The 144,179-nt window shown below is 41.7% G+C and overlaps 3 protein-coding genes across 3 annotated transcripts; all 3 read left to right on the forward strand.

Annotated features, from left to right (window-relative positions):
- The first annotated feature begins 498 nt into the window (after positions 1-498).
- LOC141131654 (uncharacterized) lies at positions 499-88,422 on the forward strand. The gene is made up of 13 exons (XM_073619187.1): positions 499-715; positions 16,985-17,614; positions 24,229-24,288; positions 28,806-28,858; positions 43,509-43,653; positions 43,746-44,122; positions 44,512-44,740; positions 49,943-50,060; positions 56,997-57,117; positions 58,383-58,494; positions 60,967-61,079; positions 63,502-63,592; positions 86,283-88,422. Exons 2-12 carry the CDS (start codon positions 16,991-16,993, stop codon positions 63,566-63,568), a joined length of 2,019 nt encoding a protein of 672 aa, XP_073475288.1. The 5' UTR covers positions 499-715; positions 16,985-16,990; the 3' UTR covers positions 63,569-63,592; positions 86,283-88,422.
- Positions 88,423-124,687: 36,265 nt separating this feature from the next.
- LOC141131658 (cholesterol 25-hydroxylase-like protein 1, member 1) lies at positions 124,688-125,843 on the forward strand. Its single transcript, XM_073619194.1, has one exon. The coding sequence runs from the start codon at positions 124,688-124,690 to the stop codon at positions 125,486-125,488; it is 801 nt and encodes a 266-aa protein (XP_073475295.1). The 3' UTR covers positions 125,489-125,843.
- Positions 125,844-125,933: 90 nt separating this feature from the next.
- Positions 125,934-128,591, forward strand: LOC141131657 (cholesterol 25-hydroxylase-like protein 1, member 2). The gene has a single exon (XM_073619193.1). It carries the CDS (start codon positions 126,463-126,465, stop codon positions 127,399-127,401), a length of 939 nt encoding a protein of 312 aa, XP_073475294.1. The 5' UTR covers positions 125,934-126,462; the 3' UTR covers positions 127,402-128,591.
- Positions 128,592-144,179: the final 15,588 nt, after the last annotated feature.

The raw sequence follows: 144,179 nt of genomic DNA on the forward strand, positions 1-144,179 counted from the left end.
CGTCTGCAAATCTTATCGTTAGTACGGTGCGTTTGACAGCCGATTTCGTCAGACAAAAGCTGAATGTGCAGACTATAAAATTTTTGTGATGTGAACTCAACATTCTGATTTTCGTTTCATTAGTACAGTTTCCATACACCAAAAAAGAAAAGAGTGTAAGAGCAAGACTACGCATGCTCAGAAACGAAAGAATACAAAGAAAACTATTCAACACGTTAGGTCACTTTTGACGTATTCTGTCAAACGAAAATTCTCGTAAAATATGTAGATTTTATGTGTGAGAAGCACCAGAATTGGCCCGTGTTGAAGTGGGTAAACTGATAAATATATAATAGTAATAATAATAATAGGAGCATAAACAGGACAGTTGGAGAGTTTTTACAGTTCTGCCAGCCATAGCAAGTTGTTTATAGAACGTCCAGTGTAGGATCCATAAATATCACCTGCTGGTTCGATTTACAATAACACCATTTATCCCCGTACTGTGATACTCTTTAGTCACATGTGCTGGTGACACACACGGTGTAGTATAGGGAGTGAGCCTGCTGTAGTTTGCGGTGTACACAGCGATCCCTGCCCCTGTACTCTGCACCCACTGACTGCAGGGCGGCGAAGAGCCCGGAACTAAAGACATCAGTTCGCGTACCCGGGGAAGCTAATTGTTAGGGACCAGGTCGGTGAAGGCAGCAGTGAGGGGCTGGAGGCTGGATTTCAGGTGGGTAAACAGGAACTGCAAGCAGTTTCCTTGTCAGAAATCTTGTTTATAGTTTGAGTAGACGGCCCTGTATACAGAGTGGAGCTGTGCCTGGCATGGTGGAGCTGTGCGCCATTGCAGTGGCCCTGCCCATGTGCTGCCATGTTACCAGTTTTGGGAGCTGCATGACACAGAGATCTGATAATAATGTGAGGAGAACACTAATCCTGGAGGTTACACTATATAAACAGAGGAGCAAAAGACATATAGGGTTTTGTGTCATAATACAAACAATATATTGTATATACAATTTTAACCACTTCAATACCAGGCACTTTACCCCCTTCCTGCCCAGGACAATTTTCAGCTTTCCACGTTGTCACTTTTTAAATGACAATTGTGCGGTCATGCTACACTGTACCCAAACTAAAACTCATTTTGTTCCCACAAATAGAGCTTTATTTTGGTGGCATTTGATCACCTCTGGGATTTTTATTTTTTGCTAAACGAATAAAAAAAACCCCCAAAATTTTGAAAAAAAAAACAGTTTTCTTTGTGTTATAAAATTTTGTAAATAAGTACGTTTTCTCCACTGGGCACTGATAAGGCCAATGAGGTGGCACTGACGATGGGCACTGATAGGTGGCATTGATAGGCAGCACTGATAGGAGACACTGAAAGGCTGCACTGATGGGTACTTATGGGTGGCACTGATAGGCGGCACTGATGGCTGGCACTGGATTTTCTTGATAGGCATCACTGGTGGCACTGGCAGGCATTTGTCATTGGCACTGATTGGCATAGTCTAGGGTGGCATCCTGGTGGTCCAGGACGGGCATCCGAGGGTGGGCTGCGCTCATAAACAATCAGCACAGACCCCCCCCCCCCGTCAGGAGAGCAGCCGATCGGCTCTCCTCCTACACACGTCTGTCAGACATGAGTGAGGAAAAGTCGATCAACGGCTCTTCCTGTTTACATCCTGATTGGACACAGCTGATCACGTGGTAAAGAGTCTCTATCAGAAACTCTTTAACTAGATCAGAGTTGTGGTGTGTCAGACTGACACGCCGCAACAACGATCGCCGCGATGCGCGCCCCCGGGGGTTGCGCAGCGGCTTGATATCCTGACAACGTCATATTATTATTATTCAGGATTTATATAGCGCCAACAGTTTACGCAGCGCTTTACAATATAAAAGGGAGACAGTACAGTTATAATACAATACAATACAATAGGATTAAGAGGGCCCTGCTCAGAAGAGCTTACAATCTAATAGGGTGGGGCAGGTGGTACAAAAGGTGGTAACTGTGGGGAATGAGCTGGTGGAAGTGGTAGGAGATTAGTTGGAGACGTGATAGGCTTTCCTGAAGAGATGAGTTTTCAGGGATTGCCTGAAGGTAGCAAGAGTAGGGGATAGCCGGATAGATGGAGGTAGCGAGTTCCAGAGGATGGGAGAGGCTCTGGAGAAATCCTGGAGACGAGCATGGGAGGAGGAGATGAGAGCTTGAAAGCAGGAGGTCTTGAAAGGAGCGCAGAGGTCGATTTGGGTGATATTTGGAGACAAGATTAGTGATGTAGCCCAGGGCAGAGTTGTGAATGGCTTTGTATGTTGTGGTTAGAATTTTGAAATTAATTCGCTGGGTGATTGGGAGCCAGTGTAGGGATTGAAGTAGAGGGTTGGCAGACACTGAGCGGTTGGTAAGGTGGATAAGTCTGGCAGCAGCATTCATGATAGACTGGAGAGGGGATAGCCTATGGAGAGGCAGGCCAATGAGAAGGGAGTTGCAATAGTCAAGGCGAGAGATAACAAGGGAGTGAATGAGGAGCTTGGTGGTTTCATTTGTTAAAAAAGGGCGAATTTTAGAGATATTACGGAGGTGAATTCTACAAACTTTTGACAGCAATTGGATATGAGGCTGAAATGACAAGTCAGAGTCTAGGATTACACCTAGTACCCTGGCGTGAGAGGAAGGACTGAGGGTTGCATTGTTGATTTTGATGGAAAAGTCATGGAGGGGGGCACGGGCGGGGGGGAATATTAATAGCTCAGTTTTAGAGAGATTTAGTTTAAGGAAGCGGTGCGACATCCATGCTGATATGTAAGTTAGTAATGCGAGAGGAGACTGAAGGAGTGAGGTGAGGAGTAGACAGATAGATTTGGGTGTCATCAGCGTATAAGTGGTATTGGAAGCCGTGGGCAGTTATTAAGTGACCAAGGGAGGAGGTGTAGATAGAGAAGAGAAGGGGTCCAAGAACCGAGCCTTGGGGGACCCCCACAGAAAGGGGCAATGGAGAGGAGGAGACAGAGTTGTAGGTGACACTGAAGGAGCGCTGTGATAAATAGGCAGAGAACCAGGATAGAGCAGAATCTCGGAGGCCAAGGGAATGTAGTTTGAGAAGGAGCAGGTGGTCAACAGTATAAAAGGCCGCAGAGAGGTCAAGTAGTAGGAGTATGGAGTACTGGCTGTTGGTTTTAGCAGTTAGTAAATCGTTAGTGAGTTTTAGTAAGGTAGTTTCCGTGGAGTGCTGCGAGCGAAAGCCAGACTGTAAGGGGTCAAGAAGACAATTTTCATTGAGGTAGGAGCTAAGACGGTTGTAGACTAAGCGTTCTAGAAGTTTAGAGGTGAATGGGAGTAATGAGATGGGTCTTAAGTTGTTCAGGTCGTTAGGGTCCATTGAGGGCTTTTAAAGAATGGGAGTGATCTGCGCATGTTTTAGAGGGGAGGGGAAAATGCCACTAGAGAGGGAGAGATTGAAGATGTGAGTGAGGGAGCATAGGATAGAAGAAGAGGGTGACCGTAGTAGTTGTGAGGGAACAGGATCCAAGGGACAATTGGTTAGGTGGGCATCCGAGAACATTTTTGTAACCTCTTCCGTAGTAGCCAATTCAAAAGAGGAGAGTGTTGAATGTGCTGCTAGGCAAGGTATGTTGGGTGGGGAAGACGTACGCACAGTGGAGATGTCCTCACGAATTGCATCGATCTTGTCTTTGAAGTGATTGGCAATCTCTTGGGCAGTGAGTGAGTTAGTGGGTAGAGGGGGTGGTGGACGAAGCAGAGCGTTAAAGGTTGAGAAGAGCCGACGGGGACTGGATGACAAGGAATTAATAAGAGAGACAAAGTAGGCTTGTTTGGCAGCATGGAGGCATGAATTGTATTTTACAAGGGCAGATTTATATAGGGTGAAGTCTTGCAAGCATTTGGTTTTACGCCACATTCGTTCAAGAGCACGGCAATGTCTCTTGAGATTTCTAGTGTTGTCAGTTTGCCAGGGTTGTAACGGTCGGGGCCTGATTCTTCGTGTGGTTAGAGGAGCAAGTGCATCTAGTGATGATGAGAGTGAACTGTTATAGACAGAAGTGGCCAGGTCAGGACAGGACAGGGGAGAGATTATGTCATATAGGTGGTCAGTAGCAGAATAGAGAAGAGAAGGGTTAAAGTGACGAAGGTTTCTACAAGTAATTGTTTGCTGCTTGGAGGGATGGGTGGTTGGAGGCAAGGATACAGTGAAAGTAATGAGGTTGTGATCAGATAGAGGAAAGGGGGTGTTGGTGAGGTTGCCAGGGTTGCAGAGATGGGAGAATACAAGGTCAAGGGTATTACCATTGGAGTGAGTGGAAGTATGTGTCCATTGGGTTAGGTCAAAAGATGAGGTTAAGTTGAGAAGTTTAGCTGTAGTTGGGCTGTTAACATTGACAGGAATGTTAAAGTCACCAAGAATAATGGTGGGTATTTCAGAGGAGAGAAAGTAGGGTAGCCAGGCAGCAAAGTCATCAAGAAAGCGCGATACCGGTCCTGGAGGCCTATAAATTGCTGCAATCCTCAGAGAAATGGGAGAAAACAGACGAATACAGTGATGTCCGGTCAGGATATCGCAACCATTTTGCCAACATCATTTTGCTATATGGCGGGCGGCAAGTGGTTAAAATCGAAATGTCATTAAACAACCAGCACATACATTGATCAGCCATAACATTCTGACCACTCACAGGTAAAGTGAATAACATTGATTTTCTTATTACAATGGCATCTGAAAGTCTGTGGGTGAAAATTAGGCAGCATATGAACAGGTTGTCCCTGAAGTTGATGTGTTGAAAGCAGAAAAAAGTGGCAAGCATAAGGATCTGTGTGACTATGACTAAAGCCAAATTGTAATGGCTAAATAAAATGGTTCTGAGCATACCCAAAACAGCAGCTCTTGTGGGATGTTCCTGATCTACTGTGGTCAGGAGCAACCGGAAGTGATCCAAGCAAGGAGAAATGACGACAGGGTATTGGGCGGCCAAGGCTCATTGATGTGTGTGGGGAATCAAGACTGGCCCATGTAGTTTGATCCGATAGAAGAGCTACTGGAGCTCAAATTGCTGAAAACATTAATGCTGGTTCTGATAGAAAAGTGTTAGAACACACATTGCATTGCAGTTTGTTGTGTATGAGGCTGTGTCACTGCAGACTGGTTGGGGTGCCCATGCTGACTTGTGTCCACAGCCTAAAGTGCCTACAATGGGCATGTGAGCATCAGAACATGACCACTGACTAAAGAAGGTGGCCTAAACTGATGAATTTAACCACTTCAATACCGGGCACTTAGACACCTTCCCGCCCAGACCAATTTTCAGCTTTCAGCGCTGTCACAGTTTGAATGACACTTGCATAGTAATCCAACACTGTACCCAAACTAAATTTTTATCATTTTGTTCCCACAAATAGAGCTTCCTTTTGGTGGTATTTGATCACCTCTGCAGTTTTTATTTTTTGTTAAACAAATAAAAAAAGACAGAAAATTTTGAAAAAAATAAGTTTTGCTTTTGTTTCTGTTAAAAAAATTGTAAATAAGTAAGTTTTCTCTTTCACTGATGGGCACTGATAAGGCAGAACTGACAGGCACTGATACGGCGGAACCGATGAGGTGGCACTGATGGGTGGCACTGATATGCAGCACTGATGGGCATTGATAGGCGGCACTGATGGGCACTCATGGGTGGCACTGGTTGGCACTGATGGGCACTGATAGGCGACACTGAAAGATGGCACTGATAGGCATCCCTGGTGGCACTGGCAGTGGTAGGCATTGGAGTGGGCACTGATTGGCAGCTGCCTGGGCACATATTGTTATTTCCCTGGGGGTCTAGGGGGCATACCTGGTGGTCCAGTGTGGTGGCCATCCTGGTGGTCCTGGGCGGGATCTGAGGGGGGCTGTGCTGATAAACAATCAGCATTGACCCCCCCTGTCAGGAGAGCAGCCGATCGGCTCTCCTCTACTCGTGTCTGTCAGACGCAAAAAGGAAAAGCCGATCACCGGCTCTTCCTATTTACATCGTGATCAGCCGTGATTGGACACGGCTGATCACGTGGTAAAGAGTCTCCGACAGAGACTCTTTACCTAGATCGGAGTTGCGGTGTGTCAGACTGACACACCGCAACAACGATCGCCGTGATGCGTTCCCCCGGGGGCGCGCAGCGGCTCAATATCCTGATCACGTCATATGACGTCCGGTCAGGATATTGAAACCACTTTGCCGCCGTCATTTTGCTATATGGCGGGCGGCAAGTGGTTAAGAATGGTTTGAGGAACATAACACAGATTTTTTTGTGTTGACTTGGCCTCAATTCTCCAGATCTCAATCCAATCGAGCATCTGTGGAATGTGCTGGAAAAAACAGATCCAATCCTTGGAGGCCTCACCTCACAACTTACACGACTTAAAGGGATTGTAAAGTCAGATGTTTTTTTTTTTCATCTTAATGCATTCTATAAAAAATAAAAAGCCTTCTGTGTAGAGCAGCCCCCGTAACACTTACCTGAGGTCCCTCTCTGTCCAGCAATGTCCACCAGTGCCTCAGCCCTCTGAGATTCTCACTCATAACTGGCTGAGACACAACGGCGGCACCATTGGCTCCCACTTCTGTCATCAAAGACAGTTAGCCAATCAGGGGAGAGAGGGGGCGGGCCTGAAACAAAAGAAAAATGGATTGGGAACCTCATAGTAAGGGCACATGGGCAGAGAGGGGGCGGGGCTGGGTTCCGTGTCTGAATGGATAAAGGGAGTTGTGACCCGGCTCGGGTGCCCCTATAGCAAGCTGCTTGCTGTGGGGCCACTGAATAGGAGGGAGGTGCCAGGAGCACAGAATAGAGACCCGAGAAGAGGCGGATCCGTGCTGCTCTGTGCAAATCCACTACAACAGAGCAGGTAAGTATAACATGTCTGTTATTTTTATAAGGAAAAAAAAAACGAGACTTTACAATCACTTTAAAGCAATGTGCAATTCAGCCCAAGACAGCCATGAATGCTGCCCAACACAAATTATTAAACTTAAAAAAAAATGTTGATTGTGCAACTTGTCATGCAACTTTGCAGTCCCAAATCACAGGACAAGTCGTACCCCATGATTTCCAATGAATACCGTTCATATCTGTGCGACTTCAAGGTACTTCCTGCACTACTTTGATCCGACTTTAATGCAACTTGAGGTCCATAGACCTCAAGATTTCACAGGCAGTGGTTCAAGTCATACAATTGTGAAAGGGGCCTTAGTGAACACATGCGACCGAAGCGTAAGAGTTTGACAGTGTCTCTTTACTGGACTTTTATACATTTTATTTTCTCAAAGAAAAATATCCCACTCTTCACAATCATGCCTAATTCATGTCATCAGTTCTCAGCAGCACCTATATTTGTGAGCAAATGAAGCACACGAAGGGCAAAATTAGAACCAAAATATTTGATGAGCACCTTGAGAATTGCTACTACTTTTTATCAAACCAGATACTAATGCGTTAGTTTATCATAAACGGTGTAAAATATCACATTGGTTTTATGTTTCTCTCTTTTACTTAAAGTGGAGGTCCACCCTAAAAAAAAAATTGCATTAAAAAATTCCTAAAAAAATGGAGGAAATTTTAACTCACCTGAAATGGCTGTTGCTAGGCAGTCTTCCTAATCTGCCTCGGTGATCTAAAGTCTTCTCCCCGCGCTGTCTTCTGTGGAATGGAGGCGCAGTGTGTTATGGGAACTGCGTGTGTCCCACAACACATCGCGTCCCATTCACAAAGCGCTGAGCGACTCACGTATGTGCAGTAGGAAATGGGCAGTAAAGCCGCAAGACTCTACTGCCTGTTTCCCTTAGTTGGAATGGCGGTGTCGGGACCCAAGAGCCGAGGGATGGGTCGGCCTCGGGCGGCCGACATCGAGGGCACCCAGGACAGGTAAGTGTGCTTATTAAAAGTCAGCAGCTACAGTGGTTGTAGCTGCTGACTTTAAAAAAAAAAATTTCCCTTCCCGTCTTTCAGGACAGCCACATTGAGAGACCTTGGCTCCTCCTCTTCCTGGGAAACACTGCGCCAGCCCCCATAAATTTTCCCCTCCCCCTGCCAGCCTCAGTTGTTTGTGTTTCCCCCGGTGGGGAGACACTGCGTTAGGAACCAGGCCTAAAACAGTCAGGGAGACTGGGGGCTATATTGCTAAAAATCCCTAACTAAGGAGACAGGGGTCTCTGGGGCAGCGGCAGGCTACATACCAGCCGCATCTTGTCCGCCTCCTCCACTTCGCCGAGCGCTGGTGGAAGTCTGGGGGGGCCCACTTTCACAGCCACAGGGCTGTTTGCAGGAGGCATCTCTGTCCCCCCTGTACAGGGTACAGGCCGCAGTGGAGCCGAGCGGGCCGGACGGCGGGTGACATCATTTCCGGCGGGGGGGGGGCGGAAGTGTGTCATTTGACCCGCGACTTCCGGTTCCGGGTCGTGCGGCGCTGATAGAGGGCCGGGCACAGGCTGGAGAGGAGTTTGTTCACTGCACAGGCAGTGTGAAGACTCCACAGGCCGCCCACTAGCATGTCGGAAGCAGATGCTCAGACGGCGCTCAGCGATGCCAGCTCCAGCCAGCCTAAGGTAAGGGTACCCTAGGGAAGGGTTCCCCCTCTACCTAGGCTTTCCCTCCCCCTTATGGTTCCTGTACTGGGGGGAGGGGAAGGAACCCCTCTAGGTGGGCAGAGGGGGGGGGGAGACCAGGTCCCTCATTTTTAAAGGAGGGACTTGAATCTCCCCATGGTTGTATTTCTGTGTGAGGCTTTGTGGGGATATTGATTGGTATTTGGTTTTTCCATGTTTTTCAGAAATCTTCTGAGAAAAAGCCCCCACATAGCTCTAAGAGAAAGTGTGCCTCCTGTAGGGACACCCTGGGGGAGGCTTGGAAAAAGGTATTATATAAGAACTGTATTGATGCTCTTGTTGACGAAAGAACTTCTGAACAGGAGTCAGGGTTAGCAGCATCAGTTAAGGAATTATCTTCAACCTTCCAATCATTTAAGACCCTGTTTGAAGGGTTACAGATCCCCCTTAAACCCTCACCTGCATAGCAGAATACAACCCCACGCTTAGCACCGGACTCTGCATCTTCCCAACCAGGGGCCGCCACCTCAGCTAAAGTGGCAGGCAAGAGAATTGAGTCCCTGTTAAAAAAGACCTGGGAATCAACTCTAGGTAATCTGAAACCAGAGATGGCAGTCACGGTGGTGGCCCGAAACCTCGAGCACTGGCTTACGCAAATCCAGGCTCATATTGAGGCAGGTACGGCAAAGGAGACTATTTTAGCGTCCTTTCCAACTATGCTAAGAGGGTAGCATACATAGCGGATGCTTTGGCCGAGTCAGTGCGCATGTCAGCCAGGACTGCGGCACTTGCCAACTCAGCCAGAAGAGCCCTCTGGCTCAAAACGTGGCCATGCGACAATGCATCAAAGGTCAAACTGTGTGGCATTCCGCTGACCGGTGATCTGCTCTTCGGCCCAGGTCTAGAGACAGTATTAGACCGTACCGCGGATAAAAAGAAAGCATTCCCAGTAAAACGAAAACCCCCAAATCAACCCAGGAAGGGGTTTCGTCCACAAAAAAGAAGGCCTCCCAAGTCACAGGAGAAAAAGACTTTGAGCCAAAGGGGTAAGGGCAAAGGAGGAGCGATTTTTCGCCCTCCTGAACAGCCCAGTAAGACCCAGTGACTCGGGGGTCACAGTGGGGGGAAGATTGGGAGCCTTCCTTCCACAATGGGAAGTAATCTCCCCCAGCCAATTTATACTGGGGATCATACGAAGGGGATATTGTCTGGAATTTACAAAACTCCCTCCATGTCGAAGCTTAATAACGCTTCTCCCCAGGTGTTCGGCAAAAGCAGAGGCCCTCCTAGGGGCATTAAAGGAACTAGAACAACAAAATGTGGTGTGCAGAGTTCCAAAGGAAGAAGAAGGGACAGGCTTTTATTCACACGTTTTCGTGGTGAGAAAACCCTCGGGGAGTTACAGGTTAATTCTAAACCTGAAACCTCTGAACAAAGTGATTGTTTACAAAAGATTCCGGATGGAATCGATATTCACTGTCAGGGCGTTACTTCCCCAGAACTGTTACATGGTGTTACTGGATTTGAAAGACGCTTACCTCCACATCCCCATTGCGGAGGCCTTTCAAAAATTCCTGCGCCTGGCAGTAAAGGTAGAAGACGAAACTATTCACCTGCAGTTTCAGGGGCTGCCATTTGGCCTATCCTCGTCACCCCGAGTATTTACGAAAGTCATGGCGGAGGCCATGGCTTTTTTGCGAATCAGGGGGGTATCAATTATTGCTTACCTAGACGATCTTCTTCTCTTCGCACCATTTCAGCTCAACAGATTTCCTATCTGGGATACCTGCTGGATTCTACTCGGCTAAGAGTTTTTCTCCCACCAGAGAAAATTCTGAAGCTAGACCAAGCAGTAGCATGCCTTCAGAGCAATCAGCAGGTACCAATACGGGTGGCCATGTCAACCCTCGGCCTACTGACTTCTGCCATCTGCCATCCTGGCAGTCCAGTGGGCAGGCCTTCACTTCCGTCCCCTGTAGGCACTGATTCTAAAGGTGTGGGACCACAGCCAGGAGTCTTTAAACACTCTGCTTTCTATCCCTCCTCGGGTCAAAAGGTCCCTCTGGTGGTGGAGGAAGCAGATAAATCTGTCACAGGGGCGCCTATGGATCATTCCAGTGTCCAGAGTGATTACTACGGACGCAAGTGGCAGAGGCTGGGGGGCACATCTGGGACCTCAGTTGGCGCAGGGGACATGGAAGGAGGAGGAGCTCAAAAGGTCCTCCAACTGGAAAGAACTAAAAGCAGTAGGACTGGCACTCACAACTTTCAGGGAAGACCTACTGGGACAACATATCCAGGTAAGGTCCGACAACTCTTCGGTCATTGCTTATTTAAACAAGCAAGGTGGCACGAGAAGTGGGGTGCTGTTAAGCCTAGGCACAGAGATTCTCGGCTGGGCAGAAGCCAATGCTCTGTCCCTTTCAGCAGTGTACCTAAAAGGGAAGGAGAACGTAGTGGCCGATTTTCTCAGCCGAACACAGCTGAGAGAGGCGGACTGGGTACTTAATCAGGAGGTGTTCGACCTCATAGTCAGGAGATGGGGCCTCCCAGAGGTAGACCTATTTGCCTCAGGGAGCAATACAAAGACCCCATACTTCTTCTCTCTCAACAGATGGGAGAACGCGTTAGGGGTAGACGCTCTGACACAAAGTTGGCACTTCAGAGTTTGCTACGCCTTCCCACCCCTGGTGCTTCTGCCAGCAGTTCTAAGAAAATTCCAGGTAGAAAACACCACACTAATTTTAGTGGCTCCGTACTGGCCCAAGAGAGCTTGGTTCTCGATTCTCGGTCAGTATGCGGCGGAACCTCCCTGGCTCCTTCCGTCCAGGAAGGATCTCCTGTCGCAGGGCCCAGTTCTCTGTCCCCAGGTAGCCCGCTGGAACTTAGCCGCTTGGCTTCTGAAGAAGAGATTCTAAGAAGCAAGGGCTTTTCGGATCAACTGGTAGCCACCCTCCTTGATAGTAAAAAAGAGGAGACGCGCCAAATCTACCAAAAGGTTGGGGGGCGTTTTAAGGCTTGGTGCCTAGAAAACTCTTTTAAGGTGCAGAGCCCTATAGCAGTCCCGGAGTTTCTGCAGTGCGGGGCTGATAAGGGGTTAGCCATCAGTACCCTTAAGAGCCAGGTTTCAGCACTTAGCGCATACCTTGAGAAATCCCTGGCCACCAACACCTGGGTGGTCAGGTTTTTCAGAGCCCTGTCAAGACAGAGACCAGTGCAGGGTCCTTCCTTCCCTAAGAGGGACCTTTCCCTGGTCTTGCAGATTCTGACTGAACCCCCGTTCGAACCTTTAGAGGAGTGTACTCTAAAGGACCTAACATATAAAGCTGTTTTTTTGGTGGCTGTAACCACAGCCAGGAGGGTCAGTGAAATAGAGGCCCTTTCAATTAGACCACCCTTTTGTGTTGTATTTTCGGATAGTCGTTTTTAAGACTGACCCGGCTTTTCTACCGAAGGTGGCTTCAAAATACCATAGAAGCCAAGAAGTAATTTTTTTGTCATAATCCCTCAAGTGAAAGGGAATTTAGGTTTCACACTTTAGACGTCAGGAGATGTATCCTACGTTATTTGGAGCCGACAAAGAGTTTTAGAAAGTCAGACTCTCTCTTTATTTCTTTTTGCGGAGCAAGAAAGGGACAGAAGGCGTCTAGACGCACCATTGCCAGGTGGCTCAGAATAGCTATTAGTCAGGCCTACAGGCTAGCGGGTAGAGAGGCCCCCATGGGAATTAAAGCACACTTTACCAGAGCTATGGCAGCTTCACAGGCCGAAAGAGCTGGAGCAACGCCAGAGCAGATTTGCAAAGCAGCCGTATGGTCCAGTTTCACTACATTTGTGAAACACTACAGAGTGGATCTGGTATCAGCAAGTGAACAATCCTTTGGGCGAAAGGTATTGCAAGCTGTTGTCCCACCCTAAGTGGTAAGTGCTCGTCTATCCTCTCAATGTGGCTGTCCTGAAAGACGGGAAGGGAGAATTAAAGTTACGCTTACCAGTAACGTCTTTTCCAGTAGTCTTTCAGGACAGCCCTAGTACCCACCCGAAGTTTTGGGGGGTCTTGAGGAAGACCTAAAAAAGGGCACAATATTAATATGTGATAGTATGTTATTAAAGTGTTCTTGTGTCTCCCCAGCTAACCGGAGGTGCTCTAGAAAAAACTGAGGCTGGCAGGGGGAGGTGAAAGTTCATGGGGGCTGGCGCAGTGTTTCCCAGGAAGAGGAGGAGCCAAGGTCTCTCAATGTGGCTGTCCTGAAAGACTACTGGAAAAGACGTTACCGGTAAGCGTAACTTTAATTTCCCGGCCAGAACCCCACTTTAAGTTTGATATATCAGTGATATATCAGTGATTGTTAACCAGTTGGCTCCAGAGCAATTCTTTTTATTTTTTGCATGTACATGTAAAAATCTTAACTTTTGGCAATAAAATTACATAAACCCCAGAACATTATACAGTCAGGTCCATAAATATTGGGCCATCAGCACAATTCTAATCTTTTTGGCTGTATACACCACCACAATGGATTTGAAATGAAACGAACAAGATGTGCTTTAACTGCAGACTTTCAGCTTTAATTTGAGGGTATTTACATCCAAATCAAGTGAACAGTATACAACAATACAATTCAATACAGGAGGGATCAGAGGGCCCTGCTCATTAGAGCTTACAATCTAGAAGAGAGGGTCAAGTGGAACAAAAGGTATAGCTGTGGGGGATGATCAGATGGAGAAAATGAAAATACAGTTGTTAGGTATGGGTAGGATAGGCTTCTCTGAAGAGGAGAGTTTCAGGGATCATCTAAAAGCTAAGAGTAGGAGATAATCGGACAGATTGGATTAAGGAGTTCCATAGGATTGGAGAGGCTCTGGAAAAGTCCTGGAGGGGAGCATGGGAGGAGGTGATGAGGGAGCTAGAGTGAAGGAGGTCTTGAGAAGAACAAAGAGAACAATTAGGTTGGTATTTTGAGACTAGGTCAGTGATGTAGCTGGGGGCAGAGTTGTGGATGGATTTGTAAGCAATTGTTAGTATTTTGAATTTAATTTGTTGGGTGAGCGGAAGTCAGTGGAGGGATTGACAGAGAGATGGATGAGTCTGGCAGCAGCATTCATGATGGATTGAAGGGGGTATAGACTATGTAGGGGTAAGCCAATGAGGAGGGAGTTTCAGTAGTCGAGGCGAGAGATGACCAGGGAGGGAATTAAGAGCTTTGTTGTGTCATTAGTTAGGAGGTGGCATTTTTTTGGAGATGTTGCGGAAGTTGAGGCGGCAAGATTTGGACAGTGATTGGATGTGGGGCTTAAAGAGTTCAGGACTACACCTAGGACTTTGGCATGCAGGTATGGGCTTATGGTTGTGCCATTGATTTTTGACAGCGAGATCAGGGGAAGAGGCACGTGGGGGAGGAAAAATTATAAGTTCGGTTTTGGATAGATTAAGTTTGAGGAAGTGGTGTGACATCCGGACTGATATATATAAATTATGGTACGTGAGGAGACTGAAGGAGTGAGCTGAGGGGTATAGAAAAAGATTTGGGTGTCATCAGCGTAGAGGTCATCAGCTGACCCAGGGAGGAGGTGTAGATTGAAAATAGGAGAGATCCAAGAACAGAACCTTAGGGGACCCAACAGAGAAAGTAAGTGGAGAGGTGGAAGTAGAATTGTAAGTAATGTTAAAGGTGCGGTTGGATATGTAGGAAGAGAATCAGCGAAGAGTACAGTCACAGAGACCAAAGGCATGGAGTTTTTTGAGGAGGAGGGGGCGGTCAGCCGTATCAAAGACAGCAGAGAGGTCCAGGAGTAGGAGTACAGAATAGTGTCCATTGGTTTTGGCTGTTAGTAGATCGTTTGTTTTAGGAGAGCACTTTCTGTGGAGTGTTGAGGATGAAATCCAGACTGAAGGGGATCAAGAAGGCTATTATCCGCAAGGTGGTCGCTCAGTCGGTTGTAGACCAGACGTTCAAGGAGTTTTGATAAGAAGGAGATGAGGGGCGTAGGTTGTTAAGATTCGATGGATCCAGTGAGGCCTTTTTAAGTATGGGGCTGACAAGTGCATGTTTTAGAGCATTGGGGAAGATGCCAGAAAAGAGAGGGAGAGATTGAAGATGTGGATTAGAGAGTGTAGTATAGAGCCAGAGGGTGAACGTAGCATTTGCGAGGGAACAGGATCCAGAGGTCAGGTGGTAGGATGGCTGTTAGCAACCTCGTCTATAGTGGGGTTGAAAGAGGGAAGTAATGATTGTACCTGTGGGCATGAAGTGTAAAGCATGGAGGATACAGTATTTGAACAGTAGAGATTTCCTCGCAATTTGTATCGATCTTCTGTTTGACGTGATTGGTGATCTCCTGGGCAGTAAGTGAGTTGTTGGGCGGAGGCAGTGGAGGATGAAGTAGAAAGTTTAAGGGGACGGGATGATAGATGTTAAGGTGTTAATGAGAGAGATAAAATAGGTCTGCTTGGCAGTGAGGAGGCAGGAATTGTATTGTATACTGAGACTATCTATGAATCACCCTCTTTCTTTAATGTCTAACATTTTTTTTTTTTTTTAACAAATTACTTTTAAAGAGAGTATACAGTCAGGTCCATAAATATTGGGACATGGACACAATTCTAATCTTTTTGGCTCTATACACCACCACAATGGATTTGAAATGCAACAAAATGTGCTTTAACTGCAGGCTTTCAGCTTTATTTGAGGGTTTTTACATCCAAATCAGGTGAACAGTGTAGGAATTACAACAGTTTGTATATGTGCCTCCCACTTTTTAAGGGACCAAAAGTAATGGGACAATTGGCTGCTCAGCTGTTCCATGGCCAGGTGTGTGTTATTCCCTCATTATCCCATTTACAAGAAGCAAATAAAAGGTCCAGAATTCATTTCAAGTGTGCTATTTGCATTTGGAATTTGTTGCTGTCAACTCTCAATATGAGATCCAACGAGCTGTCACTATCAGTGAAGCAAGCCATCATTAGGCTGAAAAAACAAAACAAACCCATCAGAGAGATAGCAAAAACATTAGGTGTGGCCAAATCAACTGTTTGGAACATCCTTAAAAAGAAAGAACGCCCCGGTGAGCTCAGCAACACCAAAAGACACGGAAGACCACGGAAAACAACTGTGGTGGATGACCAAAGAATTCTGGTGAAGAAAACACCCTTCACAACAGTTGGCCAGATCAAGAACACTCTCCAGGAGGTAGGTGTATGTGTATCAAAGTCAACAATCAAGAGAAGACTTTACCAGAGTGAATACAGAGGGTTCACCACAAGATGTAAACCATTGGTGAGCCTCAAAAACAGGAAGGCCAGATTAGAGTTTGCCAAACAACATCTAAAAAAGCCTTCACAGTTCTTGAACAACATCCTATGGACAGATGAGGCCAAGATCAACTTGTACCAGAGTGATGGGAAGAGAAGAGTATGGAGAAGGAAAGGAACTGCTCATGATCCAAAGCATACCACCTCATCAGTGAAGCATTGTGGTGGTAGTGTCATGGCGTGGGCATGTATGGCTGCCAATGGAACTGGTTCTCTTGTATTTATTGATGATGTGACTGCTGACAAAAGCAGCAGGATGAATTCTGAAGTGTTTCGGGCAATATTATCTGCTCATATTCAGCAAAATTCTTCAGAGCTCATTGGACGGCGCTTCTCAGTGCAGATGGACAATGACCCGAAGCATACTGCGAAAGCAACTAAACAGTTTTTTAAGGGAAAGAAGTGGAATGTTATGCAATGGCCAAGTCAATCACCTGACCTGAATCCGATTTGAGCATGCATTTCACTTGCTGAAGACAAAACTGAAGGGAAAATGCCCCAAGAACAAGCAGGAACTAAAGACAGTTGCAGTAGAGGCCTGGCAGAGCATCAACAGGGATGAAACCCAGCGTCTGGTGATGTCTATGCATTCCAGACTTCAGGCTGTAATTGACTGCAAAGGATTTACAACCAAGTATTAAAAAATTAAAGTTTGATGGATGATTGTTAATCTGTCCCATTACTTTTGGTCCCTTAAAAAGTGGGAGGCACATATACAAACTGTTGTAATTCCTACACCGTTTACCTGATTTGGATGTAAATATCCTCAAGTTAAAGCTGAAAGTCTGCAGTTAAAGCACATCTTGTTTGTTTCATTTAAAATCCATTGTGGTGGTGTATAGAGCCAAAAAGATTAGAATTGTGTCGATGTTCCAATATTTATGGACCTGACTGTATGTCATTCTGTTCCATACTGTTCAATGCAACTAATATTTTTATCAGAATATTTTGAAGCTTTATATGGTCTTTCTAATGCTTGGATGTTAAAGACAATATATTATGTGGCAATATTTGTCCTTTTAATATACTACTTATCATGGATTATGCCTTGTACAAATCATCATAGGTGACCCGAATTATCTTGTCTTCTAGGTTACAATGGCAGAGATTGAATTACAAACTGCAGAGCTCCCTTCCAGCATCACAGAGACCAGTAACCAGAGTCAGCCTGCAGTACAACAAAAGCAGCTACCTCCCTTGTGTAGATTTTTTTCCCAGGGTCGTTACTGTCAGTTTGGGCGAAGATGTCGCTTTTTACATCAACGCCCAGAAGTCAGACCTTATGAAAAAAACAATAATCCAGGAGAAATGTCTGAAACTGTAGGTGCAAGTGGTATAACAGAGATGTCTGTACCACATAACAAGAATGAGGTGAAGTCTGTCCCTCATAGAAATAGAAGACTCTGCCGCTATTTTGCCTCTGGTTACTGTTCGATGGAGACCAACTGCAGGTTCTGGCATCCAGAAAAGATTCCACCAGTACAGGATGACCACTCTGTAAGCAAGAAACCATTTCCGAAGGAAAAGGTGGAACGGCCAATAGCAGTTCCAGAAGTCATCCGAGCCTCAAATGTAACTCCTGAAGTTGCTGCTCAGCTAAGAAAGACAGAGATTTCCCAGCTATTAAAGAGATTTCCAAAAGATAAAGTCATCATTCAAGAAAGAGAAGATGGAAAAGTTACATACTACAGAATAACAGTTGAACCTACAGATCCAGATTGGGTAAGATATCAAGCCCACATGATAGTTATTTTTTTTATAAAGTTGATTGCATATGTACCCGGCAATTGCACCTGTGGCCTCTGGTGTTGGTTTTCATTATTTGAACAAAACCACTTGTGCCTAGTGCTACTGCACAGTGGCTCTCCGTAGACTTCCAGTCGGCCCTGTCCGGAGAAAAGAGATGATCAGGAGCTGGCCCTACAGAAATCTATAAAAAGCTACTGCACAGATGCTACCGGGGCACAGAAACTTTGCTAGTAGGATGTAAACTAACACCAGAGGCTGTAAATGTGATTGCAAAGTAGGTATGTATCTGGGGAGGGTACGGTGTGGTAGTTTAGCATAGGTGGAGGGGAAGATTAATAATGAGTTCTTTTTGTTTTAAAGTGCACTTATTACTTCAAGGGTTAAAGGAAACCTATCAATGTGTATAGATAAACAAAATGAATCTGTAATGATAACCAAAATAAAAACTGACAAAATTATACTGCAGCAGTCAGTGATTGTCCATACACAAAGCAACAAAAAATGTTTACACAGTAATACCCTGTATTGCGAGTAACGCGGTTTACGAGCGTTTCGCAATACGAGCTATTTTTTTTACATTCTGACTCAGTTTGCGAGCGTTGTCTCGCGAGATGAGCAGGATTCAAGTCTCTGGGGTGTGCAGTACCGCATTTTGCCAGAGGTGCGGGGGCACCGGTGACACTCTGAGCCGCTCGGAGATACTTTTAAACACTACGCTCCTGGGTGCATCTGAGCGGTCTCCTAGTGTTTCCGAGTGTCTCTGACGCCCCCCACCTCCTGGCCACATGCGGTACTGCATACAATTGCAGTCACCGTGGAATGAATTATCTGAGTTTCCATTGACTCCTATGGGGAAACTCGCTTTGATATACGAGTGCTTTGGATGACAAGCATTCTTCTGGAATGAATTATGCTCGTAATCCACGGTACCACTGTATACATAAAACCTGTTGCGTAAAACTATTTACACAACGGGTTGCATAAAACCTTTAAGTATATATGGACCAAAAAAAGTGTAATTGATAAGCAAAACATGCCATAACCCAATCCATACAGTCTTAAATAGACACAATAGAAACAAAGTTCATCCACAGGTGAAGAAGTGCTGATTGGAACTCACACGTGATCACTCCTGTGCTTCAACGTCAAACCGAGCCACTTGCTTGAGATATCAGACCTCTAACATGAAGGTCATAAACACATGAGTACTATCCAGGATAACTGAGGTAGGCCTCGCAAAACATCATAAATGGACCATGGAGAGAGGAAAAGAACAGGTTAACCGCTTGCCGACCGGCTCACACCGATGTTCGTCGTCAGAAGGGCACATACAGGCATATTAACGTACCTGTATGTTGCCCTATAAGAAGCGGCTTGCGGGCACGCGCGCCCGCCGCATGCTGCGTGAGTGTGATTGCAGGTTCGATGTCTGCGGGGATACCCGCGATCGTCTCACGGAGAGGAAGAACAGGGAAATGCTGATGAAAACAAGCAATTCCCCGTTCTGCCTAGTGACAGGACACTGATCACAGCTCCCGGTGATCAGTGTCGTGTCACACATAGCCCATCCCCCCAACAGTTACAATCACTCCCTAGGACACACTTAACCCCTACAGCGCCTCCTAGTGGTTTACCCCTTCACTGCCAGTCACGTTTACACAGTAATCAATGCATTTTTAATCGCACTGATCGCTGTATAAATGTGAATGGTCCCAAAATAGCGCCAAAAGTGTCCGATCTGTCTGCCATAATGTCGCAGTCATGATAAAAATCACTGATCGCCACCATTACTAGTAAAAAAAAAAAAAAATATTAATAAAAATGCCATAAAACTATCCCCTATTTTGTAGACGCTATAACCAATTGGTGCACAAACCAATCAAACGCTTATTGCGATTTTTTTTTTTTTTTTATTACCAAAAATATGTAGAAGAATACGTATCGGCCTAAACTGGAGAAAAAAAAAAACTTTTTTAATATATTTTTTGGGGATATTTATTATAGCAAAAAGTAAAAAAATCATGTGTTTTTTTCAAAATTGTCGCTATTTTTTTGTTTATAGCACAAAAAATAAAAACCGCAGAGGTGATCAAATACCACCAAAAGAAAGCTCTATTTGTGGGAAAAAAAGGACGTCAATTTTGTTTGGGAGCCACGTCGCACAACTGCGCAATTGTCAGTTAAAGCGACGCAGTGCTGAATCGCAAAAAGTGCTCTGGTCTTTTGCCAGCCAAATGGTCCAGGGCTGAAGTGGTTAAGGCCTCATGCACACTGGACATTTGTACAACTGTTGTTTTTGGCTTCAGCGTTTTTTTTCTACAGCCAGTAAACTCCCCAGCATGTTATCCTATGTGTCCGTGCACACAGAGGCTTTTATCAACAGTTTTAGGCAGGGGCGTTTTCTGTCTGGAAAAACAAAGACTTGTGGGGGGGGGCGCAGCCTAAAAATGCATTACATTAAAGATGGTGCAGCCTTAAGACCATACAAACAGAACAAAATATTACAGCGCACACATACAAAAATGACATTAAAAACACCTGAACATATTCAGCAAATAAGCAAAAATATGGGGATTTGGTCACACCATTCTCCCATAAAGAGGAGTGTATTTCTCCCATGGTTGAGAAGCAGGATCTATCATTCGATGTATAGTGTAGGACCCACTGATAATGGGGTATTTTGACGCAGTAAGTGGGTTTAAGCACCATATGGCCAGATGGTGTGACCAAATCCCCATATATTTGCTTCTTTGCTGAGTTTTAAATAGCCTTGCAGGATTTAAATGTAATTTTTGTATGTGTGTGCTGTAATCTTTTGTTGCTTCTGTCTGGAAAAAAACCCCAAAACTAGTGGGTTTGAAGAGGCGTTTTTTCAGCTGTAAAAACGCTCTAACTCTGAAAAACACTAAAAAAAAGCTGAAAAATGCAGCTATTCAGCGTTTATGAGCGTTTTTGAGCCATAAGCTTTTGTGGGAGTATAGTTTTGCTAAAAAACGCAAACGCTAAAAAACACTAATGCAAAAACACTAAAAAAACGCAAAAAAAAACATTTTTACAGAAACATTTTACAGCTAAAGCTGCTGCCATTTTTATAACGTCCAGTGTGCATGAGGCCTTATAGTGTGATACTGTCATACATGTTTATTATAAAAGGCACAATGGGTATTTACATGGGAAAAACGAAATACAGCCAAAGGCAGTGCGCCAGCAAGCATTATGGTTACAGCCACTCAGACTCCGCCCAAAATGTTTGTTGCTGCAGATATCTTTGATTTCTCTGGTAAGAGGCTGTGTTTAGTGTGGGAGCACAAGAATGACCCCTCAGGGGGGTTCATCTGACAGTTATCCTGGATTATCCTCATGTGTTTATGACCTTTATGTTAGAGATCTGATACCTCAAGCAAGTGGCTGGGTTTGGTGTTGGAGCACAGGAGTGGTCACATGTGATTTCAGATCAGTACTTCTTCGACTGTGAACGGACTTTGTTTCTGTTGTGGAGTTTTTTCATTTAAAATAATATATTTGTTTGCGATTGTGGCACCCTAACTTGAAGATGCTAGTTTCCTGACCATCAGACCAATCCAGTGGCTTCAATACATTAACCAGGAAAAAATATGCAGGTCAGAAGTAGGGATGAGCTAGGGCATGTTTGGATTCTAGTCCAAACCCATGTGAGAAAGCCTGCCAGGAAGCTGTCACCATCGTCTGTGGCCAGGGCATTCCTTACTCTGCACACATACAAGGAGCGTGTATACTTGCAACTGTGAGGCAGGAATTACTTGACCACTTATGATTTGCCCTGTACAGGTGATAGCATCTTGGTGGATTTGGCCTAGGATCCAAACACGCCTGAGCTCATCCCTAGTCAGTCTAATCTGTATGCTTGTTCCGGTTTTGTAACTCGGGAGGTTCTGATACAAGAAACATCTTGGCAACAGTGTAGTACATTTAGAAGTGCATAAGCGTTGGCAGCCCCATATTTTTTTCAGTCCAGGTTTCCTTTTAAGCTTCATTGTTAGGGGGTAGATTAGGTTTTACTGTTAGACGAGGGCCAGGCATAATTTATAAGGAGAGGGAGTCCTAGGGGAATGACAGGGAAATGTAGATGTGAGCTTGGTGCCAAAGACCGCCTAACTATATGTCCAGTGTTGGGTTTCATGTACTTGGTGCAAAGATACATTTCTTTTCATTCTCTTTTTCAGGAAAAGCTGCTTAGTAGCTGGCCTGTACAGTGGTTACATGTGCAAAACTGTAGAAGCATTGTCTTGAATGTACCATGCAATAGGCCTACCAAACTAGTGAGAGCTAGGTCATGAACGCAACAATTTTTTTTCCCCACTTTATGTATGTAAAAATAATACATATAGAACTAGAAAAGCTCTTTCCCACATCAGAAAGTTTCAAGGGAAGGCAGCGGCAGACTAAGACCACAAGTGCACTCATGGCAGCAAAATGGTGCAATTTGCAGTGGGCACACTAATTTATTGTGGGCAATATGTTAAATGATCATTTACTGCTCAATGGAGTTATCCTTTAAAGTGGACTTACTTTTTCTTCCCCGGCCAATAAGAAAAATAACATTTACAACCCTGAATGGCTTTTCCTAGTAGAGACTCTGGTCTGACCAGCTATTGGTTGTCTAATGCCGCGTACACACGAGCGGACTTTCCGGCATACTTGGTCCGGCGTACCGGAGTCCGTCGGACAATTCGATCGTGTGTGGGCTCCAGCGGACTTTTTTTTCTCAAAAGTTTGACGGACTTAGATTTGAAACATGTTTCAAATCTGTCCGACGGACTCGAGTCCAGTCGGAAAGTCCGCTCGTCTGTATGCTAGTCCGACGGACAAAAACTGACCCTAGGGCAGCTATTGGCTACTGGCTATGAACTTCCTTGTTTTAGTCCGGTCGTACGTCATCACGTACGAATCCATCGGACTTTGGTTGATCGTGTGTGGGCAAGTCCGTTCATTTGGAAAGTCCGTCGGACAAAGTCTGCCGTAAAGTCCGGTCGTGTGTACGCGGCATAACACTTCTTTTTTGCTGTAGGCGAGAACATGTTCTATGTGAGGCAGAGACACAATTTCCTGCTCAAGAAGAGGATTCTGTGCCTTTGCCTCTGCCTTACGCCAGCCATTCATGGATCGAAATGCAGTTAGTTCAGCAGGACCTACCTGAATTTCAATCCATGTATGGACAGGGTGGTTGTGCAGAAGTGGATCTACAGATTTGACTTCTGTACAACTACTACTACTATTGGATTTTTCCTGCTCTGTCAACACTGTAGGCAATAGCCAGCAGTGCTAATCAATGTAATCAATGAGGAAGCCAAGCTATTGTATTCTGACAATCTGGGAATCTCGTCATTTTTTTGGTTAAACCCACTGGTTGAATGAAAAAAAAAAAAAAAGACTCATCTATGGGCAGCCTTAGTGCCACTGCTTCATGCAAAACACTTCCCTCTCCATGGCAAAGAAGCAAAAATATAAAGGAGAGGCAGCCGGTTGGACCATGAAGGAGCCCATACTTTGGAGAATAATGTCTTTTAGAGTTGATGTTTGGCCTAATTTAACCACTAAGACCAGAGCACTTCTTGTGATTCAGCACTGCGTCGTTTTAACTGACAATTGCGCGGTCGTGCGACGTGGCTTCAAAACAAAGTTGACATCCTTTTTTCCCCACAAATAGAGCTTTTTTTTGGTGGTATTTGATCACCGCTGCGGTTTTGATTTTTTGCGCTATAAACAAAAAATAGCCACAATTTAAAAAAAAAACGCATTTTTTTTTAACTTTTTGCTATAATATTCCCAAAAATATCTAAAAAAACATTTTTTTCCCTCAGTTTAGGCCGATACGTATTCTTCTACATATTTTTGGTTAAAAAAATAACAATAAGCGTTTATTGATTGGTTTGTGCAAAAGTTATAGCGTCTACAAAATAGGGGATAGTTTTATGGCATTTTTATCATTTTTTTTACTAGTAATGGCGGCGATCAGCGATTTTTATTGTGACTGCGACATATCGGACACTTTTGCTATTTTGGGACCATTCACATTTATACAGCAATCAGTGCGATTAAAAATGCATTGATTACTGTGTAAATGTGACTGGCAGTGAAGGGGTTAACACTAGGTGGCACTGCAGGGGTTAAGTGTGTCCTAGGGAGTGATTCTAACTGTGGGGGGGAGGGGCTGTGTGTGACACTACACTGATCACCTCTCCCGATTAGAGGGAGCTGTGATCAGTGTTAATGTCACTAGGCAGAACGGGGAAATGCTTGTTTATATTAGCATTTCCCCGTTCTTTCTCTCCGTGAGGCGATCGCGGGCGGGACCCGCGGTCGGATTTATGGAGCTCGCGGCGGGCACATGTGCCCGCTAGCCAAGCCTCACAAGATCACATACAATAACGTGATTTCACACAGCAGAGCCAACCTGCCGCAGTAAGACTGCGGCCGCTGGTCCGCAAGCGGTTAAATGTTAGGTTACTTAGGAAAAAGCTTTGAGAGTTCATGTGGCACCTGTAATCTTTATCCTATTAGTATTTATAAAGTTCATAGACTCATCTGTTTATTTATCTTTCCTTTAGCCTTTTGACCTGAAAGAGATGGAGATCTTGCTGGAGTTTCCAGAGGATTATCCCTTGGAGGTATTTGTTCCACAGATTCCATTATTTATGCTCCTAATCACAAACTGCTAACCCTTTAACCACTTGCCACCCAGGCCAATTCTGACATTTCTCTCCTACATGTAAAAATCATAATTTTTTTGCTAGAAGATTACATAGAACCCCCAAACGTTTTGTATGTTTTTTTTAGCAAAGACCCTAGAGAATACAATGGCGGTCGTTGCAACTTTTTATTTTGCACAGTATTTGCGCAGCAATTTTTCTAAATCGTTTTTTTCTTTGAAAAGAAAAACAGTTTTGTGCTTTAAAAAAAACAAAGCAGTAAAGTTAGCCCAATTTTTTTGCATAATGTGAAAGATAAACGTAAGCCGAGTAAATGGATACCTAACATGTCACTTGCACATGCTTGTGGAATGGCGCCAAACTTCGGTACTTTAAAATCCCCATAGGCGAGGCTTTAAAATTTTTTACTGGTTACATGTTTTGAGTTACAGAGGAGGTCTACGGCTAGAATTATTGCTCTCGCTCTAACGTTCTCGGCGATGCCTCACATGTGTGGTTTGAACACCGTTTTCATATGTGGGCGGGACCTTCGTATGCGTTCGCTTCTGCGTGCGAGCACACAGAGACAGGAGAGCTTTAAATTTTTTTATTTATTTTTTTTATTGTTACTTTTTAATTAATTTATTTATTTTAGTTTGACCCCCTCCTCCGTCCCCTCGCTGTCTTCTGGGAGACGCACAGGTCCCAGAAGACAGCAGGGACCAGTGAGATCATGCAGCGTGACTCTCGCATGCGCATTAGGGAACCAGGCTGTGAAGTCGCAAGGCTTCACTTCCTGATTCCCCTATCGAAGATGTCGGCGCCTCCACCCAGGAGCCAAGAGACAGATTGGCTTTGGGTGAGGACATCGCGGGCGCCCTGGACAGGTAAGTGTCCATATATTAAAAGTCGGCAGCTGCAGTATTTGTAGCTGCTGACTTTTATTTTATTTATTTTTTCGGCGGAACTCCGCTTTAACATTGTGATTTGGGGTAAATTTAATTCTCAGAATTCTCTAATCCACTTTGCTCTTACAGAGTTGTACCAAATATTCCACTTGTTATTCATTATAAGCGGTTAAAGTATCTACATACATTTATGGTTATAATTTCTCCTATCTTGGAAACCAGTCAATCTCATCTATGTCCCCCTTTCATCTCACACACACAGTGAGCTGGGATCATTCTAACAACTTTGTTCAGTGCAATTAATTCCACCTCCCTTCTCTCCCTGCTTTCTTTTTTTTTTTTTACAAGATTACGTTCAGGAGATTAAAGCTGTCCCCACACTGTCTCCCAAAGAGGATTTAACAAGATCTTTGTTGGCTTTGAGATGACGTTTGATGTATTTTCATCATTTTGTGCGTCTCACCAGCACTCTTTGTTGAATTATAAAAATGTAAAGATTGACGGCCGATTGCTTTGCTTGTTATCATCACCTTTTTACCGCCCTTCTTATTTAAGATTCCCAGTTTAAAACCTTGGTTTCTTTCCTAACAGCATTCATTTATTAGGTTTACATTTTAAATTTTTAGAGGTGGTGATAGAATTAAATGTGTGCCTTGTGTCATTGTGTCCCTTGTGTCATTGAAAATAGAGGCATTGCCCAAGGAAACCAATACATATTTCGGCTATCATTTTGCTAGTTCAGGTTGGATTATGAAAACTGTCCTAATTGGTGGACATTTTAATATTATACCAGATTTTTTTAAAGTTAAGTTAATTTTAATTTTACCACAGAAGACAGACCATAAAGTGGTCTTTAATTAAAGGAAAGATCAAATCAATAGGTGTGAGTAGAGGACAGCTCCCTCTGCTGACATAGTGGGTTATATCCTAAAAATTTCCATGGACACCCCTATCCCATCAGATATGCAGAGATCTTTTATTACTTTGATTTCAAAGCCAGATAAGGACCCTTCGCTGTGTGATAGCGATCAGCCCATAGATCTTTTGAATGCAGACTTAAAAATTTTCACCAAGCTTCTTTCCGTTTGTTTGAATACAATACTTCCTTCCCTGATTCACATGGATCAGGTAGGCTTTGTTCCCCTCTGTCAGGCCGGGGATTACACTAGGAAATTCATAGATTTGATTGATATGGCGAATCGGAAAGGCTCAGCGTCCTTGGTACTCAGCCTGAATGTGGAAAAGGCTTTTGACCTCCTTGGCTGGCCTTTCCTGTTCGCTACATTGTGCCATATAGGGTTTAGAGGGGCTTTTCTGCAAGCAATTCACCATCTCTATAGCAATCCAACGTCCCAGGTGAAGACCCCTTATGCCCTCAAATAACCAATGGTACCCAACAGTGCTGCCCGCTTTCTCCCTTATTATTTGCATTATGTGTTCAACCCCTGGCTGCATCTATTCATAGAAGTTTGGATATTCGGGGCATATAGGTTAGAGAGAGGGAATTTAAAATCTCACTGTTTGCAGGCGATATTATCCTCACTCTGACCCAACCTAGGATCTCTCTACCAAATCTGCATGCTGAACTTGATCGTTATGGAGCCCTTTTGGGATATAAAATAAATGCGTCTAAATCAGAGGCCCTCCCAGTTAACATCCTGAGGATGAAAGTGAACATTTAACAACTTGTTTTCCTTACACTTGGAAAGCCACAGCCTTAAAATATTTGAGGTTTTTATTACCCCGAATTTTACTACACTGTATCAAGGAAAATTTTCCCCGCTTATATCGGCTAAATAGGTCAATGGCGCAACAGTGGAAGAAACATCACATTTCCCTTTTGGGACGTATAGCCTCCGTTAAGGTGTCTATTCTCCCCAAGCTTTTGTATTTGTTCCAAACACTGCCTGTACCTATCCCCCATGCACACCTGAAAAAACTGCAAGCAGATATGCTACAATATGTTTGGAACTATAAACGGCATAGACTACCCCGCTCGGTGCTCATGGCATCGTGTTATGATGGTGGCCTAGCGTCCCCCAACTTTATAAAATATTACCATGCAGCCCATCTACACGCGATTGCCTCTTGGTTTACCCAACGCTCATATAACAAATGGATGGAAATTGAAAGACTATGGTTAGCTCCAATACACCCTAACAACTTACTTTGGAATGCGGAGGTGGACCCTAGTCGATTGTTGGGGTCCCAACTTAGGAGGCTTTGGCGCACGTTGTCCCGCCAACACACCCTTGCATCGGAAAAATCATTGATGACCTCTTTGCTGTACAACCCCAAAATGCCCGATAACCTTACCTTATGTCCTTCTCCTTGGGCTTCGAGGAATCTGTTCCGTTTTGGTAGACTCTAGGTCTCGCAAATTACTACCATTTGCTGAACTTCAGGATAAATTAGATTTACCTCGCCAGGTGTTTTGTGGCTGCAAATCTGGCATTATGCTCAAATTATAACTCCTATTTTTTACTCCATCTTCCTTTGAAATTCAAAGTTTGAATGTATTATTTTAGAAGGCTCAGCACGAAAGGGTATAACTTCTGATATCTATCGGATATTAAATGCCTATTCTATTCAAACTCGTGGTAGACATTCTTACATGCTCCGTTGGGAGGACATTAAATGAGGAAATATTGCTGGAGGCGTGGCAGGTGATCTGGCATCAGGCAGCTAAAAGTTCCCTCTGTACTCTCTATAAGGATAATTTGTATAAAATTCTCTACTTTTGGTACCTGAGACCTGATGTACTTCACGCCATCTATCCTACTAGCTCTGATCGCTGTTGGCACTGCCACAGGGACAAAGGTACCCTCCTCCATATCTTCTGGAGCTGCCTACTGATTGCTCCATTAGGGCACTCGACCCACCAGCTGTTGAGTTGCCTTTTTGAGGTATCTATCCCTATGACACCAAAACTTTTCTTGCTGGGCCTCTCCCCGCTAAAAGTTTCTAAACCCTACAAGAAACTGCTCCGCCATATCCTTACGGCTGCACGCTGTCTCCTTGCTCTCAATTTTAAGCTGCGCTCCCCTCCCTCTCCTGATGCCCTATATGCTAGGATTAAGGACGTGGAATTGATGGAGAAAATGACTCCTGGAATACAGAACAAAATGGAAGCTCACAATCGTGTTTGGGAACTATGGCATCTCCAGGACGACCCACCTTGAATCAGTAGATAAACTATCATGTTGACCCCTCATTCTCCCCTTTTCTTTCTTCCTGATCTTTTTCTTTTTTTTTTTATTCTTTTCTCTTGAAGATATATTTTCCTTCCTCCCAAGGATATTATAATACGTTACAATGTTCCATCAGTTATATTGCTTTAGACTGAAAGTTTGCTATTTGTAGTTGTAAGGGTTGTGGTTGCTATAATTTGCCTTTACTTTCTAGCAGGTGCTTTATGTGAACATTGTGCCTATACTCTTGAATGTCTTTTTTCTATGTTTTTCCTTGTTTGATCAAAAATCAATAAAAATTGCTATTTGAAAAAATTCTATGGGCTATGGGTTCTATTTTTGTAAGTACATTCTTTCCAGAAATTAAATAGAACATGCATATTTATTTGAATTTCAGGTTTTTACAATACAAATCCCTGAGGATCAAGTTTTACCCTCAGTTATGGGCAGGTAAGGTAATAATTCGTCAGTAAATTATATGAAATTGCTGTTGTAAAAAATGTAGGCATATGAGAATGAGATGATTCAAAAACACCTACGGAAAATATAAACTCAAAGCATAAGTTCACTTTAAAAAAAATAAATAACTGAACTTTCTCTAGTCGTCTTCCAGGATGGCACACCTGAGAGATGAGAGGCTCCTCCCTACAGGAAACACAATCAATCAATTGACAGCTGTTTTAAGTCCCCACCCTTCCCCTTGATCCTCAGTTTTTGATTGTGTTTCTCCCTACACAGCGAAACGTTTGTTTTTTTTCTTCTAACCAGATGACCGAGGGTCGGATGGTAACCCTGTGAGGCAGGTATAGGCAGGCCTGGGGCTGAAATATATCCTGCAGGCTCCGGCCTTCTCACAGGTGGCCCAGAAAATGTATCAGCGATCCGGTCACTGGGGTGTGAATCCGCCGCTGTTGTACACTGCTCAACATCTCTGCCTCTCAGGCTCCTTCTGTCTTCCTCCCTAAGTGGAGGACGATGGTGCGATGGACCAGCGTGGCGGCTGAAGAGAGAGCCCAAAGAGGCACCAGTTCACTACGGTAGACAAGGAGGAGGAAGAGGAGCGAGTGTCTACCTAAACCAGCTCAGATGGGAAAGAGGAAGGTAAGGCATTGCATGGGGAAGGCACAGTAAGGGTTTCCTTGTGAACAGATCCTCCTTTTGGGGTTGCTTGCTATGGGTAACATTTCATAAGCTCTAAACCTCCCACTCCACCTTTACACTGCGATTGTATTTACAGTGCATGAGGTAAGAAAAACCTTTTTGTTGGTTTTGACTACAGTTCACCCAGTGGCAGAACTAGAAGCGATTTACCATAAATCTCTTCCTACAACCTTTAATTGAGGCTTTTCTGCACAAATATCTGTAAGAGCTACATATGTAAACCGATAGTTAATGATTGCTTGTTTAAGGCCTGCAGGTGGCAATTTTACCTCCAGGCTAATTTGGTGACCACCTCTTCTAGAGGCTGTCTTAATTGGTCTCTAGACATGTGCATTCGTTTTCGTCCGAATGCATTTTCGTCCTAATTTCGGGTATTTTCGTTATCGTTTTAACAAACGATAACAAAAGTGCAGAATTCGAAAACCGAAAGATCCGACATAAACGCTTTATTTTCGTTGCGACAACAGTTCGATATAGGAGATTCGACATGACGCTGACAATAGCGATCTGTGTCCATCGAACCTGTGATCGAATGTGCCTAACCTTAGCTCTCTTAGTCCAAGATTATTCTACATAGAGAGAAAAGATTCGACATTATAGAGATGATAACAAAAAAGGTTGAATGTGCCTAACCTAACTCTATTAGTCCAAGATTATTCGACATAGCGAGAAAAGATTCGACATGAAGATTCGACGAAGCAGTCGCCACGAGCGGACATTTATGGTCAAAAGCTCCGCCCATAGGCTATAGAAGAATTCTAATGTTGGTTGACTAGTAATAATAATGAATAAATATAATTATTACTAGTGTCATACAACATTAGAATTCTATTATAGTTTGTAGGTGGAACATTCGACTGGAAATGTACGATTGCGGCGTCGTACAGTTTAGCTGTTCCGTCGAATCTTCTTGGAACATTCGACAGACACCATAAGCCTTCAATGACAGATTCAACCTTAATTATTTCGGCTTTTTGGACGAATGCATTTTTTAACGAAACTAAATAAATAAAAACGAATTTCGGGAGTAAATAAATAAAATTTATTTTTCGGACAAAAACAAAATTCCGAAATGAAGTATTTCAATGTGCACATGTCTATTGGTCTCTGGGTGCCATGCTTGTGGCTGTCAGAGTCTTGCTATGCCTCATGGGACTTGTAGTTCTGCAACAGCTGGAGGTCCACTAATTGCATATCCCTGCTTTAGATGCTGGAAGGGTTTGATTAGCCCCACCTGTGTATGAGCTGGCTATGTTTGCTCAGATTCAGGGGCGGAGGTAAGGTAGGACAGCTACTATAGTAGAGGGGTGTTCAACCACTTTAGACTTTCATTTTAGTATTTACAGCCCAGGGTATGCCTTTGAAATAATTTGCCCCTGTTTGGTTATTTCCTAAAGGGATGCACCATGACTCCTTGGCTGCACACCAGTAGAGCTCAGTAGTGAAGGTTTGTCTTTGCTGGGATGTTTTGTGGCACAGCAGAAATACACATTGAGATTTGTGACATCTCTGCTCATAAGGGGTATGTTGCTGTACATCAGAAATGCACTACACTGAGGATTGATTGTTTTGTCCTGTATGTCCTATATTTACTGCCTTATCGTCTGCATATCAGAAAGACACAGCAGTGAGGGGTGTTTCATCTGTTTCTCATTGTTCTACCTTGCTGCTTCTTAGGGATGCACAGCAGGGGGTTGTTGGCTGCACTCCTCCAGGGAGACACAGCATTGGTGACCCCTCGCTTGTTCGACCTGAAAATTTCAAGTTTTTGCCTGCGACCTGTGTAATCTTGAGGTCTGTGGATCCAGAGAGCAGGGACTGCTTGGAGGCGCTGCGACCTGGAATCACACAGACACGAATAGTACCCATTGGAAGCCATGGTGTATGACTTCTCATGCGTCTTGCAGTCCCAAGTTGCCAGTCCTGTCGCACGGGTCTGGGGGCCTTAAGCTTATCTGTCCCTTCTGGGTGAAGTTTTGCTACACAGCAGGAATACACATCATTTAGTTATTGTTTTATTTTTCGGTACACCAGAAAGATCGCAGCTGTGAAGTCTGTCTGTCTGTTTTTTTGCTGTTTTTATGTTGCTGCACAGCAGAAATACTCAAAATTGAAGCTTGTTGGTGCTTTCTGTTTCATATTTCCTTACCTTACTGAACTTCAGAAATACACAATGCTGTAGGTTGCTTGTGTCATTTCTCAGTGTTTGGTTCTATCTGACTGCACTACAGAACTGCATAACAGAAAAGATTGTCTTGTGTTCCATATTATTTTACCCTGTGGCATAGCAGAAATGCACAACATGGGAGTTGGTGTTTTTTTCCGTGTTCATATTGATCTTTTATAACTGTATTTGGTGGTTCAGCAGAAATACGCAACATAGAAGGTTGGGTCTTTCTGTCTTATATTTATTGCCTTATTTTGCTGTACATAAGTAAAACACCACGGTAAAGGGGGTTTCCGTCCTTTCTGTATTTATATCGGTTATGACCTAGCTAGCTGCACTTCAAAATATGTAGCATTTAGGGTTTGCTTGTGTCTTAAAGCGGAGTTCCACACAAAAATGGAACTTCCGCTTTTCGGAACCCTCCCCCCCTCCGGTGTCACATTTGGCACCTTTCAGGGGGGAGTGGGGTGCAGATACCTGTCTAAGACATGTATTTGCACCCACTTCCGGCATAGACTCCCATGGGAGTCTATGCCTCTTCCTGTCCCTCCGTGCTGTCTCCTGGGAAACTCACAGCTCCCAGGAGATAGCGGGGACCAGTTACGATGCGCAGCGCGACTCGCGCATGCGCAGTAGGGAACCGGGAAGTGAAGCCGCAACGCTTCACTTCCTGATTCCCTAACCTAGGATGGCGGCGGCAGCTGCCGAGAACCGAGCGGGTTCTCGGCGTCGCCTGCCGACATCGCTGGACCCTGGGACAGGTAAGTGGCCATTAATTAAAAGTCAGCAGCTGCAGTATTTGTAGCTGCTGGCTTTTAATATTTTTTTTTTTTTTTAGGAGGTTTAGGTGGACCCCCGCTTTAATGTTTTTACATCTTGGCTGCACATCAGAAACCAAGCTCTGAAGACTGTCTATGATGAAGTTCAGATTTGGGTCTCTTCCCATATTTGATATGTCGGTTTGGCTAGCCACACTCATTTACACAACATTGTTGTCTATGCTTGTGTCCATTCTGTCTAAATCTATTGGGCTGTGCCCACAATCTATGGCCTTTATATTTGTGATATTCATAATGCATGTATCACCTTTTTTTTTTTTATTTTGGACCTTCTTTTCTGTGGAGGGGCCAGGAGCTCTGGCTGTAGACATCACATGTCAGAAAGCCTCAGCCCCTTACATTCAGGAATACCAGAGCCATTTCCTAGGGTTGAAGCCCAGTAGGGTTACATAGCCCCCAACTGTCCCTGATTTGGAACAATGTCCCTCTGTCCCTTTTTTCTCCTCCATTTGTTCCTCGTTTTGGTCTGTTCTATGTAGATGTATATAAAATGCACTTTTTATCTACCAAAAAGTGTTTCCAGTGCTAAACCTTTCATCTAATTTCTGCATTTGTAAATTCCAAAAGCCAATATAAAGGAATAGTAGTGATTAAAAAAAAAAGCACTTGTGGGTTTAACCAATCTTGTTTTTTTGCACAATTCTCCTTTTTAAAGGGGCATGGGGTGTGTGCTATGCCTGCATACTTTTGCTGATAGGTGTCCCTCATTCCCATCTCAAAAAATTGGGAGGTATGGGGTTATAGGACACTGGAGGAAGGCTATTAAAAATCACCTGTTTAGTAAGAACTTGGGGAGTATTATGGCCTGAAGATGAAGTAAAAAACATATCACCTGACCTTTATAGCCGACCGAATAGGTTACGGCTCGGTACATGGCCTTCATTTCACCCTCCTAGCAGAACTAGATGTAGCAGTATGAGTGTTCTACTTCTGCTATGGACTTAATCTCCTGAAGTAGGCATTCAAGCTTAAGGAAAGCCATAGATTAGGCATGCCTTAACCCAGGGATCAAGCTTCCGTTAATCTATTACCCTTAAGTAGGCTTCCCTTTAGTCTTCGCTGACGTAAAGATAAAAATTTACAAAAATGTTGTAACACTTGTAAAGTGTTAAGACAGGCCCTCTTATTGATCAATGTAGTGTCCTTGTCTTACAAGATGGGTCTCTGATTAATTGGGTCTCTAATTAGTGATTCTAAGTAGCACCTACAGGCACAATAGGCCATGGTTGTTAGATGTGTGAGACAGGCAACATTGCTAACCTACAAGTTTAACATGTTTTCTGATTCCATCTTTAAGAGCCCACTCCACCTAGATCCTGCTTCCAAAGCAGAGAAGGCGGGGACATCGGTGGAGCAAACCTGCAGATTAGCCGCATGATCCAGCTAAGATACCTTCATCAAGCATATGGAGTGGAGGTAAAGCTCACTGCAGAACCGAGGTTCGCCAAGAGGGTCTTGCAGTGGTCCCACCCTAAGGTAGGCCTGAGGTACTTGCTTATCCTCTCAGGTGTGCCATCCTGGAAGATGACTAGAGAAAAGTACCAGTTACACTTACCGGTAACTGCCTTTCTAGGAAATCTTCCAGGACTGCAGGCCTACTTCCCGCCCATTTGAGGAGGGAAAATTGTAGAACACTAGAAGGTGAGTGCCTATGAGGAATGATTTCCCTTTTGAACCGGACTTCTCTACAAACTGAGGATCAAGGGGAAGGGTGGGGACTTAAAGTGGTGTTCCGGCCGAAATGATACTTTTTAAATAAAAATACTCCTATAATACACAAGCTTAATGTATTCTAGTAAAGTTAGTCTGTAAACTAAGGTCTGTTTGGTTAGTTTATAGCAGTAGTTTGTTATTTTATAAACTTACAGCAGGCCGTGGCCATCTTAAGTGTGGGCATCTGAAGCCAGACTGTATTTCTTAATGGATCTCATCCTTGCAGATCTCGCACATGCTTAGTGCAGCATACACAAGCAGTGTAATAGGTTTCAGGTCAGGTTTCCATAGCAACCGCAGTGTCAGAGGAAGTTGCCACCCCTTCCCAGAAGGCATTGCAAACAGGAAATGATGCGATGGGCCACGGCCAGGGAGGGGGAAGTGAAAAATGAATACAGCAGATATACAGTAGGTGCTGAGAAAAAAAGTAAAAATATCCAATTCGTTTACAGTGCACAGTTTAGTAAGGGATGCTGAAGAGTTGTAAAAGTGGGTGGAACTCCACTTTAAAACAGCTATCGATTGATTGTATTTCCTGTAGGGAGGAGCCTCTCATCTCTCAGGTGTTCCGTCCTGGAAGATTTCCTAGAAAGGCAGTTACCGGTAAGTGTAACTGGTACTTTTTTTTGCAGGTAAAAAATGTGCATCTAATGTTTTTTTTCTGCTGGGCATTGGACCTGTGATCAGTAGATCGCAGGTGCAATGTCAGGCTCCTGCAGACGCCCAGCACAGCATTCTGCCTGTACCTTCTATACAAGCATACAGTTACTGTAGCCCAGAAAGAATACATGAACTACAAGAGTACTCAGCAGCACCCTCATGCGACATGCCCTAGAATTTTTGACACAACATGAAACGATGCTAACATGCTTATGTGTACTGCACCATATGACTGCTATTGTTTTAATTACCTAGTGTATTTGGAGGTGGTACGGGAGCATTAAAAAGTGCTTCTTTTTGCTGCATCTCTATGCACTTGTAAAAGAGGCATTAGGCGGAAATTTTTAGGTATATCTAAACCCTGTCTTCTTATACAGTTCATCTTGTAGTGTAAAATGACATTTTCCCCAAACAAAAAGCCTAATAAATACCCTTTTTATCTGTTAATTAGCAGTATTGTGACCATTGTGCTTCTGTCTTCTAGTCTGCAGGCCAAGGCCTTGCTCAGGATAAAGCCACAACGGATCAAAAGTGCTAGTGACATCAATGTTGGTTTGCTGGCTACCTTGCTGGTACTTGGAGCACACATAGTAATGGTGCAAGTAGGGCTGCCAGAGGAACCTTGCAGACAACCCATTGTTTTGCATTGCATCCTGTAGTCCTAATACAGTACACAAATGTGCACATGCTGAAAACACTACCAAAACCTTAGAAAGCTGTGGCTAGCATTCTCAGCAAGGTCAAAAGGTATTTACTACATTAGTAAAATTAAAGCAAACTAACTTGTAGGTGGCAAATGTAATTATTATTGGAGTTGAATGGACTGGTGTCTTTATTCAACCTTACTAACTATGTAACTAGCAAAATGGGGGGACAGAAGCGGGACTTTATATGAGGCATGTGGGTGAATATGTTGGGCCAATGATGGGAGTTGGGGTGAAAAAGGATGAAAAATAAAAATTATATAAATGAAATAAAATAATAAAATGTGTATAATCGGCATAAATGATGATGAAAGATAATAATGGTGAAAAAGTTTATTGACATTGATATTCGGACCAGATAGAGTAAAAGGGGAAAAAGGGCACATTTGAGACCAGAATAAGACATGTTAGCAGCAATGTATGGACAAGCAGGGTTCATAAATAATTATACAGTTACAGGAACGTATATACATTGTACAGTCAGTGTATACATCAATGGATCTGGACTCTAAAACATATAAACAGCAATGTATGGGCGAGCAAGATTTATGAATTGGTAGTACATTGACGGGAACACACATGTATTGTACAATCGATGAATGCATCAATAGATCTAAACTCAACGCGTTTCTTGGCTTTAAACCAATCGTCAGGAGTCCGATGCGATTGAACTATATCAAAAACAATGGAGTATCTATTATTGTATAAATAAATATTTGTAGAGAACATATGCTGAAAATGTGATTTTCTGCATACTCACAAATTTATGCAATGATTAATTTATGATGACCTGTGTGTTGCAATGTGATGTTGGTCTGGGTCCATAGAGTCTCCCCCGGGGTTGAGGCAGAGAGCGCACCCCAATGATGCCGGCCACAGTGGCCCAATTGACACAGGCACCCACAAAACCGGCAGGCAGGGACGTCCAGCGAGGACAGGGAGTGTAAATGAGCTGGGGAAAAAAGGTGAAAAAAGTGGAAATATGAGAGATGTGTGAGATGGTAGATCAATGGTGTTGAGAATGAGTGGGATGGGAACGATATAGCGTGGCCCTGAGTGTGTGAAAGGGAACTAGAAACAGTAGAAGTGAGAGTGATGGGAAAATAGAAAACATGTGCGAAAGAGCATATATACTGAAGTGGGTGAAGGAAGGTGACAGAGTGTGGGAAAATTACCTGAGTGATGAATGCCCAGCCGAGCCAGACGTCTAGCGTGCATGGCGGAATCGTGGGATGCCCGGCCAGATGGAGCCTCATATAGCCGCAGACATGCGGCGCGCTCACGCCAACGTCACGCGCGGGCGTGATGACGCGGTGAGGGGAAGGGAGGCCAATGGGTGCGGCCCCCTAACCACCCGTACAGCGCTTAAGCCCGGAGAGGGGAAAAACACTAGACATCCCATATGCGGCGGCAGAGACGCCGCAAGTGGGGTGTAGGAGGCATGACGCCGACGCGCCAAGGCCAGGGCCCGCCCACGTCAATGACAAGAGGGTAATGGGTCCTGGGCTGGGCGCGTCGCAACCCCGGGGATTAGACAGAACGGATCCCAGCATCACAGGTGTGCAAAAATCAAAGGGATGACAAATGTGTGAAGAAAGGAAAAGCAGCCAGAGCGACACAATATTGAATACAAAAACAAAAACGAAAACAAAAACGAGCATGTCTTTGCCATATTTATATAGCAAAGAACACAATAATATATTTTTAATCCCAGCGCAGGAATCTATCTGTGCAAGGGAGTATATAACATAATGCATTTTTTTAAAACCTTGCACAGGAATCTTTCTCTGTGCAAGGAAGTATAAGAGATAAAGAACTTTAGCCCTGAATTGAATCAGTATTTATCTGGCTAAAGAAAAACAAAAAATGAAAAATGTAAAGAAAAAAGAAAAAGGAATAATCAAAGGTAAAAAATGAAAAACTTTAGCCCTGAATTAAATCAGTGGTTTGCTTAGCTAAAGAAATAAACAAAAACAAAAATAAACAAAGAAATAAAAACTTTAGCCCTGAATTGAATCAGTAAATTGCTTAGCTAAAGAGATAAACAAAAATAAATGTAAATAAAACGAAGAGAAAACTTTAGCCCTGAATTAAATCAGTGTTTGTTTGACTAAAGAAAAACAAAATAAACAAATGAAACAAGGAGTGAGATAATGAGAGATGAGAGAAGGCGAAAATGGTTTCCGTCCACAAGAAGATGGGTATTGATTGAGCTAGGTAAAGATGGCAGAATGGGAGAAGGAGGGAAATAGTTGCAGGGAATGGACCTAAATGTGACATTGTAGATGGCTGTAGGACAATAGGGGTCGAGTCAAAACCAATTAATAATGTACTGTATTGAGACAGTAGATAGTAAAGCAGAGAAAAGAAAAGAACTCTAAAAAAAAAAAACTCTATGGACCCAGACCAACATCACATTGCAACACACAGGTCAATCATTGCATAAATTTGTGAGTATGCAGAAAATCACATTTTCAGCATATGTTCTCTACAAATATTTATTTATACAATAATAGATACTCCATTGTTTTTGATATAGTTCAATCGCATCGGACTCCTGACGATTGGTTTAAAGCCAAGAAACGCGTTGAGTTTAGATCTATTGATGCATTCATCGATTGTACAATACATGTGTGTTCCCGTCAATGTACTACCAATTCATAAATCTTGCTCGCCCATACATTGCTGTTTATATGTTTTAGAGTCCAGATCCATTGATGTATACACTGACTGTACAATGTATATACGTTCCTGTAACTGTATAATTATTTATGAACCCTGCTTGTCCATACATTGCTGCTAACATGTCTTATTCTGGTCTCAAATGTGCCCTTTTTCCCCTTTTACTCTATCTGGTCCGAATATCAATGTCAATAAACTTTTTCACCATTATTATCTTTCATCATCATTTATGCCGATTATACACATTTTATTATTTTATTTCATTTATATAATTTTTATTTTTCATCCTTTTTCACCCCAACTCCCATCATTGGCCCAACATATTCACCCACATGCCTCATATAAAGTCCCGCTTCTGTCCCCCCATTTTGCTATTTATATTTGGGATGGAGGCATGTTGGTGCTCCTTCACTAAAACAGTGTGGATTGGTCACAACCCCCCTTGACGTATAACTATGTAACTGTGTAACTAGATTCAATCGGCAAGAATCAGCAGGGTATGCAGATAGCAATACCCGCTCAGCCTATTTTAAACTAATGAAAGGCTGACAGTGGCCGGCCACTGTTCACATGTACACAAAGTCGTTAGGGACAGATGTCCTAGGCTGGACTTCTTATTCTGCCTGCAGGTAACTGCTCTGTGTACAGCTACATGCAAACAGTGGTGACCACTGTCAGCCTGTCATTAGTTTAAATAGGCTGAGCAGCCACTGCTATTTACATGCCCTGGTCGTTCCAGCCGCGAGAATTTTCCAGGCGGCCTCTTGAGAACGCCTCCTACAATAAAATGCGTTGGGGCGGAGCCTGTGCGGACGTCCTCACATCTGCTAGATGTTATGCCTTACATGTTTTGATACAATGTGAATACCTTTTTGTTGCATAACAAATAAATAAATGCAGTGGTTTTACACAATGAGGTTTTGTGCATGTTCTACATTGTGGCATTGGCTGAGTAAGATTGAAGGCTTTATCTGGACCCTGCTGTACACTCCAGTGGTTCTTGGTCGCTACATGTGGATCATTTGTATCTTCTCTGAAATATATTAAGTGTGGCAAACCTTTTATTATGTGGGGTCTTGCCTTGGTAAACAGTTGTCACTGTTGGTGGCATTCACAAATTGCCACAGAAGATTTCAAGACTCACTTAAAAATTAAAGTGGACTTTGTTAACTACACTGTTTGGTGTAATTGATTCACTTTATTTTCACCTTTCCCTAAAGGGCCAGTGCAGCAATTTTTCGTTTTTAATGTATGGTGCATCTGTATGTTGATTGTTTTTGAGTGCTGCTGTATACGCTATTGGGTGAGTAATTTAATTTATTTTGCACTAAGCACAGTTTTTCACATTTAATAGTTGCTGACTGGATTATTTTAGAGACAATCTGTACAGAGCTGAACATGGAGGTTTCCATTTTTAACCTGATTCTGAAAATTATAGTTGCCTGGTTGTTACGGTGTATGTTGATCCAAAGGCTTTAAATACTGATCTAGAACTGACTGTATGCTTGTTATGAAAGTAATAGGCTGAAAGAAACAGCCAGAAGTCCTGAGGTTTATGGTCACAAAGAGGATTTTTTTTTTACTCTTAAATATTATTTCATGATTTCCCAGCAAGTGTCTGTGATTCCAACTGTGATATTTCTTGCAGCAGACTGTCAGCTGGTGTTCAGTACCTGTCTGTGTGATGGTACCTTTCTAACTATTATTAATTTGTTACGTTCCATTCGTTTAGATGTGGCATTCGTTATTTCGGATAATTCGTAACTTTGGATAAATTCGTATTCGTTACATTCACTAACAACCAAAATTGGAAGGAAATCCAATACCTATAATTTAATAGTTTGTTATTTTCAGTTATTCTTTCAGATTTTAAAATTTTCTTTTTTTTTCATTTTTAGTTTATTCATTCTTTGAACTTTTGAATTTAGGAATTTTGGATTTTCGAATTTACGAATTTTGATTTTACGAATTTTCGAATATTCTGAAAAATTTGTTAAACATGTTTTCATTAATTGGGATATTAATGAATTTGTCGAATTCGGAATTAAATGAATTGCACATGTCTATTATTATATACTGTATTTGGAATTTATGTGATCACCATTTGTAATTTCAGTGCATGTTTATTGCAAACCTACATCCTTTTTAAACACTTACCGACCGGCCACTGTAATATATGTCCTTTTTTTGAAGATGGATATCTCGGTAACGGCAGCAGCTGCTGCCACAACCGAGGTATCCATCTTTAGGGCCGGCGGTTCTGTACACGATAATGGTGGTCTCTGCGGCGGGTTGCGCCGCGAGATCACCGTTATCGGTGGTGGGAGAGGTGCCACCCCCCCTCCCGCCGCTTACCGGAGCCGTCGGTAGCGGCGCAGGCGATCAGATCCTTTCCCTTCCTCAGTATGGAGACGAGTGAGGCTAAGATGGCGCCCACCCATCTCCATACCATAGGATGGCCGGAGCGACGTCATTACATCAGCTCCGCCCACTTCTCTTAAAGGCACATTTTTTTTGTGTTTTTTTTTAAATGACTTTTTAATGCAAAAAAAAAAAAAAAAGTCTAAATATGAGATCTGAGGACTTTTTGACCCCAGATCTCATATTTAAGTGGACCTGTCATGCTTTTTTCTATTATAAGGGATGTTTACATTCCTTGTAATAGGAATAAAAGTGATCCAAATTTTTTTTTTTTTTAAACTGAAAAAAATAAATAAAATAAATAATTAAAAAAAAAAATTTTTTTTAAACCACCCTGTCCCGACGAGCTTGCGCGCAGAAGCGAACGCATACGTCAGTAGTGCCCGCATATGAAAACAGTGGTCAAACCACACATGTGAGGTGTTGCCTCGAACGGTAGAGCGAGAGCAATAATTCTAGCCCTAGACCTCCTCTGTAACGCAAAACATGCAACCTGTAGAATTTTTTTAAAACGTCGCCTATGGAGATTTTTAAGGGTAAAAGTTTGACGCCATTCCACGAGCGGGCGCAATTTTGAAGCATGACATGTTGGGTATCAATTTACTTGGCGTAACATTAAATTTTACAATATAAAAAAAAATTGGGCTAACTTTACTGTTGTCATATTTTTTTATTCAAAAAAGTGAATTTTTTCCAAAAAAAGTGCGCTTATAAGACCGCTGCGCAAATACAGTGCAAAAAAAGTATTGCAATGACCGCCATTTTATTCTCTAGGGTGTTAGAAAAAAAACAATGTATAATGTTTGGGGGTTCTAAGTAATTTTCTAGCAAAAAAACTGTTTTAAACATGTAAACACCTAAAATCCAAAACGAGGCTGGTCTTTAAGTGGTTAACTTACCCTTAACCTAACCATTAAGTAACCAATAACCTCAGTCTCAAAGTTTTATGCTATCCCAATATTATCATTGTGAAAATAAACCTGAAAATGTAACACTCCAAAGAAAATCTATACTATACCAGTCATAAACATCTTGGCACTACTATACAACGTGTTTAATTTTTGGTTGTAAATAATCTGCACCCATGTGTCAGCACCCCAAACAGCTGATCAATGATCAACAGCTGATCAGAAATGCTAAAATACTAAAAACGGTAAGCCACTGAAAGTGTGTGCAGACACCTGGCCTCTTGTGTTTTTGAACATGTAAAGGCCATATTGTTCTTGATGTTCCATGTTCTCCTCTTGAATCTTGTGTTACGTAGCTTTACACTTGCCACCCAGGCAAATTCTGACATTACTCTCCTACATCTAAAAATCTTTCTTTTTTTTTTTGCTAGAAAATGACTTAGAATCTCCCAAAATTATATATTTTTTTATGCAGAGGCCCTAGAGAATAAAATGGTGGGTGTTGCAATTTTTTTTGTCACACTGTATCTGTGCAGTAGTTTTTGAAATGCTATTTTTTTGGAAAAAAATACACTTCCATTAATTTTATAATACCCATTTTTTAATCAAATAGAGAAGATGTTGTCACGTTGCGTAAATGGATACCAAACATGTCACGCTTTAAAATCACACATGCCCAGGGAATGGCAACATACTACAGTACATCAATTATCCATATGCAAGGCTTTAAAAGCCTATACAGGTTACCAGTGTAGAGTTACACAGGGGGTCTGGCACTAGAGTTATTACTCTCACTCTGACATTCACAGCGATACCTCATGTGTGGTGCAATCGCCATTACATATGCATGTGGGACCTATGTGTGTGTTCATATGGGGGAATAGGGGTTATTTAATTGTCTTTTTTTTTCAATTCTATTATTTATTTTATTTAAAGTTACTTTTTTAACACTGTACCTTTTTTTTTTTTTTTTAATCAAATTTATTGCTATCACAAGGAATGAACAACATTTCTTGTGATAGCATGAGCCGTGACAGTTCTCCTTTTATGGAGAGATCTGGGGTCTAATTAACCCCGTATCTCACCTCTGGCCTGCAAAGCATCTGATAAAACTGAGATAGGTTTGATCAGATGCTTTCATAAGCCAGTAATGTCTTGTCTACATCAGACCGAAATCGGTAGTGATGAAATCCTCGTCTCTATCAATTTCTGATCACACAGAGATGAAGTAACAAAATCAGTTTCTCTGTTTCTGTGCAGTGCACTAGGTGCTGCCAGTTAGAGTGATCCTGGACTCCCCGATGGGACGGGAGAGCCCGGGAAAAGCAGTGGTGATCCTGTACAAGTGATCAAGTGGCTCTATAGCTGCTCGAATCACTTCTACATTGAAGGGAATCGCTGGCTGACATTTTAGATAAAGGAATGATGTCTGCAGCCATCATCCCGGTATAACCACTTCAACCTGAGGATGTCATATGACTCTCCTATAGGCAGGAAGTTGTTAAAAAAAGGGGGGGGGGGGGGGCGGGGAGCTGAAGTTAAACTCTGCAGAGCTCGGTGAGGTGCTCTGAAAGCTGGTTGGAAGGAAGGGACACACCCCTCCACACAGGAACTTTCCTGTCACCATTTTTCTCTTGGTGTCAGGAAAACTTGTCAGAATTAACTTTATGCTGATAGTAGAGGAACGAAGCAGCAGACAAATATGACATTTAGTGCTCTTAATTGCGACAAGTACACAGTATAGAGGGATATGCTTTGTTCATATTTTATGTTTGAGGTTTACAACCACTTTAAAAGTACTTGATCAATATCTTAATGTCTTGACGTTATTGTTACATGTTGCAGACATGTGTGTGAAGCATCTCAGGCATGGCTACAAGGAAAGCATGCAACAAACCAGCTGATTGGGAAGGTGGAGCTTTTATTCCGTCCTTTTTTACACTGGCTTGATCGCAACTTGGAACGACTGTTTACAGAAGGAGCTCGGCTGGTAAAATAATGTTTGATTTTCTTAGAACAGGTAAATTCAATCGAGTGATTTTTGAATATCAATGGTATATTTGTTTGCTTGTCCATATTCAGTTAAAGAGAGACATTGATGTAGAAAAGGCTGGGCTGGAGTTCGTACCATACCAGCAACTACAAGCAGCCATCACTGATCAATCAAGTGAGGATATAAACAATGATAGTGATTTGCAAGAAACAAAGCTGGAGGAAGATTTGGAGGATGACGATTCTGATAGCTGGATTAGCTGTGATGATGATGATGATGATGATGATGATGATGATAACGATGATGCAGAGCCTGGCACAGCATCTGATGGTATGAAGAGTGTGGAAGGAGGAGGAGGCCCTGGTCCAAGAAAGGGGACAGAACTCCAATTCATAGGGCTGAGACTAGGAGAAGGAGTGGGAACTTTAACAGCATATCGCATAGTGGTATCCCTGCTCTGCAGCAGGTAAGAAATGAGGGGTTAGTCCATAAACAGTTTGCTACTCCAGGTATAAAATGATGATACCCTGTTCATGACACCACAGCTAAATAACACCCCTCTGGCCTATGCTTGCTGTCTTCATGAGCAGCTCTTTCTGTCCTAGATCAGTTTGAACCTAATTGCAGTGTTGGACTACAACTCAGGAATGAGTATTGATCTTGCTACAATATTATATTATTATAAAATTGGTGCCACTCCTAGCATTATGGTTAGCGTTTTGAAAACTTTATCCAAATTTGTACTTTCCTAGAATGTGCCTTTTGAAGTACATATAATGCTTCAAAGATTATGTAGATTGAAAATGGCTAGTGTGGTCACTTGCCTTTATTAACATTTTGGCTGTATCTGTTTAGGTGTAATGTTACAGCGGACCTGTCACTGACTGGAAAGCATCCATGTGCAGCACAATGTGAGAAATGTAACAGTCGCATTACCGGCACTTTTCATCCAAGTATCCTTCACCAATACTCATCTGTGCTGGGACATGTGGACATTCAAGGAGCAGCTGCCAAGGATTTTGTGTTGCCAGAGTGTACTTTCATGGTCGGCTGTTTAAATTGTTCTCATGAAGAGCCAGTACAGGTACCAGTAAATATTTGGGTTGTTACCATTTTGCATAAATCTAAATCAGTTCTATTAGCTATATTATGTAGCACTGCCCTACTAAGCCATATTTACAAAAAAAAAAAAGAATAGGAGCAGATGTCTCTGCCCCTTGAAGCTTGCCATCTAACATTTCTAAAATGTTAGTGCAAAAGCCAGTTAGGCTGTCAGTTGTTTTGAGGTTGTGAAAGGGTAATGCAACACCTGGATAGAACTGATAAAAAATAAACACGTAGATTTACACAGATAGTGCCCTGGTTGAGTATTCACTTGCCGCCCTATGTGATCCAGCACTTTCGCCTGCTGTGCTGTGATTAGACACAACACAAGCCGGTGTTGGCCATTTGATGAACTCCGGCACCCGCTGATCGGCAAGGAAGAAGACCAGTCAGAGCTATGTCAGTGTAAACAATACAGAGCTCTGTCCTCTCAGCGGGAATGTGCTGGTTTTTGTTTCCCTGCAAAGCAAGGCATAAAAACCAGCACATCCCGTAGTAAAAGCACCTCACAGTAAGCACACTAAGCGCTGTTAGGCACACAATTAACGACTTGATCGCCCTAGATGTTAACCCCTTCCCAGCCAGTGTCATTAGTACAGTGATAGTGTATATTTTAACCACTTCCCGCCCGGCCCATAGCAGATGACGGCCGGGTGGTGGTTCAGTTATCCTGACTGGGCGTCATATGACGTCCAGCAGGATAACATGCCGCCATGCGCCCACGGGGGCGCGCATCGCAGCGATCGGTGGAGCGCTGTGTCAGCCTGACACACCGCTCCACCGATCTTGGTAAAGAGCCTCCGGCGGAGGCTCTTTACCACGTGATCAGCCGTGTCCAATCACGGCTGATCACGCTGTCAATAGGAAGAGCCGTTGATCGACTTTTCCTCACTCGCGTCTTACAGACGCGAGTAGAGGAGAGCCGATCGGCGGCTCTCCTGACAGGGGGGGTCTGCGCTGATTGCTTATCAGCGCAGCTCTCCTCAGATCATCACACTTGACCACCAGAGAGGTCCAGGTATGTACCCCATGGCCATCCACATGTGCCCAATCTGTGCCGATCAGTGCCCACAAATGGGCACTGATTGGCACCATTATGTTCCAGATCTGGCCAGCAATGCCCCCAATGTTTTATCAGTGCCACCAATCAGTGTGTTCAGTGCCACCTGTCAGTGCCCACGAGTGCCACCCATATGTACCAATCAATGCCACCTATGAGTGCCCATCAGTGCCGCATACCAGTGCCCATCAGTGCCACCTATCAGTGCCCATCATCAGTGCCTGTCAGTGCCACCTCATTGGTGCCCATCAGTGCCGCCGTATCAGTGCCCGACAGTGCAGCCATATCAGTGCCCATCATTGAAGAAGAAAACGTACTTATTTACAAAAAATTTTAACAGAAACAAAGAAAAACTTGTTTTTTCCGAAATTTTCGGTCTTTTTTTATTGCACAAAAAATAAAAACCGCAGAGGTGATCAAATACCACCAAAAGAAAGCTCTATTTGTGGGAACAAAATTATAAAAAAACTTGTTTGAGTACAGTGTAGCATGACCGCGCAATTGTCATTCAAAATGCGACAGCGCTGAAAGCTGAAAATTGGCCTGGGCGGGAAGGTGTCTAAGTGCCTGGTATTGAAGTGGTTAAGCACTGATCACTATATTTGTGTCACTGGTTCCCACAAAGTGTCAGACTGTCTGCATTACTATAACAATTCCACTATTAAGTTGCTGATCGCCCTCATTACTAGTATTAAAAAATTACAGTACATATATACACCATAGTTTGTAGACGCTATAACGTTCATGTAAACCAATCGATATACACTTATTGGGATTTTTTTACTAAAAAAAATCTATCAAAATACATATCGCCCTAAATTTCTAAATTTTTTTGGATATGTTTCATAGCAGAAAGTAAAACATGTTTTTTTTTTTTTTTTTTCCCAAAAAATTCTAGGTCTTTTCTTTCCTTTTTAGCACAAAAAATAAAAAACCCAGAGGTGATCAAATTGCACCAAAAGAAAGCTCTAAATATGGACAAAAAAGTACATAAATTTGATTTGTGTACAGCGTTGCAAAGTAAAGCAGTGCCAAAAAAGCAAAAAATGGCCTGGTCATGAAAGGGGGGGGGGGGATAATTCTTCCGGAGGGCAAGTGGGTATACATTTTGGACCTTAGTACTGTAAAGCACTTTTGAAGGCCCCTATGTCACCATGTTTGCAAACCCACAAGTTAGTGAGACATATGGTAAAGGTTTTTATCTATTTTACTCCTAGATGTATTTAATCCCTTTACCATGTCTTCAGAGTTAAAATAGGAGACAGTTTTCCGCACAATGTAGATTTTTGTACTCATTCACCTCTAGTGACAGACATCATATATGTAATTCTTTTATGTTGCCAGTATTTACACTTTAGGCCAGGGCTGCACAAATATTCACAAATAAGTGAACCTGTTGCTTTGCCCCATATAGGCAAAGTTTATTTTCACTTTTAGACAATGTTAAAAGCCAGTTATCAAGTTTGAACAATTTAACCTAAAAACTGCCTAACAATTCAATTAGCTAAGAGATTATTTACAAAAATGTTTTTCTCCCTTCCCTTCTAAATTGAAAATTTTTGTATTTTTATTTAGGCCCCTTTCACACTGGGGCGGTTTGCAGGCGCTATTGCGCTAAAAATAGCGCCTGCAAACCGACCTGAAAGTGCCGCTGCTTTGTCTCCAATGTGAAAGCCCCGAGGGCTTTCACATTGGAGCGGTGTGCTGGCAGGATGGTAAAAAAGTCCTGCTAGCAGCATCTTTGGAGCCTCTGCAGAGGCGCTTTGCGGTGGTTTTTAACCCTTTCTCGGCCGCTAGCGGGGGTAAAACCGCCCCGCTAGTGGCCGAATACCGACGGTAAAGCGCCGCTAACAATAGCGGCATTTTAGCGCCGACGGCGCCCCTGCCCCAGTGTGAAAAGGGCCTTATTGGCACACATAGACATTAATTGGGTCACTATCTTGCATTGTGTTCTTGGCCACATGCTCTTTGTATACAAAAAGCACAACTACCCTAAAGGAATATGGGAAGGTATCAGAAATGTATGATCTTAGATACAAGTAGACCTTTTAATTCTCAAGCATTTCATTACATTGTGTCTTTCAGTTGCTTTCTAGGCTTAAGGCTCCTTTCACACAGAGCACAGTCCGAACCAATCAGCAGGGGATCTGTGAGCAGATGGGATGGATGTCAGTGTTTTGACATCCATGCTCGTTGGCTAGGTTAAACGGACTTCACTGTCTATTTACATTAGGCTACCCAGGTCCAGTCCTTTTTTGAGTTTTTTTTTTTTTTTTAACTTGAACGGACCCAGAGATAGGCAGGTGTAAATGGACACAAAATTGTTTACATCTATCTGTCCATAGGGATCAAGGATCTTCCATTCAGCTCCTCTTGAAAAACAGACAGGTAAACCTGATCAGAATGTCCATGTGAAAGGAGTCTAACATATACTTTAAAATACTTTGGCAGAAATATGTGAACCCTAACCTTGTAACAACCCATTCAGTTTAAAATAGAAATAAAAGGCAAAACTTTTGTGTATACTGTATGTTTAAATAAAACATTTAAAAATTTTTTTTTTTTTTAACCACTTGCCGACCACTGCACGCCGATGTACGTCCAAAGTTTGGCGGCGGATATCGTTGTTATGGCAGCAGCTAGCTGCCATAACCCCGGTATCCCCGTTTTCGTGCAGCGGTCGGCTTTCAGATAAAAGTGGTCTCTGCGGCGGATTCGCCGCAAGATCACTTTTATCGGTGGCGGGAGAGGGGGCCCCCTCCCGCCGCAATGTGGTGCCCTCCACCGCTTACCGGAGCCGTCGGTAGCGGCGGAGGCGATCGTGTCTGTCTCCTTGCTGTGCCTGGAGACGAGTGAGGCTAAGATGGCGCCCACTCGTCTCCATGACACTGCAGGTCGGAAGCAATGTCACTTCCGCCCATACGTCTTAAAGGCACATTTTTTTCAATGTCATTTTTTTAACGACTTTTTTTTTTTATTGCATTTTAGTGTAAATATGAGATCTGATGTCTTTTTGACCCCAGATCTCATATTTAAGAGGTCCTGTCATGCTTTTTTCTATTACAAAGGATGTTTACATTCCTTGTAATAGGAATAAAAGTGACACAATTTTTTTTAAAAAAACAGTGTAAAAATAAATAAAATCATGTAAAATAAATAATAAAAATAAAAAAAATTTCTTTTAAAACCCCCGTCCCGACGAGCTCGCGCGCAGAAGCGCCCGCATATAAAAACGGTGGTCAAACCACACATATGTGACATTGCCGCAGTCAGAGCGAGAGCAATAATTCTAGCCCTAGACCTCCTCTGTAACACAAAACATGCAACCTGTAGAATTTTTTAAACGTCACATATGGAGATTTTTGAGGGTAAAAGTTTGATGCCATTCCACGAGCGGGCGCAATTTTGAAGCGTGACATGTTGGGTATCAATTTACTCAGCGTAACATTATCTTTCACAACATAAAAAAAAATTCGGCTAACTTTACTGTTGTCTTATTTTTTTATTCAAAAAAAGTGAATTTTTTCCAAAAAAAGCGCGCTTGTAAGACCGCTGCGCAAATACAGTGTGAAAAAAAAGTATTGCAATGAACGCCATTTTATTCTCTAGGGTTTAGAAAAAAAACACTATGTAATGTTTGGGGGTTCTAAGTAATTTTCTAGCAAAAAAAACAGTTTTAAACATGTAAACACCTAAATTCCAAAACAAGGCTGGTCCTTAAGTGGTTAATAAGTGATCACAACCTCTGTTCTTAGCTGTATAAGGGGCTTAGAGAGATGGTGGTGAATGGCTGTGTCAGGGGGGGTGTCAGCACAAGTCTTGGCCATTGGAAAACAGGCAGGCTATGCTCCCAGTACTGCCAGAAAACTGACCACATTGTGAAGAATGTGCTTCTATGTCTAGTATGGTCAGTTTGAAATAGGCAAGCAGGGGGACTGGTAAGATCACCAGGGATTTCACAAAAAGGAAGCAATACAGAGAGAACAGGATACTTTTTAACACAATTACATGGATCAACAGATACATATCAGGAATATGAAATGTTGGGGTAACATATTGTTTAATGATATCGTATCTTTGCCCTTTCAATGTAAGGTGAAACAATATGCATTTCTTTCACAGAATCTCTCTTTTGGTGTAACTAAAGACCTGAATTGTCTGAACTGCCACAGCAAACTCAGCATTTTGACTGAAGCTGTCAGGTTCCAAAAGGTTCAACGGTACCCAAGTAAAGCCACCGGTATGTTATCTGTCATGAAAGAAGTATAGGAGCTCGTATTGCTGCTCTACCACTAAAAATGCTTATTGCCTGCCTTCAGTAATTTTTAGGTCACAGATCCAGTGCAAGCATGCTGTTAATTCATATCCAAAACTATACTTGCTCCCGGTCAGTGACTCAGAAATCATTGAAGCCAAAGCATCAGAATGACAACCAGTGAAATAGGATCCCCATATGGAGAAGTCAGCAATGGCATCTACATCTCTACATATATACCCCCCCCAAGCACCACACAACACCAAAAACAAACAAAATGCTATACAATAATTTGAGGAATTAACAAGCAACAATTAAAACGATATTAAAGTCTTGTTTTTTTTTTTAAATAAACATGTTATACTTACTTGCTCTGTACAGTGGTTTTGCACAGAGCAGCCTAGGTCCTCCTCATCGCGGGTCCTCAGGTGGCGCTCCTAGCCCCTGCCGGGTGCCCCCACAGCAAGCAGCTTGCTGTGGGGGCACCCAAGCAGGTGTGCTCCCGAGCAGTGGTTTTGTGTGTACATTCACACACGGAGCTGCGGCTCGACCCTGCCGCTCTGTCTCCTGATTGGCTCACTGGCTGTGATTGACAGTAGTGGGAGCCAGTGGCTCCCGCTGCTTCCAAAAGCCAATCAGGAGTGCAAGTCCCCAGAGAGCCAATGCTCTCGTGGACATCGTTGGATCGAGAGGGAGCTCAGGTAAGTATGAGGGGGGCTGCTGCGCACTGAAGTTCTTTAACCTTCATGCATAAAATGCATGAAGGTGAAAAACCTTGTGCTTTTACAACCTCTTTTTTTAAGGTTCCATATGCCTATTATTACCTAGAGGTGAATGTATTGTACTTATGACACACTTCCTTCAATTCTAGTACTAACACTGTACCAATCACGATGTGTAAATTGAACATCCTGGTTTTGTCATGGTGAAGAATTTTATAAAAATTAAATCCACAATTCTGCAATTGTTTTACGCTGATCTTGTGTTTTTACTCAAGTAGGCCATATTCTATCTCACCTACCTCAAGAGTCTGTGTAAGATCAGCTGTGAAGGCACTAGGCCCAGGGTCTCCAACCATCTTTCCCATAATTTTGTAAATTTATTTGGGCACCCTCTATGTGGGTATGTGGGTTTTTCTTGTTGGAGAACAATGTTAAAGTGGTTGTAAACTTCAGATATGAAATATGAACTAAGCATATCCAGCTATAGTGTGTACTTGCTTCAATTAAAAGCTCTGTGTTATTTCTGTATGCTGCTTTGTTCCTCTGCTATCAGCATGAATCACTTCTGACAAGTTTTCCTGACACCAAGAGAAAAAAGTTGACAGGGGGAGGAATCTCCAGCAGATTGACATCCTCAGCTTGAAATTTTCCACATTTTGTCATGTTTCAACCAAAAACATAAATGTATTTTATTGGGATTTTATGTGATAGACTAACATAAAGTGGCACATAATTGTGAAGTGGAAGGAAAATGATAAATGGTTTTCTCCAAAATTTTTTACAAATAAATATCTGAAAAGTGTGGCGTGCATTTGTGTTCAGCCCCCTTTACTCCGATACCCCTAACTAAAATCTAGTGGAACCAATTGCCTTCAGAAGTCACCTGATTAGTAAATAGAGTCCACCTGTGTGTGATTTAATATCAGTATAAATATGGCTGTTCTGTGAAGCCCTCAGAGGTTTGGGAGAGAACCTTATAGTGAACAAACAGCACCATGAAGGTCAAGGAAAACACCAGACAGGTCAGGGATAAAGTTGTGAAGAATTTTAAAGTAGGGTTAGGTTTTAAAAATATATCCCAAGCTTTGTAAATCTCATGGAGCACTGTTCAATTCATCATTCGAATGGAAAGAGTATGGCATAACTGCAAACCTACCAGGACATGGCCGTCCACCCAAACTGACTGGCCAGGCAAGGAGAGCATTAATCAGAGAAGCAACCAAGAGGCCCATGGTAACTCTGGAGGAGCTGCAGAGATTCACAGCTCAGGTAGGAGAATCTGTCCACAGGACAACTATTAGTCATGCACTCCACAAATCTGGCCTTTATGGAAGAGTGGCAAGAAGAAAGCCATTGTTGAAAGAAATCCATAAGAAGTCCTGTTTGCAGTTTGCGAGAAGCCATGTGGGGGGACACGGCAAACATGTGGAAGAAAGTGCTCGGGACAGATGAGACCAAATTTGAACTTTTTGGCCTAAAAGCAAGACGCTATGTGTGGCGGAAAGCTAACACTGCACATCACCCTGAACACACCATCCCCACCGTGAAACATGGTGGTGGCAGAATCATGTTGTGGGGATGCTTTTCTTAAGCAGAGACAGGGAAGCTGGTCAGAGTTGATGGGAAGATGGATGGAGCCAAATACAGTGCAATCTTAGAAGAAAACCTGCAAAAGACGTGAGACTGTGGCAGAGGTTCACCTTCCAGCAGGATAACGACCCTAAACATACAGCCAGAGCTACAATGGAATGGTTTCGATCAAAGCATATTCATGTGTTAGAATGGCTCAAAGTCCAGACCTAAATCCAATTGCTGTTCATATGCCCTCCATCCAATCTGACAGAACTTGAGCAATTTTGCAAAGAATGGGCAAAAATGTTACTCTCTAGATGTGCAAAGCTGGTAGAGACATCCCCAAAAAGACTTGCAGCTGTAATTGCAGTGAAAGGTGGTTCTACAAAGTATTGACTCAGGGGGGCTGAATACAAATGCACGCCACACTTTTTAGATATTTACTTGTAAAAAATTTTGAAAACCATTTATCATTTTCCTTCCACTTCACAATTATTTGCCACTTTGTGTTGGTCTATCACATAAAATCCCAATAAAATACATTTCTATTTTTGGTTGTAACATGACAAAGACATTGGAGGGTTATTTGACCCCCAATGTCTCCCTTTTCCTACAGTGCAACTATTCCAACACAGATTGTGTTCGAATAGCTGCATCCTCGGCTATGCTATCCGGGAAATGGCAGGTGTGACCCTGGAACTGATGTAAGACACAGTGTCTTGAAAATGTATTCATACCCTTTGAAATTTTCCACATTTTGCCATGTTACAACCAAATATGTAAATGTATTTTATTTTAATTTTTTGTGATAGACCAACACAAAGTGGCACAGAATTGTGAAGTGGTAGGAAAATGATAAATGGTTTTCATTTTTTTTTACAAATATCTGAAACGTGTGGTGTGCATTTGTGTTCAGCCCCCCAAGTCAATATTTTGTAGAACCTTTTACTGCAATTACAGCTTCAAATGTTTTTAGGTATGCCTCCACCATGTTTCACAGTGGGGATGGTGTGTTCAGGGTGATGTGCAGTGTTAGTTTTACACCACACATAGCGTCTTATTTTTAGGCTAAAAAGTAAATTTTGGTCTCATCTAAAAAGAGCACCTTCTTCCACGTTTGCTGCGTCCCCCACATGGCTTCTAGCAAACAGGACTTCTTATGGCTTTCTTTCAACAATGACTTTCTTCTTGCCGCTCTTCCATAAAGGTCAGATTTGTGGAGTGCATGACTAATAGTTGTCCTGTGGACAGATTCTCCCACCAAAGCTGTGGATCTCTGCAGCTCCTCCAGAGTTACCATGGGCCTCTTGGCTGCTTCTCTGATTAATGCTCTCTTTGCCCGGCCAGTCAGTTTAGGTGGATGGTCATGTCTTGGTAGGTTTGCAGTTGTGCCATACTCTTTCCATTTTCAGATGATGGATTGAACAGTGCTCCATGAGATGTTCAAAGCTTGGGATATTTTTTTTTAAAACCTAACCCTACTTTAAACTTCTCCACAACTTTATCCCTGACCTGTCTGGTGTGTTCCTTGGCCTTCATGATGTTGTTTGTTCACTAAGGTTCGATAAAACAAATGCGGGCTTCACAAAACAGCTTTATTTATACTGAGATTAAATTACACACAGGTGGACTCTATTTACTAATTAGGTGACTTCTGAAGGCAATTGGTTCCACTGGATTTTAGTTAGGGGTATCAAAGTAAAGGGGGCTGCATACAAATGCACGCCACACTTTTCAGATATTTATTTGTAAAAAATTTTGAAAACCATTTATCATTTTCCTTCCACTTGACAACTATGTGCCACTTTGTGTTGGTCTATCATATAAAATTCCAATAAAATATATTTATATTTTTGGTTGTAACATGACAAAATGTGGAAAATTTTAAGGGGTATGAATACTTTTTCAAGGCACTGTACATCACTTCCAGGGTCATTAGTCTCAGGGGGGTCCAGACTTCCTCCTGCTTTCAATGTGGAAGAAGTTTCCTGCAATCCTGGGCTCCCCAGCGGAGTGGAGTATAGTTTTCCTTGAAGTAATGCCTTGGTTTTTTTTTAAACAATATCTTAAGCCTGAAAGTGGAACCTGAATAATATCAGAACATATTATTTATTCAGATATCTTGTCTCCATTTGGCATACTCAAAAAAGGTGCAGAGATCGGTAAATATGTGAAAAGTTTAGTAATCCATAGCAGTGCAGCTTCACTTTCCTCAAATCAATTTTTTTGGGAAAAAAAATTTGAATGTTCGCTATAGGCTACTGTTTATTGGATAAAGCCATTGTTATTTGTTTACTTGCTGCATAGACTTACCTGTTCAGCACTGTAGTTGTCATGTCAAACTCAAGTGGAACTAATTTGGAACTAATTTCCAAATTTTGCATCCTCAGTCTTTAAGGGGCTGCACTTATTTGTAAATAAGATGTATTTTGTTTGAGCTATATATCCACATGAAATGTGTAATGGAAAGCATGTAAAAATGGGATCCTTAAAGTGGATGTAAACCCAATTTTTTTTTTTTTTTTTTTTTTTTTTAATGTCATAATATAGAGTATAAGATTTCCTATCATTTGAGCCCAGTCTTGCCACAAAGAGTTAATCCATCTCTGAGCAATCCTCTTTTATTGTTCAGTGAGATAAATCTTGACAAACAGAGAAAAACTTTGTCAAATCCTCCCCCTTGCTATGAGTGACAGGTGATTTACATATCTGGTGCACTAGCCTAAGACATGCATTATTTTTTCATTCCCTCCCCCACTCCTTTCTTCTGCTGCTCTGCCAGGATTGGATGTTCCACACCTCAGCATAATTGGGCATGCTTAAGTCATGTGGTTACTTTGCTGTCTTTGCACTGGATGTTAGAGATCATAGCAGAAGTTCAGTGTAAGAAATACACAGGAGAAAATGCATATTGACAAGGGGAGTGTAGAGGTGGGCGGGGAGTCTACTGACATCACGACTCCACCCACCGAGCTCCAGACAACAGACCCACCCACAGAATCTGCAGTTTTTTGGCTCTCATAACAGACAGAGGGGAGACCTTTGACAGGTAAAGATACATGCAGGAGGCATGTATATCCTTATAGATAACCCCTATGGCAGTAGTTTAGAAAGGATGACATTGGGTTTACATCCACTTTAATTACTTTCAGATAACAGTCCATGTTCCCATGGCAAACTTTCCTGGAATGAGCTCCCAAAAATATTGGGTGTGCCAGCTGGATACTGGGACATGCACAACACAATGTAAATATTTGCCGGCACACAGCAGATCTTCAACCAAGTCCGATTTTTTTTTTTTTTTTTTTAATTGAAGAAAGATCACATCACAAATAGAGAAGTACAATGTTTCAGAGCCACACAGGGCCCCTTCGTCTGCGCAGCTCCGAATTTTTGTACTTCTCTATTTGTGATGTGATGGATCTTCAAAAAAAAAATACCGTTCGGAGTTGGTTGAAGATCCGTGGTGTGCTGGCGAGTAATTACTGTACTTTCAGAGAAATGTTACAATGAATGTGAACTCAACAACACGCACTGTAGTTTACCATCATGTTCAAAAGATAATACATCACTTTTGGTACTTAAAGTAAAGAGAATTAAAATGAAAGATGGTAAAAAAGGCAAAAAAAAAGGCAAAACTTTTTTTAAAATTTTGAATAGAGCAAGGGAGGGTTATAATCCCTGTCAGATTTATTTATTTATTTTTTTTTTTACCATCTTTCATTTTAATTCTCTTTACCAAATTTTATTTTAATTCCTGTCCCATAGCCAAACAGTGGTTTGAAAATCCAGAAGTGAGAGAAAACCCCAGCAAATTATGGGATTTGCTTGGAACCCCCCAGGTCACCAGAACTAGAGTCCCCTTTGGAAGATTTCCCCACTATTACTTTTCTGGAGACACCCCAAAATTTGGGATTTTCTTTTACTTTCAATGAAAATATTAAACAGGACAAATCGAGAAGGGGAATCTCCTTAATGGGAGCACAGATGGCAATTCAAATTGCCAAGCAATTTAATCTCTCTCCACTCTGTCTAAAACTAAAAGAAAAAGTTTTGCCTTTTTGTTATACTTTAATCTGCCAGTTATAAAGTACATTTAAAATAAAAATCTTTACATGTTTATTGGTTATATTCATTATTTTACTATAAATTGCATGTAGTCTTACGGAGCTGTACATTGGTGTAGGCTTTATGGGCCCCAAAGAAGTAATTGGGGTGCATGTTGCTATAAAATTTCAATGCTATTTTGAAATGTCTTTGAAAATTTTTTTTTGTCAGCAGAAAGGCATTATGTCATTTTAAACATAGTAAGGCCTCTTTCACATTGGAGCGACTTGTCATGCGATTTGACAGGTCAAATCGCATGATAAGTGGCACCCTATTGCAGCAATCGCACTATTCAAATCAGTGCGTCACCGACTTTGCAGTGCTGCGATTTCAGATGCAACTTGCATAGATATCTGTGCATGATGCCGCACAGATGTCTTCCAAGTTGCACCCGAAGTCGCACTGACATGCAGCTTTGAAATCGTGTGATTTCAGATGAAGGCTCACAATTTCAAAGCCATAGTCAATGTGAACGAGTACTAGGAGTAGACCTTTTTCATAAACTATACTGTTGTTACAGGGAATAAGGATCAGCACAGCTATGGTAGGAAGAAACTAAGAGATCCAGCAATACAATCAGGGAAACCTCTTCCGGATCAAGGAACCTGTAGACATTACAGGAAGAGCTGCCGATGGTACAGGTGAGACTTAAACAGACCTAGAGTTGTCTGGGAAGATGTAACAGCATGAAGAAAATTTCTGTAGGTGTTGACTTGTAGTACAGTAGAGGAGGTGTTGTTACCTATACTCATAATAACATTGTTCTTTCTGTGTAGCCAAATGCCTAAATGTTTAATATGAACAACAGTGTTTTCTTCATAGCTGCCTGTAGAACAGATATTTTAAATTGATCTTGTCATAAGAGAAATAAATAGGCTACTGTTGCTCAACTCCATACATTACAATACAAGTTGCTTGGCTGTTATGCTGACCCTCAGGCTTTAATACGTTCAAAGTCTCTGGCCAGGAACACACACACAAATCCGAGTTGGAGAAAAGTCAGAAGTTATCATCTGCATTCTTGTTCTGGAACAGTAACTCCAAAGATTTGCAGCATGAGGGTATGAGCATGCCAGCTTTTTCAGGAGAGGTCAGCAATGGCAGTTTCCATGTTTCTCTTGATCTAGGTTTCTGTTAAAGGAAACTCATTGCAAGAAAGGAGGAGTCTGCCACTCCTGACCCTTTGTGAAAATGCCAGTCCCTTGGCTGTTGTAATGACCTAGTGTCCTTGTTGATTTCTAAGCTGCTGATCTGGAACAAGTTTACAGGAGATTTTTCTGACTTCTGTACTTATTGCAGGTCAATGACTTCAAAAGTATTCAAAGCAGAGACAGCAAAACAAATAGTATTTTTGAAAGGTCACCAACAGCAGTCTTTATATTTCTCTTGGTACAGGTTTCGTTCATAACATAAACCTGATTGCTAAGATCCAAATTTGTGTTTAATTCACATCCAAGCTGCTGGGAATGCAACAAAAAACAATCAATCAATTGGCTTTGCCCTGATTTATTACAAATGTGTTAGTGAACATCACCTAAGAAGTAGTGTAGCTTTTTGGTGCAGTTTTGATTTGTGTTTTTGCAGAGCAGCTGCTAGGGGGAATGCCCTTCATTTTCACTGTGTTTTTCTATCCCTGTACAAACGAGCCGGGTGACATCGACCGGTTCAATAAAAACCGTCCGACATCCGGCCCGTGTGTATGGGAGCTGGGCTGGAAAACCAGCAGCTGACCGGCTCCCGATCAGGGCTTTCAGCCAATGGGGTGGGCGGCAGGGGAGATCGCTGTACTAACATCGGATCACTTGAAAATGTGCCAGGCTTTAGAAGTGCTTTATATATCACAAGTGAAATCAGGACTCTTCTCTGTAGCAGTTCTGATCCCTCTGGTTTTTATTTATAATTGCAGGTTTCCGTGCTGTGGGAAAGCTTATCCATGTGATTCCTGTCATGATGAAGCTGAAGACCATGTAATGGAGCTAGCAACTCGCATGATATGTGGTTTTTGTGCTAAAGAGCAGGTGAGCTGATTTTTTTCAGTAGTTACTGATAATGCGCACATCCAAATTTAATCCAGCAGATGGCAGCCAAGCTATTTATTTTGCAGAATGCGAGTCTCTGTAATCTACTTGTGCAGTTTGATTGCGTGTGTAACCCGTTTGCTTGGCAGACGTAAGTTTGGAAACACATAAGCAGCTGATTTTGTTGTAAGCTTTATATCTGTACTGCTTTTTTGATTAATCTAGGATTGTTCCAGTTCACAGGATGTTTCCAAATTCTCAATACTTTGTGTCACTTTGGTGAAGTTCTAATGTTTTTTTACACTTAGTTTTTTGTCCTGTTTAGACCTACATTAAGATCAGTATTTACCAATCTATTTCCTAAAGCACACCCGGAAAGCCATGTTTTGAAGATTTCCCCATCTTGCACAGGTGATATAGGCCTTGTTCACAGAGATAAGGCCTTCATTGCATGAATGGGCTTTGAGATTTCTAGCTTCCAGGTGTTGCATGTGGGCAGCCTATTGAGGTCTGTTAAGATGCAGCAGCTGCACAGATACAGCTGCTTGTCCCAATATGACAGGCATGTGGGTGCGGGTGAATGGCCCGAATGCAGATCGTTTATTGAGAACAACTGTAAGGTGAATACCAGTACCCTGCATCTTGTTTATATGTTTCATTCCTGTTGGTGCTATAAATCATACATATACAGTGCCTTGAAAAAGTATTCATACCTCTTGAAATTGTCCACATTTTGTCATGTTACAACCAAAAACATAAATGTATTTTATTGGGATTTTATGTAATAAACCAACACAAATTGGCGTGTAATTATAAAGTGGGTGGAAAATGATAAATTATTTTCAAATTTTTTTACAAATATCTAAAAAGTGTGGTGTGCATTTGTATTCAGCCCCCCAGAGTCAGTACTTTGTAGAACCACCTTTCACTGCAATTACAACTGCATGTCTTTTTGGGGATGTCTCTACCAGCTTTGCACATCTAGAGAGTGACATTTCTGCCCATTTTTCTTTACAAAATAGCTTGAGCTCTGTCAGAATGGATGGAGAGCGTCTGTGAACAGCAATTTTCAAGTCTTGCCACAGATTCTCAATTGGATTTAGGTCTGGACTTTGACTGGGCCATTCTAACACATGAATATGCTTTGATCTAAACCATTCTATTGTAGATCTGGCTGTATGTTTATGGTCATTGTCCTACTGGAAGGTGAACCTCCGCTCCAGTCTAACGTCTTTTGCAGACTCTTAACAGGTTTTCTTCTAAGATTGCCCTGTATTTGGCTCCATCCATCTTCCCATCAACTCTGACCAGATTCCCTGTCTCTGCTGAAGAAAAGCATCCCCACAGCATGATGCTGCCACCACCATGTTTCACGATCGGGATGGTGTGTTCGGGGTGATGTGCAGTGTTCCCTTTTCTGCCACACATAGCTTTTTGCTTTTAGTTCAATTTTGCTCTCATCTGACCAGAGCACCTTCTTCCACATGTTTGCTGTGTCCCCCACATGGCTTCTCGCAAACTGCAAACAGGACTACTTATGGCTTTCTTCTTGCCACTCTTCCATAAAGGCCAGATTTGTGGAGTGCTTGAGTAATAGTTGTCCTGTGAACAGAGCTGTGGATCTCTGCAGCTCCCCCAGAGTTACCATGGGCCTCTTGGCTGCTTCTCTGATTAATGCTCTCCTTTGCCCAGCCTGTCAGTTTCAATGGACCTCCATGTCTTGGTTGGTTTGCAGTTGTACCATTCTCTTTTCATTTCCGGATGATGGATTGAACAGTGCTCCGCGAGATGTTCAAAGCATGGGATATTTTTTTATAACCTAACCTTACTTTAAACTTCTCCACAACCTTATCCCTGACCTGTCTGGTGTGTTTCTTGGCCTTCATAATGTTGTTTTTTTAACTAAGACTCTATAACAAACCTCTGAGGGCTTCACAAAACAGCTGTGTTTATACTGAGATTACATTACACACAGGTGGACTCTATTTACTAATTGGGTGACTTCTGAATGCATTTGGTTCTACTAGATTTTAGTTAGGGGTGTCAGAGTAAAGGGGGCTGAATACAAATGCACGCCACGCTTTTCAGATATTTGTAAAAAATAAATTTTTTATTTTCCTTCCACTTCACAATTATGTGCCACTTTGTGTTGGTCTATCACATAAAACCCCAATAAAATACATTTTATGTTTTTGGTTGTAACATGATAAAATGTGGATTTTTAGGGGTGTGAATACTTTTTCAAGGCACTGTACATGTGATATGTAGAGCATCCTCTGTTGTCAGTTGAAGTGGACAGCACACCCAAGCTGTGTGCACTGAGAACTACTGACCTATATTATGGTTTACTCTGTGATTGGCATTAAGCCAGTCACGTGCCTTTCTGCTTTTTTCAGTGTTTGCTGTAGCTTAATGTATTTATTTTATATTACTGTGGTTTCACTGATTTTTATTATTTTTTTCCCCGTGTAGTCCTATAATAATGGGAAGCCCTGCATATCATGTGGGAACATGATGAATAAGAACATTCAAGCCATACACTGGGAGGGTGGCAAAGGTTGCAGAAACAAGGTTAAGATGTCTAGGTATGTATTTAGAGAATCACTGTGCATTTAACTTATTCATGACAATTAGGCGACAGTATATCTTATCCGTACAGTAAAGAGCATTTGCTGAATATTAATAGACCCTGGTTATAGGATGCTACCTTCATATGATTAGACACTGGCAAAACCTTTGGACCCCCCTCAACCTTAGGAATCCCCCTGTAACCCTATTTCTATGCTTAACTATTTTTTTATTTACTTCAAATTCTTTAATAAACTCTTCACTCAACCTCCTCACTTGCCTTCTACTTCAACAATAGTAGTTGTGCATCCAGATTGGTGCAAGCTCAGTAAAACCATAGCAAGACTGCATGCTGTGGGAAGGGCCTGTATTGTTGCTTCGGGTACTGGATCCTGCTTGGACACTCAATTCAGCATATAGTGCAGTGCATGTAGTTAGCCTCAGGGTGCTATGCTAATATCTCCACTACTCGAAACACACTTCCACACCTAACTTTCAGAGCACCCCACTGAGGAAAACCCTCACTAATAGCAACGAAAGAAAGCAGACACAAGGGAAGCTCAGACAAACATCCACTCTGCCCATTGCCAGCAAAGCACTCAAACCACTCAGAGTGACATTGCTTCCTTGCACTGGAGCAGGACCCTATTCTAATTCTGGTCTTTGCTACTGATTCTAGCTCTATCTTAGGCAAGCATCAAGCAGCCTACCTGACCAAGGAAGATTTCTCTGCCACTCAGATTTTCTCAGACAATTAACGACCTTAATTTAGCCATAACTATCCAGAGCCCAAAAGCACCAGGGTTCATCTCCACCTCCACCTTCTCTACATGTATCTGAACTGAAAGCGGGATTCTGGCCAGCGAAAATTTTTTTTTAAAGTCAGCAGCTACAAACACTGTAGCTGCTGACTTTAAATAAGTACACTTACCTGTCCTGGGTGCCCGCGATGTCGGCCTCGGCCTCGGGTACCGGCACCACCATCCTAACTAAGGGAAACAGGCAGTGGAGCCTTGTGGCTTCACTGCCAGTTTCCTACTGCGCATGCGCGAGCGGCGCGGCGCTCTGTGAATGGCCTCGTGGTTTTCTGGGAACACACACAGTTCCCAAAAGGCAACGGGGCCGCTCACCGAGGAGCAGGACACACCGCGGAATAGGAAGAGGCAGATTAGGAAGACTGCCTAGCAACAAGGGTTCCGGTAAGTTTAAAAATGTTTTTTTTCAAATGTTTTTTTTTTAATTTTTTAAAGATTTTTCATGCAATTTATTTATTTTAGGGTGGCCCTCCACTTGAAACTACCTCCCTTAGGGAGGTAGACATGGAAAACTTTGAAGAAGACCCAGAGACAGTGTAGCAGAAGGCTGTGTAAGATTTCTCACCGTGGCCCAGAGCACTCCAGCTCATTTCTGCTGTGTGCAAAGGCCTCAGTATAGTAGCACTTGATTTTTTCTGTCTTACCAGGCTACTACTAAAAGACTTGCAAAACCTAAAAAGACATTTCCCATTCATAAACAAATGGAATGAGCAATTCATTTTGATTGTTTCTTCTGAAAAGGTCTTCCCCTTCTGAGAATCATTGTGAGCTATATCCAGAGGAAAATAATTCATTAAAAAGTGGACTGTTCCATTAGTAGACTCTTTGCAATAAGTGGGAGGAAAAGCTCCCCATCATCTGTGTCAGTTTGAGGAACAGTGCCCCATTTTTTGTGTCAGTAGGAGAAATAGTGCCCAGTTGTTGATGTCAGTAGCAGGAGTTAAACCCCATTGTTTGTGTCAGTGGGTACAAAATAGAGTTCCAAATTCTGCCCCGATATTGTTCTCTTTTCCCAAACCAACTATTGGTATGATAGGAACATTTTATATCACATAAAATGTTTTTAGATGGGATTTATAACTTCACTTGTAGGTGTTTGTTGTAATTAGAGGCCCTTCACAGTTTTTTTTTAAATGGTATGTGTCGGGTATACATGCCTTATGCTATAATTAAAGGATAAGTTCACTTTTTTATTTTTATTTTTTTTTTATAAATTCCAGCCCCCTTTTATGTACCAATATACCATTCGTGTACTTATTTTGCAGAAATAAAACATCTTTCTATTTATCTTCACACCCCTTACCTCACTGTCCAGCTGGCTGTATGCAAAACAAGTCTAAAAGTTAAATTGTATAAAGTATAGCCAGTCTATGTCAGGATTTTTTTCTCTACTTTGTAGGTCAGTATTTTCACTTTAAATCTTTGCATTGGTGAGGGATAGATTTAAATAATCTTGTAACATGTTTTATGTTTGTAAGCTTGTTGGTGTGATACATTTGTCCTTTGCCAAAGCTTAGCTGTTTTAATGCTCATATATGAATAAGCAGAAAAATAAACTTGCTTCACGTTGCCAGACTTGAAGTTTGGTCTGTCATGTAATCTGAAATTCTGTGATCATTTTCAGGAAGGATAAGCAAAAATATGCTAATAGTAACAAGACTGTGTCACGGAGAAGCACAATCAAGAAGTAACTTCCGCACAACATTGTGCAAATGGTAAGAACTTTTTTGCTTTTAAAGCGGGGTTCCACCCAAATTTTGAACAATATCTGTATGTATTCTCTTCCTTGCCTAGATGCTGACATGCCGTTTAAAAAAATTTAAATCGCCGTAATTACCTTTTATTTTTCTATTCTTCTTTGCACTTCCTGGTTCTCCTCCCGTGGGAGTAGGCGTGTTTCTAGCCTCTCCCAGACTCCTGGGAGCTAGTCTCAGGCTTCCCATGATGCCACTGAGCATGTGCAGGAACGAGCAGTGAATGCTGGGAGCACAGCATTCACCACATCCAGGAAATAAATGCTTGTGGGCTTCAAATGCCCACAATGAAGATGGAAACCGCCTGCAGTGAATAATATAAGTTATTCTTTCAGACGAAATCTGACACAGGCGGACATATTACACACAATATGTGAGTATGTAATGCTGAGAAGAAAAGTTTGTGAATGAACTCAAAAAAAAAAAAAACGATAGATAGGTGGACCCCCGCTTTAACAGCCTCATCACTTTCAGATTGCTTAGTTTTGTATTTGTTGTGAGGAATTAGACTGATACGGTTCAAATAGAGTTATCCCTGCCTAGCTGTGGTCTCAAGTACTTCCCTGGATATTCTAAGGCATTCCCAGGCCAACTGGGAATTAGTCCTCTTTTATGTTCTGGGTCAGCACCAGGGCCTTATCACAGTTGTAAATGTTTAATACAGTTCATTAAGGAACCTCCCATGGGGCATCCATAAATCATGCAGGTGCCGTGGCTTTAAGGCTTGTGTAGATGGGTATATGCGGTATCGGAGATGCTTTTGTCTCATACATGTCTAAAAGAATGCAAAATCAGCTTAAAGCAGGAGGTCAACTATAGGTCAAATACGCCTGCCTTTTAACCACTTTAAGGCTTGGTTCACACCTATGCAGTTTGCTTTTCCGTTTCTGCAGTGCTTTTTTGTGGTGCATTTTACGTTTTTGCACATGCGTTTTTGACGCATTTTTCATACTTTTTTATGCATGTTGCATTTTTTATGCTTTTTTTTTTTTCCAATTTGTTGGGTGGATTAAAAAAACGCAAATCGCTACAAAATTGTGGTAAAATCGCTAAAAAAATGCAGTACAAGCTTTTCTGCAGCTTCTCCATTTAAGTCTATTGAACCAAAAACACAATTTTGCTTTAAAAAAAAGTCCCTGACCCCTTCTAAAAATGCTGAAAAAAGCATAGATGTGAACGTGTTCACTAAGAAACATTAAAAAACACAAAAAGCATTAAAAACGCATAGGTGTGAACTGAGCTTCATAAAAGGTCCTTTCTGACACTTTTTGCTTACATGTAAAAATCAGTATTTTTTTGCTAGAAGATTATGTAGAACCCCTACACATTATATATTTTTTAAAGCTGAACTCCAACTTTTTTTTTACTAGAGGTGAATGGAATGATCAGTCCAGCATAGATCCTACCTCTGTACTATGTTGCTCTGTTGTCTGCAGATCTCTGATATTCTGGGTTTAGCTGAGACTTTGTACCATGTGACACCCTGTATAGTCTGGATGTAGACTGAGGGCCTTACAGCCACTTCCTGCTCAATCTCTAGCCTAAAACACACCACGTTGTATCCTGCAAATGATGTAACTTCCTTCACAGCTCTGATGGTGGGTGGGATGGAATACATGCTAATTAGCATTCAATCCCACCCAGTCACACTTACCCAAACCTCTCAAGTCCCACCTCACAGATCACAGCATCATTCAAATAGGAAACCCCTTTATTCACCGCCTGTTCTGATAGCTAGCTGTCCTGCTGCTGGACAGGATTGAATGAATCACAATTAGAATTCAACCCTGCCCAGTTAAATGTGTCGACCACTGTAAACAGTGGGTGTCCAGCCCTTCCAGAGCCCTGCTCTCTGTGAAGTAATTCATTACATATGAAGGAAACACCTTCATAATAACCTCCCATAGCCCTCCTCTGTAGTCTTGCAGTAAGCCATTATTCTTTGGCATGCTGCAAGATAGGAATGACACATTTACACCTGCTTTGCGGACTAAAACGTGATCTGCATTCTGACCCACCCACATCAACTCTCAGAACTGCTACAAGTAACTCTCATAGCCTGCCCTGAAACTACAGATGGTCAAAGCCTGATGGGGCATGTAGTATCAGGACTGGTAAAGGAAGGAAACGGGAAGTCTGAGAACTTTGAAATTTGGCCAGGAGAAGGAGTGACATCACAAACACACATACTTACTTTTTACAGCATAATAGGGTAAGATACAAATAAAATGACAGTGGGGTTGTGATTCATTTACATGCACAATGCATCTGTTGTTTTGGGGAGGAAAACCTGAAGTTCTGCTTTAAAGCAGAGGCCCTGTAGAATAAATGAGTGGGTATTGCAATTTTTTATTCACACAGTATTTGCACTGCATTTTCTTAAGCGACATTTTTGGGAAAAAATACGTTTTTTTAAAATTTTCATGCAAAAAAACAATGTATTACCAAATTGTTTGGTAAAATATATAAGAAATGATGCAGAGTAAATTGATACCAAACATGTCACGTGTTAAAATTGCGCACGCCTGTGCAACTGCACAAATAATGTAAATTTTACTATCCATAGGTGGCGCTTTAAAAGCCTTTACAGGTTACAACCTTATATTCATACAGAAGGTCTGATGCTAGAATTACTTTCCACAATCTGAAATTTGTAGTGATACCTCAGTGGGATGGGAAAGCCCAGAAATGCCACAAAAGGCGGCAGAAAGGTGGGGAACGTCCCCTCCTGCTGCTTGTAAAAGCAATCCAGCAGCTAATTAGCCACAAAGATTGCTTTTCCAAAAAACCTGACTGTCAGCTGAAAAAAACAATATCAGCATGATGCCTGCAGCTGCAGGCATCATCCCAGTATAACAACTTGAAGTCCAGCAACGTGCAGGTACGTAGTTGGTCGTCAAGTGGTTAAGATGTCTCAAACTGAGGTCATAGGCAAGCTACATTTGCCCATCAACACAAGCCCAAATGCTTGCTAAGCCCTTACTCTGATGTGCTTCCAAACTCTTCTTATGTTTAAGCACATCAGCCATCTACAGAAACCTTATATACAGTGCATTCGGAAAGTATTCACTTTTTCCACATTTTATTATCTTACAGCCTTATTCCAAAATTGATTACATTTATTATTTTCCTCAAAATTCTACAAACAATACCCCACAATGACAGCGTGAAAGAAGTTTGCTTGAAATCTTTGCAAATTTATTAAAAATAAAAAACGGAAAAAAAATGTAAAAAAAAAATGTACATAAGTATTCACAGCCTTTGCTCAATACGTTGGTGAAGCACCTTTGGCACTAATTACAGCCCCAAATCTTTTTGAGTATGATACTACAAGCTTGGCACACCTGTTTTTGGACAGTTTCTCCCATTCTTCTCTGCAGGACTGCTCAAGCTCCACCAGAATGGATGGTGAGCGTCGGTGCACAGCCATTTTCAGATCTCTCTAGAGTTGTTTAATCGGGTTCAAGACTGGGTTCTAAGAAAAAACAAATCAGCGCAAATATGTTTATAGACAATAGCAGATAGCTGCTGAACACCAGGGTCAATAATCAAAAATCCCTAAAAGACATATAAAACAGATGGTACAGTGCTAAGAATAAAGTCCATAAATTAGGCAGTGGGAAAACGTATCCATGTGGTCATCGGCGATATAACAGCATGAAAAAAACTCTGTGAGTGTATGTGACCCCTCCACCAGTATTGAAGATGGTCTCTCACCTCAGCGCAAGGACCCTTTAATTACAGAGGGTCAGATGCACCTTCCCTTACAGGTCAATTTGGATGGTAAGCAGCAAATCCCAATTGGTATGGATACAGCAAAGGGCAAGGACTATGCAGCATAAGTGACTCCCAAGGCACATGAATCATGTAAGCAAAAAGGGAAAAAACATAGTGCTCTCCACGAGGTAAACTTTTATTGATAAACAAATGAAATAAAACTTACAAACATGGCACTATTCCAGTGCCAGATGCTAAGCGTGTGTGTAAACATAGATGCGAGATGGCCGCGGGTGACGTCGTGACGCTTCCTTCCATACGCGTTGCGTCCCTATGGGCGGGGACTTCATCAGCGGATACGGAAGATACGTGATCACCCACGCTAAATACTCTAGAGGTAGCTATAGCAACCAAACACTGCATCAATCAGCGCAGCGTGGGGCGGGGACAGCTAAGCAGGGACGTAATCCCAGAAGTGTCCCCACTAGCTAATAGTAAAGAAAAAGAAGAAAGGAAACATTACGTATGCACTTATAATGTTAACTCACAGCCTGCGCACCGTACAAACACGCAGGACAGTTAAGTATGCATAATGGCACACATGTTAATAGTAAAAAGGTTTAAAAAAAATTTAAAAAACCAAACCATCGAAATAAACAGTATAAAATTATATATAATATATAAAAAATATTATAAAATGTATAAATCATCCGTGACCATCTGCTACACCCACTATAAACCATAAAAATCTAAGGATCAGTGATAAAACAGTTAATGTCAAAATCAACGTTTAATCCATCAGGGCAAAGAACATGGGTTTCATGTATCCAGTAAGATTCCCTCTTACTTAACTGACATATGAAATTGCCCCCCCTCCGATGTTTAGTAACTCTCTCAATGGCCCCAAAATTTTAAACCTTTAGGATTTTTTTGATAATAATTTAAAATGTTTGGACACATTGTGGGTCTTGAGACCCCTTTTGATATTGTTGACATGTTCTGCCAGTCGAACGTGTAGGGGTCTTGATGTCCTACCAATATATTGGAGCCCCAACTCGCACTCCAAAATATAAAACTACCCCCACTGTGTCACACGTAATTAATTGCTTAATGTCATATTCTTTATTGGTGGCTGATGCTAGGAACTTTTTGCTTTTTTTTTTTTACTTTCACTTTTGAATGTCTACAAGGGACGCAGCGTCCACAAGCATAAAAACCTCCCAAGAAGGAAACAAATCTATTTACAGACATCACGACCCTTCTTCCTTTTGTACGCGTTGCGTCCCTATGGGCGGGGACTTCATCAGCGGATACGGAAGATACGTGATCACCCGCGCTAAATACTCCAGAGGTAGCTATAGCAACCAAACACTGCATCAATCGGCACAGCGTGGGGCGGGGACAGGTAAGTAGGGACGTAATCCCGGAAGTGTCCCCACTAGCTAATAGTAAAGAAAAAGAAGAAAGGAAACATTACGTATGCACTTACAATGTTAACTCACAGCCTGCGCACTGTACAAACATGCAGGACAGTTAAGTATGCATAATGGAACACATGTTAATAGTAAAAAGGTTTAAAAAAATTTTTAAAAATCAAACCATCAAAATGGACTGTATAAAATTATGTATAATATATAAAGAATATTATAAATTATTTTAAAATGTATAAATCATCCGATCAGTGATAAAACAGTTAATGTCAAAATCAACGTTTAATCCATCAGGGCAAAGAACATGGGTTTCATGTATCCAGTAAGATTCCCTCTTACTTAACTGACGTATGAAATTGCCCCCCCTCCAATGTTTAGTAACTCTCTCAATGCCCCAAAATTTTAAACCTTTAGGATTTTGTTGATAATAATAATAATTTAAAATGTTTGGACACATTGTGGGTCTTGAGACCCCTTTTGATATTGTTGACATGTTCTGCCAGTCGAACATGTAGGGGTTTTGATGTCCTACCAATATATTGGAGCCCACACTCGCACTCCAAAATATAAAACTACTCCCACTGTGTCACACGTAATTAATTGCTTAATGTCATATTCTCTATTGGTGGCTGATGCTAGGAACTTTTTGCGTTTATTAACTTTCACTTTCGAATGCCTACAAAGGACACAGCGTCCGCAAGCATAAAAACCTCCCAAGAAGGAAACAAATCTATTTACAGACGAAACAGGAGGGTTAAGAACACTAGGGGCAAGATGATCTCTCAAGGAGCCTTTTTATATATAAACTGGGGACGTGCAGGTAAAACAGGACCCAACACCTTATCCTGTTTTAAAATAGACTAGTTTTTTTGAATGATGTTCTCGAATTTCCGGTATTGCACATTTAGTGGTGGAAACATTTTCATGTGGCAGAATGCTCCCGCCTCTGTAGACAATGTTTCTGTCAAAGTTATTCCTAATCCAACTACTGGGGACACCGTAATAGGTACTCCCAGAAGGAACCCCATTTATGAATATGATCTTCCTCTATCTGGTAGACATCTCTCATATCAGAGGGATGACTCCTCCAGAGGGAACAAAAATGGAAAAAATAAAAGAGGAAGGGGGAGAAGAGGCGGCCACCCACTGTACAATCATGAGGGTGGTTATTTCCCCATCCCCTCACCATCAAAATTCATTTCAAAATTGGAGGGATAATCAACATTATGGAGACAGCAGAGATGTGAATAATAGTCCCTATCCACCTTACGATCTATTCCAACACATAACAGGTTTGCTCCCCTCTCTGATCGGGCCTCTTATGATAGAGGGGATTTTTTAGGTCATCGAGGAGGACAGAGGCATACCCCACCGATTTACCAACCTCATCCGGGGGAGCGGTGGAGGCAGCTTGCACCATACACACCACCAAAAACAGGGCCTCCCCGAAAACGAAAAGAAAGAGAGAGGGCAGGCGATCACAAAAGATCCAAACCCCATTAGGGACTGGTATATACAATCTTAGTGGCATTACCCTTAATGATGACGAAATGAAAGTTCTTGATCGAGGTCTGAAATTCCCATAAAAAATCTGAATACATTTGAAACGTACAGTATGTGAGAATACAAAAATACATCAGAACTCTTAACATGAAAAAATACTTTTTATCTCATCCATGTCGGAATCCAAGGCCTGTGGCATACGATCACTCATTATTACGAAATGAGTCTATCTTCAATCCACCTAATGTGGATAATAAATATTTGGAGGTGTTCAAAAATATGGTCTCAAATGAGTTAAATAATCTTAAAATTAAGAAAGTCGCTGAACCTCTGTTCATCAAACGCAGTATTGAATCCCTTGAAAACCGTAAAGAAATAGTCTTTCGTCCTGCTGATAAAGGGGGGGGGTCCTGGTAATTCTTTGTAAAGAATACTACCAGTCCGAAATGAGTCGTCTACTCAACAACCGAGATATGCATTGTATCCTTAATAAGGATCCTATGCTAGTATATTAAGAGTTGCGTGCTATCATAGAGAACGGTAAAGACCAAAAAATCCTGACCAAGAAGGAATCAATGTATTTGGACCCCTTGTTTTGCAGAACTCCCATTATATATTTTCTAAAATTCATAAGGATAGTACCCATCATAAGGATAGTACCCATCCACCTGGGAGGCCCATTGTAAATGGGGTTGACTCTGTGTCTGCAAGGTTGGGACAATACATTGATTTCTTACTTCAGCCATTGGTTATGAACACTCCTGCTTTTTTGAAAGACACAAAGCACATCATACAGATTTTGGAAACTCTTAAATGTTCTCCCTCCACAATACTGGTGACTGTGGACGTTAGTTCGCTCTACGCTATTATTGGCCATGGGGATGCCATGGCCAATTGAATTAAATGGGCCCTCTCCTCTTCCACACTTTCAGGTAAACATCAAGAATTTTTGCTTAGTTGTCTTGATTTTTGTTTAACGAGAAATGATTTCTGGTATGATAAAGAATTTTACCTACAGACCAGAGGAGTAGCGATGGGGGCTCGCTTTGCTCCCAGCGTGGCCAATATATTTATGGCCCACTGGGAGGAGGAAGCTGTATTTTCACACCATCCCCCTGAACTTGTATGTTATCGTAGATTCATCGACTATTGATCATGAGAGAGTCGTTTACCTTGATCTTGTCAGTGTTGATATTGATCGTTTCAGACTTTTGAATTATTTCAAACCTACCGATCGTAATTCTTACATTCCCCTGGGGAGTTGTCACCACCAATCTTGGTTGTGCAACATCCCCAGGGGACAGTTTATGAGATTACGTCGTAACTGCACTAATGAGGATGAGTTTGTCACCCAATCACAGGTTTTAATGTCAAGGTTTGAACAAAAAGGTTATGAGAGACAAAACCTTGAGGAAGAAATTATGAAAGTCAAAACCATGGATAGACATACATTGGTTTCTGATTGCAATAGGGTTTCAAATCCTGATAATCATAATTTTAAAATGATTCTAGACTATAATGTGCAATACCGGAAATTCGAGAAGATCATTCAAAAAAACTGGTCTATTTTAAAACAGGATAAGATGTTGGGTCCTGTTTTACCTGCACGTCCCCAGTTCATATATAAAAAGGCACCCTCCTTGAGAGATCATCTTGCCCCTAGTGTTCTTAACCCTCCTGTTTCGTCGTGTAAATAGATTATTTTCCTTCTTGGGAGGTTTTTATGCTTGTGGACGCTGTGTCTCTTAAAGGCATTCAAAAGTGAACGTTAAAAACCGCAAAAAGTTCCTAGCATCAGCCACCAATAGAGAATATGACATTAAGCAATTAATTATGTGTGACACAGTGGGGGTAGTTTATATGTTGGAGTGCGAGTGTGGGCTCCAATATAGGATATCAAAAAGGGTCTCAAGACCCACAATGTGTCCAAACATTTTAAATTATTTCATCAACGATATCCTAAAGGTTTAAAATTTTGGGGCATTGAGAGAGTTACTAAACATTGGAGGGGGGGCAATTTCATACGTCAGTTAAGTAAGAGGGAATCTTACTGGATACATGAAACCCATGTTCTTTGCCCTGATGGATTAAACGTTGATTTTGACATTAACTGTTTTATCACTGATCGGATGATTTATACATTTTAAAATAATTTATAATATTCTTTATATATTATACATAATTTTATACTGTCCATTTTGATGGTTTGATTTTTTAAAATTTTTTTAAACCTTTTTACTATTAACATGTGTTCCATTATGCATACTTAACTGTCCTGCATGTTTGTACAGTGCGCAGGCTGTGAGTTAACATTGTAAGTGCATACGTTATTTTTTCCTTTCTTCTTTTTCTTTACTATTAGCTAGTGGGGACACTTCCGGGATTACGTCCCTACTTACCTGTCCCCGCCCCACGCTGCGCCGATTGATGCAGTGTTTGGTTGCTATAGCTACCTCTGGAGTATTTAGCGCGGGTGATCACGTATCTTCCGTATCCGCTGATGAAGTCCCCGCCCATAGGGACGCAACGCGTATGGAAGGAAGCGTCGTGACGTCACCTGCGGCCATCTCGCATCCTTGTATACACACACGCTTAGCATCTGGCACTGGAATAGTGCCATGTTTGTAAGTTTTATTTCATTTGTTTATCAATAAAAGTTTACCTCGCGGAGAGCACTATGTTTTATCCCTTTTTGCTTACATGATTCATGTGCCTTGGGAGTCACTTATGCTGCATAGTCCTTGCCCTTTGCTGTATCCATACTGATCGGGATTTGCTGCTTACCATCCAAATTGACCTGTAAGGGAAGGTGCATCTAACCCTCTGTAATTAAAGGATCCCTGCGCTGAGGTGAGAGACCATCTTCAATACTGGTGGAGGGGTCACATACACCCACAGAGTTCTTTTGCATGCTGTTACATCACCGATGACCATATGGATACGTTTTCCTACTGTCTAATTTATGGACTTTATTCTTAGTGCTGCACCATCTGTTTTATCAAGTCTGGGTTCTGGCTGGGCCACTTAATGACATTTACAGAGTTGTCCTGTAGCCACTCCTTTGCTATCTTGGCTGTGTGCTTAGGGTCGTTGTCATGTTGGAAGAAGAACCTTTGCCCCAGTTTGAGGTGCAGAGCGCTCTGGAGCAGGTTTTCATCAAGGATGTCTTTACATTGCTGCATTCATCTTTCCCTCGATCCTGACTAATTTCCCAGTTCCTGTCACTGAAAAACACTCCCACTGCATGAAGCTGCCACCACCATGCTGCACTGTAGGGATAGTATTGGCCAGGTGATGAATGGTGCCTGGTTTCCACCAGACATGGCGCTTGCCATTCAGGCCAAAGAGTTCAGTCTTTGTTTCATCAGACCAGAAAATTTTGCTTCTCATGATCTGAGAGTCCTTCAGGTGCCTTTTGGCAGACTCCAGGTGAGCTGTCATGTGCCTTTTTCTGAGGCGTGGCTTCCGTCTGGCCACTCTACTATACAGGCCTGATTGGTGGAGTGCTGCAGAAATGGTTGTTCTTCTGGAAGGTTCTCCTCTCTCCACAGAACAACGCTGGAGCTCTGTCAGAGTGAGCATCAGGTTCTTGGTCACCTCCCTGAATACAGCCCTTCTCCCCCAATCGATCAGTTTGGCTGGGAGGCCCGCTGTAGGAGGAGTCTTGGTGGTTTCAAACTTCTTCCATTTATGGATGATGGTGGCCACTGTCCTCTTGGGATCTTCAATGCTGAATTTTTTTTCTGTACCCTTCCCCAGATCTGTGCCTCCATACAATCCTGTCTCAAAGGTCTACAGACAATTCCTTAGACTTCATGGCTTGGTTTGTGCTCTGACATGCACTGTTAACTATGGGACCTTATATAGAAAGGTGAGTGCCTTTCCAAATCATGTTCAGTCAACTGAATTTACCACAGATGGACTCCAATCAAGTTGTAGAAACATCTCAAGGATGATCAGTGGAAACGGGATGAGTATCGTGGCAAAGGCTTTGAATACGTAAAGTGGATATAAAAAGTCTAGGTTTCTGTGATGTAAAAAAATGAGACAAAGATGAATAATTTCAAAACTTTTTCCACCTTTAAATGTGATCTATAAACTGTACAACTCAGTTGAACAACAAACTAAAATCTTTTAGGTGGAGGGAAGTAAAAATAAAACACTAAAATAATATGGTTGCATAAGTGTGCACACCCTTAAACTAATACTTTGTTGAAGCACTTTTTGATTTTATTACAGCACTCAGTCTTTTTGGGTATGAGTCTATTGGCATGGCACATCATGACGTGACAATATTTGCCCATTCTTCTTTGCAAAAACACTTCAAATCTGTCAGATTGCGAGAGCCTCTCCTGTGCACAGCCCTCTTCAGATCACCCCACGGATTTTCAATTGGATTCAGGTCTGGGCTCTGGCTGGGCCATTCCAAAACTTGGAATCTTCTAATCGTCTTCTGGTGAAGCCATTCCTTTGTTCATTTGGATGTATGCTTTGTGTCATTGTCATGCTAAAAGATGAAGTTCATCTTCATGTTCAGCTTTCTAGCAAAAGCCTGAAGGTTTTGTGCCAATATTGACTGGTATTTGGAACTGTTCATTCCCTCTACCTTGACTAAGGCCCCTGTTCATGCTGAAGAAAAACAGCCCCAAACCATGATGCTGCCACCACCATGCTTCACTGTGGGTTATGCCCTGTACACACGAGCGGACTTTTCGATCGGACTGGTCCGACGGACCGAATCCGGCGGACAATCCGATCGTGTGTGGGCTTCATCGGACTGTTTCTGTCGAAAATCTGACTGACTTTACATTTGGAACATGTTTCAAATCTTTACGTCGGAACTCCGCCAGACCCAATTCCTTTTGAGAAATCCGCTCGTCTGTATGCTAGTCCGACGGATGATAACCGACGCTAGGGCAGCTATTGGCTACTAGCTATGAACGTCCTTATTTTAGTCCGGTCGTACGCCATCACATACGAATCCGTCGGACTTTGGTGTGATCCGTTCGTTCGGAAAAACTGTCGGACCTTTCTTGCCGAAAAGTCCGCCCGTGTGTACAAGGCATTAGTGTTCTTTTGGTAATGTGCAGTGTTTTTTTTTTTTTTCGCCAAACATATCTTTTGGAATTATGGCCAAAAAGTTTAACCTTGGTTTCTCAGACCATAACACATTTTCCCACATGCTTTTGGGAGACTTCAGATGTGTTTTTGCAAAATGTAGCTGGGCTGGATGTTTTTCTTTGTAAGAAAAGGCTTTCGTCTTGCCACTCTACCCCATAGCCCAGACATATGAAGAATATGGGAGATTGTTGTCACATGTACCACACAGCCAGTACTTGCCAGATATTCCTGCAGCTCCCTTAATGTTGCTGTAGGCCCCTTGGCAGCCTCCCTGACCAGTTTTCCTCTTGTCTTTTCATAAATTTTGGAGAGATGTCCAGTTCTTGGTAATGTCACTGTTGTGCCATATTTTCTTCACTTGCTAAAAACTGTCTTCCCTGTGTTCCACGTATATATAAAGCCTTGGAAATTCTTTTGCACCCTTCTCCTGACTGATACCATTTAACAATGAGATCCCTCTGATGCTTTGGAAGCTCTCTGCGGACCGTGGCTTTTGCTGTAGGATGCGACTAAGAAAATGTCAGGAAAGACCTACTAGAACAGCTGAACTTTATTTGGGGTTAATCAGAGGCACTTTAACCAGTTAAGGACCAGCCGCCGCAGTTATACTGCGGCAGGTTGGCTCCCCTGGGTACAGCGTCGCACAACCGTGCAATTGTCAGTTAAAGCGACACAGTTCCGTATCGCAAAAAATGGCCTGGTCATTATGGGGGCAAATCCTTCCAGTCCTTAAGTGGTTAAATGATGGCAGGTGTTTACTGACTCCTATTTTTAACACGAGTTTGAACGTGATTGCTTAATTCTGAACACAACTACATTCCCAGTTATAAGAGGGTGTGCGCACTTATGCAACCACATTATTTGCATTATTTCGTTTTATTTTTACAAAATCTGAACTGATTTATCTTTGTCTCATTTTTTTATATCCTCTGTATGTACATGGGATTTTTCGTTTTTTGCAAAGGTTTCCTTGTCAAAAGAAGTTTATTGAGTATACAATATTATAAAGATACATAAAGTAAGTTTACAAAGATCTATAAAGTAAGCTCATTGTTTTACAGTAGGGTTTATATAGGTAAATATCATGAAATTTCAAATATTAAACATTGGGTTCACGTAAACCTAAATTAAAGATATATATCATTTCCTTAGTTACTTTTGTAGGTATTTAAATGATTTATTCCTACTATACATATTGTTTACAAGTAGAGTGTATATAGGTCAAATAAATTCTGATAATGAGCTTTAATCGTAAGGTGGAGAAAAGGAAAGAGAAAGAAGAAAAAGGGTTGAAAGGTAGAGGTATGGTCCACAAGGTTGTCCCGCTCGTCAGTTTATTATTGTTTTTAGTTCTCTTTGAAGCCTTAGAATGGGTGTCTCTGTAAGTCATTTAATCTGTTACCATGGCAACAGGACAGAGTCATTGAAGTTTGACAGGAACTTTTGTTTTATCCAAGGATGCCAAAGTTTTTCAAATTTTGGAATTTGATTTTGATCGATGGCTACCATCTTAGCATGGGACATTGTATTATTCATTCTGTGAATTGTTTCTGCTAGTACCAATGTAGGAGATTTCCATGCCTTGGCCACTGTTTGTTTTGCAGCCATTATTAGTTGGATCATAAGTTTGAATTGAGAGAGTGTTAACCATTCCAGTTTTAGATTAAGTAAAGTTAAATATGGATCTGGTTGTATTATTTTTTTAAATATTTTAGATGCAATCACGAAGACTTCCTTCCAGAAGGTTTGGATTACTGGGCACGTCCACCATATGTGTAAATATGTGCCTATTTCTGGGCATCCTCGAAAACAAAGAGCTGAGGTATTAGGTGAATATTTTGCCACTCTAGCGGGTACAAGGTACCAGCGAGTTAGGACTTTATAATTTGTCTCCAGTGCTAAGATGTTGGGTGAAGATGACTTAGATGTGAGCCATATGTTAGACCAGTCCGTGTCTTCTAAAGTTCGTCCCAGGTCCTCCTCCCACCTCTGAACATAAGAGGGTCTATTAGGATTTGCTACTCCATATAATTGATTATAAAGTGATGAAATTGTACCTTTAGCAAATGGATCTTTTGTACAGATTGATTCAAAAATGGATAATTGGGATAATGGTGTATCCCCCTTTAGGAATGGTGTATAGAAATTTTTGATTTGGAGATATCTAAATATCTCAGAGTTTGGTAGATCATATTTTTCTCTAAGCGATGGGAATGAAAGGAATGATTTAGATGCTATGAAGTCATTTAGTGTCTGAATGCCTGATATTGTCCAAGCTTTAAAAGAATTTGGGTAGATCCATGCCGGATAAAAGGCCGGATTTCTGATAAAAGAAAGGAGAGGATTGTGTGGAGATTGTAACTGATATTTGGTTTTTAGTTTATCCCAGAGAGATAAGAAGTGTTTAGTTATGGGATTATGAATTTTAAAGCGGTCTTTAGGATCAAGCCATAATAAATTTGATATTATTAGAGGGTCATTTTCTGAAGCCTGTATAAATACCCATAATGGGATTTCCTGTTTTGCATGGTATTTGGACAGACTGGCCAAATGTGCTGCTCTGTAGTAGTTAGTAAAATTAGGGTATCCCAGGCCTCCTTTATTTTTGGGAAGATGTAGTGTGTGTATAGGTATACGTGGTTTAGAAGAGCCCCATATAAACGAAGTTGCTCTTTTTTGTACTATTCTCAAAAAATAGGAAGGAATTGGAATAGGGAGGACTCTGAATAGATAAAGCAATTTGGGTAGAATAGTCATTTTGATTGCATTAATCTTCCCTATCCAGGATAAAGGAAGTTGCGACCATTGTTTTATTAGATTTGTGATCTGTCTTAATACAGGAGGATAATTGGTTGAGAATAAGTCAGAATGAGATGCTGTTAAATGAATTCCAAGATATGGGATTGATTTTTCTGCCCATGTGAATGGGAGTGCAGCCCTAGCCGGGATCAATTCCATGTTTGTGAGTGAAATATTAAGCACTAGGCATTTCTTAGGATTAATCATAAGGCCGGATAGGGCTGCAAATCCGTCAAGAGCTGGTATTAAGTTAGGACCAGAGACCTGTGGTGATGATAGAAAATGTAATATATCATCTGCAAATATACATAATTTGTGTGTAATACCTCCTACTTCAATGCCAGTTATAGTTTGGTTTGTTCTGATGTATTGGGCCATGGGTTTGAGTATAAGGGCAAATGATAAGGGAGATAATGGGCAACCCTGTCGGGTACCTCTTTCGATATTAAAGGCTTCAGATTTGTATCCAGCATATTTTATATAGGCTTTGGGTTTATTATATAATGCTTTGATCCATGTTAAAAAGTGGGGTCCAAAACCCCATTTTTGTAATGAATATTGCATATATTGCCAGGATACTGTGTCAAATGCCCTCTTAATATCGAGAGATAGAAAACATAAAGGGATTTTCCGTTTTTTAGCAATATGTGCCAATAACACTGCCCTGCGTATATTATCGCCTGCCTGTCTATTTGGCATGAAGCCTACTTGATCTCTATGTATTAATTTTCCTATAATGCTATTGAGGCGTTTTGCTATTATTTAATAATTTAATATCGAGGTTTAACAGAGAGATAGGCCGATAATTCACACAGGAAGTATCATCAGAAAGGGGTTTTGGGATCATACAAACAATTGCCATTAGTGTTTCTTGCCGAAAAGAATGTCCATCTAGAAGTTTGTTAAAAGTTTCAGTGAGAATGGGAGAGAGTATTTCTGAGAATGTTTTATAGTATAAAGCTGAGTAGCCGTCTGGGCCTGGTCTTTTGTTAAGTTTTAGGTCTTTTATGGCATTAGCAACTTCATCTATAGTTATAGGCTCATCCAAACTGCTTTTTTGATTCTGAGATAACTCAGGTAAGGTTATTTTTGAGAAGAAGGATTCAGCCTCTGTAGGATTAAATTCATTGTTTGTCTTGTATAAAGTTGCGAGATGTGAGTGAAATTTATGGACTATTTTAACTGGATTACAAGTGTAAACATTTTTTGATAATTTCAAACGTATTGGTTTGAAAGATTTGTTAGTTGAATTTAATGCCCGAGCCAAATATGTACCTGGTTTGTTTGTATTCATGTAGAAATTGTGTTTGGAGCGTTTGAGGGATTTATCAACTGACTCAGTGAGAAATAGATCGTATTCCAATCTAGATTTTTCCAGATGAGATTTTGTACTCTGAGATGGATTATCTTGAAATGATATGTAGGCTGCATTAAAATTGAGTTCTAGTTTTTTTGCTAGATTTTTGCGTTCCTGTTTAAATAGTGCCATTTGTCTTTGTATTGTACTACGCAAGACAGGCTTATGAGCTTCCCACAGTGTTATTGGGGAGATGTCTGTTGTATTATTAATTGATATGTATTCCTTTAAAGATTGTTCAATGGCCATCTGATGTAGTGGGTGTTTGAGCATTATGTCCGGTAAGTACCACGTTGGGTCATGCGCTTTTGGTATGGCTGAGGCTATAGTAGTGTATACTGCATTATGGTTAGACCACGGAATCGGAATTATATCTGATGCAATAATTTCTGGTATCATTCCTATTGTTAGAAAAATATGATCTATTCTGGTGAAGGTTTGATGAGGGTGCGAGAAATAAGTGAATTTCTTTTTCATTGGGTTACTTTCTCTCCACGAATCTACCAGATTGTATTTGGAAAGAAGTTGAGAAAAAGGTAATCTAGAGGTTATTTTGGATGGTGTAAAAGGTGATTTATCTAGAAATGGGAGGAGGACCTGGTTCGAATCCCCACACATTATCACTGTTCCTATTTTGTGTGTATTAATCACTTGTAATATATGTGAGAGGAATGGTGTAGGTTGTTTGTTAGGAGCGTAGTAGGAAATCACCGTGATTGCTGTATCCATTATATAACCCATGAGTATCAGGTATCTACCTTCTGGGTCTTTAATTTCTGATGATAAGGTGAATGGTGTGGATCGGTGAAATGCAATTAGAGTTCCCCTTTGCTTGGTACAGGCAGAAGCCGTGTAAATTTGTTGATAAAAAGGAGAAATATATTTTGGAGTAGAATCTTTGGTGAAGTGTGTTTCTTGGAGGCATACTATGTGAGCCTTCTTGTTATGAAAAGTACGGAAGGCTTTGGTCCTTTTTTGAGGGACATTTATTCCCTGAACATTCAGGGAAAGTATATTCAGTGGTGCCATGGCAACAGATCAAATAGTTTTGACTTTTTGTTATGCAGAGCTGACTGCGCAGATCAACCTGTGTGGACTGAAGAGATGAATAGATAGAAAAGAAACCAGTGAATTCTGGAGTAAAGAGTAAACAAAAAACATATGAGATTAGATGATACATTGTATAAATTATTTTTTGCAAGTTATCACAATTTACCCGTGAAAGAGAATAAATATCTCTCTCAGGGGAATAAGTGCCTTCGTCACACTCCCACATAATATGGTTGGGAGAATGAGGAGGGCTAATGGGGGTACACGGATCTTACAGGAGAGAAGTGCTATGTCAAAAGACATCAAAATGATGTTTCATTAATTGGAGTGCAGAATATAGTTAAGTGTTCTTGCATAGCAAGACCACTTACTGTTATCTCACATATATATTATTCTTATTATTATAGCCAAATTTACCACCCTAACTCCTCCCACAGTTTTTACACTACATAGACAAGTAATATACCGAAACGTGCGGATTGTTCCCGAATGGTGTGCTATTACTTTGTGGAACGTTTCGCCGAATGGTTCACGAAATATCGTCGTTTTTGCGGCGAAATTGGTCCCATAGGAATGAATGGGGAAACTAGAGTGGGAGATGACAAAAGCTGGAAAATCAGAACATGATTTCTAAACTGCCGCCACTCCCTCATTTTCAAGCCCACCTACACAAATCTTATATCAAAACGTTCAGCTATCCCTGCTGCCACTAAACATGTCCACGGCTAAGCCATAGTCCTGATAGTTTTCACAATATGACCATTTGTTTGCAACTCACGCCGTCCATTGACATTCATTGAAACTACACTCTAGCCCCCTCCAAATTTGAAGGGCAATATCTAAACTGCGACCGTGCCTTCAATTTTAATATTTCAGAGACATACTATGTATCAAAATCTAGGTCTGGGTCTTGTGATTCTCACAATATAAAGATCTTCGCTGTAGGATGTATAGTTTTTAAAATACGGCCATTTGTTTAGAGGTCATTTCAGGAAATTTTAGCCATTAATCAGAGTGTACTGTTAGTGTTTGTTTTGTTGCCATGGTTACCAAAGCTTCTGTTATACACAGGGGGGGAAGGTGGCTGGAGCATCTCAGCTGATTACAGAGCCCGGGGGAGGGGACAGACACACCATGTACTGATTTATAATAGAGGAATATGATGGGGCAGTTTTGATGGGGTAATTCTGATGGGGCAGTTTTGATGAAGCAGTATTTGGGAAGCATAAACAGGGCATGAGCGTTGCTAGGAAACAGTGGTTGTAAACACAAGTTGCTGAGACACCCCAAATGCATGTGACTTCATCTGCTAGACTTGATAATGCTTGTAGACTCCTCCCACAGTTTTTACACTACAGAGACAAGTAATATACCGAAACGAGCGGATTGTTCCCGATTGGTGTGTTATTACTTTGTGGAATGTTTTGCCGAATGGTCCACGAAATGACGTTTTTGCGGCGAAATTGGTCCCATAGGAATGAATGGCGAAATGTTCAAAACTAGAGTGGGAAGTGACAAAAGCTGACAACCCCATGATCAGCCAAAACATTATGACCACCCCATGATCAGCCAAAACATTATGACCGCCCCATGTAAAAAAAAAAATATTTTTGAAAAAAAAAAATTTTTTGAAAAAAGTAAAAAAATAATTTTTGAAAAAAAAAAATCATTTTTGAAAAAAAAAAATATATTTTTGAAAAAAAAAATATTTTTGAAAAAAAAAAATTATTTTTGAAAAAAAAAAATATTTTTGAAAAAAAAATTTCTTTTAAAAAAAAAATTATTTTTGAAAAAAAAATATATTTGAAAAAAAAAAATATTTTTGAAAAAAAAAAATTATTTTTGAAAAAAAAATTACTTTAAAAAAAATAATAATTTCGAAAAAAAAATTATTTTTGAAATAAAAAAATTCATTTTTGAAAAAAAAAATTACCTTTGAAAAAAAAAATTACTTTTGAAAAAAAAAATCATTTTTGAAGAAAAAAAAATCATTTTTGATTAAAAAAAATTCATTTTTGAAAAAAAAAATTACTTTTGAAAAAAATGTTCAGCTCTTTCAGCGAATGATGGAACTTTTTTACTACTATTTATACTTTTTAAAATATTAAGCTTTTTAACACTTTTCACAGTTACTCAAGCCACTCCACCCCACCCAGTTACTCCGCCCACTCCAGTTGTAGAGGCAAGAACACTTTCACAATTTCCCCAGAAATTGTACCTTTTCTAGTTTTTGTTGAAATTATTTATTCCAGGGTGGTTGTATATGGTTAGTCTTGCCCTAGGCTAAATAATTCAGTTAGAAAGGTACTGTTAATAACTTTGGTATTGATGAAGATGGTTTGAATTATTTTGGGATTTTAACCCTTTTAGAGTAAACAATTACATATTTTATTCATATGTAACTGTTTAGATATGTTAACTCATAAAATTGAGGTTGTATTGCTTCAGATTAGAATAAACAAAAACATAATTCTAGGAACTAGTTAGGTAATAATATATTTGTTTTAAGAAAAGAAAGAAAAAGCTTCCATTACTTCTGGATTATTGAACATATTTGTCCTAAAAAGTAATAAATCTATTGTTATTACCTGATAATATATAACTGAACAAGAATTTCCCTATTTCACTTATATATTCTAAGGCTATATGAATCAGAAGTAATAAGAAATATAACTGGAATGTAACATGATCCCACACAGTGTGTGACTATCAGAATGCAGTTACATTCAGTTATAAATACAGGTTTTTTATAGAGAACCATCTCTTAGTATAATAAATGAAGAGATATCAGGAATTAGGATGTCAGTCCATTGAATCTTCTTGGTCCATGGATAATGTGGCATAACGGCCTCTTTTGTGAGAATGATGATTCCCATTTTGTTCTGAAATTTTCTGAGTGCTGCCTGAAGGTGAAGATGATGCCATTCTTCTGCATGTGGGAGAGTTGCTGCTTGTGGGTTCTGTCGGATTTAATTTTAAAAGGGTTTGTTGTAGTTTATCTGCTGATCTGCTTCTGTAAATTGTACCTTGGTAGTTAAATCTGACTGAAAAGGGGAAGCCCCATTGATACATAATGTTGTGGCGTTGCAGTTCCATTAGTTGGGGTTTCATGGATCGTCTTTTAGTAATAGTAAGTTGGGATAGGTCAGCAAAAATTTGATAATTGTGTCCTTGAAAATTAAGTTCCTTTTTTTCTCTTGCAGCAATTAGTATTTGTTCTTTCGTTCTGTAATAATGAAATTTTGTGATTATATCACGTGGGGGTCCATCTTTCTTTTTGGCTGTGAGGGCTCTGTGTACTCTGTCCAGTTCTAAACGTTCAATAGGGATATCTGGCTTTAGTTCTTGTAATAGAGCAGTAATAGTAGATTGCAGGTCTGTCACAGTTTCAGGTATTCCCCTTATGCGCAAGTTTGAATGTCTGGCTCTATTTTCGTAATCTTCGAGCTTAGTTTGAAGTATTAAATTCTCTTTTTTTAATTGTTCTAATTCTGTTATATTTTCTTGGGTTGTAATTTCAATTTCATCCATTTTTATTTCTAGGGCTGCGGTGCGGTTTCCCAGCTCTCTTATTTCTTTGGTTAGGCTTTTTCTTATTTGGTCTGAGGTTTGTTTTAAAGCCTTATGAAGCATCTTTTCAAATTGTAATAATATTACTGGGGATACTGAGGAGGCTTGTGGAGAAGTTTGTGAGAGGATTTGTTCTGTATCTGACTCAAATGGAGAGTCTTGCTGTGACATTTTCTGTCTGTGAGAGCGCCCTGATGCTGTATCTTGTGAGGTGACTGGAGCTGCTTTAGTTGCAGTGAGTGCCTGTGAGCTCTTTGTGAGGTGATTTTTATTTCTGCCACGGTTTCCTCCCAGTACCATATTTCCTGCCCAAACTTTCAGTTTGTTCCCTGGGGCAAAAAGGTTCAAATGGATACCTTTTGAGCCTGCAGGCTCCGCTTTGTCCTTCTCTTCTCTCCTCAGCGGTGCAGAGCTCTAACAATGCATGTCTGCTCTGCTAGGCTCCGCCCATCTCCCTCTTTTGCAAAGGTTTCAAACAAACTTCTTTCACGCTGTCATTATGGGGAATTTTTTGTAGGATTTTCAGCAAAATAATGAATTTAATCCATTTTGGAATAAGGCTGTAACATAACAAAATGTGGAAAAAGTGAAACGCTTTGACTACTTTCCCAATGCACTGTATTCACTTCTTGCACCTGCATCTTCATTATCTGCAGCTCATTACTATAGCTGGTCATAGCGAAATTAATTTTATATACCATAAGCCTTGTAAAAAAATATTATTTCACTCTTCTGCACCACAGACCTGTGGATTTCTAGTGTACATGAAGTGTTCCTTCACAGAGGCTTCCCAATTTAGGCTAGCCAGAATAATGTCCTGGAAATGCATTGATTTCCAGTACAATATTAATAGGTACACTATATTCCATATTGCTACCTTTTAAGCTACATAAAGAGATATTAAACCCAAAAAAGTGATGGCTGCATTAAATTTCTTTTTTATGCTTTCTTTCTTGTACTTTTACCTGGTGATCTAGCCAGTAAGTCTGTTTTTCAACAGAACCGGCTGTCCAGCCGATGTTGCAGTTAGAGGGCTTAAACAAACCATTTAACACTTGACAGCGGTGCGTACAATGATCAGCTTTTATTTATGTAAAACCTTTCTCTCAAAAAGAACAAAACTGTTGCTATAACTGTTTGAAATGTGTTGGCTGGAGTTTGGCTTTGATTTCTTTAGTGAATCCAAACCTGTTAGTACATCAGTCACTACTCTTCCTTTAGACTAACAATGCTGCCATCCAAAGGTGTGTCACTTGCTGCTTCATCCAGAGTGTAGGCACTCTAATGCAGGAGGTGTGTTACTGACCAGATCACCAGCTGAAAACAGAGTTAAAAAAAAAAAAGAAAACGAATGTAGTCATCACATCTAAGAATTAGTAAGCTGCAATATATTACATTTTTGATATAGAATACCGTCTAAGATAAGCAAGGACAATACAGCTTTTCCTAAAACATTTTCCCTGACCATTGTTGCTATAGACATACAAGGGTCCATAGCTAGACACCATTGATCTGTTCAATTTTGAATCCTTGTGCAGCAGTTGGACAAAGAGTATGTGAACACTGTACTAAGGTGTAAACATGGATAAAATCCTGTTCTGCACTTTTTTAATGTAGGCTAGCAAATGATACAGTAAAGTTTGGATTGTTTATGAAAAAAAATCAAGGTTATGGATACATTTAGGCCCAGTTTATACCTGAATGTTTTGTATCTCGAATCTCAATAACGCTCAACATCTATATTTCGGATGTGTCTGTTCACACCAGGGCTTAGTGTGGCTTGAACTTTGTAGTGTAAACAAAAGTACATGAGCGTCTTTTGAGCTACAAGTTTCAAGTGTTTTTGGCCCCAACAGACTTCAATGCCAGTGTCTGAAAAATGTGTGAAAGCGCATATAGCACAAGTGTTTTTTTCATAGTAACTATTGGCTTTCCATTGGCTAAAAATAGTTAAAAATAAATTGTTTAAGTCTCAGAGGCCCATAAAAACTGTACAAATGCTTCATACAAAAAGCCTGCAAAACAATCAAAGATGCTCAGCTCAAATGTGAATGCTGCCTTAATCTCTGGTTACATAAATCTGTTTTGTTGTTTCTGTCCACAGTGTCTTCATAAATACTGCACTTGATTGTGACAAAGATGACGACCTAGGAAAGAATCTGAGAAGTCAAAGTTCATACCAAAGAATGCAGACACTTTTAGTGATGGTGTAAACTTATTTGGAATTGTGGAAGAGTGGGAAAATCTCTGGTTAATTTTGCTTTATTGAGAATGTTTTAGCCTGTAATTTGACAGCATTGAAATAAAACCCTGCACATCTGTATAATATACAACCTCATTTCCAAAAAAGTTGTAATGCTTTGTAAAATCTACAAAAAAACAGAATGCAATGATTTGCAAATCTCTTAAACCCATACAGGTAGTTACAAACAAGATCAGTTCTGTAGGTTTGTTCTTAAAGTGGAGGGCCACCCTAAAAAAAAAAAAAAAAATTGCATGAAAAATCCTAAAGAAATTAAAAAAAAAAATTTGAAAAAAAAAATGTTAAACTTGCCTAAACCCTTGTTGCTAGGCAGTCTTCCTAATCTGCCTCTTCCTATTCCGCGGCATGTTCTGCTCCTCGGTGAGCGGCCCCGTTGCCTTCTGGGAACTGTGTTTGTTCCCAGAACATCACGGGGCCATTCACAGAGCACCGCGCCGCTCGCGCGTGCGCAGTAGGAAACTGGCAGTGAAGCCGCAAGGCTCCACTGCCTGTTTCCCTTACTTAGGATGGCAGTGCCGGGAGCCGAGGGACGGGTCGGCCTCGGGCGGCCGACATCACGGGCACCCAGGACAGGTAAGTACTTATTTAAAGTCAGCAGCTACAGTGTTTGTAGCTGCTGACTTTTAATTTTTTTTTACAGAGACGGAATCCCGTTTTAAGTTGAATTTGGAAGTCGGAACAGGTAAATTTTTTAAGTGTAACTCCAGCCCAAAAAATTAAGTTTACATTTTTTGGATAGCATAGGGAAGGGTTACCACCCCTGTAATGTTGGTTTTGCTGTCTGTGTCCCTGTTCAGAAGATTTCACTTCACTTTCTATCCCTGTGACAAATGGATTTGGAAAATTTTGGGTTGTGATGGAAACAAGGATTGGTGATAAAGTTTCAGTGGAGACCCATTTTCCCATAATAAGTCTTACAGGTGTGAGTTTCCATTCCATGGGGTAGATTTCCTCTCATCTCCCTCCATTTGTAAGTATGAGTCCCCTTTGCAACAAACTATTTTAAATGAGATTTGGCCCAGAGAAGATGGCTGCTTTTCTGGATCTTCAGATATGTTCAGATATGGCTTCTTTTTTCCGTGATAGCGATTTACCTTGCATTTTTGGATGGCACGGTGACCTGTGTTCACAGACAGTGATTTTTGCAAGTATTCCTGAGCCCATGCAGTGATGTCCATCACGGAATCATGCCTGTTTTTAATGCAGTGCTATCTGATGGCCGAAGATCACGGGCATCCAGTATTGCAGTTTGGCCTTGTCCCTTGCGCACAGAGATTTCTCTAGATTCTCAGAATCTTTTGATGACATTATGTACTGTAGATGATTATATATATTTAAGTACTTGCAATTTTGTGTTGAGTAACATTATTCTGAAATTGTTTGACAATTTTTAGACACAGCTTTTCATAGACTGGTGAACCTCTGCCCATCTTTACTTCTTAGACACACTGACTCAATCATGTTACTGACCTGTTGCCGATAAACCTGATTACGGTGGTTGCAAATTGTTCTTCTGCCATCATTTTCAAAATGACCTTATTTGTTTCTTATTATGGTCCATTTTCTCAGTTTAAACATTTGATATGTTTTCTGTTGTGAATAAAATATGGGTTTATGAGATTTGCAAATAATTAAATTTTGTTTTTATGTAGATTTTAGATGGCATCCCAACTTTTTTGGAACTGGTGTTGTATGTGTAGGAGGGGCTTTTTTAATTTTAAGAGCAAAAAAAAAAAAATCAAATTCTGCAATAAATTGAATAATGTGGGAACATCTGCTAGTAATGATACTGCTTGCTTGGTGAATTAGAAGCTTGGTGAATAGAAGTTAAATTGTTACAGGTTGGAATTTCATGCTTGTAATACAGACGTGACATATAAAGTCACGTGCAGAAACTCTTGTAGACACAATTAATAGCACTTATTATAAATGTTTAAAATTTTAAATAAACTGTCAGCATAATTCAGTAAATTAACATTTATTATGGACTTAATTCAAAATGATTTATTTACAGCTTTCTTGAAAGGTCGCTTGCACTTTTTAAAGGTAATTTTCTTATCAGTAGTTTGTTTTGGGTTTTTTTTTTCTATGGAAATGGAAATCAGTCATTTAATAATGAGCACCGAACATTCTGTAACTTAGAAACATATTTCGCAAAACAGACATAAGCTTGTCATTAATCAAATATTTTAGTCCTATATGTCTACAACTCCCATAATACCTCCTAAAGACACATAAGATAAAATAAGAGGCGCTCTAAACATGCAAAGTGCACAAGTGTCTCTGACACAATAGTGTTGTGAACCTCTTACTGTGCTCAGTGCACCAAAATGTGGTCTGATATCACAACAAACCAATTAAGCATCTAACATGCATCAAAACTGAATGACACTCAGGTGAAATAATAAGTGCAATTACTTCACTCCATGCTAAATGATTCCATAATGTGACATATGAGTCCATACATCTTTATAACAAAAATCAGTCCAAAACTCTGTGATAACATTTAAATGAATAAGTGACCCAAAAAAAGTAGTTGAAATCTTGATAAATGAGTGACTCCGTGTGTCTTCCACCACACCACCGTGATACGTGAATCCACTCCCTCCAGAAATACACTCACCGATTCCAATTGCCAGCACTTTCATGCAAGGCAAAAATCGCTTGTTTACCACACTCCAGGGTAATTAGATCATTCGATGTCCCACAGTGAATGTTATAAATTAGGTCCACATGAAAAACAATAGAAATGCTCCAATAGTGTAAACCAGTATAACAAATTTATTAAAACCACTGCAATCCTATGACAATACACTCACATTTTAAAAGATTCAACCAGCGGAAATAAAGTGCAGTTCACATCAACTCCAAATTCAGTAAATAACCAAATATAACTAGCGGTCACGGCAGACCCGAGGTGTACTGGCGCTGAGCTTCCAATCTCACCCCTTCCCTTGATGTCCCTCCGTCCCTCCGTGTAACCGAATCACCTCTCCTATGGTGTGGCTTCCAGCGCTATGCGTCACATATCACAGCTACGCCCCCGACATGTTTCGCCATATGTTGACTTATTCATGGTATTGGCTGTGTCAAGTGCCACTCATATCTTATATTAGTTCCTGGCTCGCTCCCAATAGGCTGTGCATTGCGCATGCGCACACCTCATGTCCCCGTTATAGTCATCTAACCAGGATACACGGAACTCAACAAGTTAGGGATCGGGCACCAAAATTATATAAACTGGCTGATCTAAACATGTCTCTCTATTGGTTCACTCGATTGCAGATATACTTTACATCACAATTATCAGCTTTGTACAGCGCCAACACTTGCAGGGAACAATGACATTTAATATTCATTAAAAGCATCCACTGGAAGATACCCACCCCCCCGGATCAGATGGTAGGCTCATCCAGTGTCACATTCCCACTTACGAGCTTCCTCCAAGCAGTAAGCTTCTACAATGATTAGTGAACCAATCTAAACAGTCTCTACATGGTGAGAACCTCCCTTGAATTATATTAACCATTCAAATAGGTATTAGAAATCATATCTCGTTACAATCCTCCCAAGCTGTTATTTCTTTACATATATATGTGATAAACGATTAATATGCAATGCAATAAAATTAAAAATTAAAAAATTAATAATTAATAAAAAATAAAATCATCAAAAATTAATTTCTTTACATATATATATATATATATATATATATATATATATATGTGTGTGTGTGATAAATGGTTCATATATAATAAAATTAATAAAATTACCAAGATATTATTAAAAATTCACATCCTCGGGAGGAATTAGATGGCTCTATTTATCTCTACAAGCTCCCCCATCAACCTATTGCTTAAGGGCTTATCAAAAATAGTTTATCCATTCTCTCCCCCACTAATTGGTACTAATTACCATCTCGAGTACACATACACATCACACATAGACACCTAAAGTAAGATATTTCCATGAGGATATGTTCACGCACCCCCTCACCCCTACTTAATCCCAGGGTGGGGGGTCATCTATAATATATTTCAACTACCCTCTATGTGTGGATATGTATCCAATATCTCGGCAGATACATAATCCATTGAAACCCAAAAAAGACATTTCCAAAATTCCTATTTATAAAAATTAGTATTTAAAAATTATTGATAAAGCAGTTCAAATCTAATTCTATGTTTAACCCCCTAGGGGTCAAACTTTTCAATAAAAAGATCCACCGAGTTTCCCTTCGGGATAAATCTCTAATCTCTATTGGACCCTCTCCAAGATGGGTGGACAACATCAATCCCACAGAACTGTAACAAGGAGGGGTCCTGCTGATGTTTTTCTTTGAAGTGCAAAGAGACGCTGTGATATTTGTAACCATTTCTTATATTGGTTAGATGTTCTGAGATCCTGGTTCTCAGGAGCCTCTTTGTTCTCCCCACATAAAGTAGACCGCAAGGGCACCACATCAAATATACGACATGGGATGAGGTACAAGTACTGAATTCCTTAATTTCAAAGGATTCACCCTCTCTGTTAGGCCCCTTTCACACTGGGGCGGTAGGGGGCGTCGGCGGTAAAACAGCGCTGTTTTACTGCGGTATTCGGCCGCTAGCAGTGCGGTTTTAACCCCCCGCTGGCGGCCGAAAAAGGGTTAAAACCCATCGTATAGCCGCGCTGTCCCATTGATTTCAATGGGCAGGAGCGGTTTAGGAGCGGTGAATACACCGCTCCTTCACCGCTCCAAAGACGCGGCTTGCAGGAGATTTTTTCTTCTCCTGCCAGCGCACCGCTTCAGTGTGAAAGCCCTCGGCTTTCACACTGAACAAACAGCGGAGGCTGTTTAGGGGCGGTTTGCAGGCACTATTTTTAGCGCAATAACGCCTGCAAACCGCCCCAGTGTGAAAGGTGCCTTAGTCACACTTGTTACCCCTCTGTGCCCTACTCTTACTGTTCTGCAGCAGATGCATCTCCTGCAGCAGTAGAAGCCCCTGAAGTCCAGTCTCAAATCATTCTGCCCTGGCGGGTCAAGTATTTTCTTAACCACATGGTCACCAAAACTGGGGGCCCTCCTGTATATAAATTTCAGATAATTAGGCAGTACCTCTCCCAAGTGTCTATCCTTACACAAAATGTGCCAATATTTCTTAAATATGCCTTCAATATCCTTGTATTGGCAGTGATACCCTGAAATGAACCCAAACAGATGTTGGTTATCATTTCCTAGAGTCCTATTTTTCTTGAAGCATTGTTCTCTAGGCACTTGTGCTACTTCCTGGATGACCCTATTCAGTTCATCCACCTCATATCCTTTTTGTATAAATTTATCTTTCAGGACCCCAGCCTGCTCATAGAAATCATCCAACTGTGTGCAGTTCCGGCGTACACGTAATATCTGTCCCTTAGGGATATTTCTTATCCACGCCGGATGGTGACCGCTTCTTATTGACAAATAACTATTACGATCTGTTGGTTTAAAAAACACTTTTGTTCTTAATGATTCCCCCTCTCTTTCTATCGTGACATCCCAGAAATTAACCGAATAGTTACTAATCTGATGCTCCAATTTAATGTTGTTAGAATTATTATTGAGTTCTTGTACAAATTCAATGACGGATTCCTCTGTGCCCTCCCAAATAGGAGGTCATCGATAAATCTCCGATAAAACAAAAGCTGAGGTCTCCTCTGGCTAAACACTTTTCTATCTTCCCATTCAGCCATAAACAGGTTGGTGAGGCTGGGAGCATATTTGGCTCCCATTGCCACGCCAACCTGTTGGGAATAGAATTGAGCATTACACCAGAAATAATTATGGGACATGCAAAACTAATACATGTCCCAAAAATTGTTTCTGTACAGCTGGAATGTCATCCCTTTTGCTTAGTGCCCAATTCAGGGCCAGGGATGCATCCTCATGTTGTATAATGGTATACAAGGAGGCTACGTCAGCCGTTACCAAATATACCATTGATGAGGTCTCCAGTTTCACATCATTAAGTAAAGCTAATAGGTCACCTGTGTCTTTCAGGTACGCCTTAGTAACCTTGACACTTGGCTGAAGGAATTTATCCAAATATTCCCCCAACCTTGCCGTCACAGACCCAATACCATTGACGATAGGGCGAGGTGGTGGACACTGCGTATTTTTGTGTACCTTTGGCAGAGTGTAGATAACTGGGATTATACAAGAACTCGGGATCAGATATCTTTTTTCTTTTAAGTTTAATGCATCAATTCTATACCCCCATTCCACTAAGGCTGACAGCTGAATTTTGTACGCCTCAGTGGGATCAGAAGACAACCTTCTATAGGTGGATCTATCTCCAACCAGCTCCAAAAGCTGGTTAAGATAAAACGATTTATCCAGCAATACCACTCCTCCCCCCTTATCAGCAGGTCGTATTATCAGATCCTTCTTTTCTTCCAAAGATCTAATCCCTTCCCTGATATAGTGAGGGTTGACCCCCTTGCGTGGGGTAAGCTTCTCAATATCATTTAGTACCAGACTTTTGAACACTTCTATAAAATGGTTGCTTGGATTCTGGGGATTAAAGATAGATTTATTCTTTAAGCCGGTATCAATTTTATTAGATGGCACCATAGCTTTAAGCGTGGATACCACTGGATGGCTCAAAAAGTACTTCTTGATGTTCATGGATCTGATAAATTTATGTGTGTCTATACAGACATCAAATTTATTTATCTCCTTTTTTGGGGCGCGTTTCAAACCCAAGTTCAATATGTTTAGCTCTTTGTGATTAAGTTCTACACTGCTTAAATTATAGATCCCTATATTCATGCATCTCTCGGTCGCTTTCTTGGGTTTTTTGGATCTTCCTGCCCTGCATCCCCTCCTTCTCCTCGGGGGGGGGGGGGCATGCCTTCCTTGTTGTAACTCAGAGGGGGTACATATCTTCCTCCCCCTCTCTGGTGGGACCCCCTGGGGTTCCTCCTTGGTGTTCCCCCTCCCCTCCCCGTTGCCCTAAAAAAGGAGCATAACCAGATCGCTCTTCCCTTTCCAACGGTGAGAATCTGTTATAGAGAGGGATATCACCATAACCTTCCGAATAATGGTATGGTAGGGGATATTGTTGCCACTGTCTATGACCTTGCGGGGTGTTTCCACTGTAATTCCTAGGGGATGGGTAGTCATTATGGTATCCTGATGGTACTTCCTCCTCTCCCTCGTGATGGGGGTCTAGGGGATTGGTAGTACCCATTTCCACAATGATCATCAACTAAACTCCGCCCTCTCTCATTCGATCTAGGTTCCATCGCACCATTTCCACCTTTACCTTTATTTCCTATATTTTTATTAATATTCTCCGGCTTAGATGGTGGATTACTGGTACCCCCTGCCGCATTGATGTTGGCAGCTGAGTCCCCAGTAGTGTTATCTAATGATGTCTGCCATGCATAAATTTTATTCGTTTTAAAATCAATTGAGTCTCTATTAAACTTTTTTACCTTCTTTTTTTGCGTGTCTCGATCAATTTTTTCTAATTTCTTCTTTATATTACTATTAAACTCCTTCATTTGGTTAGTATCCTTAATGGGTTCCAATTTCTCCTGTAAAGTTTTGATTTTTTCATTCAACATACTCAATTTAATTTGTTTCCTTTTCAGGACTAATCCCTGTAATTCCCTACCTGCTTTATTAAAAAATTTCAGCCATTCGTTCATATATGACTGGTCATTAAGACCGTCTTGAGGTGGCACCTCCCATCTCAGACTTCTAAAAATGAGGTTCTCTCTACGGTAGTGTTCAAAAGTGAACACATCCCACCATGTTTTAACTTGTTTTTCCAGTAAACTATCAAGAGTTTTCAACAAGGCCGAAAAGTCTTCCTCACACTCAATCATTGGTTGATCATTAGAGAAAAACGATTCGGGGTTATTTTTTGTTTAAAACCCCTTCCCGCCGACCGTACGCAGATATGCGTACTCGGCTTTCCGGGGTTATACCGGGATGATGCCCGCAGCTGCAGGCATCATCCCGGTACCGTTGTTTACAGCGGGCGATCAGCTACCCGTGTATAACAACCGATGCGGCTAAAAGCCGCTCGGCTGTTATACCGGAGGAGCGGGAGGGGACATCCCCCCCCCTCCTGCCGCCTCCCGCCGCTGTTACCGGCCCTCCCGTGCGATCGGGAGGCCCGGTGTCCATTCGGCTGCCTTCGGCGGCTGGGGGCGGGCTGGAACGAAGCTGTGTGCGGCTTCGTTCCAGCCTTCTTGTTGTAAACGCGGAAGCGACGTCATGACGTCACTTCCCGTTTACTCGGCTGCCAATGGCGCCGAATTTAAAAAAGTACACAGTATTCAGAATCGCCGTTTTCGGCGATCTGAATACTTTGAAGTGTAAAGGAGGGATGGGGGGACTTTTAGACCCCCCATCCCTCCATAAAGAGTACCTGTCACCACCTACTGTCACAAGGGATGTTTACATTGCTTGTGACAGCAATAAAAGTAAAAAAAAAAAAAAATTTTTTTAAACACAATTTATAAAGTACAAAAATAAAAAAAAAATAAAAATTTTTTAAAGTGCCCCTGTCCCCGCGAGCTCGCGCAGCGAAGAAAACGCATACAGAAGTCGCGCCCGCGTATGTAAACAGTGTTCAAACCACACATGTGAGGTATCGCCGCGATCGTCAGAGCAAGAGCAATAATTCTAGCCCTAGACCTCCTCTATAGCTCAAACCTGGTAACCGTAAAAAAATTTTCAAGCGTCGCCTATGGAAATTCATAGGTACCGTAGTTCGTCGCCATTCCATGAGTGCGTGCAATTATAAAGGGTGACATGTTTGGTATCTATTTACTCGGCGTAACATCATCTTTCACATTATACAAAAAAATTGGGGTAACTTTACTGTTTGGATTTTTTAAAATTCTTGAAAGTGTCACTTTTCCAAAAATTTGCGTTTAAAACACCGCTACACAAATACCGTGTGATAAAAAATATTGCAACAATCGCCATTTTATTCTCTAGATTCTCTGCTAAAAAAATATATATAATGTTTGGGGGTTCTAAGTAATTTTCTAGCAAAAAATACGGACTTTAACTTGTAAACACCAAATTTCAAAAATAGGCTGTCATGAAAGGGTTAAAGGGCGGTTTATTATTCAGGATACCTATTTATATATATATATATATATATATATATGTATATATATATATGCTTGTCATTGTCTACTAAAGCATTTCATATTATTTGGATCATTTTTTTTGTTCTGTCTGGGATTTTTAGTGAAGTTTAAGGATCTTTTTTAACTGAATATCAAGATACATTTCCTTTTGTGAGAGATCATCTGGGGGTTTTCTGAGTTATGATTGTTATTGTCCATAGATTGCATCATGTTTATACTTGGTGAGACTCTTCTTGAATATAATGAACAAAGGTAGCCATAAATGAATCTGCCAGAATAGAATATAGATAAGGCAGACAACAATTTTATTGACCTGGAGAAGCATTTCTCAACTGGGGTGCCATGCTGCCTCAAATATTTTTGCAGTGCATCATGCATTCCCATCAAGCAGGTGGGCCAGCCACTAACATCATGGAAACACATGACCCTAATCCAGGGCAGGTGACATTCAGGGCAACCCCAGCATTCAGAAGGGGATGGATATCTGCCTCTGTCTAAAGATGCCCTGCTCCTCACCCACTGCTATGCTGCTACAGCTGAGCTGTGGCAAAGATTAGAAGGTAGGACTCTCTTGTAAAAAGATGACAGAACTGAGGAATCAGATGTGAAAGGGAGGTGGAGAGAAGCACAGAACTCTGATGTGGATCAGGGGGAGGGACTGGGGTGGACAGTGGAGAATCTTATGTGAAAGGGAGGGTGGCAACTGATGCAATGAAGGGGTGCCATGACAAAAAAATGGCTGAGAAACACTGACCTAAGGTTCTATCATTTCCAGCTTTCAGAAGCAAGATTTCTTATCGTGAAGGTTAACAGTTCTTTATACGGTGAAGTGTATGTAGATATAAAAGACTTCTATTTAATTCAGTTATATGTATTCACAAAAAATACTTTAGACAAGTAGGGCCAAAGCTTTATTCTGCACTCCTGTGACCCGAATTCAGCTGACAGTGAGCTAACGGTCACTGTTAGCTGACATCACTCAGCTGGTCTAGACTCTGGAGGGATCCCTACTTTAATGTCGGGATCCACCCAGATTCCTGACCTGCAGCTGGCTTAGCCTCTCAGTGCACCGCTGGGAGGCTGAGCCAGCCCCTCCCACCCCCTCCACAGCCCAGCACTCCAGTGAGCACTGGAGGGGGTAGAGCAGAGAGTTAGTGACCGACAGTCACTTTAAAATGCTTTAAAAACGTAGTGAGAGATATACACAGAGCCAAACAAAATGTATACATTGGTGCCACATTAACATTCAATAACAACATAATTCAATACCGCTTACAAAAATGGTGGATAGATGTGCGCACAGTCTTGAGAATTGAATAAATAGCCCTTGAGAATTGAATAAAAACACGCCACTCAGAGTGTTCCTATACTGGCCGAAAGTGGAGAAGAACCACCTATACCTGCAGAGATCCTAGAGGTGCTGAAATGGTATAAAAAAAATATCTTTCACATTACCTACCCTAGAGGCTTAGTTACTTCCATTCCATATTTTCTAAACAAATTTGATTGAGTTTTATGCAAAAATATACAGGGTATTCAAGCATTGCAAGTCATATCAAGGAAACATATCCCAATAAAGAAAAACAATATATACATACATAGAGAAAATAAACCCACAAAAATGAACAATACTGATGACGATTGTGTTCCATTTATGGTATGAACCAAAAAGGTGTATATAATTCACACATGCTACATAGGGCCAGGTGCATTCAGCTAGTAGTGCATTGTGTAGATTCAGGAGTCACAGGTTGACGAAGACTGGAGCCATCTGTCCCAGATTTTGTATTTGCCCAGACACCCTCTATTGATGTAGATTATCTTTTTTGTGAGGGTATTATTAATTTCAGCAATCCAGGCAGCCATTGTTGAAATTCCGGGCTATAATCTTTCTAGCTACAAACAAGGTTTCATGTAGGAATCTGAGAGTGTGTTTGTCTGTATCAATGTCTGGAAAGATTTCCAACAGGCATTGCTTAGGGTCGAGGGACACCGGTACCTCCATATCATATTTACACATACGAAGAAGTACCAAAAACATTTGCCCCTGGGATTTTATGGAGGCCAAAACATATAGAGTAAAAATAGCCACATTCTTTATTACAAATATCCAATAAAAGAGTTAAAAATAGGAAGGTACACCAAAGCAAGGCATAGTAAAACATGTATTGTTTCTGAATGCATAATTACATATTTCTTCATGCTGGAGTACAAACAACAGCTGTAACACTACTCCAGGGAAAATATAATCTCAACTTGTTTCATGCAACAAGGTTCACGTCATCCGGAGGGTGTCTGTAATTCCATAAAATTTGAGAGAGAGAAGAAAAAAGGTAGGGGGAGCGGAGTTGTATGATTAACTAATTATGCTAAGCAGATTCTAATGATCATAATTTTTATATGTATGTTGAAATATAGCCATTAACTGAAGCTGTGTAGGAGGCTTAAAACTGCGTAATAGAACAGCCAAACTCTGCTAACTAAAGTGAGGTTGTGGAAGACGGTTTCATGTCACAGGTCATATATAATGGCAAGACAGAGGACAGCACCAAGACACAAGGCAGTTATACTGCGTTGTGACAAAGAATCTTAATATTATTCCATACCGCGCTCATAATATTAAGTTTCTTTGTCACATATTTAGACCTTTGGTCTCACTACGAGCTGCTCTACTTATTATTATTATTATTATTCATTTCTGTTATTATTGTTAATTATTATCCAGAGTGCGCGGCTATACATTTTACCTATTTTTTGCACACATTTATACTGCATTAACAATGTCTCTCCCAGGCAAAGATTTCAAAGCACTGGGGTTTCAAGATGTGCTGTTCAAGCTCTTTGTAAGAAGCACAAAGAAACTGGCAACATTCAGGACCGTAAGCTTAGTGGTCAGCCAAGGAAACAATGCAGCAGATGAAAGACACATCATGCTTGCTTCTCTTCGACATCAGAAGATGTCCAGCAGTGCCATCAGCACAAAACTGGCAGAAACCAGTGGGACCGAGGTACACCTATCTATTGTAAGAAGTCTGGTCAGAAGTAATCTTCATGGAAGAATTGGGGCCAAAAAGCCATACATCGGACATAGAAACAAGGCTAAGTATGTATTAAAACATTGGAACTGGGGTGCAGAAAAATGATAGTAGGTGCTCTGAAATGATGAGTTAAAATGAGAAATGTTTGGTTGTAGCAGGAGACAGTTTGATTGTTGAAGGGCTGGAGCCCAAATAGCAAGGATAACTTGCCACAAATTTGTGGCAGCGTTGAATTGTGTAAGTCTTGTTAACTTGCTGCACATTTTCATTGGCAAGTTGTACACTTGAATCATACATTCTATTTGACACTTTTCCAATTATGTAGCAAATTTGCAAGACAAGTATATAGCAAGAGCAATGTTGCAGTGGTGAGTCTACAGCAAGAGCTCTGCAAGTCTACAGCATGAAAATTCAGCCACAGTGAACCCTGTGGTGGGATGATTATTGTACAACATAACTGAACCAAAACTTGCCGCAGACTTGTAGAATGTTTGCAAAGAAAATTGATCTGAAGGAATGCAGTGCGGACTTGCTGTAATTGTGCAACAAGCTTGTGAAGCCTGATTAGTCTAGCAATAGCTTAGCAAGTCATTTTCAAACTTGCAGCTCAATTGCTTGCTATCTGGGAGAGCGGTACAGTAATGAGTGTCTGCAGGCAAACGTGAAGTATGGTGGAGGTTCCTTGGAGCTGCATTTCTGCAAATGGAGTTGGAGATTTGGTCAGGATCAGTGGTGTCCTCAGGGCACATATTTATCCATCATGCCATACCATCAGGGAGGTGTGTGATTGGCTCCAAATTTATTCTGCAGCAGAACAATGTCCCCAAACATACAGCCAATGTCATTAAAGCAGTAGTAAACTTCGTAAAAAAAAAACAAAAAAAACACTGCAAGGAAATGTCATAATGTGCTAGTATGCATCACATACTAGCACATTATGAAAGACTTGCCTTAAAACAAAGCCCTCCAGTGGTGCACTGTCACAGCTAACAGGCTTCTATTTTCATCCCGTCTTCCTTCCGTGTTTATGGACTCCAGCCGCCTGACTGAGCCGCGATGACATGCACACGAGAGTCACTGAAGGAACGGCACAGCATGCCGTTCCTTCAGAGCGCATGCGCTGGTGAGGTCTCCAGCTGCTGCTCCATGGTATTTCTCCTATTTAGGAGATTTTCATTTTACCTACAGGTAAGCTTTATTATAAAAATGGCAGGCATGACTTTACTACCATTTTAAGAACTGTCTTCAGTGTAAAGCAGAACAAGGAGTCCTGGAAGTGATGGTTTGGCCCCTGCCGAGCCCTGATCTCAACATCATTGAGTCTGTCTGGGATTACAGTACATGAAGGGAAAGCAGGATTTGAGGTAGCATACATCCACAGTGATCTGTGACTAGTTCTCTAAGATGTCTGGAACAACCAACCTGCTGAGTTCCTTCAAAACCTGTGTTCACATGTACCTAGAAGAATTTACGCTGTTTTGAAGGCATAGGGTGGTCACCCCAAATATTTATTTGATTTGAATTTCTCTTCTGATCATTTACTTTCCATTGATCCAATGTATGTAGACATTTACCATACCTGGTTGATCCCTGTGCAAGCAGAGATTCACTTTAGTAGTTGTCACTACTACAGTGATCCTTGCTATCTTCCAGGTCCCATGCCAAGCAGCTGCCCTGCTGCATACTGAACACATGGCTTTGCTTGCACAGTACTGGCACCATTCAGAAAATGCCTTGCATTTTCCTTAATTAGTGTAAAGTGTTCTCTGATTGGATGAGGTGGAGAGGTTGGGCAGTGACATCATCGCCCTAAATATTTATCTGAGCCGGATCTTGAGCCATTGGCTCCTGCTGCTGTCAAGAGGGAGCAGGGGGCGGGGCCGAGTCAATAGAGATGCACAGCTTGGCTCAGGATCGAGCGAACATGAGTGCCCCATAACAAGCCACTTACTTTGGGTGCATTTGGAGGGGGGGAGCACCGGCGTTGAACTCCAGAAGAGAAGGATCAGGGCTGCTTTGTGCAAAACCTTTGCACTGAGCATATAAGAATGACATATTTGTTGTTTAAAAAAAAAATCTTTACAGTCACTTTCATTTTCTTGCCCTGAACTGAGTATTGGTGACCAAAACTGAACTGCATATTTAGGATAAGGTTGAACCTGTGTTTTGTAAAGGGGTAGAACTATTGAATTATATCTTAAATGTATGCCTTTTTTTATTGCATGGGAGTATTTTGCTAGCTTTGTTAGCTGTGGCTTGGCTTTGCATGCTATTGGGATGTCAGTGATCTAAAAGCACCCCAGATCCTTTTCCTTTCCATCACTGAATATTCCAGAGGAGCCCCTCCTAATGTGTATTTTGCATGTGTATTTTTGGCACCCAAGTGCATAAAATTTCAGTTCTCTATATTGAACCTCATCTCGCATGTAGCTGCCCATCCCATTCCATCTTCTATACCATTTATAAACAAACTGAACAGCACTGACCCCAAGACAGAAGTGTGGGGTACACAACTCACAACATTAGAACATTTAGAGAATGAGTCATTTAGCACTACTCTCTGGACCTGTTCACGTAACAGTTTCCTATCCATGTACATATGTTTTTGTCAACTCCAACAGACCATATTTTATAGAATAAACATTTGAGGTACATCAAATACTTTAGCAAAATCTAGATAAACTATGTTCCCTGGACATCCACCATTTCTCACTTCCTCATGGAAAGGTAACCGGTTAGTCTGACGAGAACAGTCTCTCATAAAACCATGCTGGCTGTCACTTATGATACCTTTATCACGGATAAATTCCTGTATAGAGCCTATTACCATTTACTCAAATCCCCTGCATACTATTGATGTTAGTCTTAGTCTGCATTTTCCTAGTATACAGTGCCTTGAAAAAGTATTCATAACCCTTGACATTTTCCACATTTTGTCATGTTACAACCAAAAACGTGAATGTATTTTATTGGGATTGTATGCGATAGACCAACACAAAGTGGCACATAATTGTGAAATGGAAGGAAAATGATTTTCAATTTTTTTTACAAATATCTGAAAAGTGTGGCCTGCATTTGTATTCATCCCCTTTACTCTGATATCCCTGACTAAAATCTAATGGAACCAATTGCCTTCAGAAGTCACATAATTAGTAAATAGAGTCCACCTGTGTGTTATTTAATCTCAGTATAAATACAGCTGTTCTGTGAAGCCCTCAGGGGTTTGTTAGAGAACAAACAGCATCATGAAGGCCAAGGAACACACCAGATGGGTCAGGGATAAAGGGAAGCTGGTCAGAGTTGACGAGAAGATGGGTGGAGCCAAACACAGGGCAATCTTAGAAGAAAACCTGTTAGAGTCTGCAAAAGACTTGAGACTGGGGTGGAGGTTCACCTTCCAGCAGGACAATGACCCTAAACATCTAGCCAGAGCTACAATGGAATGTTTTTTGCCCAGAGCCTTTAAAAGGGACTCAGGCACTTCCTTCCATCCTTTTTGCCACTTCGCTACTATACAGGTGGACACCTGTGTCACTGTGTATCCTTCTCCTGACATGCTTATCCCTTTTCTGCACCCTACTCCAAAAGGACCACACAGGGTAATACCCTCACTGATGGCAATGACAGAAACCAGGTACAAGGGAATCGCGGTAAAAGCTCAGGTAAACATTGGCTGTGCAGATGGTCTGCAAAGCATTTAAACTGCTCAGAGTAACATTCTTGCCCTTGCACCAGAGCAGGACCCTACTTTAACACCAATCTCTGCATCCAATTCTAGCTCTACCAAGGGCACACAACATGCAGCCTATCTGACCCTGGCAGATTTCTCTGCAACTATGTCAAAATTTCTAGGACAACTAACAGCCTTTATTCAGTCATTACTGTCCAGAGCGCTATAGCGCCAGGATTCTTCTCCACCTCCACCCCCACCTTCTATAGTCAGAAGTGGAACTACCTCCCTTTTTAAAAGGTAGACTTGATAAACTTGTAGAAGACCTGCAGGTGGTGTTAAAAGAGGCAGCAGAAAATTTCTCACCCCCAGCCTCTAATTCACTTAATGCAATGGCTTCACAAAATATGTTTTCCACTGTACATATGCTCACTTCTGGTATACGCAAAAGCCTTAGTATAGTAGCACTTGATTCTCCTTGATCTCACCCCTATGGATATTAAGAGAACTGTAAAGTCTAAAAAGCCATTTCCCATTCATGAAAAAAAATAGAACAGACAATTTGGTTTCTCTTGTAAAGGTTTTCAAGACTTTAAAAAACATTGCTGAACTATATCCAGTGGAAAAAGAATTCACTAAAAAGTTGATTGTTCTAGTAGTAGACGCTGCTGTCTCAGTTTTAAACAAACATCTTACTGTGCAAATGTCCAAAAGACTTTCCAGATTCTTCAGACTTTTGGTTGGGTCAACTTCTAAAAGTCTGCCCTCCAGCTATCTTTGCGTCTGGAACATCTAGGCCTCATCTTAGACACAGCCCAAGCAAAGGTATTCCTTCTGCCAAGTAAACTTTGCTCTGTAAGGTCTCATGCATGGACCTTAAAATTGAAAAGAGATCTCTCTATGAGATTTTTCATGAGAATTCTACACCTTATGGTTACCTTATGGTTACCTGTTAAAGTTAAAGATAAAGCTGTTTTTTATCCTCAGTTTCTCAGCTCAAGGCTCCTCCAAAACAACATTCTGTTAGCCTGGAAGAAATATACTCCATCTTTACACTTTCCTATGCTTCTCTCCAGCCAAGCAAGGAGCTCCCTATCTTGATGGATAATCAATCCAGCATTGAAAATAGGTAAGTCCCTTATCCCACCTTCATGGAAGGGGATAACAACAGATGCCAGGCTCAGAGGCTGGAAAAGAGTGTTTCAATTTCTCACACTTCCGGAAACCTGGTCACCCAGGGAAGCAAAGCTCCCCATCAACATCTTTGAGATCTTGAATAAAATTGCCTCTACACCACTGTCCTCACCAGATATGGACATCCTGGCCTCCAGGTTCAGCAACAAGTTGCCCCTTTTTGTGCCTAGGACCAAGGATCCTGTGACACTGGGACTTAATGCTTTGGAAATCCCACAGACTTCAAGTTAATATATGCCTTCCCTCCAGTACAGATCCTTCCTCGAATGCTCCCAAGGAAGAGAAGAGCACAGTTATACTTATTGCACCAAAGTGGGCCAGAACAACCTGCTACATTTGGCATACTACACTCTTCTGCATGTGACAATTCACTTGACAAAAACTTTTCTGCTTACTATATGATTTTATCCTGTTTTATTCAGCACATATGAGGCTTTCATGCTTGTAGACTTTTTAAAATAATTTCCATAGATTTTTTTTTTTATTTGGATAAGGTAGTATTAAGTAGGGAAGGGTTAGAACACATTACTATTATTCAGGGCTTTATTGGAGAGATTTTCCCTCGCTTAATGTCCTGGTCCCAATGCTTTCACCAGAACAGAAATGAGGGAAATCCCCCAACAGCAACAGAAGCAGAAACAAAAATGCTTATCAGGCATCGAAGGACACAGGATTCTGAGGACAAGTGAATTTTTCTGCTGTCTACAGATGGCTCAGAAAATAGAAGACAAAACATTGTAGATTGGCACTAGGGTGTATAACATATCCCACATCCAGCATGCTTCAGTATTTGCTAGTGGGATAAATATCACTCTCTCACCTATGCTCATTTCTAGACTCTTTCTTTATAGAACGTTTACAATCAACAGCTGCTTGTTGTTGCCTTTCTAGCCTGGTAGTCTTACCAGCTCAGCAAGCCCAGAAGTGCCCTACGGATGCCAAATCCTGCTTTATAATGCCTCAAAGTCTAAGCGTTCTGTCACAGCCTGATGTTGTCCAGGTCTGGAGCTGTGGCATTTTTTTTTGCTTGACCTTTTCTCTGAAGGATCAGTTTCAATGGTGGAGATTTACTAAAACTGGTGCACACAGAATCTGCTGCAGCTGTGTATAGTAACAAATCAGTTTCCATGTTTTATTATCAAAGCTTAATTGAACGAGCTGATGTTAGAGGCTGATTGGTTACTATGCCCAGATTCTGTTTGCACCGGTTTTAGTAAATCCCCCCTATGTGTCTGGTCTATGCAGGCTATGTGTTATGTTGGGAGCTCCCTCCAGTTTTTCGAGCTCTAGGGTGGATGTTGTGGTGCCCACTTAAGCAGTATCCATGCTTGTTTACTTTGCAAGTCTTGGGAACCCACCGGTGGTGGCGCGAAGAGGGTCAACCTGACCCACAAGACAGTGAGGTCATCAGCAGGGTTAAAGCATTACGCACGCACTCCATACTCTCTTTCTTATCTGGAAACAGAATTGACACTTCTCCCTCCTGTTGCTCCTGCAGCTAAGAACACATTCCTTTGTTTGCTACCTACTGCTGCTTACAGTGTGCTTAATAGCCTCCATCTACAGCACCACTTGAGCTTGAAATCCAGCTGTCAAGGTTACGTGAGTACCACTTTTGGGGCCTGGTTCCACACTTTATACCTATAGTTGTTTGTTCACTGTTGCAGGTACACCATGTCTGACTAAGCACAAGGGGGATCGCCATGCAGTGTTGAGCAACACCCAGCAGACAGTCTTCCTACGAGTTCTACTTTGCATGCAGGACTTCTATGCATGTCAAGGGAGAATCCCTAGCGTTTCCTTATCTCAAGGACTTTTGGCTTTCATCCATTATTCTGAGCAATCTCACCCAATTGGGGGTCTTTATTTTCTCTCCTAACTGTGGATACTGATCATAAAGGCTGCTTGCACTTTTTAAGTTGGACTTGTCAACATATTGCCTTGTTGCCCCTCTCTCCAATGGCAAGTTTTTCCATCTCTGGGCGAGGATCTTTCCCCAGTGTATTCACAGAGACCATATATTGCTCCCAAGCAGAGAGAATTAGTGTCCTACTTTATTGATTCGGTACTACTACACTGAAACTGGAGCGTTTATCTTTTGCTACTTTAAACATAGTCTCAGGCCTCTGCTTCTACAAGCTGCACCAGTCTGCTAAGGTGTACTCTCATCGTCTCTTATTTGATTTTTTTTATCTATAAGGATTGGAAACACAGGCTCCTTCAAAGGGTTGATTTCACTATATCCTGTGCCAGAGTATTTTTTAGGAAATGGTCTACCCTCCTAGTGGTGGACTCTATGGTTTCTTGCTTGATTAAGGTGACAACCATTCCTGTGGGGGATCCTCCTTCTTTCAAGGACCCCATGAATAAAAAATTGAAAGCCCTATCTCAAACCATGTTTGCATTATCTGGTTCTGCTCTGAATATGACATTCCTGGCCCAGGCTCTTGCTGACTAGTTCAAATCCTATTAGATGGATCTAAGTGACATGGGAGTTGAACAACAGACAGTGGATTGCATGCACCAGATGGTCCTCGCAGGTCATTTTCGACCTGGCACTGGTTTCCAGCTGCTTGCTTTTATGCATTAGCCTTATGTTGATACAAAGCAGACAAATGCAGATGCACAGGACACTTTGGCTTAGGTGTTGGATGGCAAAGCAGGCTTTAAAAAGATCCTTCCCCATATGTCTTTTGTGGGTGATTGTCTCTTTGGTGCTTCCTTGGACAAACTCGTCAAAAGAGTAACCATCTCCTGCAGCCTTGAAAGAGCAAGGACCAGCCTCCAAAACCCAAAGGGGGTATCTGCTCCATCTTGGATTTCAAAATGTTTTTACCCACATCCACAAGTTCTGAGTGGAGCCTCTGTGGTCGGTCATTGCCTCTCTTTATCAGAGTAATTTTCCTGGCTTTGGTGGGCATCAAAGATGCATATCTATACACACCCTTCTTTCCTGCACACCAGTACTACCTTTGGTTTGCTGTTGGTCCCTCTCACTTCCAGTTTGTGGCTCTCCAATTCAACCTCTCTTCTGCTCTTCAGGTATTCCACAAAGTACTGGCTCTCATATTGGTTCTGCTTTTCTCCTGGGCGGTAACAGTGATAGGGTACCTGAATGACCTTCTACTGCAGGAACAGTGATTGCTGGCTCTGGAGGGCAATGTCTGAATTGTAGCGAAGTCTCATGCCCTGTACACACGATTGGACTTTCTGACAACAAAACTGTGAAATTTTGTTCGAAGGTTGTTGGCTCCAACTTGTCTTGCATACACACGGTCACACAAATGTTGGCCAACAATTACGAATGTGGTGACGTACAACGAGCCGAGAAAAAGGAAGTTCAATAGCCAGTGCGGCTCCTTCTGCTTGATTCCGAGAATGCGTGAACTTTGGTGTGTCGGACATGTGTACGTACGATCGGAAATTCCGACAATAAAGTTTTGTTGGCGGAAAATTTGAGAACCTGCTAGCCAACATTTGTTGGCGGAAAGTCCGCCAACAAATGTTCTATGGAGCAACAAGCTCACATCCAACATTTGTTGTCGGAAAATCCGATGGTGTGTACGGGGCATCAGAGTCAGAGAAAAGGAAATAATGGATCTTTGCAGTATGGATATGGATAAGGTCATAAAGCGTTCACACAGCTGGAGATAACATTAGGGCGGCTCTTCAAAGAGTAGAAGCAACTCTGGCAGGAAAAGAGAAAAACAAGGAAGACGCCACTAAGTGCAGAATGTCACCAGTTTATTAACCAACGCACTTTAGAAACACTTACAAGAAGTGGGCGTTAAGTAGGCTATGAACCTGTAGAAGTCATTATTGTAGCATCATCTGGAGTACCTAGGGCTGGTAATAGACACTTCTCCGACCTTGGTGTCTCTTCCCTCAGATAAACTGATGGCTCTCGAATCTCACATCCATGTCCTTAAGATGTGAAAAGATGTTACGATAAATTGTTTTCTCTCAGATAACACTCACCTTTCACCATAGGTACTAATCATTAGAACATTGCAGACAACTTTGCATGGAGCACTTTCTTTACCTCACAGAAAACTTTCCCTGCCATAAGTGGACCAGTTGATTGCTTTTCATCCTAGGCCAAGAGTCCCCAGTTCTACCCTGCCTGTTGTGATGCTGGAGAGGAGCTTATGAACACACCCGCTGCAGGCAGGCAGTACTAGGATGTTTCTCACAGACACCAATCAGATTCAAACCTACCTTGGAAGTCTGAATGTGATTGATAATACAGAAAGCAGGGAGAGAGGAAATTAGACAGCACAGACTTCAGACACCTCACTTTTTTTTATTATTGCTACTGTAGTATACACAGAACTCAGACTTTGAGGTTGATTTACTAAAGGCAAATATACTGTGCACTTAGTAAATGATGTAAAGCTTCACTTTGCAAAGAATACTCAATTACATGCAAGGAACATAAAAAACAGCATTTTTGCTTGCACATGATTGGATGATAGAAATGAGCAGAGCTTCCACTTAAATCTAGAACAACTGCACTTGCAGTGCACAGTATATTTGCCTTTAGTAAATCAATCTCAGTGAATAATTAAATAAGAATTCTGATGTTTGCAAGATAACATTACTAGGTCACTGACTGCTTTCTTGTTAATCGAAATTCCTATTCCGTAGATTTGAATGAGAGTAGGAGAATAAACAGTTGCACATTTATTAGTAATTTTCCCATTCACAAATACCTCTGTTAGATTACTGTCATGAGGCTAATCTTGCAACAATATCCTAGAAAAAAAATATGTTGTTTGTGCGATTAAAACTTTCCTACGTAGCTCTACACTACTCAGGCTTTGCTCCTTATTACCAGACTAATGATTTGTGCAGAAGGCTGCCATTCTGTGGAACCTTAATTTACCTTTTAATCCTGAAATTCTAAATAAAACAAATATAATTTACAGAGATCTAGTTGCAGCCAACAACTCTCCCACAAAATGAATTTGAAACATTTGTTCTGAAAAAATATCTTAGGCTGGGATCACACTTATGCGAATTGGATGTGGGTTTCCCCGCATCCAATTCACATAGCAGGCGATTGTGACCGACTCTCTATGGAGCCGGGTCACACATCTCCACAGCGCCCTGTGCATCTTTAATGTCCTGTACACACGGTCGGACTTTGTTCGGACATTCCGACAACAAAATCCTAGGATTTTTTCCGACGGATGTTGGCTCAAACTTGTCTTGCATACACACGGTCACACAAAGTTGTCGGAAAATCCGATAGTTCTAAACGCGGTGACGTAAAACACGTACGTCGGGACTATAAACGGGGCAGTAGCCAATAGCTTTCATCTCTTTATTTATTCTGAGCATGCGTGGCACTTTGTCCGTCGGATTTGTGTACACACAATCGGAATTTCCGACAACGGATTTTGTTGTCGGAAAATTTTATATCCTGCTCTCAAACTTTGTGTGTCGGAAAATCCGATGGAAAATGTGTGATGGAGCCTACACACGGTCGGAATTTCCGACAACAAGGTCCTATCACACATTTTCCGTCAGAAAATCCGACCGTGTGTACAGGGCATTAGTCTGTTTCAAGTCCAAATTCAGCCAAAAATTTGTGCTGAAATCGGACCTGAAACGCTGAATGGAGACACGCCCGGACCCCTGCTCTGAGCCGCTGCGTGTTCCAGTGTGAACCCAGCCTAAAGGTTATCATATTGATTTAAAAAAATATTTAAAAATTGCAACATATGTTAACCTCTTGATGCCGAGCACACGCAAATATGCAGCCTCTCAGGAGCTGCGCCCAGCAGCCACATATTTGCATGCAATAGCACCAACAGTGCTGTGCCGAGAGCGTGCGCCTTGCACACTCCTGGCACAGTGACCGGCGGCTCGTGAAAAGTTCCTGATTGCTGTTTGCGATCGGGACTTTTCCAATCATGTGACCGCCATGATGACAGCCAATCACGGTGGTCACGTGGCCATAAGCCCCACCCCGCCTCCCGGCATAGCAAATCCCTGAAAGGGCGGCGACAGCCGGCACCAGGGGGTTAAAGTGGAAGTCCTGTCAAATCCTAACTAAGCTTAAACCTGCTCCCACCTCCATTCTAAGCACTATACTAACTACTCTGTAAAGGAAAGATGCCTATACTTACCTATTCCAAGGGTGCTCCGGTCCGGTCATGCGATCAGCTCCCAGCACCAGCTTCATGGGAGAGTAGGGACAGCTGACAACCGATGCCCCATAGTAAGTCTATGGGTGATGTCAATGATCTCTGCTCTGCCCTGAAACCAGTTGCTAAGGAGATCACATGATTTGACCAGAGTTCCCTTAGAAAGGGTAAGTATAGATATCTTTCTTTTACAGGATAGTTAGTATAGTGCTTAGAATGGGGGTGAAGCAGGTTTAAGCTTAGTTAGGTTTTGACCAGACTTCTACATTAACCAGTTCAGGTCCGCCCTATAGCAGTTTTACAGTGACACTTCCAGGTAGGGGGTACGTATGTGCACTGCTGCTGCCTCACTCCCGTTGTTATTTACACACAGTGGGAGCTGATCAGCGGGTACCGCAGACTCAATGTCCACCGGCACCCACTGATTGTGAAGAAAAGACATAGAACTGCAATCTGTCTATGTAAGCAATGCAGATCGCCGTTCTGACAGGAGGGAAGGTATGAAATTTGTGTTCCTGCAAAGGAACAAATTCCATCTCTTCCCTAGTAAAAGCACCTCCTACAGTACACATAAACAGTAGCTAGGCACACTGTTAACCCTTTGATCGCCCTTGATAATAATCCCTTCCCAGCCAGTGTCAGTACAGTGACAGTGAATATTTTTAGCACTGATCACTGTATTTGTGTCAGTTTTAGAATGTCCACCATAATATCACAGTCCCGCTTTAAGTAGCTAATCTCTGCCATTACTAGTAAAAAAAAAAAAATATCCCATAGTTTGTAGACGTTAGAACTTTTGCGCAAACCAATTAATATACGCTTATTGGAAATTTTTTTACCAAAAATATGTAGCAGAATACATATAGGCCTAATTTAAAGAAGAAAATCTGTTTACATTTTTGTACTGGATAGGTTTGTAACAGAAAATAAAAAATATTTTTTTCAAAATTGTTGGTCTTTTTTTTGTTTATAGCGCAAAAAATAAAAGCTGCAGAGGTGATCAAATACCACCAAAGGAAAGCTCTATTTGTGGGGAAAAAAGGACAACAATTTTATTTGGGTACAATGTTGCACGACCACACAATTGTCACTTAAATTTAATGCAGTGCCGTATCACAAAAAATGGCCTGGTCAGGAAGGGGGGTAAAACTTTCGGAGGTCAAGTGGTTGATTATAATAAAATATTAAGATTTTTTTTTTTGTTATATTACTTTTTTAACATAGAAGAGAGAAATGTTCTGATAACTCAGTCCACATATTACCTCCACCAGGGAAACTTAAGGATGAGCAAGACTTGCTTCTTTTCCAGAGAAAGATGCTTGTCCAGACTCAGCACATGCAAGAAATGATAACAAATCAATTGTCAAAATTCGGAAGCACTAAACGTTTTCCTGCTGGAGCAAAACACTTAGGCTGCTTTCACACTGGGGCGGTAGGGGGCGCCGGCGGTAAAACAGCGCTAATTTTAGCACTGTTTTACAGCGGTATTCAGCCACTAGCGGTGCGGTTTTAACCCCCCGCTGGCGGCCGAAAAAGGGTTAAAACCACTCGTATAGCGCGGCTATAGCCGCGCTGTCCCATTGATTTCAATGGGCAGGAGCGGTTTAGGAGCGGTGAATACACCGCTCCAAAGATGCGGTTTGCAGGAGATTTTTTCTTCTCTTGCCAGCGCACCGCTTCAGTGTGAAAGCCCTCGGGCTTTCACACTGAACAAACAGCGGAGGCTGTTTTGGGGCGGTTTGCAGGCGGTATTTTTAGCGCAATAACGCCTGCAAACCGCCCCAGTGTGAAAGGGGTCTTACTGAAAACTTCCCTGTTAAATGGGCTCCCATATCAGTCAAATACTTAGATACCTACTTATCAAGGAAAACTCACTAGATTGCACACATTATATTTTCCTCCATTCCTGAAACAAACTCAAGCCAACCTCAGCTTGGCTACCTTCTTTTGATTTGGTTGTTGTAATAAAATTTAACATTCTCCCTAAAATTCTATTGTGAAGTCTAAAACCATTTTCTTGAAATTTATCTGGTCTCTTAAAGCGTAACTCCGCTTTTGTTGAGAAAAAAAAAATTCCCCTCTGGGTGATCTATGTACATTGCAAGTGTTAGGCCTCATTCACACAAGGCGGACTCCGTTTCCATGGAGCCCGCCTCGGTCCGCCGGCTCAGCGGGAGATCTCTCTGTTGATCTCCGCTGAGCCGGCGGATGACAGGTCCCTCTCTGCTCACTGAGCGGGGAGGGGCTTGTCAGGCGCCGCTGCTGCCTATGGAAAGATCGGATGAAAACTAACAGCATATCCGTTTTCGTCAGCTCTCACCCAATCCGATCCGCCAGCGACGGATCCGGACGTAGGGCCTTCCGTCTGCTTTTAGCGGATCGGACGGGGTCGGATGTCAGCGGACATGTCTCCGCTGACATCCGTCGCTCCATAGGCTAACATGGAGCGCCCCTTCAGGTCCGCCGTCAAAACTGACAGGCGGTGCTGAACGGTCCGATCGTGTGAAAGGGGCCTTATAACAAACTTTGTTGCAGATTCCTACCTTTTTGTTATTCTGAAGAAATCCCTGTGTGTTTGTCTGTGCCTCTGTTCTGAGTGAGTGTAATGAGAGTGGTTTCATAATTTACTGCCAGGTGTGGAGCTACAGGGCACTAATGAGGAAATCTGCTGGACCTGCATCCCTTTGGACGTGCTCCTATTGAAAGTAGCTCTCAAAAAATGACATTTTTGTTGCAAGGGATGCCTGACATCTGATTTATATCTTAGGCCAGTGGTTCTCAACCCTTCTAGTGTCGTGACCCCTTGATAAAATTTCCCAAGCTGTGGGGACCCCTAACAGTAAAATTATTTTCGTAGCATGGGTTGTCAGCCTCCAAGACAAGTAATTTGCGCCCCAAACCCACGGACATTTACCTGAGTCCCTTCTACTCGTACAGTATTAAAACCCCTTATGGTATATTTTAGGATGTATTACTCCTTCTCTTTTGTTATCCTTTCTTTCCCTTTTATTTCTCTCTATCCTAATTTCTTGTTTTTATTCTCCCATTTCTCTCTCTTGCCATCTTCCTTGTTCTTTCGCTTATTCTTTCTCTCCCTTTTTCTTTGTTCCTCCCCCTATTTTCCTCTCCCTTCCATGTATTCTCTATTTTTATTCCTTCTCTTACTCCTTAGTGGGGGGGGGGGGATGGGATTAGTGGCAGTGCTGGTGGGGGTGGAATGAGTGGCAGTGCTGGGGGGGAGTTCTGATCAGGCAACTTAGGTCATCTGTTGATCTGAGAACTGTAGTGGGGACTTTTAATGACTACTATAATCACAGGTAGTGTTACTGTGTCTCTGGCTTCACTGCGTTTCCGACTTTGTGGTGTCTCGCAGCAGTGACGCCTATGCCGAAATCAGGAGATGGGTCTCCTCCAGCCCCTCCCACTTCACATTCCTCACGAGTCAGCTGACCTCTAGTCTCTGCCCCCCAGCCATGCCGTGAACTGAATGGGTGGCTGCGAAAAGGCTGAGTGGGCGGCTGCAGACTCCAGGGACAGCCATATAGAAAAAAAATGGGAGAAGCCCAGAGCAATTCTTCAAAGAGGACAAGCCGGTGAAATGCTACTTATCATTTATTGATTATCCAAAATGTATTTAACAGTTACCAAAATAGTGAAAAAAAATAAAAGCTACAACTATCTCCAACACATAGTTAAAAAGACTTAACGTCTAGATAAGACACGGGTGGCCACCATTCCTAGATCATACCATTCATATCCCTCACTAACACACATACACAGGCAGACTTGAACCGATCCTCGGATCGGGTTGAGAAAATACCGTCCTTTAAACCGTAATGAATGAGTGTAAATGGAAAAGACTGCTTTTCATGGGGGATATATAGATGTTCATTAAGGACATTCAGAGAAAGGAGGTTTTTAGAAAAGTCAAGTGCTTGTGCAGTGTGGAAGTTTCCTCCGTGCTTTGCCGCTATAGACACTGTGTTTCAAAGTCCGTATTGTAGCAATCATACAGGCGCTGCGGATCAAAGACTAGTGTTGGGTATGCTGCAAGAAAAACTTGGCACAGATACCGAACGGAATATGCTGATATTATTTCCTTGCAAACAATAGGAATGAGATACAGCTCACCGTTTCTTTTGTGTGTAGCTGGTCACATTCACCACCAGTGCTTGAAGTCAAGCGAAACATGTAAGCATGATGCTATCATGGTGTTCATGATATAGACACGGTGACCTCTACCAACTACCCTGATCCCCCCTCAACTTTCCTTGAGCCACTAATATCCACTGGGAGTTGGAAACTGGCGGTACAATCACAGCGGTACTGTTCTGATCCATCATCTGCAGGTTCTGAAGCCTCTTACCCTGGAACGAACAACAGCTTTAACCTTCCCAGGATGAAACCATCTTCACCCCCTATTCCGTACCTGGCCTCTCCTGCAGCTGCCGGGACAATGGATCACGGATATCAAGACTAGATGCCTAAGGCTGTGACCATAAGTAGCATTTCACCGGCTTGTCCTCTTTGAAGAATTGCTCTGGGCTGCTCCCATTTTTTCTATATTCTGATATGTTATATTCAGAGGACAACCACCCCTAGAGATTTCCGGTGAATCACTGGATACCCTAGGCTGACGGTGGAAACGGATTCTTACAAATGGGTAGGCGGATTTTGGCTTTAATTTTTTACCCGATGGAACCGGAGCTAACTTTGGATGAGCCCCAGCTCCCTTTCCTTTTCCTTTATCCAGGGACAGCCATGCTGGGCAGGCCGCAAAATAGCTGGGAGAGCGGTGCAGGCTTCAGGAACAGCCCAGGATTTGGTGACTCCTGGCAAATCGTCATTCGACCCCCGAGGGGGTCCTGACCCCTAGGTTGAGAACCACTGTCTTAGGCAGACTTCTGGAAAAATTAGTGAGCCAATCACACTAGCAGAAAGTGATGTTTCTGGGGAGTGGTCAGTACACACTCTGTGTACAGAGCAGCTCCAGGTAGCCATATTGCAATGTATTCTCAGAAAATTGCACTGACTGCAGATTTAAAAGAAAAGGTAATTATGAATAACATTCAGTTACAATATGGTTAGTGTCGCAATTATATGCGCTATATTATTTTTTCTTTATTTGCTATTTTTTTCCCCACGAAAGTGGAGTTACCCTTTAAATCAGCGAGACTTTGTCCTTCTGTGAGATACTGCATACCATTTAAAGGGGAAGGTGCTTCAACATATGGGGGTAGGTATAGGCACACTTTGGTGTTTAATCACGCTGATAGGGTAAGAATTATATTTTGAAACATCGCATTTTGTTGCATAATACTAATATCAAATTCAACAGTGCATTTTGCGCTCTACGAAATGTACGTTTTTTTTTTGGTTTTTTTTGTACGATTCTGGAAAACCTTGCTGTTTGCATAGCTGCATATCGGAAATTATGTCAAATACGTGTGTCCCATGTGTCTGCCACACTTTTTGGCTATTTCCATTCGTATTGTAGAGGCATATTTGTGTATTGCTCTCCGCACGTTTCATTTGCGTGTGTTTTTTCACTCGTATTTTCTGTTCGTATGTTGGAGCATTTTCGTGGTATGAACATGGTTTATGTGCTCCTGTCTTCTTCCTGGTTATTTCCGTGTTTCCGATCATGTGTGGTACTTGTCTATCGACTCTTAGTGGATGCATACTGTACTGATTAAACGATTGTCATTCGCTGGCCTATTGTCCGAGCACAGTTTTTGTGTTTGTCCCTTCGGTTATTGTTGGACGAACTGTTGTGATCAGCTATCGAAAACTGTGTACTAATGATCAGAAGAGAGATCCAAAAGAGAGATTTTTATCATCCGATTATCTGATCGTTTGTACGAGGCATAACTCTTCACTAGTTGAACTGACAACTTTATACAAAAACTGTATGCTGTTAACAGTCAGAACAATACTGAGCAGATTACGGATCAATTAACAGATGTGGGGCGGTCCAATAAAACAAAACCTTACAAAATTAGATTGATTGTATTAACTTTGGTTGATGAGAGCACTGCATTTTTGGAAGGTAAATTCTGATGATATGATCTGCAGAAATATTAGCATCTCTCTTTTGATGTCAGAACCCTGAATATTCAGATAAACAGCTTTTGAGTGGATTTAACTTAGCTGACTGCCAACCTGTGATTCAGATGTCTAGAGAAAATGGGCTGCTTTGCTACATGAGCCAGAAAACAACACTTGTGAACTTATTTGCAATTGGTCTGCTGAATGCCAGTTACAGCGTGAATGGAGAGAGGCGTTATGAATCATTCACTAATAGTCTTGAATAAAGGCATTCTAGAATGTCTTGTATGATCAGTAATTATATTTTACATAATAGCAGTAACTGGCACAAATGTGTGAACAGCTGCTAGGTACATGTAAATGCTACACAAGCAAATTTAATCTCATGCAACTGTTGCAATTATTTTGTATGCATATACATGCTATGGAGGTGATTGGCTGGGTAGCATAAGGTTAAAATCAGCCATGTATTTTAGCCACAGTAATAAAAAATACTTTTATAGTTATTTTTTGAAACTAGAGTTTAAAGTGTCACTAAACCCACATCATAAAAACTATCAATAAATTGTGTTTTACATGCTGTTCATAACCATTCTGTATTCTGCAAAAAAACTGGTTGATCCTGCTGCTCTTAATCTCCACCTTCTGTCCATGTCCCCACTACAGTTAAGGATTTTGCAGCTGTGGTGGCAACTCTGCACATGGTCAGTTTTCAGTGAGTTTCTATGCTGAGCGTTTCCTCCCTATCAAATCTGACCAGCCTGTGTGACTGTACGGTGTATACACTTTGGTAAATGACAACCCAATCCCACCCTCCCTCCTCCTCCATGCCCACGAACCAGCTAAACACAATGGGGGGTGGGATATTTCATGTATATTAATGGAGGCTTCACCTCCCTTTTTTTCTTTAATCGTACATCACGGGACACAGAGCCATAGTAATTACTATGTGAGTTATAGTCCACCTTCAGGTGCTGGACACTGGCACACCCTAAACAGGAAGTTGCCTCCCTATATAACCCCTCCCATAGCGGGAGTATCTCAGTTTTTTTGCCAGTGTCTAAGGTGTTGGTCACGAGTGAAGATGTGCTGTGCTGAGCTCCACTGGAGCAATCCTTGCTGGGGCTAGCTATGCAGCCGGATTCATTCAAAGTGTCTTTTTTGGGCCAAATTGAATGGTACCCAGGCCTCGTGTCCGAAGAAACGAGGTCTTTGCTTGTAAACGCTTCTCTTTTTAGAGAGCTGGACCCCGAGATCCAGTACTTTGGTATTTTAAGCCATAAAGTTTTACTGGCAGGGTGCTATTACAGGTCCAGGATTGTGGGTTCCCTGAGGGTCCCCGGTTCCTGAAGGTTTGTTATTGGAACCCACCGTGAAGGGTGAAGATTGGGTCTGTTGGTTTTACCACAGAAAACCCTGCGGCGAGAAAGGCAAGTGGAATTTTTCTAAGGGACTTTTAAATTTTATTATGAAATGTCTCCTTTAAAAAAGTAAATGTTACCCGGAGGGTTATTGACCTTGTGGTGGTTGCGAACAGGACCGGACTAGAGGCACTACTGCTCAGCCTAGTTGCTGAAAAAGCCTTTGATAGGCTGAGCTGGCCCTTCCTGTTTGCAACCCTTCATCGGGTTGGTATTGAGGGCCCTTTTTTTTGAGCCATTTCCCACCTATATTCGTCCCCTTCCGCCCTGGTCCTTAACCAATTTGCCTCTTTCTCCACCTTCCGGATATCCAACGGGACCCGACAAGGCTGCCCACTTTCCCCTCTTCTATATGCCCTATGTATTGAGCCCCTGGCAGCCCATATCAGAAATAATCCAAATATCCACGGTATTCCAGTCCGTATTAGAGACTTTAAGATCTCTCTATTTGCGGATGATGTCCTCCTCATTCTCACGCAGCCCCATGTCTATCTTCCGAATCTACATGCAGAGTTAGATAGGTATAGTGTCCTCTCAGGTTACAGAATCAATAATTCAAAAACGGAAGCCCTCCCCCTTAACATGCCTCACCAAACATTATCGGCTCTCTCACGAACATTTCACTACACATGGAAGTCTTCTTCTTTAAAATACCTTGGGGTTCACCTCACACCCACATACGACACTCTCTATAAAGCTAACTTCCCCCAGCTATACACCTCCATAAGAGCCTCTTTGGCAAAATGGAAATCTCTAAGGTTGTCTCTCTGACCCTAAAGATGACAATTTTACCTAAACTTTTATATCTTTTTGAGACGCTACTCATCCCCATCCCATCCTCGCACCTTAAAAGGCTCCAGGATGACCTGATAAATTTTTTTGGAATTACAAGAGGCATCGGATCGCTAGATCGGTCCTATACGCCCCTCGCAACCAAGACGACCTAGCATTTCCTAATATGGCTAAGTATTATCAAGCTGCCCAGTTACGCCCTGTAGCCTCTTGGTGCAATCTCCACGCCTATAATCGATGGACACAAATTGAGAAACTATGGCTAGCTCCTGTCCATCCGAATTCCATGCTATGGAGCTCTGACGAAGTCTCTAGCAGCACACAACTACTGGGGCCCATGGGGCGTATGCTGTGGAGACGTGCCAAATCGACATATCCTTTCACCACCACCTCCTCCCCAGCCACCTCATTCCTATTCACACCCAATATTCCAGACAGCCTGACCTCGCAGATGTCCCATTTCTGGATGGATAAGGATTTATTCCACTATGGTCAGTTGATAGATCCTAGAACCAGATCCTTAAGATCTTTCAAAGATCTACAAGACGGCTTTAATATTCCCAGACAGGCTTTTTTTTAGCTTCTTGCAAGTTCGTCATTACGCACAATCTTTAGTTAAGAATTTACAATTCTCTCTATTAACTGAATTCGAAAAACTAGAGGGCTCATCACCTAAAGGTATGATCTCGCGCACTTATCAGCTCCTGCTCATGGATTTATTGCCAGCTGGACCTCGACATGCATATATGGGTAAATGGGAGCGGGCCCTGGGTCTAGATATACCTCTGCACGCTTGACAGCTCATATGGTCGCAGGCCTCAAAGAGTTCCATCTATACGCTCTATAAAGAGAATCAATATAAGATTTTATTCCATTGGTATCAGACCCCTGACCTGCTCCACTCCATATATCCCTCGGCTGATTCCCATTGTTGGCGCTGTTGTAAGGATAGGGGGACGCTATTTCATATCTACTAGGCTTGCCCTCTACTCATCCCCTATTGGCAAATGGTGCACTCCCTGCTTCAATCCATCTTTGACACTGAAGTGCTCTTTGATCCGAGGATCTTCCTCCTGGGCCTTCCACCGACCTCCTTCTCTAAAACGTCCAAAAAACTTCTAGCACATGTGCTAACTGCAGCGCGGTGTCTGGTGGCCCTAAAGTGGAAAAAGAAGGAATCCCCTTCACCCTTCACTATCTGAGCTACACTCCAGGATCAGAGATGTCAAAAGAATGGAGCACATGACGGCCTCTCTAAATTACACCCTTGATAAACATAATTGAATATGGGAGCCCTGGGTAATGCTGGAGAATCCTACATCCTAATGTTTTGTAATACCCGATTACCTCAGACTGACTTTCCCCGGGTGACGCTGGGCTCCAGGGACGGGCGGTTGTCCTTTCTTCTTCTCTCTTCCTCTCTATATTCCTACTTCTCTTAAGCTTTTCATTATATCTCTCATCTTTCTTTTCTGTTTTTATGCCTTTATACAGGATAGCAACTGATGTACTATCTGAGAAACATGATGATTTTGTTTGCATTCAATGGGTGTAAGTTATACATGTTTTCACTGATCTATGTCATTGGCCACCTGTCTCTTGTTTACATATCAGAAGTGCCTATTCTGCTATAAACTGTATTCCCCTGTATCCTTTGTTGTTTATACCTTTTCTCTTGAAAAATTAATAAAAAATTGTCAGTTATAAAAAAAAAAAAAAGTAAATGTTGTCATGCCTAAGTGTCACCACTGGGGGCTGTATGGAGCATGTACCTTCTCATGCTTTCCTCAGAGATCATGCTGTGTCACAGAAGCAGCAGGCTTTTTTCCGCCAGCTAGCAGGCAAACCTCCGGTAAGTTTGGAGGGGTTTGCTTCCACCAGACACCCCCCACCTGGGCTGAACTCTCCCCCTCGTCACGACGCTGAGCATTAACCACTTAAGGATCAGCCTAGTTTTGGATTTCAGGTGTTTACAAGTTTAAAACAGGTTTTTTTGTTAGAAAATTACTTAGAACCCCCAAACATTATATATTGTTTTTTTCTAACACCCTAGAGAATAAAATGGCGGTCATTGCAATACTTTTTTTCACACCGTATTTGCGCACTGGTCTTACAAGTGCGCTTTTTTTTGGAAAAAATTCACTTTTTTGAATAAAAAAAAAATAAGACAATAGTAAAGTTAGCCCAATTTTTTTTTATATTGTGAAAGATAATGTTATGCCGAGTAAATAGATACCCAACATGTCACGCTTCAAAATTGCGCCCGCTGGTGTTATGGCGTCAAACTTTTACCCTCAAAAATCTCCATAGGTCGACGTTAAAAAAAATTCCACAGGTTGCTTGTTTTGCATTATAGAGGAGCTCTAGGGCTAGAATTATTGCTCTCGCTCTAACGATTGTGGCGATACCTCACATGTGAGGTTTGACCACTGTTTTCATATGCGGGCACTACTCACGTATGCGTTCTTTTCTGCGCGTGAGCTCGTCGAGACGGAGGGTTTTTTTAAAAAAAAAAAATTTTATTATTTATTTTACATGATTTTATTTATTTTTACATTGTTTAAAAAAAAAAAAATTGTGTCACTCTTATTCCTATTACAAGGAATCATCCCTTGTAATAGAAAAAAGCATGACAGGACCTCTTAAATATGAGATCTGGGGTCAAAAAGACCTCAGATCTCATATTTACACTAAAATGCAAAAAAAAAAAAAAAAAAAGTCATTTAAAAAAATGACATTGAAAAAAATGTGCCTTTAAGACGTATGGGCGGAAGTGGCATTTTGACGTCGCTTCCGCCAAGCAGTGTCATGGAGACGAGTGTGCGCCATCTTAGCCTCACTCGTCTCCAGGCACAGAAGGGAGACAGACGTGATCGCCTCCGCCGCTATCGATGGTTCCGGTAAGCGGCGGAGGTCACCGGATCGCGGCGGGAGTGGGGGCCCCTCTCCCGCCACCGATAAAAGTGATCTTGCGGCGAATCCGCCGCAGAGACCACTTTTATCTGAAAGCCGACCGCCGCACGAAATCGGGGTTATGGCAGCTAGCTGCTGCCATAACAACGATATCGACCGCCAAATTTTGGACGTATATCGGCGTGCGGCGGTCTGCAAGTGGTTAATAGCAGCGGCACTGGCTGACTATTGCTCAAACAGTGGATGCGATTTCTTCTGGTATTACCTCTGCTTTGTGTATCGGGCTAAGGTCAGAAGGGGGGGTTGAAACGCCCCCAAAAAAGAGCTAAAAGAGTCTCCCTCAAGCTCTGGAAAGCCTACTCATCTCTACAAATGGCATCCTCCCCTGAGAGGGGGTGGCTGGTCAAAGTGAGCATCGGGGCCATGAAATGTTTGCAATTGTTTTTAACTCTGCAGCCCCTGTTTATATTATTAAAAAGATCTTTTTTCCTCAGCCAGGATAGGATTGAAAATAAAAAAAGGTTAGCGGCTTTAATCGCATCCCAGTGTGGGACTAATTGCGACAGGTTCTCTTCCATTACCCAGGACCCTTAAACTGAGGAACTAGGGCAGGGGAAGATGAATTCCCTCAGGGGACCGTGGTGAGGCTGATGACTTCTCTTCTGAGGTGTCAAATGCAGGAGGATCAGCATTCACAATCTGTAAAATTAATGATGCAATTTCTTGCTGAATAGTCCGCTCCACATTTATGTACCCTTAACTGAGTGTTTGGGTTCGCTAAAGCCTTCTCAAGCTATGCATGCCTTTTCCTGTCCATTCTTCTTCTTTTTCTCTGGCAGATTGAGTGTCTAAGCCTGCGCTGACAGTAATTGGTTAATTGTTGAGAGACCAGTTTAAACAGGTGTTCAAGGATCTGGCAGCTTTATGTTTGCAATAGTTGCTATGAGAGATTCTATCCTTCAGGCCTTGCGCCCTTCGCTAAGCGCCATGCAAGAAGCTCCTGGCTAGTCTTCCTTTTTGGGGTGAAACAGCTATTTGAGGATGTTTTGGATAATACATCCAAAGAAATTCTGGTGGAAAAAGTGCCCCTTTTGCCATTTAAGAAAAGGAGTAAATGTATTTTTGTTTTAAAGCTCCTTCTCCTGTGCCAGGGGCATCAGCCTTACAGGCAGTCATGACGGCCTACGCCGTCAGGTTCAAAAGGTAATCCTCAGAGTTAACCCCAGGGACAAAAGAGGGGAGGAAACCTACAAGATACTGAAGCCTCCTTATGAGGATCTGGCAGGAAGAGTGCCAAGACGAATGGGAGACTTCCTCAATAGCTCCAAGGTACAAACTGGAGTTCTAAGAGTTCCCATCTCTTCGTTTTCTCAGATCAAACGTTCCTAAGGATCCAAAGAAAAAGAAGTCTTTCTTCAAGCATTGGACCATCTTTTGGCAAAAAGTTATCATGGTGGTCCCCATGTAAGAACAGAGGTTGGGGTTTGGTTTAAACCTCTTTTTCACGGTGCCAAATCCGAATGGACATTCTGTCAGTGTGGGTCTCCATAGTCAAACCATTAAATTTAGCTTTGTAAAGTAGGATGGAATACCAGACCTTGCAAGAGAAGGTCTGGCCATGGCGGTAGGGTCCATGGGTCCCCTACTGCCATCATTACGATCTCTGCATACCAAGATTTCCTGGGCCCCTTCCTGCTTGATCCTGCGGAGAAGTCGTGGATGCAGGCAGAATAGGAGGGAATGCATAAATCAGTGAGAACCGATTCCACGGGAAAAGCAAGGCATCTGTTCCGCATGCTAGTGGATCCTTTGTTCTTGACACAAAGTTGTCGATTTGTTTGTTGAACCTGGACGCAAACAAATCTATGTCTAGGATCCCCCATCTTTGACACATTGACAGGAAGATATCGGGGTGGAAGAACCATTCTACCGGGAACAACTGCTGGCGACTCAAGTAGTCCACCTGCCTATTTTTTATTTCTTGAATGAAGACTGCCGATAGGCAAAGTACATTATTTTCTGCCCAAGATAGGATATGATTCACCTTTCTCTGGGCCGCACAACTTCTTGTGCCCCCTTGGTGATTAATATAGACCATTGCTGTGGCATTGTCGGATTGAATCCTGGCAGGAGAATTCAGTAAACTGAACGTTCAGGTCCTCAGGACCAAGTGCTCTGCCTGAATTTCCAAGAAGAGAGGATCTCCCCTCGAAACGTGTCGAACACAGTCCTGGTGACCTGGTTGCTTTTTGTCCATTGTGGACTTTGATATGCTTTTACTATCCACTTGTTTTGTGAGTATATTCCCTTCTTTTTGATGTTAATAAATATTACTTGGGTAATGCACAAGGTTGGTGCGCCCTCTCTCCATTCTTTACAATGTGCATGACTACATTAGATAACATGCAACTGCGTTCATAGGCGTAAAAAAAAAGCGTCTGATGCCTCTAAAGCAGCTTTTTTTAAGCCAGTGTGCATGAGGCCTTAAAGTGGTTGTAAAGGTAGAAGGTTTTTTTATCCTAAAGTATTCTATGCATTCAAATAAAAAGCCTTCTGTGTGCAGCAGCCCCTCTAATACTTACCTGAGGTCTCTCTCTGTCCAGCGATGTCCACGAGTGTCTCAGCCATCCGAGATTCTCCTTCCTGATTGGCTGAGACGCAGCAGCAGCGCCATTGGCTCCTGCTGCTGTCAAAGTCAGCTAGCCAATCAGGGGAGAGAGGGGACGTGCTCGGTGTCTGAATGAACACAGGGAGCTGTGACTCAGCTCGGGTGCCCCCCATAGCAAGTTGCTTGCTGTGGGGCCACTGAACAAGAGGGAGGTGCCAGGATGACAGAATAGGGACCCGAGAAGAGGCTCCACTGCAACAGAGCAGATAAGTATAATATGTTTTGTTTTTCTTTTAATAAGAAAAAAAAAATGACTTTACAGTCACTTTCACCTGTACATACGGGCCGAATGTGGGACGCTTTCTACTGTACCTGCTGATTTCAGCCGATATTCAGCCCGTGTGTACGGGGCTTAAGTTACAGTGCTCATCTACAGAATAAGTATCCTGCAGGTCTCTTCAGTTCTACAACAAACAAATTCTTTTTGTTGAAACATACATAATATTTTTAGATTAATCATAATGGTTGTTGCACTTATTGGTCTTGGTAACATGATATGTTGTAAGCTGTATAAAGCTTTCCCAAGACTGTTCCTCTCGAATAAACAATGATCACTACAACACACTTCATTAAAATGCTGAATTTGTTTACCAGTTTACAAGTGTTCAACTACTCCTGCAGCTTTTCAAAAATATTTTTACATTCAGCAGATGGAGCCTTAGGCTCATTTTCACATGTTTAACAGGTTAATGTTAACTACTTTGCTAAAACAGTCTTTTTAGAGAACTCACCCTCCCTCCTATCTGTTTACATACATTAATTTAGAGAGAAAGAGTCTAAAAACAAACAGCTTTTACTGGATCTTTTTGTCATTAGAAAACTTATAATACACTGCAACATCACTGTCCTGTGAAATAAATATTTTATACAAACTGAAATAAAAAAATTTAAAAAATTATATTAACTTAAAAATGTGAAATAAAATTGACCCAAAACCATGTATCATAAAAATATTTTAAATAAACATAAAATACTGTATGCATTCTTACATTTTTACCATTTCAAATGATTAGTAGTGCATTTTCTTCTTGGCTGGCTGTGGAATGCATTTATTTTGCTTCTGTATTAACTTGTATCTCAGCACTAATCTGCAAATAAACAGTTGCTTTTTGTTACATGAAAAGATTGTTCCACAAGAAATTCCCGTGCCTTGATCTTTGGATTAGCAGGAAGATAAAATGGCTAGTGAGCGCCGTAAGCTCACAGTGCAGAATGAATTCACCCGACTCCAGCGCGGACCATCTCTTTCTTCAGCCGTTTTGGGATCATGTTCTTACCGAGTTTGGCGACATTGTGAGTTCCCCATTTTTCCCAGTCTTACTGGCATTTTCTGGTTATCTATGCTTCAGTTTTCCTTTCGCTTGTATTGACTTACTGGGAGAGCGATGCCCCCTTCTGTATCAATACAAAATTCAGAAGAACAAACGTCCAACAGTAGAGATGATGATTCTTTGTGTCTGGAAGGCTGTATACAATCATGTGATTTATGTTTTCCCAGCTGTGTTTCTTAATTGGTTCTGGATGCCCCAATGGCCTTTACCAGTGAATGCGCCAACTGTATTTACTCTCCTTGTAGAGGTGTTGGGATGCCTGCTTCTGTTTGACTTTCAATATTATATATGGCATGTCTTGCACCATAAGAACCTTTGGCTATACAAGAAAGTTCACGCTGTCCACCACAAATATGTTGCCCCATTTTCATTGTCAAGTCAGAATCTTAGTGGCTACGAGCTTATGACTGTTGGCTTTTGGAGTAGCCTGAATCCCATCAGGTTAGGCTGTCACCCTCTGACGTCATGGACATGTAACCTGCTTAGTATTTGGATGTCTGTAGATGACCATACAGGCTACAATTTCCCTTGGTCTCTTTCCCAGATTATGCCCTATGGTTTATATGGAGGGGTGTTGGCTCATGACCTGCATCATCAGAGACCAGACACTAACTTTGCCCCATTTTTTGGACACTGGGACCTAATTTGTGGAACTTCTTGTTCTATAAAAGGAAGTGTTTAATGTGCAAATGTGATTTTTAAAGGATACTTTTCACAATGCACACTGCCAGACTGAAAAAAAAGCTGAACAGGAGATTTTTAACCCACTGGAAAGAACAGGTATAAAGTTCTCACACTTTAGAAGACCTAAACATTTCCTCTTCATCAGTCTATATGTGTACAGCAGCAGTCCTCTAAACATTTCTCCTTCATCAGCATTTAAGTGTACAACAGCACTACTGCAGATTTATATGTTAAACATTTCTCTTTGTTACCTGGTTCTTTCTTATCTACAAATAGATAAGTATAATTAGTTTACACATAAATATACCAGTTATTATAAGTGCATAGGGAAAAACTAAAATGCATTGTATGTATATATTCTAGAGTTGCCCCTTATAGATTATATATATATATATATATATATATATATAATTTTTTTTTTTTTCTGCTATGACATGATTACAAATAGGAAAATATAGGTGAATACAGTTTAGGATTACATTCTAATAAGACTCTGCCGCAGTTATCACATACCCCTTTCCATATTTTTTTGTATAATGATTATTTAAAGGGCCAATTTTTCTTGTGTGATATTGAAGTGATCTGGTTATCAAATCAAAAATCTGCAGGTATTGTAACGTTAATCCTAAATGGTACTAAACCTGAAGTATATGTGGCCAGTTTATGTGCCGTATAATTGCACTTCTTTCAAGTGCATCTGTAAATACTAAAGAGCACATAGCATCACCTATCATTCTTTTTCTTAGGCTGTAACCGAAAGCTGCGGTTTGTTAACTGTGGTCCCTTTAAAGCAGTCACATTATCCTCCTGGAGCCAGACTGTGTTGTCAGGGAGCTAGAAAGGGCCTGAATTGTTGGGTTTGTGAAAGCTGCTGAATGGGAGGGGGAGTCGGCTCAGCGCCATCCAAATGAATAATAAAAAGGAAGATCCAATGCAGCTTTTGCCTTGAAGATTATAGCTAAGCAGGTGCTGATGATGGAAGTGTTATCCTGTCTGTCCCATGTTCTGGACACATACCACCACAGCAGACCACTTCAACCATTGTGGGACCACCTGAAGATCAAATATTCTGAAACTATGAGGTCTCCACTCTTCCCTGTAGTTCTTACTGTGTCTTGCTACGTTATCTTTTGCATCCCCTACCTGATCTTCAACATCATGGGCAGAAGGTGGCCCTTTATTCACAAGTATAAGATCCAGCAAGACAGGAATCCAACTGGACCAATGATTTTCCATTGCCTTGGAGTGACTCTGTACAACCACCTGTTCTTAATTTTCCCAGCTGCTGTTGCCCAGTGGTATTGGAGACCTCCATGTCCTCTGCCAGAAGAGGCTCCAAGCATTTCGGATATTGCATTTGGTGTGATGGGAAGCCTTCTACTTTTTGATTTTCAGTACTTCATTTGGCACATGATCCACCACAGAAATCGATGGTTATATAAGACATTCCATGCAATTCATCATGAATATATGGCACCATTTGCCTTAGCTACACAGTGTCTTGGTGGTTGGGAACTGGTGACTGTTGGATTTTGGACCACATTAAATCCTATTATCTTTAGATGTCACCTTCTTACAACATGGATATTCATGGTATTCCATGTATATGTCTCTGTGGAGGATCACTGCGGTTATGATTTTCCTTGGTCCACATCACATCTAATGCCACTTGGTATCTACGGAGGGCCAATAAAACATGATGTGCATCATCAGAAACCTATGAGCAACTATGCTCCTCACTTCACACACTGGGACAAAATCTTTGGCACTCATGCAGACTTTGCCTCTGTCAAGGGCATACTGGAGCTTGACACCCCAAACAAAACCTGCTGTGCCAGCAAAGAAGAGGACAGTCTATATGATGAAAGTGTCCCTCCAACAGACAGAGTTGCTGAAGAAAGGAACTTTTAAAGTACTCAACCAGATGAAATTGTTGCACATCTCCCTATTTTACTACTGTGCCCATTGTTACATATTTAAAGAATATTGATCCTAAATCACTCTTACAATGTAAAACAGAGAAGATGTTATGGGAGAAATTATAACATGATTTATGGTAAAATACATGTATGATATGACAAAACCCAGAAGTGCCCCACAAATATCTATGGTAAGACACAGAATGAGTTTGCTCATTGACCCTTTAATGTGAGAAGATGTTGGCAAAGGTACCACCAAACAGAATCATGTTTATGTTTCAGGTATGGACATGTAGTATATGCAGCATGATTGGTGATACTACAAACATTTCCTAGGTATCCTTACACAATTAAATAGGGGTCTAATAATCATTTTTTTCATCCAAGATTCATACAACTTTCACCCACGATTTGCTCATTTTTTTCAATTTATTCTTATGTGAAAAATGAAGGAATCTTAGGTGAACATTAGTTGAATCTTGTATGAAAATATTCATAAATAGGCCATATAATCTGAGTAACAATAGAAACATTTTAAAAGGTGCTATTCACAGGTGCCAACTATCAAAAAACATTTTGATGAATAGAAATGTGCTCTGTCACATCACCCTAGTAACAATGGCACTATCCTTCCATTACATAGGTGATTTTTGCTAGACCAACCAACTATGTCAACCAACAAGCAGCTTGTAGTGTGGATGGAAACTAACACCAGAAAGCATACCTACATTGTAGCATTTAATACTAAAAGGTAATAAATGTGATAGCATGCATTACCTTTTTTATGTGTATATAGCCGTGTAGTCATGTGAGAAAAGGAGTACATACAAAATCTAGATGTACAAGAAATCCTCCTTTACTGCTTCTGCAAACATATTGTTATTATGACTAACTGCAAAAGTCTTTCTAGCACTATGCGTTCTCTTTTATTTCAAATCTCATCTGCAGATTTCCCATTTTGTCGTCTGTGGCACATATTAATTAAAAAATTGGGATATTCCACCAATAAATGTGACATAAACCTGCACAGAAGTAGTGTCTTATCTCAAAAGTGAAACAGAATATTGTTTTTCTCCCTACAGAAGGTATCGCATATCGCAGAAGGCAGCTTCTTCTGTTTGCAGCAGAGGACGTTGCCAATTCCTGAGCAGTGTCAGCAATACATTATTAAACTGGGTACAAGGAAACTATTATGAATTTTATGTTTATACTTTTTGAATGGTTACAAAAAGATGTTTTATATGACATTTTAATTATTTGTATAAAATATGTATTTTACAAATAAACATTTAATACAGAGTGCTTTCACTGATTCTGCAGGGCGTTTGAACTTTCTAAAGTGAAAGCCAGACATTGCCTGCTGACAATTTGACAGTTTTGGTCTGACTGAAAACCCATAAGTGCCCATTCAATAGAGCAAATATAGAAGTGATATGTCCCTTCTTTGATTTATTCATCTTATGCCGCATACACACGAGTGGAATTTCCGTCTGAAAAATCTTGGATGGTTTTTCCGACAGAATTCCGCTCAAGCTTGGCTTGCATACACACAGTCACACAAAAGTTTGCTGAACTTTCGACCGTCAAGAACGCGGTGGCGTACAACACTACGACGAGCCGAGAAAATGGCGTTCAGTGCTTCCGAGCATGCATCGAATTGTTTCCGAGCATGTGTAGGAATTTTGCTCGTTGGAATTGGTGCAGACGATCGGAATTTCAGATCGAAACTTTTTCCAACCGAAAAATTGAAAACATGCTCTCAATCTTTTGCTGGTGGGAATTCCACCAGCAAAAGTCCGATGGAGCCTACACATGGTCACATTTTCGGACCAAAAGCTCTCATCGGACTTTTGCTGGCGGAATTTCCGCTCGTGTGTACGGGGCATAATTGTGTAATCTAAGCTTATGTCACGCCACGCACTAGTCACAACATAGTAGTAAAGTTAGCTTGGTAGAAAAGTGTGAAGAATCTAAGTACTCCACCAGCTATTACCCGACTAAGCATGTTTTATTTTGTGCTTTTTATTCCTGAGTATTATAATTAAAGAAAATAAAGTACGTGTAACTCAGAAAAGATGCATAGTTTAGACCAACGGTCTCCAAACTATGGCCTTTTGCTTGCTTTGTCCAGCCCTTGGAGCATTATGCCATCTTCTGACACCAACAGAATATGTAAGAGTGGCAAGGATGTGGAATTCCCTTCCACAGGCGGTGGTCTCAGCGGGGGGCATTGATAGTTTCAAAAAACTATTAGATAAGCACCTGAACGACCACAACATACAGGGATATACAATGTAATACTGACATATAATCAATCACACACAGGTTGGACTTGATGGACATATGTCTTTTTTCAACCTCACCTACTATGTAACTATGTACCTACTATGTAACCATGTAACAATGGAGCATAATTCCTGTCCTTGACACCAATGGGGCATTATTCCTTCCACTGACACCATAGAAAGGGCGCAATTCCTTTCATTGATACCAACAATGGGACAGAATTCATCCCACTGACAACATTGATGGGACATTGTTCACTCTCACTGGATCCCAGGACATTTTCTACTCTCACTGGCCCTAGTCTTTGTTTATCAAGTTTGGAGACCCCTGGTTTAGACCAAAGAGGCTAGCAAAATTTACAGATATAAATTAAAGTAGTTCTAAAGCCTAAACGTTTTTTTACCTTAATGCATTCCTTGTATTAAGGTAAAAAATGAGCCAGTGAGGGGGTGTCTAAAGACGCAGACAGCGAGGCTCGGGAGGAGCTCACACGAATGCCCCCATAGAAAGCTGCCCTGGCATTCGTCAGAGGGGAGGGGCGCCAGCGAGGTACCCAAGAAGAAGAGGTTTGGGTCAATCTCTGCAATTCTATTGTACAGAGCAGGTAAGTATAAACCTGTTTGTACAGCCCCCCACACACCTGTATATATGGCAGCCTCCCCTCACACACACACCTGTATATATGTCAGCCCCCCACAGACACCTGTATATATGGCAGCCCCCCTCCCACACACACCTGTATATATGGCAGCCCCCCTCCCATACACACCTGTGTATATGTCAGTGCCCCCCCCCACACACACACCTTTTTATATGTCAATGCCCCCCCCCCACACACACACACACACACCTGTATATATGTCAACGCCGCCCACACACACACCTGTATATATGTTAGCGCCCCCCTCCACACACACACACACCCCTGTATATATGTCAGCCACCCCCCCCCACACACACACCTGTATATATGGCAGCCCCACATACACTAATCTGTACACACACAAGCCTCTGGCCCCTCCCTGTACACAAACAGCCCCCCTCCCTTTCCTTCACAGCCCTTACTTGTAGCTTCCTACCTGGTCCCAGCTCGTTTTCACAAAGCTGTCATGTTGCTGAGAAGCATAGTACAGGCAGATCACTGTCACACGAGGGGTGCACGTGCACATAGTAGCCAGAGGTGGCAGTAAAGAGATTGATTCCTGAGTCAATGACAGGAGAACTGCAGAAGCTGTGAAATTGTTTATGTAATGCACAGCACAGATCCCCTTCACCCATCCTGCCTTCTTCTGGCCTGGACAGGCCCCGGGGCCCCTTACAGTTGTAACGGCTGTACCCCCCTGATGGCCCTGCCTCCACTAGAAACAGATAGGGTCCTATCCGAATCCTTCGTACATATGGCTCCATCAATTGCCATAACCTCTTCCTTCAGTTGTTTCCCAATTTAGTCAAAAACAAATTTGCTGAGCTCACCCCCATAATTCATGTCCATTCACCAGAGCTGATAAATCCACTGCTGTATCTACTGAACTGCTCAGGATCTTCTACAGAAAGATGCGGGTGATCAGCAGTGAAAATGCAAATTCCCTTAGACTAAGTTTACATTTGTCTGGTGCGTTAATGTCTTGCGGTTTTTAATAGGCTGCCAACGCACCTCAACAGTATTGATGGAAAAGAGGTGTTTGTAGTCCTAAAACACTTCTAGTCCTAGGAGGAATATGCTGCTCCTCATAGATACGTTGTCACCCTAAGACAGGAATTGTGTTACTAGTAGAATCACTTGTTGAGCATAAAGGAAAAAAAGGATAAAATATGTGGATGAGAAAAAGGCAATCATAAAGATACTGTATGTAAGTAACAAACATGCAATTGTGACAATATGTGGGAAATAAATAGAATATTGTAGTGATACATGAGCAGAAATGAGTAGTCAAATCAATACGTGGGCAACAAACAGACAATAGTGGTAGTACATCAAAATCGTGGGCATCAAATCATGGCATAAAATAATATGTGGACAACATAATGGACAATTGCAGCAATACATAACAAAAGCAGCACAATATTCAGTAACCTATTTAAAGTACTGAAATTACAGTGGAAACCTGTGGTTCATTTACACTAGATTTCTATGACAGACAAGACTGATGGATATTAGAAAATCCATTGTTTTATAAAGGTCTGTTTTCACACCAATGGATTGTGCTGGTGTGGATTGGATAAAGACCTCTAGGCATTTGTATGTGTTAAACTGCATTATTTCATTCAAGCCAATTTAAAGTGTTCCTAAACCTAGGACCCTGCATTCGCTATATCTGATCTCCTACAGTACACAGAACATGGAAATGCAATTATTTTAGTAAATATAAACTGCTAAATACCAGCAGTATATAGCAGTCTTGTGACTTCTATCAGTGTCCGGCCAAGCACTGGTTAAAGCTTGTAGGAGGAGTTTTCATTCTCCTCTGACTGTCCTATGAGGCTGCAGGACCCCTGACCCTCTATCTGGACAGTGCTGATCACGTGCACCCTCCCAAGAAAAAAAAAACTCTCTAAGGCTGGGTTCACACTATCTTCTCATGCAACTCACAGCAGGTGTCTGGTGCGTCCTCGTTCACTGTTTCAGGTCCAATTTCAGCTGGAATTTTTGGCTGAATTCGGACTTGAAACAGACCAAAAGACGCACAGGACTCCTGTGCAAATTCGGAGATATGTTATCCAGCTCCATAGAGAGCCAGTCAAAATCTCCTGCTATTGCGAATTGGATGCGGAGAACCTGCATTCAATTTACAATAGTGTGAGCCCAGCCTAACAATACACACCAAAATTAGCACCAAAATTAGCATCTGCAGAGTGATTCCAAAGGCTCTGTCTTATCAGGAGATGGATTGGGGACAGTGGAAGAAGGAGAGAATCAGAGAAGACAGGATCAAACAGCCTTTTTACACAATGCGAAGGATTAACTCCTTAGGTTCCACAGTGAGTATAAGCATGCTTTACTGCATATTCTCTGAATCGCTCCATAGAAGCAGGGCTCTGACATGAGGGACTTTGAACAAAATATCCTACAGCGAGGATTTTAACCACTTCAATACCAGGAAGTTTTACCCCCTTCCTGCCCAGGACAATTTTCAGCTTTCAGCGCTGTCACACTTTGACAATTGCGCAGTCATGCAACGTTGTACTCAAATGATATTTTTATAATTTTTTGCACACCAATAGAGCTTTCTCTTGGTGGTATTTAATAACCAGGGGGTTTTCTGTTTTTTGCCAATTTAAATGAGGAAAAATGAAAATTTTGAAAAGTAAAACTGTTTTTCTTTGTTTCTTTTATAACATTTTGCAAGTAAACTTTCTTCGTAAATTTAGGCCAAAATGTCCTAGAGTCCACAATCTATCTGAAAATCGATTAATCCGGATGTACTGACTGCCTATTTAATTTCTTGAGGGTCAAAAATGCCAGGACAGTAAAAATATCCCCCAAATTACCCCTTTTTGGAAAGTAGACAATCCAAGTTCTTTTTTTAACATACTGTCACCAATGCAGTACAGCGTCATCAAATAACTGGTGTGGCGGAGATCAGGGACATTGAGTGGTGACAGTATTACATACTGTGACCAAAGCAATACAGTGTTACCATAGAAACACTGTGTTATTCTGGGGAGGGGATCAGTTTTTTTTTTGTTTTGTTTTTTGCACACTATGATTGCTGATAACGGTGAATTTCACTGTTATTAGCAACCATTTTTTTCAGAATGAAAACTACTCATTCATTGTTTACTATCATGATTAGCTTTGATTGGCCACAACTAATCACGTGGTACAGATGGGCTGTGATTGGCCCTATCTGTACCATGTGAACACTGTGACAAATCACAGAGATCAACACAATAGAACACAATGAATGGCATGAATTGAAACCATCTATTGTGTACAGTTGTCATGTGATCTGCTTTGATTGGTCACAGCGATCACATGGTACTGCCAGCAGGCCGAAACACTGATCTGTCATCTGCTGTGTCTGGTGGATACAGCAGGTGACAGATTATGGGGTGCGCTAGGCATGTTTTAGGGAGAAAATCATATGATGTCCATCCATAACGAGAGAGCTCCTGTCTGGTTGTCATTTGACTATAGGCTAGGCGGGAAGGTGTTGAATTCTCCAAAAGACTTTAGGTTAATTTTTAATAGTATCATGTAAAAACAGGGTGCACAAACACAATTAAAAACCACAACCACACATTTCTCGAACCCCAGTTATTAAAGAAAGATAAATCAAAATAGCCACAAATATTGTACAGTGACTGGACACTATGTAAGCAGCTTTGTTTTATAATGAAATAGATATTAAAGTGTATTATTTCAGATACAATAACCAGGAATATTTCTTAGTGCCAGAAAACTGAAATAGGACATAATGTAGCAACACACAGGATTTACCCTGCATCAAACATTTGAAATTTGGCAGTTGAGGTCCAGCTGTGGAAACATTATGTGGGACCTTTACAGTGCTAGAGCACTGGATAAGGCTGCAAAGTTTGAGACACAAAGCCAGTCATCCAGCCTGGACACCCAATGGTCTAGGGCACTGATGGCGAACCTTGGCACCCCAGATGTTTTGGAACTACATTTCCCATGATGCTCATGCACTCTTCAGTGGAGTTGAGCATCATGGGAAATGTAGTTCCAAAACATCTGGGGTGCCAAGGTTCGCCATCACTGGTCTAGGGGGATCTCCCTTCTAAGAGCATCCACCCTGGACCTGATGTAGTCAGCAATCATCTGACTCAGGCGCAGGGCCGTCTTTAACACAGGGCAAAAGGGCAAGCTGCCCTGGGCCCAGTCATTGTTGTGGGGCCCAAAGCAGCTACTCCTTGAGCCAGCGCTGCCTAAAAATAGTTAAATGGATTTGGCTATCACTCAGGAAATGAGGGTGGAATTGAATGTTGGGGGTACTGGTGATTGATTGGGTGTTATGTCTGCAGCCTGTGAGGTGACTGGCCAGCTTGGTAAACTAAACCTCTTCCGGAGAGAGTGTCTGTCAGTCACGGGCAAAGTCACACTGACCCCTCTCCCTCACCATATCCAACAAGCAAGAGGCCAACTGCCTGCTGATGAACTTATTTTCCGGAGGGTTTGGCGGTGTGTGCCCAGTGTTCGTCTTACATCGTTCTGGACACTATCAAGGGGAAACCACTGGGTGGGGAGGGGCAATGCATGGGTCTGTGGAGGGAGGGGAGGGGGTCCTGTGTAATGATGGGGGTAGTATGGGGAAGAGGGTCCTGTATAATGATGGAGGTTGTATGGGGAGAGGGCCCTGTGTAATGATGGGGGTAGTATGTAAGACGGTGTCCTGTGTAATAATGGTGGGTAGTAATGGGGGGAGGGGTCCTGTGTAATGATGGGGAAGAGGGTCTTGTGTAATGATGGGGGTAGTATGATGGAGGCGTCCTGTGTAATGATGGTGTGGACCCAAAGAAAATGTTTACCCAGGGTCCAACAATATTAAAGACGGCCCTGCTCAGGCAGTGTCTGCGGGTGCTGCCTGCCTGCAGCTGGGCTTGTGCACTGTGGTTTACAAAACTCTTTTTTTTTTAAACAAATTCAAGCATACAGTTTCCAGAAATGCTCACAGTACAATACAAAGCTGTGATGTACAGGAACAAGTAATCAATTATAGCTTCCAGCATCATAAAACTACATTTAGACATCAGCCCTCTAAAGAGACCATACAGCCCCATGGTTTACAAAACTCTTAAAGTGGTACTGGAATAGCAACCACCACCACTGCTCCTCTTTTCAGAGATCAGAGGGTCAGTGGCCTTTTGGTCATGAAAGTAAAACCTGCCACTTCAAAGAGATGCATTTTTGGACTCCCTCTGCCCATAATCCTGGGATCCTTGTGCAGGCATTTGAGCTTATTATTATTATTATTTTTATTATTTGCCACAACTTGCTGCAGCAGAGTATTCCAAGTCCTCATTGCCCTCAACCACATCACTCCACCCATCTACAACCCCAAGGATTTCCTTCTCCTCTTCACCACCAACACCCCAATCCTCCTCCTCCACTTATTTCTCCTGTGCCTCCTGCTGCCTCTGCCTCACAAAGATAGAGGCAGTTGGTAAAGAATCCTGCTGGCCCTGAAAACGCAGAAAATCCTCCTTGCCCTCCTGATGCTGCACCTCCAGTTCCCTGTTTTGCAGGCCATAAAACGTAATTGCACAGGTACTTATTGACGGCACACTGCTGTTAGTGCAGCTGTTCCCTGCATCATAGCTAACATTGAGTTCCGGCATGTAGGTGTGTCACAGATTAAACTTTTGTCAGGATGCTAGTGTTAAAAGTATACAGTATCTCACAAAATTGAGTACACCCCTCACCATAGGTGTGCGCAGCCTAATGCATTAGGGTGTGCACCCTTAAGCTCAAACACACATGCATGTGTATGTATCTACATATATACGACCCCGGCACATTGATCTCCCTACTGGCACAGTGAAAGAGAAAAGGATAAACACTTCTCTTATGGCAGAGTCGGTAAGAGGGAGATCTTTCCCATGTTCCTGTTGCTACACAGAACGATAACACTAATGCGCATGGGGGGATTAGGGTGTGCCTGGGCACACCAGGCACACCCTGTGCGCATGCCTATGCCCCTCAAATTTTTGTAAATATTTTATTCTATCTTTTCATGTGACAACACTGAAATTATTCTTTGCAACGTAGTAAAGTAAAGTAGTGAGTGTACAGCTTGCATAAAGTGTAAATTTGCTGTCCCCTTAAAATACCTCAACACAAAGCCATTAATGTCTAAACCCCTGGCAACAAAGGTAAGTAAACCCCTAAGTGAAAATATCCAAATTGGGCCCAATTAGCCATTTTCCCTCCCCAGTGTCATGTGACTCGTTAGTGTTACAAGGTCTCAGGTATGAATGGGGAGCAGGTGTGTTAAATTTGGTGTTATCACTCTCACTCTCTCATACTGGTCACTGGAAGTTCAACATGGCACCTCATGACAAAGAACTCTCTGCAGATCTGAAAAAAAGAATTGTTTCTCTACATAAAGATGGCCTAGGCTATAAGAAGATTGCCAAGACCGTGAAACTGAGCTACAGCACGGTTGCCAAGACCATTACAGCTAATAATAGACTCCAGTGAATATGTGAATACAATAGTGACCAGATTTCGTAAATATAAATAATAATATACAAAAAGTCCACATGCATGAAATAAGTTCTTGAATGCTGACAAAACTTGAATATCAGATTACTCCATTATCTGTGACACTCTCTGCAGGGTATATGTGCTGAAAAATATTCACCACCACCTCAATGTGCAATGCCTGCTCACCTCAAAGGAAGACCCGCTTGGGTCTATTGGCGCTTTCAGTGATAATCCAAAAAGGTCAGCCAGATCAGGAAAGGGTTTCAGCTGTTCGTTCCAGAATTAACAAAACTTCTCCTCATAAAATCAGTTTCCCCAGGTTCAGTTTCTCAAAGCAAACAGAAAATCATCATAGCGCAAGATTGAAAAAATTTCTTGCTTTAATTATAAAATCTTAAACAGATGCACTCACATTTGAATAGTGAAAAAAAGCCTCAAAAAATCAATTCACAATGGGACAGCTCTCCTCCTCGGTACACTTCCTCAATTCCAAGACACCGGAAGTGTCATCACTGTCTCCTCCCGACGCATTGTGTCACGGTCACATGACTTTCTTAAGGGAAATTAAGCCATGTGACGAATGTTGCGGTATAAAAGCTACGGTTTGTGTATCTGTTGCTGTCATTCAAACATATAATAATTCTCCAGTAGTTTGCAAAATATACATAATATTACATAATCCACATATTAATATATCAACTGATTAAAATATTAAAACCCGTTTAAAATGTATTAAAAAAGGAGAAGGTCAAAGAACGTGTAATATGTCTAAAGGGACTTATTTGGCTCCATCTAGTTGTGTATAGTAGGAATAAAATCATAATTCAGAAATAAAACAATTTAAATCAAAGTCAATGTTCAACCCCAATGACGAGAAAGTATTGAGCTCAAAAATCCATCTGGATTCACTTTTGCTTAGCTCTCTAACTTTGTTATTTCCCCTCCAGTGGGGTTTATATTTGTCAATTGCCCACAACTTTAAACCTGTAGGGTTTTTATTATGACACTGTGCAAAATGTCTAGAGACACTGTGTTTCGGAAAACCATTCCTAATATTCTGTATATGTTCTTGTATTCTCTTCCACATTGGCCGTTTAGTTCTTCCTACATATTACATTGAACAAGGACATTGCAGTATATACACTATCCCTTCTGTTCTACACGATATAAATTATTTTATTGAGTATTCTTTATTTGTGGTGCTAGAGATAAATTTGTTACATTTTTGACCATTAAGATTGGTATTTCTACAAGCATAACATCTTTTACAGGGGAAAAAAACTTTTCCCTGGAAGAACGTGAATTCCTGTGATTTTATTGGTGGATTTGGAACATTTTTAGCTATTAAATCTCTTAATATGGGTGCCCTTCTATATACAAACTTAGGTTTTTCCAGTAAAATGGTCCATAACTGTCTATCCGCTCTGAGAATTGACCAATGTTTTTTTTTTAATTTGTTCTATTTGCCTATGTTGAATATTATAATTTAATATCATAGGTACTCCTTGATACTGTATCTCATTTTTTTCTTTATCCTTAATTAGATCATTCCTTGGTAATCTTAATACTTCCTCAATCTTTTCCTTTATAAATTCTTCATTGTAGCCTTTATGAATACATTTCTTACCTATCTTCTGTGCTTGTTCTATAAAATCATTCTGTCTACTACAATTTCTTCTTAGCCGTATCATTTGTCCCTTTGGGATGTTTATAAACCAATGATCATAATGGCAACTATCCACTGGTATATAGCTGTTTCTCTCTACCGGTTTGAAAAATGTTTTAGTAGTTATTGAATCTTCTAGTTGGAGCTCCAGATCCAAAAAATGTATGGTCTTCTCATGAAATTCATATGTTAAATGAATATTTTTTCTGATTATTGTTAAATTTATGAAAAAATTGAATCAAACTCTTCTGGTCACCATTCCATATTATTATACAGTCATCAATAAATCTTTTGTACAATACCAGTTGTGTGGGAGTGTCGGAATAAATAGTTTCTTCTTCCCATTTGGACATAAAGATGTTACCAACACTTGGTGCATATTTGGCTCCCATACAAATCCCATTCAGATGTCTAGAGTTATACCAAAAATAGTTATGTTGTAGACCGAATGCTAAGCATTTCAGAATAAATCATTTTTGTTTTGGTATCAGGTTACTAAATTTATCCAGGGCCCATCTTGATGCTTGAATGGCTTCCTCATGATTTATAATTATATATAACAAGGCGACGTCAGCTGTAGCTATTAAATATTTCTGTTGAGAATTCACCTCAATTGTATTTAATATCTGGATTAGATGTTTAGTATCCCTCAGATATGAGCATGTTTGTGGTACCAAGGGTTGCAGAAAATGATCAACATATTCCCCTAAACTCACATTGATGGATTGTATTCCATTAATTATTGGTCTCCCAGGGAGATTTTTTTTGTCTTTATGTAATTTCGGAATAGTATAAATGATCGGACTCTACAGGTTTCCGGTATTAAATATCTTTCTTCCTTCTTCGTGAGGATGTTCTTCTTACTTCCTCTTTGAATCAATTCCTGTAGTTCACTTTTATACTGTCTTGTAGGTTTTCCCCTTAGTTTGATATAGGTATTAATATCATTCAATTGCTCCATAAGTTCATTATTGTAGTATTCTTTCGAAAGCACTACAATGGCACCACCTTTATCTGCCGGTCTTATAACTACTGTACATTTTTATTATCTTCACGTTCTTTTATGCCTTTTCTAATATCTTGTGGATCTTTCATTTTCTTAATTTTCAATTTCTCCAGATCTTGTAGCACCATTTTATTAAGAACCTCTATATGCTCATTATTATGGACTGGTGGATTGAATAGTGATTTGTTTTTTAATTGGCTATATATAATGCCATTAGGTATCTCCGATCTTCCTCCATTAATAGCAGGTGGCTTATTAAGCATATACTTCAAATGTCAAGTTTTCTGGTATATCTTTGGATATCCACATACATTTCAAATTTATAAAAAAAATTGCTTTGGGGCATATTTCACTCCTTTATCCAGTGCCAGTATTTCTGTTTTGGTCAACTCTACTCCACTACTCCACCTTCCCCTACTATTCCCCTACTATTCACTTTTTCTTTTGGATCTTGTATCCCCCTCGGCATCCCCTCTTCAATTTGGACTTCTTGGGTTCCCTGTTCTGTCGTGCCGGGGTGGGGTTCTCTCATGTTTGCAATGATCTAAAAAAGAGTGCTGCGGTTCATCTTTTCTTTGATCTCTTCATCTATTATAGGTATGAATGGGACTTCTTATTGATTCATATTGATATTTAAGAATTGAATGATTACAAATTGGATCAAACCTTAAAGTGGCAATTAAATTTGAAAGAAGGTAATTTAGCCTCAACAACTACAACACTTGAAAGAGGAGTTTGGATTATGACCCCAATTAGAGATCAAAGATATAGAACCCCTGAACCTCCAAGACAACAACATAGGGAAGATCATAATGGACCTAGAACCCCTAAACCCTGGTGGCAGAACAAAAATAATTCCAAACCATGGTCCAATTCACCCAAAAGATCATATTGGAAGAATAATGGGAATAGGAATAATCAGAAACCAAGGAATCAACAAAACAATCATTATGGAAACCAAGACAACTATGGTTATTATAATCAGGATAGGAGAGAATCAAGAGATTATCCTCAATATCAACAAGGGGGTTATGGTCATCATGGTTAATATCAATATGAATCAAGAAGAAGTCCCATTCATACCTATAATAGATAAGATAATAGTACTAAGAGATCAAAGAGAAGATGAACTACAGCGCTCTTTTTTAGATCATTGCAAGCACGAGAGAACCCCACCCCGGCACAACAGAACTGGGAACCCAAGAAGTCCAAAGGCTTACCTGTAGGTATTGGAAATGTCCATAATTTACCATTTACGCTTACGCCAACGTCATCGGCGCATGCGCACTAAAGAAAGGGCACAATCGTGGCGTTTCTATAGGGCATGCGCAGGAGTGACATCACGCGACTCCGGCCAGTCACAGAGCCGGAGTCCATGGCCCCTGGAAGCAAGAGGGGGTGAAGATGGATGCAGCCACCAGCGGGGACATCGTGGACATCATGGGCTTTGTTTGTAGGTAAGTGGCACATAATGGGCTAGCCCATTATGCTTTTACCTTGCAGGGTAATAAAGAGGAAGTAAAACCCATCAGGGTTTACTTGCTCCTTAATGGTGATAAACCATATATCCAATATAAAAATATATTAAAATGTCCATGCAATTAAAACCACAACATATACAAGCATGTGTGCTATAAGTCCATGACATGTGAATCCAATGACCGGGTTGCTGAACGAATACAGTATGGTTTAAAGAAAACTTTTTCCAGATCACCAAATGTGCTCCACCATTTTCTAGTAGTATATTACACCCAGACAAATCAGATCAACAAGCAATCAATAAACATATTGGTTTAAAGAGGTTGTAAACCCTTGCAGACCAGTTTTACCTACAGGTAAGCCATCTCCTAAACCTACACGGTTTAGGAGATATTTACAAAAGACAGGCACCGATGTTTACGGCGCATGCGCCGTAGACAACGGCGCGCAGGGGCACTGAGTGATGTCAACGGCGCGCATGCATGGGAGTGACATCATCGCGGCTCTGGCCAGTCGCAGCGCCGGAGCCGCGATACCCAGAAGTAACTCCGGGAGATATGGCGGCAACGGAGGAGGGGAACGAGGATAGCTTCAGGGGCCTCGATCTCTGGTAAGTAATTTATAATGAGCTAGTATGCTATGCATACTAGCTCATTATGCCTTTGTCTTGCAGGGTGTTTATTCTTTTTTTTTTTCCCAGAGGGTTTACTTCCTCTTTAATGCCAACCATACACACAGATATGTCTGCTCCTCTCCTGGTGGGTCCCAATGTTGCTCATAAACCAGAACAAAAAATCCCAACAGGTAGGGGGCATATAGTGTGATACTGTATATCTAATCAAAAAAACATATAAAATCATATGCAGATGCACGCACAGCTAAAATGCTGTAAAAAGCGCCAAACATAAACAGTTTCCTTGGTCAGGAATGTAATGTCCCACCGCTCGTGTTGCCCAGAGCCGGCGTGCACTCCACAGACCCAGAAACTGTGGTTTTACTGCCTTCTGCTGCTTCCTGCCTGATGTCCTCATTCTAACAAAATTTTGAATTTAAAATTCTTAGGTCTGGTAATCAGAGGGTATGTACAGTTGGTACCATGCCTTGCAAAAATATTCACCCCCTTGGCTTTTTACCTATTTTGTTACATTACAGCCTTTAGTTCAATGTTTTTTTAATTTGAATTATATCTGATGGATCAGAACACAATAGTCTGAGTTGGTGAAGTAATTTAGAAAAATATATACATAAAACTATCTTTCAGAAAAAAAAAATGATAATTGGCATGTGCGTATGTATTCACCCCCTTTGTTATGAAGCCCATAAAAAGCTCTGGTGCAACCAATTACCTTCAGAGGTCACATAATTTGTGAAATGATGTCCACCTGTGTGCAATCTAAGTGTCACATGATCTGTCATTACATATACACACACACCTTTTTGAAAGGCCCCAGAGGCTGCAACACCTAAGCAAGAGGCACCACTAACCAAACACCGCCATGAAGACCAAGGAACTCTCCAAACAAGAAGGGACAATGTTGTTGAGAAATATAAGTCAGAGTTAGGTTATAAAAAAAATCCAAATATTTGATGATCCCTAGGAGCACCATCAAATCTATCATAACCAAATGGAAAGAACATGGCACAACAGCAAACCTGCCAAGAGACGGCCACAAACCAAAACTCATGGACCGGGCAAGGAGGGCATTAATCAGAGAGGCAGCACAGAGACCTAAGGTAACCCTGGAGGAGCTGCAGAGTTCCACAGCAGAGACTGGGGTATCTGTACATAGGATGAAAATAAGCCATACGGTCCATCAGGGCCGGTACAGGGGGTGGACGGGAGGGGCGGCTGCCCTGGGCGGGGTGTGGGAGGGGGCACTGGGTTGCCTGCAGCAGTATGCAGAGGAATCTGGGCAGAGTATATTTAGGTTATGGCTTCACTCAATGCTACAGCCTGCCCAAAAAGTGGGCTGAGGATGCGCCCATACAAATTGCTTGCCTCCTCTCTACAGCGGCAACTACATCCTGGCACAGAGGGAGAAGAATTCACTCTCCCGGACTTGATTTCTCATCAGTCTGGCTGGATCGGAGCTGTGACACTGAGAGCTCCTCTACAGGTGGGCGGAGCAAGATAACACAACAGTGCAGTCCCGATCATTGCTTTCCGCCCCCTGCATACATCACACAGCTCTCCCAACATGAAGATCTCACAGGATGGATGTCAGCTTTCTTCCATGTGAGTCCCCACTGCTTCCAAACTGCCTTCCATCTGTACCTGGCTATGCTGTAAACCCGCCCTGTACTTTGCAGAGCAGGATTACTAAAAGAGAAGAACAATTCTTATATATGTTGGGAATATATACTGGGACTTTTCAGTTGTTAATGTTCTCTACTGATCCATCTAGTACTTGTGTATGGGGAGGGGATCCAGTGCTTAACTAAACCCCCCCCCCTTTCTCCCATCTTGAACACAGGATATGTCTCACTAACAGCAGTGTACTTACTATATTATTTGACTGAAATAAGCTGGGTGCAATGAAAAAAAATACCTGTTCCTATTAGCCCAGTCTCCTGTCGGTCTATTGAGCCCTCCCCTGCTCTGTCAGCCCCACATTCCCAGCAAAGAGCTGGGGTGTTAGCATAGAGCTCTGTACATGTGCAGACTGGGGACAAAGACTGGGGAACCATTATTTCAGCAAGCTGCAATTTCCATAGACGTTGGGAATCAGAGCCCCCCTGTGTGTCAGAGCCCCCTTGTGTGTCAGAGCCCCCCGTGTGTCAGAGCCCCCCTGTGTGTCAGAGCTCCCCTGTGTGTCAGAGCTCCCCTGTGTGTCAGAGCCCCCTTGTGTGTCAGAGCCCCCCTGTGTGTCAGAGCTCCCTTGTGTGTCAGAGCCCCCCTGTGTGTCAGAGCTCCCCTGTGTGTCAGAGCCCTCCTGTGTGTCAGAGCCCCCCTGTGTGTCAGAGCCCCCTTGTGTGTGTCAAAGCCCCCCTGTGTGTCAGAACCCCCCTGTGTGTCAGAACCCCCCTGTGTGTCAGAGCCCCCCTTGTGTGTCAGAGCTCCCCTGTGTGTCAGAGCTCCCCTGTGTGTCAGAGCCCCCCTTGTGTGTCAGAGCTCCCCTGTGTGTCAGAGCTCCCCTGTGTGTCAGAGCCCCCCTTGTGTGTCAG

Source organism: Aquarana catesbeiana, linkage group LG03 (genome assembly GCF_042186555.1).
Source record: "Aquarana catesbeiana isolate 2022-GZ linkage group LG03, ASM4218655v1, whole genome shotgun sequence".
In the NCBI taxonomy this organism is placed as follows: Eukaryota; Metazoa; Chordata; class Amphibia; order Anura; family Ranidae; genus Aquarana; species Aquarana catesbeiana.

Excerpts from the sequence above, each read along its gene's own strand:
- LOC141131654 (XM_073619187.1), top strand. The coding sequence starts at position 16,991 with ATGGCAGAGATTGAATTACAAACTGCAGAGCTCCCTTCCAGCATCACA. Across the intron at positions 17,615-24,228 it reads AACCTACAGATCCAGATTGG|CCTTTTGACCTGAAAGAGAT; the intron begins GTAAGATATCAA and ends TCTTTCCTTTAG. Across the intron at positions 24,289-28,805 it reads CAGAGGATTATCCCTTGGAG|GTTTTTACAATACAAATCCC; the intron begins GTATTTGTTCCA and ends TTTGAATTTCAG.
- LOC141131658 (XM_073619194.1), top strand. The coding sequence starts at position 124,688 with ATGAATTCACCCGACTCCAGCGCGGACCATCTCTTTCTTCAGCCGTTT.
- LOC141131657 (XM_073619193.1), top strand. The coding sequence starts at position 126,463 with ATGATGGAAGTGTTATCCTGTCTGTCCCATGTTCTGGACACATACCAC.